Source organism: Bos indicus x Bos taurus, chromosome 3 (genome assembly GCF_003369695.1).
Source record: "Bos indicus x Bos taurus breed Angus x Brahman F1 hybrid chromosome 3, Bos_hybrid_MaternalHap_v2.0, whole genome shotgun sequence".
In the NCBI taxonomy this organism is placed as follows: domain Eukaryota; kingdom Metazoa; phylum Chordata; class Mammalia; order Artiodactyla; family Bovidae; genus Bos; species Bos indicus x Bos taurus.
Window position 1 is genome coordinate 21,864,116 of NC_040078.1, and position 144,179 is coordinate 22,008,294.

Genomic DNA, 144,179 nt, shown 5'->3' on the forward strand with positions numbered 1-144,179 from the left:
GGGCTTCCCTGGTGGCTCCAGTCTGTCTTTATTAGCTAACTTAGTAATTATTTCAATATGGACTATGAACATGAAATATGATGATGCTGAGAATAGAATGTGGTCCTGTTTTGCCATTATTGCTAGTGTGTATCTCTTCAATTAGATGCCGGTTCCTCGTAGGCAGCTGTTGTACTTTCTTTTTACTCCACTGTGCCCAGCACAGTGCAGGATAGAAGAGAAATGGTCAGTGCTTCTTATAAGGCCCTTGCTGAAACCATGGATCTTGGTACATAATGCTAAGACTGCTTCATACTTCATATGGCTGCGATCCTGTTTTTCCTTATTGTTATTATTACATTTAAACCACAATGGTTATATTTTAAAGCTCTTGCAGACACTAAGCATAAGAGAAATAAAGAGATCCTAGGGATTGTGTAGCTTCCTTGACAAGGGAAAAACCAACTCATCTTTACAATAGTGTACTGACATTTCAAAACTGGCATTTAATTATTTACATACTCTAGTATATTAAAAGTACATATACATTTGTATAAGTAAATCTGTGTGTGTATATATAAAAATTTTTAATAGCTCAACTACTGACAGCTAGAATAGAGAACTTCACCAAAGCTTGGGAGACCTCCTGCTGTTTGGAGAACAAAATAAATCACAGTAATCTGTGATTCCCTGTAACCAAATACATTTTGAGTGAACGCAGTGGTGATGACTCAGTGTCTAGCAAGGTGCTGGGCCTGGGCGGACAGTGTTTGGTGCTGGGAACTGGGCAGCCAGAGGCCAGCGCCCCAGAGCTCACAAAGCACATCCAACAGCACGTGCTTAGATCAGACTGACTCATGGGGGTGGTGGGAGCTCCAGGAGAAGAAATGCATGTAGAGCTGTGGGGTTTCTATGTGGGAAATGGGGACGATAAAAGCTCCTGAAAGACTGGCAAAGAGGAGAAACAGGCTCCCAGGAGTCTTCAACAGAACTTAAGCTGTGGGGAAAAAAAAAAATCTTGAAAAGTTAAATCCACCCTGGACAGTAATTTTGTTTAGTTGCTAAATTGTGTCCAATTTTTTGCAACCCCATAGACTGTAGCCCACCAGGCTCATCTGTTCATGGGATTTTCCAAGCAAGAATACTAGAGTGGGTTGCCGTTTCCTCCTCCAGGGGATATTTCCTACCCAGGGATCGAACTGGGATCGAACCCACATCTTCTGCTTTTGCAAGTGGATTCTTTATTGCTGAGCCACCAGGGAAGCCCCAACACTAATTAATGAGACACTAAATACCATTAAGATTTCTAAGTCCCTTTCACCTTTGAGCCTAGCTCCGCCACAGGACAAAAGAAGAGGGAGGCTAGCACGAGCTGTGGGCAGGCTGTACAGTATGAAGAACCAGACTTCCAGAATCACGCATCATGTCCTGTCTTGTCTCCCTTCCTCCCGCCACAGGGCAGACCTGAACTTTCTTAGGGCTGGATTGTGTTTTTAAACCTGTTCTTTGGAACCCCAGGGTCCCTCATAATTGCTTCAGGCTCTGAGATGGGGTTTGCAAGGGAAGCCTGAGTTCTTGTATGTTTGATGAAATAACTGGACTTTTTTCATGCTTTAAATATGTGTGAGACACTCATTTCTGAACCGTCTCTTTATCTTCTTTCTGTGATCATCTACTTAGCATCTTCCCCAGGCAGTGTTGGTTGCCAAGCACAACTAAGCACTGGGCCAGAAAGTTCCCAGTCAAGTGTGGTTACCTACAGGCAGAAAACAGATCCCGTCTGTTACAGCAACCCAGATAAGGAGCCGTGTCAGAGGCTTTGTTGTTTATACAACCCTTAGAGTGTATCTTCTTTTTAACTTAGTTTATTATTTAACTCCCTCCAATATAAAATATTGGGCCACAAACTGGTTTCTGTGCGCTATAAACTCTTTGCTTTAAATGTGTCATTAAAATTTTACCACCAAATTAAGCTCCCTTGACTTTTCTTAAATAGGTGTTTGTGACTTTGAAAAATATGAGTTGTCTGGGTTAGAGAAAAGAAAGTGGCAGTAGGCTCAAGTTATTAAGCAGCAGAGGAAATATGACCCAATTTGATGTTTTTTTAAAGCAAGAGAGATGAGTCTGTGAGTTTAAAGATTTTGTAGAATAAACAAGTTTTTGCAAAATCTTCCTGTGGTTCTCTCACTCCATCCCCACCCTGTCCTCCACACCCAGCCAGTAATCTTTCCGCAGAACCTATCTGATCACCAGATTCCCTTGCTTAAAGCTGTGAAGTTCAAACTCCCTGGGCCACCCTGGGTTCTCCCATGACCTGCTCTCTCTGAGCTCATTTCTTCTCTCCACCTCCCTCCCTTAAAGAGCCACCCCATTGCAACAAGTAGGCCTTTGCTGCCCCCATGTCCTGTTTAAAAGCTCACCAGCACCCTCCACTGCGAAGTGCTTCTTCCTTCAAGAGATAAGTTCAAAACCACCTTTCATGGTTTCCTGAAAGGAAAACCTGGACCTTCCTCTCTGGCCAGTAGCACTCAGCTGGCACTTTCCCCATGACAGCGATCAGAGTATGGAATGTCGATTTACAACACGTGTTTCCTGGCCCCTGTCTTAGCGCAGTTCTTTTTTTTTTTTTTTTTTTAGCGCAGTTCTTGACCCACAATAGACCACACTATGCCTAATACTCAGCAAACAAACAGGAATCCAAATGCACACAAAAAAAAGGCAATCCAATTTTGTAAGAAACAATATATTTTATTTTTCTGACACCACAGCTCTGGTGAGTGGTTTTGTACCAAATTTAATGGAGGTTACACAGAACGTTTTACGCATGGGAGGGGGAGGAAAGGGAAGGAACCACAAAATTAAAAACAGAAAAACAAAATCCTGAATAGCTTTTAGCATCTGTTCCACTCCCACATTAATAAAATTCACTTGGGAATTCCTAATAAAAGGAGAACAGAAAATAAGGTGGGCAGGGAAGGGTAGGATGGGGAAGAAGACGAAGGGCAAAGACAGTCGAGCATCCCAAAGACAGACCTTTCCCTCCTGGAGCCGGGACGATGCTCGGCATGGAAGGTGAGGCTTGCTTAGATTTATTTCCCCAAAGTATCACCGTGTATTGCAGCTGCCAAAGGGAAAGAGAGGAGGGAAGCAGGGGCTCACCAGTGAGGGACACAACAGGGGGAAACTCACTCAACCAAGAGACGGGGAAGGAGAGGGGAGGGAAAACAAGAGAAAAATGTGCAGGTGGGTCTGTAGACTGGGAGAGGCAGACAGTGCTGAGAGCACTTAAACTGAAAAACCAATGTCCTAAGCGTCATTATTTTTAAAAAGAAAAATCTCCCCCTCCCCCCACCCCTCGCTGAACTTAGTTCCTTTTTTTGTGCTTTTCATTAATACTCTGCTCTGAGGTTGTAGTTTGGTTTTTCTATACACTGGAGTTGAAAGAAAATAGTCCAAAGGTCTGAAGATGGATTCTCCACCTAAAGTAAACAGCCCAGCATTCCTGTTCTCCTCTTGTCCCAAAGACTAAAGTCTCTGCTAAAATCCCTTTTACAATATAGTACAGTACACAAAAAAATAAAGCCCCAAGCAAAAACAAAACCAGAAAAGAATCCTGGGAGAAGCCAAGTCCAAAGGACGTAAACATACAGAGAACGGTGCGACACGTGACCCATGGCGATTCTCAAAGCACGGCTACAGATTCCCCAAAGGAGGTGCCATCACGGGATACCCAAGTCCACAAAAATAATTTTTAAAAAATAAATCTTAAAAAAAACACACCTGTTGATTAAATGAATAATTTGTTTTCAGATAAATCCATACATTCTCGAGTTCCCCCCGCCCCCAAAGCAGCCCTTGGGTCTCTGTTCTCCTATTGCATGACCAACAGTGCTCCTGGAACGCCCTCATAGCAGCTCTCAGGACCTGGAATCTCATCTCAACAAGGATGGGCACATCCAGTCTTAGCAGCTTAAAACATCATGTTTCCTGGGTTGCCAGGTCCTTGGCTGAATCCACCCATGCCCACGTCAGCAGCCATGCCCCGGGGCCTCATCTGTGGGGGGATCATGATGTTCTGTTGGGGTCCCATCATGCCTTGCATGGACATCATCATGCCTGGAGAGCCCACAGGCCCAGGGTGAGTGTAGAGCCCAGCAGGCCCCCGATCCTTGCCAGGAATCATGCCCACGGCAGCAGCGGGATTGCTCATCAGGGTGGGCTGGCCGGGCATTGTAGATTGTGCTGGTGACATCATCCGATGGTGAGGTCCCATCATGCCTTGCTGGAGAAAGGCTGGTGGTCTCATAGGGTTGTGGCCTGGCATGGATGGAGCTGTACCAAGAGGGATGTCTGGAGTTCCCACGGGCCCTGGACCTCCCATGCCAGGTAATGCTAGTCCCATTCTGGGGGCTTGTTCGCCCATCATCCCCTGCATGTGCGAAAACCCAGGTCCGGGACCCTGGGGCTGTTTACGGCCTGGGACTTCCCCTCGAGGGAAATATTGCAGTGTCTGGCTAGGCTTCTCAGATGGGATAATGCGAGACAGGTCAAACTCAGGTATTCCGGTGGCTCCAGGTCGGATGACCTCCTGTAGATCTGGGTCTGTAAACACTGAAGGCATGCTGTTTCCCAGGACAGCGAAGGAGTCAGGACCCCCTGGGCCTCCAGGCTTGCAAAGTGCTGCATCTGCTGAACTTTGGGGCAGGTTGCTGGGGCGGCCAAGAGGCCCTTCTCCTGGGAAACCCATCCCTCCTGGGAAGTTGCCCTGCCCCCCACTGGGGCCATTGTGAGGAAACGGAACCTGCTGTGGAGGAGACTGAACTGGAGGGAAACCCTGGGGAAAACCCATGCGTCCTTGAGGTACCATTGGAGGCTCCTGGGACCCATGCCCCATGATAGGATTGTGTGACATCAAACCAGGCCCCATAGGGACTCCATGAGGAGGTATGTTGGGTCCCATGGCGTTCGGAGAGGGCATCTGATTGGAGTGAGAAAGTGGCTGGGTCATTCCCATTGGGCTGAGGGTTGGCATTGGAACCACGGGGTTTGGACCTGAAATTCGAGGATTCTGTGTATTAATGCCCATTCCTAGAAAAATAAAGATATCAAAGGAATCAATTTCACCAAAAGTAACTCAGAAAAACTATTATAAATCAAATTAACAAAAAAAGTTACTATGCATCAAATGTGCATGGGACTGAGCTGAGAAAATGCACAATGCACAATCTACCCTCAGGAAGATTACAATACATTTGGGGGCACACAAACCAACAGCTCCACAAGACAATGTATTTATTGCTGAGCTTTAAACTGGATGACATATATGTATATAGAAGACACCTAGAAAGAAAGTCTCCTGAGTGAAAAGTTACAAGTTAATACACAAATGAGTACAGTCTTCTTCATCGGAGGTATTGAATTGGGAAGAAAACAATTTGCCTAGATGACCTGCAGTACGGTCCTTTTTGGAGAAAGAGGATTCATCAGTCCTACAAGTCCAAGAATCAGAAGTAACAGCGACGAGGAAACCAAACAGGCCTTTTTCAATTGATAAAGTGGCATCACCCTTTCACACTGCCTTACAGGGAGAGCATTTAAAACTCTAGATTATATAAAATGGTGAAGAAAAGCTAACTTTTAATGGAAAACACACAGGTTCTACCATGGCCTCTGGGACATTTAAATATTTGGTCTCTCCATGAAGTTAACCACCGAGTATGGTAAGAATGATGCTTGTGCCATCCACGGAGCATGCCCTCACCTGACTGATGATAAAAAGCATTCTTAACAATCAGAATGGAACTGGAACCAGAAACCCATGGCTGAAGTTATTATGGTCTCTTTGTTGACCACCTTTGCCCTCCCACATCATTTCCCGTTAGTGAGATTTGGGGAGATGGGAGGTGTAGGAGTGAAGGAGAACAGAATGAGGAAAGAAGGGAGGAATTTTTATTTTCTCTTTAGGCCTAAAGAAAGTGCTTCTCTAGGAAACAGAGGTTTTCTCCATTGTCTGAAATCCTGTGGCTGCTTGTGGTTTGAGGCTGCCCTTTCAGGAAAATAGTTGAGGACTCAAGACATTCCTATCAGCATATTAAAAAGATACTGCTTTCAGTCTCGCTCCAGGAGGAGCCACCTAAAAATAAGCACATCAAGGTACACAGAAGCATCAGAACTTCTGTAAGAAAATGACAAGAACTCTAAAGAAATTTGCTTTCTTATCCACAAACACAGAATAAGCTAATCCAAAAAAGTGTTATTCTCTTCCTCTAGGCAAGACATTTAGTTTTACTGAAACTAACTCAGATGATATACTTTTTCAATCTGCTGAACATCCAGCTTATTGAGGTCTACAGATATCAAGAAAACACCTCAAGACGTTTTTCTTTTGTCAACAGCAATAGGGCCATATCCTATCTTCCTGATTTCTTACCTGGCATATTATTCATTGATGGCAAGTTGGGAGAACGAGCTGGAGGGGAGTCATCATCTGAGCTGGCCACGGTCTTGATGGCGTCGTGGTATAACGGGGTAGAACTGGGCATTGCAAACTTGGACATTCGAGACATCATAATAGACAGTGGGTTCTGGGAAAGGGTCGGCTCTGGAGGCATGGTGTAAGGTGTACTAGAGGGAAGACTTCCCGGGATACTCACAGAGGCAGACTGGCTGGCTGTAGGAGGTGGGGGGCCACCTAAGAGAAGGCAAAATAAAACAGGGCAGGGAATTAGATTCTCCTGAAGGTTCTTGGGCCTGTGATTCTGAACTAACAGGGAATGAGACAGATGAATGGGACAGTGTTATTAGACCCAGGACATGAATCATCAGTCTTCTAGTCAAGCTCCGTGTGTGTGCAGAGGGAGATGGCAGCATACGATGGAGGTGACAGCTCAGCAGATGGCAGGACAACGCACCAAGGATGTGTGAGAATATTAGCTCAAACTTGGGAAAACCACGCCTCACAAACTCCTTCACTGAAAACAATGGGAAATAAGTGGATCTCTTACCCTTGCCAACCACAATTCAGAATTTGCCTCTGGCGTTAAGTGTGCTTGGAAGCCAGATGAGCCATCCCACCTCAGGTACTGACCAGAGTATCCTACACATGCTCCTGACTGATTTCCTCCACCAAGATGTCTGCACTCAAAAGGTCTGAGGGGGCCACTCTGCTGGACTGCTTTGTAGAGAACTGCTACCCAGTGGAGAGGCACACTTTAACCTGGTAGGATAAATCTCCTACCTCATTCTGATTCTAGTCTTTCTCAAGTGGAGACAGCACAGACCTAGTATTTACACCTCAGTGCTCATCTACTGACCGCCTCCGGTCCTGTTCACAAAACCACCATCATCAGTGAGAACTTCCCCCAGGAAGTAAATACTAATAAATTGCAGCTGATCTGTGAGAATAGCAGTCTAACATGGAGAAGGTTTCAGAAACTGTTTCAATGGTTGACACATATTTACGAGAACCACTCAAGTCTCTCAGCAGTCTCCCCTCTTTGCTTGGGATGACACTCACTCTCTTAACACAAAGACAGACCTCTGAAGTAAGTGGGGCTGGTGTTTAAAGGAAACACATTTATCCTTTAATCTTAACACATTTGTTAAGACATTTGAGTTCCCTGTGAAAATGTAAATCGTTCAGTGAAATGATATGCATTTCCCATTCTCCTCCCAGTCCTATCCCATAAACATATTTTGCACTAAAGCCCATGAATCTTCACCAGGATTGGACACTTGAGCATAACCCCATGGGAGTACCAACTCTGCACCTTGCCACAAATACATCCATCTTGGCAAAAGCCCCCTCCTCTGGCTGCATAATCAGGACACCAGTTTTCTTAAAGTATGTAAACCAGGCTTTCACAATCTCTGGCTATAGGTGCAACTGTGAGGATGAGAACATACTGACCTGACTCTACACTTGCCAGCATGGCTGGGGAGGCCATGGTGAGGGGCGCTTTGTGGTTTGGAGGGATCCCAGGACTCTGAAGAGGAGGTTTTGGAGACGAGGTCCATCCAGGTGATGGGGCAGGAAGTGATGGAGACTTGAGGTGAACAGGCGAAGCAGCAGCAGACCCCAAGACGGGCGGGGACTTAATGGAAGCAGCGGCAGCTGGGCCCGCCAGCATGCCTGCCAGCTGCGATGGAGTCTGGGGGGACTTGAGGTTCCCCGAGGGTGAGCCCAGCATTGGTGACTGGACTTGGCGCATCGTGGGAGATTTCAGAGGGTTGATGCCTGGGGAATGCACCTGGCTGCCTGCCACAGATATATCCACGGGCTTCCGCCCCAGGCCGCGCTGAACAGGAGGAGCTGTGTTGAGGCTAGTGGGGTTACTGGAAGGGTTGAGAGGTAGTGGTGGCATATGACTGAGCCGGCTGTTAGTCCTTTGGTCGGGCCCCATGGGTTCTCTGAGATTCCGCAAGCCACTGTTGCTGCCTGGACCCTGAGACATGGGGAGGAACGGCCTGGGGCCCATGCCATACTCTTGCTGCGGGTGCTCGCCGAACGGCAAGGGCACCATCTTCTGCTGAGCAGGCAGCATGTCCGCGCCACCTGCACGGAGCTTCAGCATCTCCTCGGGCCCCGCCCCAGCCTCTCTCATCTTCTGAGGTATCATCTGAGAGTTGGATCCCATGCTGACATTTAAACTGACATCTCCCTTCATCCCACTGGGAACCATCCCAAACTCGAGTTCCCGGCCAGGGCCCAGCTGCGGGGGCATTCCTTTTGGAAAGTCACCCCTGGAAGGGCTCAGTGGGCCCTCCACTGGTATTCGCGGGAAGATGGGATTATTCCCTGGCTCCACATGGCGCTGGGAGCCTGGGATCATCCTGTTCATCTCCATTCCAGGCCTGATGCCTTCCACGCTCATCCCCGGGGGCAATCCCAGCTGCTTCTCTGCCAGCTGCTGTTGAAACATCTCTTCAGACAATCCTTGGGGGTTTGGGAAGCGCTCCCCTCGGCCAGGACCACTGAAGACGCCCTGGCCAGGCGGGAAGTTTCGACCGTCTGGGATTTTTGGCACATCGTCTGGCCAGCTGACTGCAGAAAGACCTGGTCGCGATGCCGGGTTGGGGACATTGGGCCCCTCCATCTCAGAATTCATCATTCCTGCAAATCCAGGGAGGCGCATTTGGCTCCCTGGCATGTTGGGGTGGGGAGCCATGGCTCTCGGGGGCAGAGAATGGGGCATGTTGATCCCATCGGCAAAGGGCTCTGAGCCCCCAGGCCCCCAGGCCTCACCAGGGGTCATCTGGTACGGAGGGGGGGGCCCTCGGACCACTCCCCGAGGCCCGTGCTGATGGACCATCATGTCCTGGAGGGAGCACTGCTGCACGACCACTTGCTCCTGCTTCCTCCTCTTCTCTTCGTAGAACTCCTGCTGCAATTTCAGCCACGCTATCTGCTCAGGGGTCATGTGATCCAGGTGGTCGGGTCCGATGGGCCCAGACTGGGAGTTCATGGAGGGTGGAACCATTTCATCTGGAGAAAAGGGCACATCTCTGTGTCCTTGAGGGCCAAATGGAGCCCCCACGTCTGTCCGGGGCCCAGGTCCCTTACCTAGGCTTTGGGATTGAACCATCATGGCCTGTATAGGCCCTTCTGGTTTTTTCTGAGGTCCATCTAATACCCCAGTGTTCTGCTGGGGTCCCCCACTCTGTCCTCCTGGGAATTCCTTCTCATCGGGGAAAAGCATTCGCTGGATATCTCTGAGCGTTTGTAAGGAGCGCTCCCGGTGCTCCAGCTGCTCCTGAGATAGTCCATCAGGGTTCTCCCCCAGTGTGGGGGGCTCTCCACTGGACACCGGCGGAGGCGGGGGGGCTTTGGGATCTGCTGAAGAGCTATTGCTCCCCTGGGAGACAGGGGTCACGGCTCGGTTGTTGGGCGTTGAGTTTGGCCCGGTGCTGTCTGGGGGCAGTGGAGTGGAGCCGGCAGGGCTGCCGACAGAAGGGATCAGTTTGTTTTCTACCCCAGGACTGTCCCGGTCCAGGGGACGCGGTGGGGCGGCAGGCTTGGGTGCTGGTGCCGGAATGGGGGGAGTTGGCTGCAGCCTGGTGTTCTGGGAAGAATTCTGGTCCTGGTTGGCTGGAGCTGGGGGCTGTTGTGGGAGAGGTTTCGGATCATTTCGAAGGGCAGATATCTGTGTGTTCTGAAGATAAACGAGATTTTAAAAATCATTGGTAAATTGAACAGAAGGGCAATGAAAAGAGCATGATATGTTATAAAGGACTGGTCCCAGCCACATAAATCTACACTGACACTTGGTATAGAAACTGCTCATGTACAAACCCCATGGACATGAAGACATTTTGATTTCTTCCCTCACATTTTACTGTCAAACGGTATCCTCTTTCCCAAGCTGAAGATTAGGTTTCAATAACTTTATAAGCATGCCAAGGGAAAGCCACTCTGCTGGAGTGAATACATCTGAGTATCTATTTCGAGGAACAGGTTTGATATCACATGTCTACTACGTGTTTTTGATTCAGGGAGAGATTAGTTTCTTGGTATGTGGGAGGCTGTACCTAACACCTTTTTCTTTCCCTGAAAGTATAAATGGGTATGTAGACTTCTCACTGTCAATCAAAGAGTCTGACGTTTTCAACTGAAAAGAAAGTCCCTGTCACTTCCAGCTCAGTACTCCACCAGCCAGAGGCGGCAGGTGAGGCTGCTCCACTTCACCGTCTCCCCTGGCACGGTGACTAGTGAAGCACTCCTCTCCTTTAGTTTCCAAGGGGCCTGACATCTCCGATTTCTGTTTTCAGTTTGTGATCACTGATTCAATATTTGATAAGAACTTGCACATTAACTGCAGTAAGATAATCTGTAGGCAAGAAACATCTGTGAAGAAATCTGAGGCTAGCTTGTGGTGTCTCTTGATCTGTTCTTTCCAAGAGACAGCACATGGCCCTTTCTACAGGCTGGATGAGTGTCTTATTATTTATTAAGTACCAATACCACATTTAAGTCCTGGATAAAGGTAGGCTCGCCTGTAAGAGGTGACATGGATGTTGTCAGTGTTTGGAAGAGGGATATAAAATGTTCTGCATCTATGCCTTGGCCCTGCTGGAGGTTCGGGTACTAGAGAAGGGCAGTACTGAAGAATAGAAGGGCCCAGCCTACCCCTCCATCAAGGGATCTCGAGAGCAGCAGGATCCCTTTTTGATGTTCACTTCCTTCTACCTGTTCACTTAATCCAGTCTGTATTTCCAAACCCCTAAGGCTCTTACTTACATCCCCACCTACTCTCTGGAATGTTTCTCAAGGTACATATTTGTACAGAAATCATTACATGTATCCCTGATGTGAACAGGGATGTGAACAGCTCACATTCTGTGGACATGTACATAAATGCTCCACTTGCTGCTATTCTCCATGCATCTATGCCTGCAGACCCAGAGTGAGGTGGGGCGGACTGGCTGAACCTAGATGACTCTGGACGTCACAGTGTCCTCGGTGTCTCTGACTATTTAACTGGAGTCTGGAGGTCACCTTAATTTTCTCTCCAGAGCCAGTTTACGTTTGGTTTTGTTGGCCAGGCTGTGTTTGTGCGTTAAGGGTGGATACTCATTTCCTAGAAGGGTGACTGTGACGGAAGAAATGGTTTAGTACCACTCTTTTTATTTTAGATTTGGAGCAATGGTGACTGGACTATTCCCAATACCCTCCTTAACTCCTCTTCTGATTTCATTTTAGTACTAGAGGAGGTGGAGGTAAAAACTGTATGAAGATCTGTCATTAAGTCAATAAAACACTGGTTTGAGCTGCAATTGTGCCCTATATATTCCAGAACAATATAAAATATAAATACTTCTAAAGTATAAATTAAAAATATATACACTTAAAATATTACATATACACTTCTTCTACCCTTTAGTGGAGATACAGAGAGACATGAAATTCCTTTGCTTGGTCTAGGAAAGCCCAAGCCCTGCTATGTCACAGGAAGGCAGCCTAAGTTCTCATACAACATGGACAAAATGTCATCTATTCTATACTGAATTGTCACCTCATTTAACTTTTCCCATGTTTAAGACTCATCCCAGTTTTATATTTCATGCTTCCTGAAAGCAGGGATTGTGTCTTGAACCTCTAGTGTCCTCACACCACTGGGTGCAATGCCTTGACAATCTGAGACACAAGGAACACCGTTTGGTTCAATTTGAGACACTATGTATGTTAAACAACCACTGCACGCATGTTCTAATGTAGTTTACAGCAGGTGCTTAAGTTCCAGAGAGGAAACAAACATTAACTGTAATTTTGAAAATATCAAGCAATTAAAAACATTCAATGGTTCTCTCTGAAATAAATAAGAATCATTCTGAAAGTCACTGAGACTCTCATTATGGAATTATCAGCATGTACTCCAGTCGTGTAGGGCGGTAGTAAACTGTTTCTTCTGTCACAGTCTATAGGAAACCAGTGACCACCCTTAACTGTTGTTTTTTCTCTGTTCTTTAAGTAACTCAAGAGTGCCTGTTCTTTTTTTTAATTCTGCTGTATATGCAGGGTCTGAATTCAGAATTTCCCAGAGAGGGCCACATTAAGGAAATCCTAAGACAGCCGTATGTCTCCTTTTTATTTTGCACCTCTTCTCTTCTAGTAATTCATCAATATATCAGCATGCTACCAGAAAAGGCCAGAGTGATGTGCCTAAAACTACACAACTAGGTTAAATGCTCAAAATGTAGCTGATACCAAGACTATCTCCCTACTGAACCCTCATGGATTGTTGGTGGGGATGAATACCAGGGTAGGCACTATGGAAAACAGTGTGGAGATTCCACAAAGAATTACAAATACAACTAACATATAATCCAGCAATTTCACTCCTGGCTCTTTATCCAAAGAAAACAAAAACACCAATTAGAAAAGATATCTGTACACTTATGTTGTTCACTGCAGCATTATTTACAATAGCCAAGATATGGAAGCAACCTAAGTGCCCATTAATAGATGAATAAAGACTATATGGTGTACACACACACACACAAAATGGAGTAGTACTTAGCCATTAAAAAAGAATGAAACCTTGCCATTTTCAAAAACATGGATGGACCTAGAGGGTATTGTGCTAAGTGAAATAAATCAGAGAAAGACAAACATGTGGAATCTAAAAAAAACAAAGCAAATGATTAAACATAACTAAACAGGAACAGAGTCACAGATTTAGAGAACAAACAGGTCATTTAAAGAGGAGGGGGGCCATTGGAGGAGGACATAAACAGGTGATGGAAGTTATGAGTACAATCTTTCAGTTACAAAATAAATGAGTAATAGGTGTGAAATGTACAGTGTGGGGGATATAGTCAATAACTGTGTGATATCTTTGTACAGTGATACATGGTGACTAGACTTATGGTGATCACTTTGAAATGTATAGAAATATCATTTCACTATGTTGCACACCACAAACTAACACAGTATAGGTCAGTTAAACGTCACAAACAAACTCAAAGAAAAACAGATTAGATTTGTGATAACCAAAAGTGGGGGGACTGGGGGAGAGGGAATTGGAGGAGGGCAGCAATAAGGTATAAACTTCTAGTTGTAGGATAAGTAGGTACTAGGAATGTAATGACGGAGAAGGCAATGGCACCCCACTCCAGTACTCTTGCCTGGAAAATCCCATGGATGGAGGAGCCTGGTAGGCTGCAGTCCATGGGGTCGACTGAGCGACTTCACTTTCACTTTCCACTTTCATGCATTGGAGAAGGAAATGGCAACCCACTCCAGTGTTCTTGCCTGGAGAATCCCATGGACGGAGAAGCCTGGTAGGCTGCAGTCCATGGGGTTGCACAGAGTCGGACGTGACTGAAGCGACTTAGCAGCAGCAGCAGCAGGAATGTAATGTATAACACAATAAATATAATTAATGCTGCTGTATGTTCTACATAAAAATTAAGAAAGTACACCTAAGAGTTCTCATTACAAGACAAAAAAATTTTTTGTCTTAAATTTTGTATGTATATAAGATGATGATAATCATTTTGTAATGTATGTGAGTTAAAGTATACAGTACAGTTGGCTGTATACTTTAACTTATACAGTGCTGTCCACCAACTACATCTCAATAAAACTGGAAGAAGGAAAAAAAGATTATCAGTGAATTAATCATCTCCCACATTTAGAGTCACCTTATAACCTTTAAACCATTATTCCACTTGTAAGATGACATACCAGAGGGGCTGTGCTTCTCTCTGTCTTGCTGTTAGAGATGTTCTGGATGTGGAAAGAGACAATAGTTTCAACCTGGCCCTTCAATACAGCTTCTGCAGCCCTACAAAGAGAGAAGAGAGGCACACACTAGGACTTGTTTCTATTTCACTAACTGAAATTCTAAAGCATTTTAACCCCAGACCGAACTGGTATGAGAGAGGAAGAAGTATAAAGAACCACCGGCAATGCCCAGTGAGAAGAAATCAAGATAAAAAGGTTTTCATTACTTGTCTGTCATTTACTGTAACTCTTCTGAAATTTAAAAATAGCCATTAGCAAATCTCAAAAGAGGCATTAAACAACCCCAGGGTTTTTTCCTTTAAACCCGTCCACTCTGGTAGGTGTTTTATAGAGAATCCTAGTTCAAAATCCCAACCCAAGAAGGGAAAAATGAATTCTCACACCTTATCATAATTTAAGGTTGCCAAGATTCACTCTATATCTTAATTTTAAAAATGTTAGATGAAAACAGTCAGAAAACTATATAGTGTATATTCACATTTTAAATAAACAAATATCCAGTGATGCATCTGTCTACTAGAAACGTTCATAACAGTTACCTCTGTAAATTCTTGAGACTTTTTATTTACATTTTCTAATTATTCTAAAATGGACATGTATTACTTATTATGCCATTTTAAAAAGAATATTGAGTTGCAGAACAGTGTGTGCTGTGCCATCGACCCTTTTCCCGTTTAAAAAAGTATATATATGTGTATCTGTATAAGCCTAAAAAGTTTCTCTGGAAGGAAAGCAAAGGAACTACCACCAATGGTTGCCTCTGGGAGTAGGGGAGTGGGGGTTTTATATTTTATTTTACTGTTTTCTGTAGTGTTAACCTTCAGTAATAAAACAAGTGGGCAAAAAAAAGGTCTCTTCAAAGGGAATAAAAATTTAGACACCCAAACACGCAAGCCACACCAGCATCAAGACACAGCCATTAACTTACTTATTAGCCATCTCAGTAGAAAACACATACACCACTTTGGCAGGAGTCTTCTGAGCAGGTGTGGGCTCTGGGGCAGTAGTCTGGCCATGGGAGGGGGTGGAAGACCTAGGGACTGTAGCATTTGATGGGGTCATCGAGTGTGGTGTGTGCTGGGAATCCTGGGACTTTATGTGGTCAGCAGAATTACATTCTAAAAAAATAAAAAGATTAATGTTATAGAAAGTATAAAGCTTTCTTTTTTCTGCCAGCATTTATAGCATCATAATGCAAACACCTTGAAAATTTCAAGGAGGAAGTATCTTGTTAAGAGGAAATTCCTCTATTCATAAAAATACAAATACACTTCTCCCATTTAAATGACTAAGTACAAAGCACTCTTTCCCACATCCTTACTGCTCTACTACACATTCTCTGAAAAGTGTGCAGGTGTTAGTTGCTCAGTTGTATCCAACTCTTTGTGACCCCATGGACTGCAGCCTGCCAGGCTCCTCTGTCACTGGAATTCTCCAGGCAAGAATACTGGAGTGGGTAGCCATTCTCTTCTCCAGGGGATATTCCCGACCCAGGGATTGAACCCAGGTCTCCTGCACTGCAGGCAGATTCTTTACCATTTGAGCACCAGGGTTTAGATATTAGCATAAATGTCCCTACTTCCTGGAAACCTTTTTTGGAACCTCCTGGGCTGGATGTCCCTGCTAGTTACACCCATAGCCCCCTAACTTCCCTTACTTCAGTGTTTATCAAATTTCATTGTAATTTTTTAAATGATCTGCTATCTAGGTGCATTTAAACCCTTGAGGATAGCAACTGTTTCAGTTTTGCTGACCATAGCACCCCCAGCACCCAGCATAGTGCTGGTGCTCAAAACAGGCCTCCCACAAACAACCTGAAGAAGAAAGGAAAGACAGGGGAACAATTACAGAGGTACTCATTTCAAATTTGGGTTGGGGAGTCACCGTTCCACTCCCTGAATGTTAGTTTCACATTCTGGCCTACAGTTAAGATGTTTTATTTTACACTAAGTGAGGGAAAGCCTAGAGCATAGCCATGGGTCCCATGCCCTTCTGGGCTCACTCCACTGTGGTACCTACTGGATCTCTACCACATGGAGCCCCTCATTCCCGCCATGGTGAAACTGGCTGGGACAAATCTGGACTTGTGCCAGGACAGCCTCTTGTACCTACAACTGGCAAAATGGCAGCCAGAACGCATGCAACCCAAGTCTTGAAGGACTAATTTCATGGAGAAGAGGAAGAGTTGTCAGAAAAACTGCTCCAGTGTGGGCTCTGGCATAGATAAACTGGAGCTACTGGCTTGACACTCAAGTACACAAAAGCACGGAGACCAGAAACATCCATAAGTACATGGTTAGAGTCGTGCAACATTCTCAAACACTTGCATCCTCAAGGGCAAGAACTCAACAAGGTCGTTCCAAACTATTCTTCAGTTCGTAGGAAAATGACCAGAAGGAGTTCAATCTGCAACTCCGAGAACTCCTGGATCCAATTCCTACTCTCCCCACCTGGCTACTATTAGGCTCTCCGGCATCCATCCATGTCAGAGGCCCTCCCTCAGGAATACCTACTTCCCTCTGAGTCTCAAAGATCTTATAGACATACCTTTCATGTCAGAGTCATCGTTTGGAGTCCCAGGATCTCTCTGATCAAAGGAGTCGGCGGAAATACTTCGCTCCCTTTTCCCCTTGCCCTTGGCACCATTTCCAGCCCCATTCTTCAGCCCCATGCTCCCACCTGGGCCAGGGAGTGCTTTAGGGGTATGGCCCCCACTCTTGGAGTCACAGGGGGATGGCTGGGATTGGCTGGCTGAGCCCCCCTGTTTACCCTGATTGGAGAATTTGGAATCCAGCTGGGGGTTTCCAGATGGGGACATCACTGTAGGGGGACGGACCATCACCTCCTGCTTTGACTTAGGGCTACTAGAAGAGACAAATAACAAAGGGAGATCAGACACCGGACAAGACTGGGCAGCACAAATCAAAGAGGTCTGATTTCTATCACAGGTCAGGGAGACCTGGACAGCTAAAGTAACCACCCCACCTTTCACTTAAGCCGCTTGCTTGTTCTCTTCTCCCCATTCTCATCTCAGAGCTATCAACAGAGAGGAGGATTTGGGCAGAGTGGCCTGCCTCATCTCAGGAACCCTAGAGTCACATGGGGACCCATCGCTAGGGCTTCTGTCAATAAAGGACAACGGTTTCTATGTACATAGAGAAATGACTCTCACACTAAGACTAGCTCAGAGTAAACAAACAGACATCGTTAAGATCAAAATACTACCCACCCCTCAGCTGATGAACAAGGAACAGCTGTAACAAGAGACTGACTTCCCTGCTGGAAAATACGAGCAGGTCTGGGAGAGAGTGAGGAAACCCGCTGGTGACTGGCAGTCTGGGGAAACCCTCCAGGACACTAATCACCAAATAAGAAGTATCACACCAGAGCAGACACACTAACCACTGCCTCCAGGGGAGGAGGAAGAAATTCTTTTAAGATATCACTTTTGCAGAACAGAGGAAAAAGCTTCACAGTGGGGGTCAGGGGCTGGTGTTTTAGTTCCAGAACCTTAGGCCTCCTCAACATTCCAGGTCTCAGTTTCCTCATTTGGCAAGTTTAGCACATTGTACTGGATGATTTTTAATGTTTTGTTGAGGAGAGGGGCTATAATGAGGAGCAGTCAGGTAAGGATGGACAAATGAGTAAGAGGAGAACGCTAACCTAAACTCTGACTCACTATTCTATCACTGTTTACTTGAGTCTTTTGCTTTTCCCATTTGGGTCTCATGATTCAACACACTGTTCCACCAGTTAGTGTTCAGGGTCCACTATGATGTCCCAAGGGGCAGCTGGGCCAGGCCCTAGGCCTCACCTCTGTGTGTTTCCTGACGGAGAGTTCCTCACTTTAGGGTTACTGGAATGCATTGATTGAAATCCTGAGCTTGCAGCCACAAACAGGGACGGGCTCACCGAGTTCCTCTCGGGCTGCAGCAGAAACAGCTGCTGGGGGCAGTGGCAGGGGCCCACTGCGTGCTGGGTGCGTCCCTTAGCGCTGGCTGCCTGCACGCCTTTTTCCTCTTTGTTTTTCTCCGCTGTGGAAGTGGGTCCTGTCCCCTTGCGGCTCCAGCATTCTCTGGGTGTGTGCCTCCGGCTGCCAAAGGAAAATCTCGCATCTCCAGGGCACACTGGGAAGAGAAGCAGAGACATCCAACACCCTTGTAGCAGGACCAAGGCTAAAGCCCCACCTCGACAGTACAGAGGCAGATGGTTCCTCAGCTTCCCTCAGGGTGAAAGGAAAGGGCGATGTTCATATTCTGGCCAAAAGGCTCTAGTGCTAAAGCAGCGGAAGAGTGACTAAGACTTTCTGCCAGGCATACAAGCCTCCCACCCAAGCATCATATACCAGGCGTTTGTAAGCAGATGAGAAAAACATTTTTATCTTTAGCTGTGTATTCTCCCTTACATTTCTCTACTTCCAAATACAAAACCCTCAAAAACTTGGGTTTTTCTTTCTTCCAAACAATGCTCTGAAACCACTGGGTACTCCAAATCCATAGCAACTATCTGGTGCTTCACCTCTGATGGCACTGAAATGTAACAAACCCATCCCAATTTCAAACCATGAAACAAATTACTCTCTGTTTATATTCTCAGGGCCTCAGGGTGGGGAAGACATTAAAGGAGGTACTTCTGAAATCAACTATTGAGCCAATACCAAATACAATCAGTTCTGCCCCCTGATTTCTATGATCTTTCTATTAAATTATGCTGAGTATGTGTCCTGTGTTCTCACTGCTTAATGACAGGAGCTGTAGGCATGGGTAAGCAAGGGAATGATCCATAATGCGGAGGTGAAAGAACATCTTTGAAGACTAAGTTATTTTTTGAGCCAATTTGCAAGGCTAATTTGAAGCATAAAGGTCAAAAAAATATTCCCCAACCTAGTAAGAGAACAAATGAGAAAGCCCTTTATTTAGAGAAACCTAAACTGGTTCAGAGAAAACCAAGATACACTTCCATTCACTGCTCCTTCCAGGGCAGTTTCCAATGTGATTTTTTTGGTAACCATGGTCCCCTCACCTCCCTCCCTCCTGCTATCTTTACTGATGAGGTATAGGACTGAAGGAGAATATTAGATGCAGGATTAAAGCCTAAAGAATCAAAAGGAGTTAGAAGTCGCTTCGGTGTTACATACACTACAAGAGGTTCAAGAACTGGACTAAAACTGGGAGAAACCCTTATATTCTAAGACTCAGCAATGAGTATGATTGTTGTCAAGTATTAAATGTCTATTTCCTCATTTAGAAATAGTCCCAGCTATTTTACCTGAGACCATGAGAGGAATTTATGGATTTTCTGAGTATACACAATCACATTTTTTTCTTTTAAATGAAGAAGGCAGGGAAAAAAACTAGAGTAAAATGTTATAGAATATTTCTACACTGATCTTAGGAAAAAGCATCCTAAAAACATTTGAGTCTCAATTATATTTAGGGTTGTGTGTTTATTCCCTACCACCTTTAGCTCCCTGCCGCCAGTTTAGATTCTAAAACTGATTATTGCTCTGAAGCTCAACATAATATATGATCATAAACCATACTGTACCTCTCCCTAAACATCAGCAATCACTGGTAAAACAGAAGTAGTCAATGAATCTTCCATGGACAAAGCCAACAGAAAACATTTACCTCAGGAAAAGAAAAGAAGTTACCACCAATATAGTCCCTTTTGATACTTTCTGTCTGTATCACACATAGGAGCACTCCAATCATGTGTCAAACTGAATAGTCCCATGTGTATGATTTACCTCCCTATGAAGACTATGCTCTTTGAAGACAAGATTCTTGTTTTAAATTTCTTTGGTTTTTCTATAATACTCAATATAATGTACTAAGCATGTGGTTAGACCCTAGGTGAGTTACATAGCAGAAACGCCTGGCACTTGTGTTACACTCCTTCTAAAGAAACTCTGAACATTAAAAGTACCAAATCAACTAGGTCTGCCAGGCATTTCTGATGAGCTGGTAGCAAAGATTATTTCTAAATAATAATCATGTGAACAAAAAATACTTATTTTCAAAGTATTTCCACATTCAGTTTTTTAAACTCACTATACCGTGATCAATGGCATTTTATAGATGAATGGACGGAGCACACGGGCATGAATGCCTTCTCCCAGGTTTCCAATCAGTGCTCCCTGACCTGCTCTTTCCTCTAAGCCACCTCCTTGCCACTACTTTATGATGGAGAAAGAGCACAGAAGGTTCAAACAAGTGCACGGGCTCACTAGAGATGGGAATAAAACCCAGCTGTTTTAACCCTTAATCCAGAGGAGCTGTTGAAATAGGTCACCCTAGTTTTAGCCTATCTGACCCCAAAAACAACTGAGCAAGAAATCTGCCAAGTATCTCATCAGATAACCCTAAAGAATAAAATGTAATTCTTTCAGCTCCTGCGTGTTCAGGTTAGTGCTCAACTGTTTACCTTTCAGGACTGAAAAAAGGGAAGATCTTCCTCTGAATGGTTAATTTTAGCCAGAGAGAGGTATTTCCCCAATATAACTAAATCTTCTAACTCTAAGATCTGCTTATAGAATGTTTCTCTCTTTTCTCTATAAATAATACTTAAAATATTTACTAACTGCACATCAGGTACTCTTATAAGCACTCTCCATACATATTAACTCATTCATAACAACTGTAGAAGGCAGGTCCCATTACTATCCCTGTTTTATTTTATTACTTTTTCTTTTTTATTTTTTTTTTTGCAGTATAGTTGATTCACTATGCTGTGTTAGATTCAAGTAGACAGCCAAGTGAATCAGTTACACATATACATATATCCTATCCCTGTTTCAGAGACGAGGAAACTGAGGCTCTTGGAACAGTACATATTTGCCCAAGTAAGTTGGTCACACCCTAATTAAGTGGTGGAGCTGGAGGTCAGCCAGACACTCAGGCTGTGCTCTTCATCACTGCAGTACTTCATGAAAAGCATGGACTTGGTGGACAAGGTAAGCCAGCACATAGAAAATGCTTGGTAGCACAACATACGCATTTATGTAAACTAGTACCATGACTTCTACCATCCTCTAGCAAGCTCACTCACCTGTCCTGCCCAATGGCATTTCAGACCTTCACCACTGCCAACCATCATCTTCCTCTCCCAGCGCATGGCCTTGCCCAGGACTTAACAGGGAGAAGAGAAGTCACCAGGCAGGACTCCTTACCATCAAATCTTCAAACCTCTTTTTATCATTGCCTATCCCCTCTTTTTTCTCTATTATTGCAATCAAAAAAAAAAAAAAAAGCCCACTTTTCCCCCAAAGGTTAGTGCTACCACAGGTGGTCTAGCCCCATCCCTTTCAGCTGACTGAGTACTCACTCTCTTCCATGACCACCCTTCTATGTCCTGCATCACCTGGATATTTCCAATCAGCTTTCAGACATGTTATTCCACCTTCCAGATGAAATAATAATGATAAAGCAAAACAAAACTGGCAAGTTTCCTTACAGAGTTCACAAGACACAGTCTTCATTTCCTTACCTGCCATTCACCCTTTAACATCTTAAACCAACTTCTACCCACAGATAACAAAAACCATGACTTTTGTTAAAGTCACCACTGACTGCTTTTCTAACCTCATCGTACTCCATCTCATAGACTATGCCAGTTGAGCACTCCTTGAAACTCCTCTCTCTTGGCTTCTATAATACCACACTTTTCCAGTCTTCCTCCTTCCTCTTAAGTCACTCTTCATCTGCTTCCTTTGCTGACCCCTTCTCTACCCAATCTCTACAATTTCAAGTTCCTCACAGCTCTACCCCAGATCCTATTCTCTTCTCATTCTGTAAGTTCTTTCCATGCCAAGAACTCCCGAATTTCCATCCAGCTCAGCTTCTGCTCTGCTGACCTGTATACACAACTGCCAACTTGGCATCCCACTAGAAGTCTGAAACCTAACAAGGTCAAAGATGAATTCTTCATCCCTATATAGTCTCCCTCCCCAACGTATTTCCCCTTCAGCTTTCTACATTTTAGTAAATGGCAACTTCATCCACCCAGCCGCTCATGCCAGAAATTTAGAGTCATTCTTGACACCTCTCTCCCTCACCCCTAACCTTCCCATGTCAAGTTTGAATATTTTTGCTGAGTAAAGAAAATCTCAGTTTCACTGTTTCTTCTTCAGAGATAGAGGATACTGTAAAGCCACTAATCTAGATGAAATGCTCCATTACATTCTTTTCATAGCATCCTATGTTTTTCCTTCAAACATTTCTCCTGTTGTATAATTATGTGGTCATTTGCATTAACATTCATCTGTCATGCTAGGCTCCATGAAGGTAGGAGGATCTGTAAAGGATCAAGGCTGATTTATTCATCCTTGTATTCCTAGTACTTGCTATAGTATCAGATACATGCCATTTGCTCAAAAAGTATTTGTTGAATAAAAGTTGAAGCTTTTCCCCAAGATCATCTCCTAAGCCAGGCCTGCTTTCTAGGGCCCCCATCCATCCATCAGGCTACTCACCAAAACCCCAAGGGTCACGATAAGGCAGTGCTCATCCTGGAGGTGGGGAGCTTGGGGAGTCCAGGAACCCCTGTCTCAGAGGTGACCCTCACCTGGATGAGGATAAAGGAAAGAAGAGTTTCTAAGGAAGGAAAACAAAATCATCAGTGCCACTTAGTTACTATTTGAAAACCCAGTTTCCTATCTACAGAGTATTAGTTTAAGAGGAAGTTGTCATCTCCCATGTAAACAGCATCAACTTCCAATTATTTCAGGGTATATCATCCAACCTGCAGATACCTCAAGCCCCTTGTAACTTTCCCTCCTTCCAAAGTGTACATTTTCTTTTCAGAGACTGGAAAAATATTAAGGGCAAAGAAAATCGATTTGTCTACTTTTCTGAATATTTAGTAGGGAAAAAAATCCTCACATTTTTGCTTCTTCCCATTCCTAATTAGTACAGAGAATTGAGAGCTGACTGTAAAGGTGAAAGAGACAAAATTCCAGACACACTTTTGAATTCACAAAGCACATACCATTCACAGTTCCTCCCTACTCTCAACTGTAACTTTACATGGCAAGCATTCAGCAAGAAAATTTATTTTCACACACTTTTGGGAGAACATATGACTGAACGACAGGGCCACAAGATCTCCTTTGCTTGAGAGCCTACTGTGTGTAAAATGCTATACCAAGTTGAGCTAGGTAAATTGGTAAAACACTAAGTAACTCAGCAGGCAGAACTATTTCTAACATTAGTCCTTGTAAACTACAATGATAATGCTGAGCCTCCCTCTTCACCCAGAATTTATAGTTTTGAAATGGCAGGGAAAAACCAAGTTCCAGACTGTCCTAAGGCCAAATTTCTTAGGAATCTTTAAAAGGAGATTCTATAAGGTTGCCATGAAACTGTCAATAAATCCACAACTTGGTCTAACTTAGCTCAGAATCACCTCTACAATTCCAATTTCAACTTTTCCAATGATCCTTTCCCACTCTCCTGCTCTAAGAAGTCAAGTTTATTACAAGTATGTCATGTTTAACAAATTTCATTTCTATGCTATGACCACTACGCCATAAAAGGCATAGTATCAAACTTAGAATGTGGAACTAGAAGGCCCTGGGATTCCATTCCGAGCTCATTCTTAAGTTCTGGCATACCAGCTACTAAAAGGCTTCCTTCTCAGAAAAGTACACAATAGGAAGAACCAATCTTTCCCAAATATGTGGAGAAAAGAACACTATACTATAGTCTTATGTAGAAAACCCTGGTCCTAACAAAACGCTAAGATATGTTTTCATACTCAAAGGGTAAAAACTCATCTAATGTCCTTCAAGCTAACAAACTTTAAGCAAGCAAATAAATTTGTATCAAGCTCAAGGGTTCTGATAAAATGTAACTAATAAAAAATGAACGTCATCTATCAGCCTTTAGAATAATGGCTACCCAAAGTAAAACTTTAGCACAAATGTCCCTTCTTTGTGAAACTTTGATTCCAAACCATCCCCAGGAATGTCCTCCATGGCCCCAGAGCATTATAGTCATGACACTTTTAAAACACTTTGAGAACTGTATCCTTGTTATGTACAGCCAGGGAACCTCCTGAGGAAAGGGTCATCATCTCAGCACCCAAAAGAAGAAACTCAATAAATGCTAGTTGATCCGTGTATGATGAGCGGGGGGCTTGTGTACTGCTACTTCTGTTTCGCATCCCCACATAGCAATGATGACATGATAAATACTTGTTCAACTTCTCACCATCTGCCTTTCCTAGGAAATACGTTACTGCAGAAGTCCCTGTTCACAGAAAAGTATAAGGTAATTGCACTTACAGCTATGACTTGCATTTAACTTGATGACCACTGCCTTGGGATCTGCTACAATAATGAACAAATATAGTTTTAACTTACAAGAGACCCTATGGAAGCAGAAACAAAATCGAAAATACACTGACTGAATAACAGAAGTTACATGTTCACAACCAGGCTCTTTACCTTTCAAGATGTCCAACTTGCTCTCTCTTCTAACATTGGGACACAGCGATCCCAAACAGAAAGGAATTTTTAGGTCAAAGTGGAGTGACACCAGCTAGTCCCACATTCAGTCCTACAGGAATGAGAAGAATGGAAAAAAGTTCATACCCCATCACACCAACAGCAAAGAAAACCACAATTCCCCAAGGCTCCGTGACCAAAACAATATCTGGAAGAAAGAATAATAAGAAAAAAATTAGGTCAAAAATGGGGAAGGCAGGCAAAACCACTAAAACTCAAAATGCAAGTAGCTAGAGCACTCTAGCCCACATCTATCCCACTGAACACTGGGAAGTCTAGAAAAGCAAAATCCATCAGACACAAAAGCCTCATTCTAGTCATTGGCTTTAACTTTCTCCTCAACCAAGAACAGTTATCACAGGTTGCAAAATAGACTTTTATTTCATATCTTCTCTATGCCCTTGTTCTTAGCATTGTGAAGACATTGAGGCTTATAAGGCGAGTGGCCATAAGATAATTGACCTTTCAAAAATCAGCTGGTCTATAGCAGGAGCTCTTATCCAGGGATCCACGACCTCCTAAGCAGTCTGTAGAAAGAGGAGGAGAGGCAGCTGTGAACTTGGCTGGAGAATATTTTGATCTTCATACTCACTAACCTCCAAGTAAAAGTTAGCACCACCTTCAACAATGAATGCAGGTAACAACCCACAGTAGTATTAGCTATTCTGTGACTATGTCACCAAGAGTAACCACAAGACACTTCATATCACATTACCGTTATGGCAGATCTCACAACATACTATTTATACTCATCACTACTTCAAAACTATAGTATCTGCAGCTACATTTTGTTATTTAATGAGCTATAAACATATAAATTATTGTATCACAACTGTTTTAACATTTTGATAACTGTTTCTACATTTTGATAACTGTTTCTGTGTCATTTGTAATTTTATATACTTTATACATTAAAAAAACCCACGATTCTCAGAAGGGGTCCTATGCTTCATTAAATTGCCAAAGGAAAACATGCGGCGCAGAAGATTAAGAACTTCTGATCCAGAGCAAATAAAGTTTCTATAGACCCCAACATAGTTACCAAGGCAGACAGACAAGTCATTCCACCAGCAGTACTTCATAGATGAAGAAAATTAAACCACTAGATTTCCCAGGTGGTGCTAGTGGTAAAGAACCTGCCTGCCAATGCAGGAGAGATAAGAGATACCGGTTCAATCCCTGGGTGGGGACAATCCCTGGAGGAGGGCATGGCAACCCACTCCAGTATTTCTGCTTGGAGAATCTCATGGAGAGAGGAGCCTGGCGGGCTACAGTCCATGAGGTCGCAAAAAGTCAAACACAACGGAAGCAACTTAGCACGTAAGCAAACCACCAGGAAGACAAGCAACACGTCCAAGGTCACACAAATTTAGGGTCAGCATCAGCTTAGGTTAGCACTCCCAGCATGTATAGTTCCACTCTCCCACGGGGACTGTTGCTTACATTTCCACAACTGTCATCACTATTCCTGTCTTACCACCAAATGAGGAAGAGGTATCACCTTTCAAAACTCACGTAAAACCCAAACCCAGACAATAGAACAAGGCAGATACATAGGTAGGAGGTACTCCTTTTTGTTTCCTGATCAAGCACCAGGCATGTTTCAGAAGCTGAATTTGGTCTGGTCCTGAGATAGCAATTTTTCAGAAGTGAGGAAAAAGTTGGTCTACACAAACTTTCATTCCCAGATGTGTCCAAGGCACTTTGCAGATAATCATTAACTTGTTTGGTGCCACAATGCATTATGAGTGATGAGGGCAGTGGTAACCCCGCTTTATAAAAGGGAAAACTGGAGAATAAATATGAGAGATTTGTTTGAAGTCACATATAAGTCAATGGGAAGGCCAGCGTTCTGATACCAAGTTCAAGGCTCAACCAAATCACCATCATCAAATATTTAGTTGATTACAATGCTTGTGAAACCTCTGTACTTCCCCCACCCCCCACAAGCCAGAGAACATTTTCTTTTGATTCACAGGACCAGACACTTCTGAAGGCTATGGGAAAAGTATCCCATAGAATAAATTCCAATGTACGTAAGTGCTTTTTCACTTACGCTAGTCATGTAGGAATCCAGGTCAGGAATCCTTAGCTCAACAGCCAAGTTACTACATAAAACTTGCCTTATAAGAAGAGAACAGTATGGAAATTGTTTCTTCATCTTTTACTCAATGACCTCTTTATCATCTACCACATGTTTAGGAACTATTATCATCTTACATTCAACACTGTTATTACAAAATAATATCCTAATGATTCAATACAATCAGATCCTAGATGCTAAAACTATGAAAGATCATCTCTATGTCAACTTTGCCTTAAATTTCCTCTTTACCCAAAACACCAATTAATGGAATCCTTACTTTCCAAAGCATCCTTATGCCATCTAACTAACTGCTCCATTTATTAACCCATTTCTGTTTTTTATAGACTGGGTCTTTTTCAACAGTTAGCAAGATCCTTCTCAAATCTGTACTTAGGATGGTAATGTTTTTCACACTTAACATTAACTCCTTTTTATAAATCACGAGCATCCAATCAAAAACCAAAATCAACAGAACAATCATGTTGTACAATCTCCATGAAGAGTGAAAAGTTAACCTACATAGGGGTCTTACCTACCAATACCCATCTGCACCCCCTAACCCTTACTCACAACTACTTATCCTTCCTACCTGCTAATTCTGATTCATCACTTCCAGCGCAGTGGACAAGAGTCCAAATCTCTGACCCAAGAATGAACAGTTAGTTCTTGAACACATTAAATGCTAACAAACACTCCACTACACACCACTGATCAAAACGTAACTCTTTACATAGCCACTCATTCATTTTCCCTGTATAGTTACTGCCCAGGGATCTGAATATGTTTGCCCTAAGGAAAGTTTAACTTTGCACCAATTCTACCCCACCTTAGTCTCTCACTACTGACACAAAGTTACGTCCATTTCTCTACTTTGTCTAGTAAGTTTATCAGTCTCCAACTGGGCTGCAGTCTAGGCTCCAAGTCACTCTTCTCTATGGCAGGTAGGGCCTTGGAAGACAGGTTTCAGGCCTCCTCCTTCAGGCTTGGGAGCCTTCACAGAAGGCCCCCAGAAACACTATTATAGGCCTCTGGCCCTTCCCTCTGAACATAATAACCAAGTCTGCTGTTTATTTCCATAGAATATCTCCATTTCACCAGGCTGGTCCAACACCAACCAGTGACATCTTTAATAGTCTTTGCAACTTTCAAAGGTCAAGGACTACAGCTCCATTCTGGAAATCACTGGTGTGTCCACGACCCCCACAATGACTCAGTGACCTAGACATCACCAACTCACCTGCTGGAGCCCTTTACTACAGGAACATTCCTCTTAGCTTCGGGTTCCCCCACCCTCCAACAAGTCACTGGCCTGCAAACTCCCCTTTACCTGTCTATCCATCTTCTGGGTCTAACAGACCCCACCAAACTCAACTCGAATTCAGCTCTCCATCTCGTCCCTACGATGTCCCTTCATCCCAGGACCCTGGGACTGTCCCATGTCCTCGTTTAGTCTCTCCAAGCACCGCCTGGGACACAACATCTAAAAAGCTGAGAGACGCCTCAGTCTCTCCCCACCGCTGGTGGGCAGAGGATGCCCCCCCAACCTCCCCCCACAGGTCTCTCTAGACTTAACTCTTAAATTCACAACCTCCACCCCCACCCCTTTTCTCCCCTCACCCCAGCCCCTAACCCTCCGCGGCTTTGGCTATCCTTGCCCTCAAACCCGCTCAAAACACGCGGACGCGGACCCGACCCCCCCTACCCCCGGCTCGGGTCCTTCCCCTCCCCCTCCCCCTGAGGTGCCACTTACCCCGAGGCAGGAGTGGGGGAGGGGACAGGAGGAGCGGTGTAGGGGAGGGGGCTTCGGTCCGGGGCGGCTTTCAGCCCCGGGGGGCCGGGGCCGGGGCCAGCGGCAGCGGCGGCGCAGCGTCTCCCCCCGGCGGCGGCAGCGGCGGCGGCGGCGCCGGCCCACTCCCGCAGGCACACATAGGCTCCATTGTCCGCCGGCGCCTCCCCCTTTCCGGCACCCCCCTCCCAGTACCGCCCCTTCCCCCTCCCCTCGGCCCTCCCCCAGCCGCACCGCGCCACGAAAGGTACCGCCGGCCCCGCCTCGGACGCGAGCGGAACAGTGCCCCCTCCCCCGCTGCTCCGACGTCCCGCCCGGCGGGGGAAGAGGGAACTGCCCCTCCCCACCTCAGCGCAGGGCCCAGCCGCCGGGAAGGGCCCGCCCCCCTCCAAGGGAATGTCACTTGTCCCCCTCCCGAACGCGCGTAAATGGTACCAACCCGGCCGCTTCGTCCTCCCCCTCCCCAGCCTTCCCGGAGAGGCACCGCCCCCGAGCCCCGCCCACCAAGTAGCCTCGCCTCCTCGACCCCGCCCCTCCCTCCAATATTTTACTATGGAACCGCCCACCGTCAGCACCACCTCCTGCTTTGCATGGACACGCCCTCCAGGTCCCCTCCCCAGTTCGTCACCCGGCCAGAGGTGACGCCTACTCCCCACCTTAAAGCGGCAGAGCCCCCCTCTTCTCAACTAAAAGAACCTCCCAAAGGGCCGGCGGGGTGGGAGGTGCGGCCAGGGAGGGACTCTTCTTACACCTTTATTTTCACGTTCACATTCACCGGACCTCCCCACCGCCTCCTGCAGCACCGGGGAGCAACACGGTGGAAAAGGCGCGGAGGGGGGAAGGGCAATGTGGAATTTGGCCATCTTTGACAGAAAAGAATTGGGAGCTGCCAAAGGAAGGGGTTCTTCCCTCACACTTCCCTGCTGTCCTGGTCCCGGCCTAGTCCTCAGTCTTCGAGGAGACCCCTGCCTACCTCCAGGATGCGGTTCCACCCTAACCCATCCCCTCTCCCGTCCCTGGTCTTCACCCCTCTGTCTCTGCACTGCCTTTGCTGTTGCCGGCTTTCTCCCCTCCCAAGAGTGCAGGCCCCTTTCGGGGTTGCACTCTCCTCCACCTTCTCCGAGGCACGTTCTAGCCATGTCCAGCAGACACGTTGGGTAGCAGGGTCTCTTCTTCCTTACGGAGCCCGCCCCAGCCCCACTCACGCACCGCTATCTAGTGCCTATAGAGAACCTCTGCCCAGATCCTAGAATCGCCTCATAACCGCTTTTTTAATCACTTCCCTGGTTTTTGGAAGGCCTGTGCTTTGGAGAGCTCAAACCCCAGGCATTCCGGCACTGCCCCCTGTGAAGTGAGAGGGTAACCCATTAGATTGCACTTTGCTCAGAAGGAAAAATGACGGCATCATGGTGAGCGCATGTTGCTGAATAAAGCTCAGATTCTGACTACTCCTGTTTTATCTTTGTGGCCCTTGTTGCTGCTGTGCCCAGCTGCTATTACAGACCTGTCTGCTCCACAGCCCTCCCCAGAACACACTGTTTAAATCTCTGTGTTTGTGCTTTGTAGAGTCTTGATCTAAGATGTTTCTGTAACTATGTGCACTGGCCCCACAGCTTTTCTCAATCAGTTAAATGAAGACCGCCTATGTTACACTGTACTTCGTATTCTCCCTGAAGATAGACGGAGGCAACATGGCCAAGAGAAGCAGATAAAATTTTCTTCTGTATTTGCCTCCATCACCAAGTTTTAACCAGGTACTTATTTCTAAGAAATGTTAGTTTCCCTGTCTAGAAAATAGGAAACGTTCCTTGTGGCAATCTTTTAACAAATGGTGCTGGTGGTAAAGGACGGTACATCCTCAGTCTTGTCTGACACTTTGTGATCCCATGGACTGTAGCCGGCCAGGCTCCTCAATCCATGGGATTTCCCAGGCAAGAATACTGGAGTGGGTTGCTATTTTCTTCTCCAGGGGATCTTCCCTACCCAGGGACTGAACCCTCGTCTCCTGTGTTGGCAGGCGGGTTCTTTACCTTTGAGCCACCAGAGAAGCCCATAAAGGACGATACAGGAGAGCCCTGAATGATAAAACTTTGGAAACAATTTAAAACTCTGGGCTGGTCATGCAAGTTTCTATACCATGGCTCCCCAGCTTAGATTCTATGAAAAACTGTTTTTTTCATAGCAGACGTTTTCTCTTGTCTTATGTTATGACTGAGCATGCTGTGCTGTGCTTAGTCACTCAGTCGAGTCTGACTCTTTGTGACCCCATGGACTGTAGCCCCCCAGGCTCTTCTGTCCACGAGGATTCTCCAGCAAGAATACTGGAGTGGGTTGCCATGACCTTCTCCAGGGGATCTTCCCAACCAAGGGATTGAACCCAGGTCTTCCGCATTGCATGTCGAAAGAAAAAAGGCAAAAGCAGGTATAAATATAAATTTAAGATCAATTGAAGGATTCCTAATGGAAAAATATTACAATGCTTTTTGTCAAGTTTTGGTGATAGAATATTTGATGAAACATAATAAGGACCTCTGTAAAAAAAAAAAATGGTACGAGGAAAGTCAGGTCTGGACATATGAAAAGATAATTAAATCCAGAAATATGCAAGAGGCATTTACAATTACTAATGTAGATGGAAAGAAGGGATTCACAGACTTATCTGTAAGAGAAAACCACTACTAAAATAAACTCTGGGCTAGGGTGTTCCAGACCAGATCACCTCTGCCCAGAAAGGTAAAAAAAAAGCTCATTATAAGAAGTCTTAACCATTTTACAAGGCCTTACACCCTCACTTAACTATATATGTCAAAGTTTGGAATTATTTACTGAACCAGAAGAAAAAGCAAATGAATATTAAATGTGCAACACCAGGCTAAAAGAGCAATAATACTGAGAATTTAAGCAAGCTGAAAGTCATGAAATTCAAAGGTTAGAGACTCCATAGTAATGGTAATTTAGCTACATTGCACATGGGATAGAAATGCATTTAAAATATTATTTACTGTAATGAAGTAGTTTATCTATTTTTATTAGTTTTTTTTCTCTGAATTTTCTAACTTCCATGCATCTGCATCTCACTTGAGAAAGTTTTCTATCTATTTTACTGGATAGGGATCTAGCATACTGTTTATACATAAATACTAATTGATAATGATGAAGTCGTTGTGAGAAGCATCCTTTAAGTAAAAGCTTCAAACTATTTCTCTTACTGTAGAAATTCTAAGATAAATCATTTTTTTAATCCAAACGGTAATAAACAATATTATTTTTAATATTGTTAAAAATAAAAGCTTTCAACACTAAAGAGATCTGGGTTTGATTTTTTACTTTCTGAAATATGCTTCTCCTAATGATGATAAGCACTCACTGTGATACAAACATGGATGGTATGTCTGGCTTAGTTCTTCAACTAATCACCGCACCTGTTATTTGTGTGTCACTAGTCTTTTTCACTTGTAAGCTCCACCTTCGAAATGCTTTTGTTCTCTCAGCTTTTGATAAACATATATCTAAATTTCTGGGTTGGAAAGAACCACATCCTATTTTACAGATGAGAATTCTGAGACATAGAAGTTTCATGACTTGCCAAAATTATGCCCATTTTTAGGGACTAGAATTTAAGTCCAACACTCTACAGCACTGTTCTAACCTCCGAGGATTATTCACTCCTAACAATATTTACTATTGTAGGAGAGAATATTAGATAATAAAATCAAGACTTGGAAAGGCTGAACCCACTCAGTCAGCTGGTGGTAGGGTTAACAAGCATCTTGCTATTTAGTTCAGAAGTCATGTCCGACTCTTTTGTGACCCCATGGACTGCAGCCCACCAGGTTCCTCTATCCATGGGATTTCCCAGGCAAGAATACTGAAGTGGGCTGCCATTTCCTTCTCCAGGAGGTCTTCCCAATCCAGGGATCGAATCTGAGTCTCCTGGATTGCAAGCAGATTCTTTACCACTGAGCCACCCAGGACAGCAAGGGTTATAAGAGGCCCTAACAAATTCTTGTCCTTGGTCAAAGTCCTTAGTTTGTTCGTGATTTCCTGCTTCTTAAACTGTTTCTTACCAATTTATCTGGGCTTCCCCAGTAGCTTAGCAGAATCCACCTGTGATGCAAGAGCTGCGGGTTTGATCCCTGGGTAGGGAAGATCCCCTGGAGGAGGGTATGGCAACCCACTCCAGTATTCTTGTCTGGAGAATCCCATGGACAGAGGAATACTACCAAGATGGTCATTTATGACTGAAAATGAGGGGTTAGAATGGACCAGCATCTTGACTTTCATAGGTACTACCCAATGCTGTAGTAAAATAGTCAGGAAGGGATTTCTTCTTTAGGCTGCCCATGAAGCAGATTTCACCAATCCATTTAAGCCAATGAGAAGTTCCAGAACTTCATCCCTGCCAGGTCTATTGAGGGCTAATTGTCCTTTTTGTAAGGAAGAAATCAAAATTCCCATCTCCTTTCTTCCTGCCACTCCACCTGGGGCCATTGGCACTCTGATGTGAGCTTGGGTCTTGTTCTATGTCCCCACATATCTGCTTTCCACAACCCGGGCATCAGAGGCACTCTATCTGTAAAAGCTCTGACAGATCTGTCATGTGACACTCATTTCCCTTTAGAAGGTACCACACTCACTCCATTGCCTGCCTTCTAGAAGCCAAACTTTGTAACACCCAGTCTGCAAATTCTTAAGCCCTAATTGATCGATTACCGTGATATTGAATGGTTTGCCTTGGAAACAAACAGAGATCATTCTGTTGTTTATGAGATTGCATCCAAGTACTGCATTTCAGACTCTTTTGTTGACCATGATGGCTACTCCATTTCTTCTAAGGGATTCCTGCCCACATTAGTAGATATAATGGTCATCTGAGTTATATTCACCCATTCTAGTCCATTTTAGTTCGCTGATTCCTAGAATGTCAACGTTCACTCTTGCCATCTCCTGTTTGACCACTTCCAATTTGCCTTGATTCATGGACCTAACATTCCAGGTTCCTATGCAATATTGCTCTTTACAGCCTCGGACCTTGCTTCTATCACCAGTCACATCCACAACTGGGTATTGTTTTTGCTTTGGCTCCATCCCTTCATTCTTTCTGGAGTTATTTCTCCACTGATCTCCAGTAGCATATTGGGCATCTACCAACCTGGGGAGCTCCTCTTTCAGTATCCTATCATTTTGCCTTTTCATACTGTTCATGGGGCTCTCAAGGCAAGAATACTGAAGTGGTTTGCCATTCCCTTCTCCAGTGGACCATAGGAATCAAGATTGCCAGGGGAAATATCAATAACCTCAGATATGCAGATGACACCACCCTTATGGCAGAAAGTGAAGAGGAACTAAAAAGCCTCTTGATGAAAGTGAAAGAGGAGAGTGAAAAAGTTGGCTTAAAGCTCAACATTCAGAAAACGAAGATCATGGTATCTGGTCTCATCACTTCATGGGAAATAGATGGGGAAACAGTGGAAACAGTGTCAGACTTTATTTTTGGGGGCTCAAAAATCACTGCAGATGGTGATTGCAGCCATGAAATTAAAAGATGCTTACTCCTTGGAAGGAAAGTTATGACCAACCTAGATAGCATATTCAAAAGCAGAGACATTACTTTGCCAACAAAGGTCTGTCTAGTCAAGGCTATGGTTTTTCCAGTGGTCATGTATGGATGTGAGAGTTGGACTGTGAAGAAAGCTGAGTGCCGAAGAATTGATGCTTTTGAACTGTGGTGTTGGAGAAGACTCTTGAGAGTCCCTTGGGCTGCAAGGAGGTCCAAGCAGTCCATCCTAAAAGAGATCAGTCCTGGGTGTTCTTTGGAAGGACTGATGTTAAAGCTGAAACTCCCAGTACTTTGGCCACCTCATGCGAAGAGTTGACTCATTGGAAAAGATTCTGATGCTGGGAGGGATTGGGGGCAGGAGGAGAAAGGGACAACAGAGAATGAGATGGCTGGATGGTATCACTGACTCGATGGACATATGTTTGGGTGAGCTCTGGGAGTTGGTGATAGACAGGAAGGCCTGGCGTGCTGCGATTCATGGGGTGGCAAAGAGTCGGACACAACTGAGCGACTGAACTGAACTGAATTGATCGATATAGAAATGCCAATTCCCCTTCCCCAGCTTTCCAGTTTAGCCATAGTCCATCATGGCTCAATGAGAAACAACCTATATGTTCCACATGCTCTAACCATTTCTCCCCTAGATCTCTTGGTCTTCAGGCCAGTTCTTCACATCTGTCCTTACAGTCTCATGTCTCCTTTCTTACTCAGTTTCCACTAATTTACTATTTCATATATTCTTAACCTCTTTCCCAAGAATAATTCTCTGCAAGTATTTCTACTATTTAATTTCATTTTCTTCTGCTAGACCTTTCTCCAGGAATTTTGCCCATTGGATATACCTATTTTATTTTTCCTGGGTTCTGCCTTCACTACTAAAATCTTCCCATTTCCCACAGTCAGTCTCTTCCCAGCTTTTCTGGAGTTGGAACCCAACTACTGCAGCTTTGACCTCACTTCCATGGTTTGAGTCCAGGTTGCTCTTACTAGCCACACTGCCTTTTGGAATCCTTGACCACCTACCATTCCAGCAATTGAAATTCCTATGGCTGAGATGTACCCACATTTGTTTTCACTCCTGGGCTGGCAGACATTACTAGAAAAAAAAACCCATGAAACCAAAAAAAAATATGGATCTCAATCAAATTTCAAGTGATGAAACTTTAATCGAACTTTATTGGGTTTTACTTGGCAATCCTTTTATGCATCCTCATTGCCTCCTATATCATTTCCTACAGCAGTTATTCCAAACTTTGTCTCCTACTTCTCCTACACTGCAAGACCAACCATGTCATCTCATCTCAACTTGGAAGGGTTTTGCTCAGTTATCTGTCTGTCTTCCATTTACTTACTCTTTAGAATCTTTAGTAAAATCTTTCTTACACAAATACTCTTTTCCCCCCTTTCGTTTCATTCCCAGTTTATCTATAGGGTAACCTACATTCTCTCCCATCACAATTCCTTTTCTTCCTCTGTAATTAACCCAACCATCTAACCAAAATCCTTTCTCCAATATGGCCAAACCTAATCACCAAATCCATCCAATGAATATCCTTTCCTTACTCTCTTACGGTTTGAGCTCCAAGATACAAAGATATTCTTGTTTCGTCTAGTCCCCATCCCTCAATTTTATTGAGATATAATTGACATATAACATTGTGTAAGTTTAAGGTATACATATAGTGATTGAATATATGTATATATTGTGAAATAATTACCACCTTGACTTTAGTTAACATCCATCATCTCACGTAGTCACGATTTGTGTATGTGTGATGAGAACTTTTAAGACCTACTCTCCTAGCAACTTTCAAATATACACTACAGTATTGTTGGTTATAGTCACCATGCTGTACATTACACCCCCACATCCTATTTATCTTATAACCGGAAGTTTGTACCTTTTGACTGCATGTGTGTTTGTGTGTGTGCTCAGTCCCATCTGACCTGCCAAGCTCCTCTGTCCATGGAATTTTCTAGGCCAGAATACTGGAGTGGGCTGCCATTCCCTACTCAAAGGGATCTTCTGGACCCAGGGGTTGAACCCACTTCTCCTGCATCTCCTGCATTGGCAGGCAGATTCTTTACCTTTGAGCCACCTTTTGAATACCTTCATACCTTTCCCCCAACCCTCTACCCTCTGCCTCTGGTAATCACCAATCTGTTCTCTGTTTTTGTGAGTCTGGGGTTTTTTGATTTCACATACAAGTGAGATCACACAGTATTTGTCTTTCTCTGTCTGACTTACTTCACTCAGGATAATGCCTTCAAGTTTCATCCAAGTAATGGCAAATGGCATAACTTCTTTTCTATGGTTGAGTAATATTTCATTGTATATACATATAACATACCTTCTTTATCCATTCATCTATTATTTGGCTATTGTAAACAGTGCTGCTGTCAGCATGGGGGTGCAGATATCACTTCAAGATCGTGATTTCATTTCCTTCTAATAGATACCTAGAGGTCTGTCTACTTTATTGACTTAAATACTTCCTTGACCTGAACATTTCTTGAATGTTCCTTAAACTCCTTGGTTCTTTGATCTTTTCTTTCTCCACTCCTCCCTAGGATTTCTCTCTCTCTCTCTCTTAACTTTAGCTATCACCTCTTTGCAGTTGATCAACACATCTGCAGGTTTAACACAGGCCTCTCTTGAGCTTAAATCCTGCATTTCTATTCACTCAGCTTACCCATCTAGGAGTCAATTTAATACATCAAAAAACAAACTCACAATCTTTCAGAATTATGCACTGTCTCTCACTTAGGCTCGAAACTTTGGAGTAATCCTGACTCAAAATTTCCAGCCGCTATATATTTTACTCAATCATCAGTGTCCACAAATTCCTCCTTAAATCAATTTCTTGTTTTCTGTTCTCAAGTTGGGACTGTTGTAATAGTTTCTAAATAGACATTCCTGCCTCCAGCTTCTCCTCTCAATCAATTCTCCGCGTTCTTCCTAAATAGATCTTTCCGAAAGACCTGTGTGTGTATACATACATGTACATACATGTGTGTGCATCTAATCATTTGTGCAGGGCTAATTCCTCTCTAATTATTTTAGCCCTACTTGTTCTTCTGGAACCAACTATCCCAACATCCCCACAATATAGTATAGCAGGAAAAACAGTGGCTTTAGAGTTACCAGGACCTGGATTTGAATATTAGACTGCATTTTACTGGCCAAATAACTTCAAACTTCATAGAAAAAAAACATTATTTTCTTTATCATTAAGTTCAGTAGTAGGTGTTTATATCACTTGTTTTAGAACACAACTTAGATATGCAAATGTATAATATTAATAGTGTGTGTACATGTGTGCAAAGTCACTTCAGTCCTGTCCAACTCTTTGCGACCCTATGGACTGTAGCCCACCAGGCTCCTCTGTCTATGGAATTCTCCAGGCAAGAATACTGGAGGGGGTTGTCATTCCCTCCTCCAGGGAATCATCCAGACCCAGGGATCGAACTTGTGTCTCCTGCAGCTCCTGCATTGCAGGAGGATTTTTTTACTGCTGAGCCACCAGGGAAGCCCAATAATAATATCATCTACCTTTTGTTGTAGTTGCCAGTCCTTCCCTATATCCTGAGAGCAGAATCTGACACCTCTTTGTGTTTCGAAGTCATTTAGCTATTGCTACATTTATTGAGCATCTACTAGATGCAGGGCATCTTGAGGGGAACAAAAAATGAATCGGGTACACGATTTTGTCTTCCAAGTATAATCAGACTTATACGGAAGATTCATTCATCGGGGGTGGTTGAGGGGGAAAGAAAATTCTTAATTTACCAGGTACTTTGCAAAGTACCAAAGATTCAAATAAGAAGAGGCCATGTTCCTTGACATTAGAATCTGGGATCTATCCAGTTAGGGATACTGATTAGCAAACATTTATAATCAAGTATAGTAAATACTGGTTCAATCCCTGGGTTGGGAAGATCCTCTGGAGCCGGCCATGGCAACCCACTTCAGTATTCTGGCCTGGAGAATCACCATGGACAGAGGAGCCTGGTGGGCTACAGTCTATGGGGTCTCAAAGAATTGGACATGACTGAGTGACTAAGCACAGCACAGCACATAGTAAATGCTATGATATGGATACATACCAGGCATTTGGGGCACACAGAGGAGGGGTATCTAAGTCAGACAGCAGAGTCAGGGGACACAATAAGACCTGAGCAGAATCTTAAAAAATGTGTAGCAGCAACCAGGCAAGACTCAGCAATGAGCAAAGGCTTGGCTGTATGAGAATGTATATAAATAACCGCAATACAAGAGAGAAAGTAATAAATAAGTGGCAGAGCAGAAGCAAAAAGTGGCAGTCAAGAGGAGGTACATTCTTGGGAGTCGGGTGAGGTGAGCAGAAACTGCTGTGTGGTAGTGGAGGCATTTGAAGCAATCTGAAGGGTTAAGGGGTCAAGTTCAGACACGCGGTGGGGCTGGATACCTCTTTGTCCTCTGAGCATTCTGTGCTGTGCCCTGTACACAGTGATATAGGACCTTGTTTGCTGTGATGATGGCGATGATTATGATGATGGTGGTGATATCTAGGTTTTTATCATGAAGTTGCCTCTTTCCAGGCTGTTTACAAGGGGAGAATCATGAATCAAAAAAGCATTTCTCGGTGGAGAGCCTCTCAGTCAGACTGTCTGGCTTGAATCCCAGCTTTCCATTAGAGGGCTGTGTGACTTTAGAAAAATTACTTAACTTCTCTAGGGTTGAGTTTTTTCTTCCATAAAATGGAGTAATGATAGTGTATGGAACAAATGAATGACTACATATAGACATGTAGGAAGAGTGCCTGGCACACTGTAGGTACCCAATAAACCTTGGTTATTATTATTACATTTGTGCATCTCTGGATTATCCACAATGGGGTTGGCCTTAAGAGAGATTTTAGGAGCACTGAAAAGGCCATCTCCTCAATACTTCACTTATTGTCACATCACTTCTCACTCGCTGGTATCTCTTCAACTCTCCTAATACACTCCTTTAAATGCTGTCATTAGACATTCATACCTTTGGATTTGAGATGTCACTTTCCCAGTATCTTGGGAAGGAACATAATAAGGGGTCGGCCCTTTGTCACTTTAAAATTTTATCTGGCCAGACCTCTATCCTTCTTAACTGCCAACTATACTGAGGAAATATGGAGAACACAGAAAAGGTTAATTCTGAAACTTGGAGAAACTTTTTCCTCAGAAACTCAAGCTAGAAGGAGATACTCAGAGGGCTTCCCGAGGACAGCAGGTCCTCTGGGATTGGAAAAAGAGGTGAGACAGCAGAGAGAGGCCAAGAAGTGATGAGGAAAGCAAAAATAAGGTCATTCGTGTCAGTAAAGACACTAACTTAACAAACAGTGCTGATCTTAACTTTGGAACTCTTCAATCACCACGCCTTTCTCCTCTCTGTGCTGTGTTTTAGAATAAATAATTTTTCTCAGGATAAATCTTGATTTATATTAATGAAGGAGACCATACAGGTGATCAAGAAACCCCTGGATTTAAATTTTAATAATGACTTTTACTTGTTTGCTTTCTGAGTTATCAAAAACTAATAAAACACCTACTATCTGTCTTAATGCCAAATTACTGAGAGCGAGAATCTCATTAGCGGCTGAAGAAATAGTCCCTCTCAGGCACCTTATAGTCCAAATGAGGAAGCATAAAAATTAATAACAACTAATTCCTAAATTGTATAACAGATATGACACAAAACTCTTTCATAGGAAAGGAAAAAAAAAGCAATGAGTAGAGTTTGGAGTAGCAAGCAATAATCTGAAGGATCAGATTGAACTGGGCCTTGAAGTAGGTTTTGGGCAGTTCCAAGAGGGGTTGATGACTTCAGGGGAAGAGAGACAGGAGCAAGCCATGGACTGAAAGGAGAACAGCACTTGTGTAGGTAGAAAATGCTAACAGGAAAGGTCATCACCAACAACCATGATGACAGCTGTCATTTATTGAGTATTTAGTATTTGCATGTGCCAGGCACTATTCTAAACACTACATTTATACTGTCTCATGTAATACACATAATAACCTCATGAGATACGAACTGCTATTCTCATTTTACAGTTGAGGCGCCAGATGCTTCAAGGAGTAAGTGACTGTCCTAAATCATGCAGCTAAGTGGGAGCTGAGTTTAAAACCCAAGTCAGCCTGAGGTGAAAGCTCTTAACCAGCCCACACTACAGCCTCTCTTCAGCATGGATGTTAGGAAGCAATGGGGCATATGATTGGTTAAATAAGTTGGGAGTTCATTACACAAAATATAATTTAGAGAAAGCATACAAGAGGGATACACAGTGAGTTTTTTAAAAAGCCAGATAAAATAAGCTACAAGGATATATTGTACAACATGGGGAATGTAGCCAATATTATATAATAATTATAAATGGAGTATAGAAAAAGAAACTGTTAGTCCCTCAGTCGTGTCCAACTCTTGCGAGCTCATGGTCTGCCACAGAATTCTCCAGGCAAGAATCCTGGAGTGGGTTGCCATTGCCTTCTCCAGAAATGGAATATATGTAACCTTAACAATTATGAATCACTATGTTGTATACCTGTAACTTATGAAATATTATACAGCAATTATACTTTAATAAAAAGAGTAACGAAAACCTTAGTATTAAAAAATAACATGCTTACGCTTTCTTCATGGTTTATTCTATTAGTAACTTTCAACTAAAAGATTGTTCATTCTAAATAAAACAGTACTGTAGAAAAAGCTAACATGCTTAAAAATTTACAACTTTTTGATGAATAATTTTATATTGTTATTTACTAGTAGCCATTTAACAAAAATATGTGTATCTGAAAATACTAACAAATACTGCATTCGATGTCTGTATTTATCAAAACAGAACCAAAGTATGCATGTCGCCATTGTTGTTTATTTGCTAAGTCGTGTCTGACTCTTTTGTGACTCTAAGGACTGTAGCCCGCCAGGCTTCTCTGTCCATGGGATTTCCCAAGCAAGAATGCTGACGTAGGTTGTCATTTCCTTCTCCAGGGGATCTTCCTGATTCAGGGATCTAACCGGAGTCTTCTGCACTGGCAGGCGAATTCTTTACCACTGATGTATATATGTGTTTATATACCCAAATAACCAGCAGTATAAATCTTTATTAATAAAAAAAAAGTCACAGTGTACGGAACACTGCTTATGGAACAGGCACCTTCCTTACAGCATCATCCTGAATGTGATTTATAATTACACCCATTTTATAGACAAGAAAACCCAAATGCAGAGGTTAAATGACTGCTCAAGCCTCACAATACTTTAACAGCACATTCCAGATTTGAATGCTAGGCTGGTGGCAACACCTGTGCCCTTGCGACTAACCTACACAATCTCTCTTCTGAGCAAGGGAAAAATTGTGTAAAAAATAACACCACTGCAATTTACATCGTGTCTTTCAAAGCATTTTCATATTCATAGCAACAGCCAACTCTTACAATAACCACGTGATAAGGTTCAGACGATACCTCCATCATCAGTTCAGTTCAGTTTAGTTCAGTCGCTCAGTCGTGTCTGACTCTTTGTGACCCATGAATCGCAGCACGCCAGGCCTCCCTGTCCATCACCAACTCCCGGAGTTTACTCAAACTCAGTGAATAATAATAGTAGTTATAGTTATCATTAAAATAATAGTCTTAGTCATCACTGACTGAGTGTTCCCCATACACCTGGCACTGTGCTAAGGTCTTTAAATGGACTACATGGATGGTTCAGTAAGATAGGCTCTATTATTATCCTTACCTTGCCCATGAGGAAATGGGTACTCTCCTAACTGGTGTCAAGAGAGGTTAAGTAACTTAATGAAGGAGACTGGGCTCAGATAAGTTACAGAACTAATTCAAGGTCATGAGATAACGAGTGTGATTCCTGGACCAAAGCACAGATCCCCCAATTCCACATCCACAAAATAGAAATATCCTTTTCATGTTATGAGACTAACAATGAATCCGCAGCTACAGGAAGGACAATTTGAAGAGAGAGCTACAACCAGTAAGGAGAGCAGCTGGAAGACTAATGTGTGGTAAATGTGAGATGATGCAGAGCCAGGTAGGATAGTGTGAGGGGAAAGGAAAAGGTGGCCAGGCCAGGGGCTATCTGAGGAAGATTATGCTAGCTCACTTCTGCAGCATGAAAATACAAGAGGAAGGAAAAACAGCATAAGTTTGGCTTCTAGCCATAAAATCTGTGAAAAGAGGGACACTGTGGTCAGAAATAGGAGTGGTTTGAAAATGGCACTGGCCCACAGTGAAATAACACTACGTACCAACTAGGAATACAGTTTTGAAAAGTTAGGCAATAACAAGTGTTGTGTGAATGGAGAGATGCTGTAATTCTCATACACTGCTGGTGGGATGGTAAAATGGCGCAGCCACCTTTGAAAACAGTTCTGTAGTTTCTTAAAAAGTTAAACATAAGTTTACCAAACAACCCAGCAATTCCACTCCTGCATGTCCACAAAGACTTGTATGTGAATGGTCTACTGCAACATTATCTCAATAGCCAAAAGGTGAAAACAGTCCAAATGTCCATCACCTGATGAACGGATAAATAAAATGTGGTGTGAGGAGGGCATGGCAATCCACTCCAGTATTCTTGCCTGGAGAATCCCACAGAAGCCTGGCAGGCTACAGTCCATAGAGTTGAAAAGAGTCAGACATGACTAAAGTGACTTAGCACGTATGCACACACAAAACAATACTGTAGAATATATTCAACAATAAAAAAACCAAGTACTGATACACACGATAACATGGATGCACCTCAAAATCACTTGCTAAGTGAAAGAAGAGAAAAGTGAAAGTGTTAGTCACTCAGTCGTGTCAGACTGTTTGGAAGCCCATAGACTGTACTCCTCTGTCCATGGGATTCTCCAGGCAGGAATACTAGAGTGGGTTGCCATTTCCTTCTCCAGCAGATCTTCCCAACCCAGGGACTGAACCCAGGTCTCCTGCATTTGCAGGTGGTTTCTTTAACAGTTGAGCCACCAGGGAAGATGCCAGATACAAAAGACTATAATATTGTATAATGTTATTTACATGGAATGTCCAAACAAAGCAAATCTATAAAAGAGAGCAGATTAGTGGGACTAGAAATGGGAATCAACTGCAAATGAGTATGAGGGGTCTTTTTGGGGCGAAGCAAAGGTTATAAAAATGGGTTTTGGTGATAGTTGCACAATACTGAAAATTTACCCCCCAAAAATCATTGAGTCATTTATACACTTAAAATGAGTGAATTCAGGGTATGCAAGTTACATCTCAGTAAAGATGTTCTTTAGAAAGGTGAAGCTGGTTTGTGAAGGAAGAGAGTTAAGTTTTGGAATCATAGGTGACCACTGGACACTAAAGTGGAGATGTCCCACCAGGTAAGAGGTGCAGGTGCAGAGGTGAAAGTCGAAGGAATAAAAATGGATGAGCTCACACACACACACACACACACACACACAAAACAGACACACACAAGAGGAAAGGAAGAAAGAAGATGCCAATGGCAAACCTTTGGTGTAACTACTATTTAGGGGCAGGGATAACAGTTTACCTGGGCTGACATGGTATTCACCCTGGTAGCAACATATCCAGTTAATATTCAAATTTACTTGTATTGTCTAAGTGCACACCTACTAACAGCAAAGGTATGTGCCACACAGCAGGGCAAAGAGTGGGGTAAATCTACTTGCGGGAAAATTGCCGCTAAGTGACTAAAATACACAAGGATAACTGGGAATGGACTGAATATGTTCCCTGTATTTTGGCGCTAAAAAGAACTGCACAAACATTTTTACCCAAATTAGAAATAACATCAGCATTAGGGAGTGCAGTTTTCAAGAGCAATGATATTTCACTTAGTCACTAGCAACCAAGAAGGATGGATACTGCGCTGGGCCACACCTAGAATCAGACTCTTTGGCCCCAATATTGACTTCTGAATTTAGAAGGAAGCAGCAGAGATTCTCAGATAAACTACAACTGCTTTTCCACCTCAGAATTCATGGACCCTTCTTCCTCCTGCCCTGACTCCATCCCTAACCAAAGCTTAGAATTTTGGGGAGGAGACCCTCCCAGGCTAGGGACTAAAGACCCCTTCCCTCCCCTAAGGCCTGACAATTCTTTGTTTCTCCTTCTTTCACATTTCTGGTTGGTGTAAATGAAGCAAAATTAGACTACAGTCCTTGACTGTGAAAATAAAGGAAAAAAAAAAATCAAAGACTCATGAAGCTCAAGATAGAAAAGGAAGCCCAAGATTGAAACCACACTGGCTTCAGGACCACCCACCACCCATACCACTAAGCAATGGGTTCCAAATCCTGGGTCCAAGGTGGATACCGAGGTAGAATTTAGATTGGGTGGGGGGAATAAAACTTAAATTTCACTAACTTCTACTTGAAATTTATAATTCCTTTCAATGATGAAGATAGGCAATAGATCAAGGCAGAGCAACGCATGACTTTTCACCAATAGAATCACAGACATTTTCACATCATCTTACAGTTGTGGCAGATATTCTAAATACTGTTTACACTCATCACTATGACAAAATTACAGTAGTTATTAGATTTGCCAATAGACTTTTTTTTTAAATTAATGCCCTAATAAGCACATAAATTACTATAATACAAATTAGAGGCTTTGAATGTTTGATATTTCATTATTGAAATTATTTCATTATGCACTATTTTTGTATCACTATGTATTTTATTTTACATGTTTAAAATCATGATTCTGTCCATAGGCTTCACCAGACTGCTCAAGGGGGTCCAAGTCACAAAAAAGGTGAAGGACTCCCAGGCTGGAAACCACCCCCAGTCCTCATTCACCGCCACCAAAAGTGAGCCTCCCTGGGTGCCTGCAGTCCCACCATTAGTGAACATTTCCTTTGGGTTTTTAAGATTTCCATTAAATTGCAAATACCCCCAGAGGAGAAGAACTTCTCCAAGCGTTATTAGTTAACCCCTTAAATGGGGTTGTTTAGCAGCTAGCTGAGCACAACGCCCTACAATTCAATTAAGCAAGCATTTATTGAGCTCCTGCCACGGGTAAAGGAGCCAGGCTGGGGTACGGGGAGGGAAACCCTGCAAGGCTTCTTCCCTCAAGGGTGCCTGCAATCTAGTAGGAGGCAAAAATCAAGTACAGAAAAGACAAGGGAAGAGCAACGCTAAGGGGAAAGGGCAAAGATCAAAGATCGTCCTAGCGGAGGGATGCCTCAGGAGAAAAGAGACTCCCTCGTGCTCGCATTCCAGAAGGAGTGATGAGTATCCACTCAGTGCCAGGGCCGCGGAATACCACCTTAGTCAAGGTCACTGCCTAGGATTAAGCTAAATGGGTAAAACACGAAGTAAGCTACTGGCATGGAGTTCTCTAGGAGGTATAGGAGACCGAGGAAGCACAGGGGAGGGAGTGCCTTAGTGCCGGCGGGGGCGGGGAGAGCCTAGTAAGACTCTTGGTTGTGATGAATGTGGCACGGAGGAAGTGACATATGAGCTGAGCCTAGTAGGATAAGTTTTTTTTTTTTCCTAAGGGAGACCGAGAGAGAGATGGGGGAAGGGAGGAAGAGGGGGGAGGGGCACCGCATTCCTGGCAGAGGTATGTGTAAAAGAGTCTGTTCTGAGAATCCATTTTCAGTGGGAGTTTAGGGATAGCTGAGGAACCTGGGCAGGAGTCGGGACTGGAATTGTATAGCGGGGCGGTTCTGTGTGAACGGACCTTACATTTAATGCTGGGAAGTTTGCATCCTCTCCTTTTGGAACAATCTTAAAGGAGGAGATATTTGAGCTGGGCCTGAAAGCACGAGAAAAATTTCAACAGGTGGAGATGGGGAAGGGTGGGGAGTGTTTCAGGCGAAACGAACTGCATAGCCAGGCCCAGGGGCTGACAGCATGTGCCTTGGTGAGAACAGTGCTGGAGCCGTGCGGGGTCCAGAGCGCGCCGCACGCACTGGGCGCACCTGGCCGGGGTGGGCGTGGGGGAAGAGGGATATGGGAGGATGCTTGTTAACAGCGGGGGTTCTGGGCCCGCAAGCAGACTGCCGACTCAGGACCTCTCCCCGCAGGCCCCTGGTTATCAAGCTCCTCTATCCTGATGAGCAGTAAAAGCCGTTTAGGAGAGAAGGCTAAAAGGAAGGTAGGGTTTGAGAACAGGGTAAGAAGTGTTAGTCTCTCTACCATCTCAGCCACCAGGGCAGGGTAAGAATCTGCACTTCAATCGGAAGACAGTGGGGAGCTCTGGAGAATGGAGGCAGAGGGAGAGTGGTATTTATCAAGGCTGTTCTTAGGAAGACCGGTGAGCTGAGGATGAAAAGTGGGGGTCCACGTAAGGGCTATGGCAGTACTTCAGGTAGGGGTATTATGATTTAGGACAGTGGCAGGAGGAAGAGGAGGGGCGTGACAAATGCAAAGACATGCAGGTGACAGAATCTCCACGGCTCACTGGGCAGCTGAGGTGAGTGGAGCGGCTGAGTCACCAATGACTCCAGGGATTTGAGCTGGGCAGTGAGGAAAACAGTAAGGCCTTTAAAAGCAAAGCAGAAGAGAAGGCGCCCTTACTGTAAAGCAGGTGAGGAAGGGAGGTGTTTAGGTGTATAGTGGTGCCGCAGAGTCAGAGGCCAAGAATAGTGATGATTTTTATTTTAAGGGAGCAGCCCCTGGCTAGCAGGATACAGGATAAGAGCAGGTCACCAACCATCAGGGAGCTGGGGTGGAGGAAGGCCACAAAAGCTGCCTTCATCACCACTTTGCTGAGCATCCCCTAATAAGGCGACAGGCACTCTGAGCTATAAACCCAGTCCTTTCTCTTCTCAGGAGCTCCCATTCTCCTTCTTGATGGAAAAGCAGATGATAATAAAACTTAGCACCCACTCATCTCATGGGAGTGCTGCGGAGGGCAACTAATATACATATATAAATAAGTTGAAGGCACTCAACAAGAACAAAGTGTGCTGGAACTGCTAAACAATAATAAATTCAGCCACCTCCTCCGTCATCATAGTAAACAAGGTATCTTCCTATAAAGAAGATGTGGTTAACCAGATCCTAAAATTGAGACCATCTCTAACAACAGACACAGCCTCTAACAACAGGTAATTAAATCTAAACTCTTGATTTTCAAGAATTCCTTCCTCAGAGAGTCTCAGAATGACCCTAATATCTCTATCAAGCTGTGGCCTGGACCAGATGGCAATTAATAAACATGAAAGTTACTTTATCGTCCTCCATCCCATTCTTAGTATCAAAGTGTGACTAACATCAGCATCCAAACTACAGGCAGTCTCCACCATCCCCCTAAGCTGTACTCCCTGTCACACCCCTGAGGTCCCTCTCTTGGCAGAATGGTGCCGTATAAAATATTCAGATCCTAGGTAGGATGTGTGCAACCTACACAGGAAAGAAGGCTGTCAGGAAAAAAAAAAAAAAAAAAAACAGCTCTCCTAAAATGACAAAGATAGCAAATCCATTTAAAAGGACCACATCTCTAATTATATGTTCCATGCATAGCAAATCTCTTAATAAATCCCACCACAATCTCTGCTCCCCTAAAGACCAGACCTGAGAGGCAATAACTCCCCTCCTCTGTGGCAAAATCCAATTTTCACACCTGGTAAATGAAATAACTCCACTGTGAACCAAGGTCGGGTTGGGGTGAGCCGTTAACAGAAGGTTAGGGGCTGCACATCATGTAACAGCTCTTCTGGGAAGCTCTTCCAGAGACTTGTTCCTTTTATGCCAGCTGATACTACTCGGCCAGAAAACCTCCAACCTCCTAGGTTACAAATGCGAAAGCGTTTGTCACCCGGAGTGGTTATAATTGAGCACTCCAGTTCTCGAGTCATATATGTGCAAGGTCTGGCTTTAGTCTTTATCTCTGGTTTGGTATGAAGTTTTCTTACCATTTGTGTACTTTCAGGGCATAAGCTTATACCACATTCCTGACGAATTGACTACAAGAAGGGGAGATGCTACTGAAATTTACAATGGTAAAGGAGTAAAATACCTGAGGAACAAAAAATGTAAAGCTTGAAAATCCAGGCAGGATGTATACATTGTACACAACTATTCAGGAACAACAAAGTGGACATCCACAAGGAACACACACACACACACACACACACACACATTCTTAAAGATAATTGGAATAATCGCCAGAAACACATCTCAGGATACATAAGAATTAGTAAAGGTGACATCACAGATAAGTAGAAAAAGGAAGAATTGCTCAAGAAATACTGAAATAATTATCCTCCTCTTTGGAAAAATTTTTACATCCTTATCTCACATCATATAATAAAAAATTCCAGTGGGATTAAAGTGATAAACATAAAAATGAATCCTTTTTTTTTAAAAACTAGAAGAAAACATAGATAAATATTTATCAGACCTTGGGGACAGGCAAAGATATTCTTAGAATAAAATCAAAGGAAAAAATAAATAATTCAATAGATGTGACTACATAAAAATGTAAAATTCTGTATGTTTAAAAAATTATAAAACTAAAAGACAAACAACCTAATGAAAAAAATATTTCCAACAAATAAGATTTCAACAAATATGACTGAAAGAAGTTTATGTTCTTGGCATATAAAGAGCTCATACAAAGCAATATGCAAAATGTAAATACCCGAGTTGAAGAAAATTAACAGAAAAAAAATCACTTGAACTTATGAAAAAATTCATTCTAACTTGTACTCAAAGAAGCAATATAATAAATAAATCATATTTTCTATGCAGACCTGGCACATGATAAACATTTGGTATATACTCATTGACTTGTTCAAATTAACAAAAAATAAGAAAATCCCAGTGTTCAGGATGTGATCAAATGAGTGCTCTAACATGCAACTTGTAGGATTACATACAAAAGCAGGGGTCAGCAAACTGCTTCTGTAAAGAGCAGACGGTAAATATTGAGGGTTTGCAAGCCATACAGTCTCTTGCAACTACTGGGCTCTGCCGTTGTAGGCTGAAAACAGCCAGAGACAGTATGTAAATGAACGAACATGACTGTGTTCCAAAAATAGGCTATTTATGGAACTGAAATGAGAATTTCGTATAATTTTAATTGTGTCATGAAATATTATCCTTCTTTTGATTTTCCCCCAACCACTGAAACATGTAAAAACCATTCGGAGCTCAAGGACTGGACAAAAACAGACCATGGGACAGATTTGGCTTATGGATGGTAGTTTGCCCTGTCCTAGAACAGCATTTCTGGCAATCAGGTTGGCACTATACATCAAGAGTCTAAAAAAAGACCATACCCAGGCTTGCCAGTATTAAAATAATCTGGTACAAATAATTTTTAAAATAAAAAATGGAAAGTTTGTACTGTTTTCCCTAATTGTCATGTAATTCCCTTTCTAAGAATTATTTATAAAAAAAAACAAAATAAGGAAACTCAGACAGCCATATACACAGAGAAGCAGCTAAACAGCCAGCAGAATGGGAATGGTTAAATAAACAACCTTGGTTATGTTCATATTAATATATATGTACATAGAGAAAAGACTGGAGGAAATACAATAAAATGTGACTAGTGCCCTGGATGCTGAGTTCATGAGTGATTTTATATTTCTTTATTCTTTTCTTCTAACAGTTCTCTACAGTACGTAGTTATTACCCTTGTAATTAGGAAGATACTCTAATATTATATTTAAAATAAACTGAAAAAAATAATTCAGAAACTAGTTTACACAGAACAGTCAGAGAAGGAAAAAAAGAGAAAACCTATCCAATGCAACCTAGATGTAAAATCTTGACAAAATCTGCAATGAAAAACAGACTGAAAGTTGCCTGGGTCTAAAACTCAAGCACCACCAAAGTAAAAAAAAAGTTCTGATCAAAAGCAGCTGAGACCTGGAATCTACAATTGACCCTTTACCGAATATAACTTGAAAAGCATGAAATTAAAGGACCTATCCTTGTGCACAGTGTGGCTAGGGGCATTCAGATGCTTCTTTTTCCTTCTCTGCCAACAACCCCACTCCCCCAAAATAAACTCCAAACAACTGTTGTCTCAAGCTTTAGAAAGACAGAATTCTGCAAGGAAAGCTTGCTTCTTTTGTTTTATTTTTGCAGAGAGATGGCTTCTCTCTTCCAAGTGTTAACTAGCCATTTACACTTGGATGCATCTTTTGCTGCAAAGGGAGAGAGGAGCTAGGGCAGTTTCAGGAAATGGAAGGTTCCCTTAAACAAACTTCAGCTCTTTGAGTTTGGTCCAGAAGCTGACTTACACACAAGGAGTACATGGCTGTATTTTGGGGAACTTACTGTTTGCCCGTCCATTTGCTACCTCTTTATACAGGTTGCTTCTCTTATTTCTAAAAGGAAGCCGATAAAGAGGACTTTCCTCAACACTATCTAAATCAGCAGTCCTCAACCTTTTTGGAACCAGGGACTGGTTTTGTGGAAGACAATTTTTCCACGGACTTGTTGGGGGGAGATTAGGGGTGGGTGGTGGTTTCGGGATGATTCAAGCAGATCACATTTTTTGTGCACTCCATTTCTATTATTATTACATCAGCTCCACCTCAGATCATCAAGCATTAGATTCTGGAGGCTGGGGACCTCTGATCTAAGCAAGTGTCACACCAGTCAAGACCTACCAGATAAGTAAGGCCTTAGGGGGGTCAAATAATTTGCCCAGGGTCATCTAGGTAAAGCTTGGTTTCAAATCTTACTTCGAAGTTTGTGGCATCAGTGGCTGAAATGTTCTAAAGCCAGATTTTAAGGAAAGGCAGGGTAGAGGTCAAATATGTTACCATCAAACCCACCTGAGTTCAAGGTTCAAGATCATGGTATGAGTTGATTTTTCTTATCCTCAGTTTTCCCACCTACAAAAACGGGGGATACTAAAATCTCTCTCTCAAAACTTTTGGAAATTCAGAGACAGTATAAAGAAAATAGCCAGCATATTGTAAGTGCTCAGTGAATGGCTGCTATTAGAACACAACTACTACTCATTTCCTTCGCTAAGTTAAAGCTTAATCAGAAGGTCTCTTCTAGGAAAACAAAGGAGAGTTAAAGGAGGGAAACTGCTAAGGTGACTTGGGAAAAGGCTTTTCCTTTCCTTTATTTCCCAGAGAGCTTTAAGTCTTTGCTTTTCTATTTAAGATAAGGGAAGCCTGTTTGGGACAACAAGTTTGGAAATGGAAGTACTTTATGGCATGTTTATGCTTTAAAAATCAAGTCGAAACTCTGTAAGACCACAAACCACTGCGTATGGTGCTTTTCTAGAAGGGTAGGAGCCATAAAAATATTCCTATACGAAGACGCAGTCTCACAGAGCCCATGAGATGAGCCAAAGGAGACTCTTCTGCCCACAAGGAGGAAGGTGGTAACGTTCTTCACTTCCTTTGTGGTTTTAACCTAAACCACAGCTCCTCCCTTCTAGTTATGTCTTTTCTTTACATACATTCAGATGTGTGTTAGCTTTCTTCCACCTAATATGTCATTCCCTTCCCTGCCATATGGAAAAATAGCATATGTTTCTCTCCCTCCTAGGAAAGCTCCTCCAGCACACAGGAATGGTTTGAGGCGCTCTCACAACCTATCTATTCTATCCAGAGCTGGCTGCTTGAGTGTCTGCTCCCGGAGACCTCTGGAAGATTCCAGAGTTCTTCCAATGCCCAGGCCCTTGGCTTGGAGGCAGGGAGGATGAATACATGTACTGTGTATGTGTGCGTGTATGTGTTCTGTGCTCAGTCACTCAGTTGTGTCTGATCTTTGCGACCTCAAGGACTGTAGCCCGCCAGGCTCCTCTGTTTAGGGGATTCTCTAGGCAAGAATACTGGAGTGAGTAGCTGTTCACTTCTCCAGGGGGATCTTCCCAACCCAGGGATCGAACCTGGGTCTCCTGTGTTCCAGGAGGATTCTTTACCACCTGAGCCACCCGAGAAGTGCTGTACATCACTTAGGCAAAAGAGGAAAAGACTTGCTTTGAAATGAATGAGGACATCAAGGCTTCCAGCTGGGGATAAATGGAGGAAATATAATGTCTTATTTTGTTTTTGCTTTTTTTTTTTTTTTTTAAAGGAGGAAAGAAGAATGAATGAAAGGGGAAAGAAGCACAATGCTCAAGCCAACTAAAAGAAAATACCCTAAAAGTAGTGATAGGTTCAGGAAGGTGGGCAGACTGCTGTCTCCTAACTGCTGCTGTGGTTCCTGAGTTAATATTTGCCAGACTTAGCATTCCTGGGCGTGCCGGTGGGAAAACGGGCCCTGCTCAGCATCACGTGAGCTCTCCATCCCAGCTGAGGGACGAGATTGCAACCGTATCACACACAGCTCTCATTACTTGTAAGGAAATGATCTTCCTGAGGAAAGCAGCACAAACCATAAACACACTTACTTAAAAAGGCAAAGCTGTTAGTTGTACCCCTTAACTTCATGACTAATACAGTGTACTGGTCTTCGCTGCCAATGTCTGAGTCTGGAATAGCATTTCCCAGAGCAGATTTGAGGACCCTTTCAGGTCATGGGCTGTGATATGAGAGGGGCACCCTCAGGTTTAACTTTCTTGCCACAAGGAGTAGAATAGCAGTCATTTTCTAAGGAGGAATTTATTAAGCACCATCTATGTCAGGCAGCATATCTATAGCATAATATAGAAAAAGGAAATTCTTTGCCTTTGAGAACTATCATCTTGTGTTAGTCCCTCAGTCATGTCTGACTCTTTATGACCCCATGAACTGTAGCCCACCAGGCTCCTCTGTCCATGGGATTCTCCAGGCAAGAATACTGGAGTGGGTTGCCATTTCCTTTTCCAAGGGAGCTTCCCGACCCAGGGATTGAACCCATGTCTCCTGAATTGCAAGCAGATTATTTTACCATCTGAGCCATGAGAAATGCCCATCATCTTGTTAAAGAACCAATATGCCAAATATCAATTCTAAGGCCAGAATCATTTGATCCCTTCGAAACTTTTCCCTCCCTCCATCTTTTAGGTTAAACAAAAACAATAACACTGAAACTTAGGGAGGGTGACTGACTGTCCTCAGTCTCTCAACTAGCAAATTAGCAGAGTTAAAATCAACATTTCATAACTCCAAGTCTGGTACTGTTCCTTATGGTTCGCTCATACCTCAAAAGGAACAACTTGAACAAATAACTAAACAAGTTAATATGATACAAACCATGTGTACAGAAGTACTGTGAAAGACAAATTAAGGGAATGAAAAGTCTGATTTTATCCAGAAAGGTTTCTTTGGAAGAAGGTCTGAAGCATGTGCTAGGTAGGAATTGTCAGAAATTCAGTTCAATTCAACAGCCATTTTCTTAGCGCCGAATGTGTATAAAGCACTCGGCATAGAGAATAGGTAGCCCCAAAAGATGAACATCATACAGTGTGTACCCTAAAAGCAGTATAAATTAAATTTATTAATGGTGAGAAGGGCATGACTGAAGTAAGTTACACAGACAGTTATAAGCCAACAGGAGGAAAAAGCAGATTCTTGGAAATACTGTGATGGCAAAGAAAAACTGGCCAGGAAATCTACGTGAGAGGGAGGATGCAGATTGTATTAACGTTTTACCAGGGATGGGGGTTGGACGGGGCTTCTAAATATAAGCTGGATAAAAAGGGAACTAATCAATTAACTTACATTTCAAAGATTTTTGGAGTTTGTCCCTACAGACATAGTCTTTTTATTTCTTTTTGTTTTTGACATAATGTCTTGATACATCATACAACTGTAGCCAAATTCACTCAGAGATTGATATCATGAAGGCTTATTTAAACACACACACACACACACACACACACACAAAATAGGTAGGGACTTCCCCTGGTGGTGTGGTGGCTAAGAATCCACTGACCAATGCAGGGGACAGGGGTTTGATCCCTGGTCTGGGAAGATTCCACATGCTGAGGAGCAATTAAGCCCTTGAGGTGCAACAACTAAAGCCCACATGCCAAGAGCCTGTACTGTATAATAAGAGAAGCTACTGCAATGAGAATGCCAACCACCACCATGACAAGTAGCCCCCGCTTGCTCCAACTAGAGAAAGCCTGCTCACAGCAATGAAGACGCAGTGCAACCAAAAGTATACAAATGAAATTTTTAAAAGAGAGAGACAATAGGTAGAAAACTTTGAAAGCACTATTCCCAAGCTCATACTGTTAAAATGTTAAAAACAAAAGAGCCTTCAAGATCACTTGGTCCAACATCTCACTACAAATGGAAAGATTAAGGTCCAGAGAAACAAAGCAAAAACTTACCTTTTCACTAAGGAAAGTAAAAAAGGATCAGGCCCCAAACTAGAGGCACTTTGTTCTAGCTCTAGTGTTCATATTTTCTAAGTCAAAAATTGGGACACAAAACACAAGAGCACTTATAGGCCTAATGGAACAGAATATTTAAAATAAAAATAAAAGTTTACTGTGGTCCTTGATGATGCTTCCAGGGGATGCCACCGTGTTGGTCCTGGCATATTTCAGAAGGTAATCATAGTCTACTCAGAGTCATGAGAGCCTTCCACCGTCCTAATAGAAGCGTCAGAGTCTATCACCACCCAAGGTGAGCCTTGGTGAAAAGAAATGCTAGAGGGACTACAGGCAAGTTCTTCATAAACAAAATGAGATGATAAATAACATAAGACTCTCAGTTTCCAGGCACCAGATTTTCTACAAAGCCTAACATGTGCAGGGCTCAATAAATTCTAAATATAAACTAGAGTAAGCTGATGATGACCTTGGCCAGGGCACTCCTTGGGCATCATAAGATACTCATAGCAACTTTAACCTGGTTTATCTGTAACTTGTACAAATACAAATCCAATTATTTTAATATCATGGTTAGATCATTTCTGGCTTTTCAAAAGTTAAAATTAAAATTCCCCAATATTTATGTAATAACTGTCAGAAGATTTGTGGGTTATTCTTGCACTAAAATAGTCATCCAAGATAAGCACCAGCCGTGTCCACGAAAACTAATATATAATGGTGATGTCCTTTATTAGACATTTCTCTTTTGATGGTAATAGATTTACATGAATTCATACTCACTTTCTCACCTAACTCCTCTAGAGACAGAGACCAGCAGTAAGTTAAGTTGCTAACAGTAACTGGAACCCACAGCTTCTGCCTCGTCATGCTAATACTGAACAAAGAGGTGTATAGAACCATCATTCTGAGAGTTAGAACAGAACACCTGGACTGATTCAGGACTCACGCTTGATGATGTCATTACTGTCCTAAGTCACTCAGCATTTCTCATCCATTAGAACCATGTTTCAAATTTCAATAGCCATGATGGTTAGTAGTAGTTTCTAAGAAAATAGACTTAAAGAGCTTTGTGCTTTGGGGTTCTATATATTGAATTCCTCCCTCTCACTTCCTGTCTTTGCCTAGACTAGGAAGTGAGCTAATTCACTTTTATGATTCAGTCTGTACTGTGGTGTTTTATTAAGAAATAATACCTTTTAAAAAGTATCTGTTTGCATATTCATAGACTGTATCCAGAAAAACATATGCAAAACTGGTTATCTCTAAAGTGGCTAGGGGATGGGACAAGGTGAAAGGGGGCCTTTTCATTTTTATCTTTCTTTGAATTTTACATTACTTTGTGTATCATCTATTTGTTTAAAGAATATGTTTAAAAATTTTAATGCATAAACAAATATTCTCATTGAGCTTCTTAATCCCAAAATATGTTGCAGCAGTGACCAAGAATAAATAGCAATTGATTTTCAAAGTTTTAAAGGCATCAGCTCCATTCTGGTCTAGCCTGCCTCTTATTACTCCACAATGTTTCTCATGCCACGTGCGTGCATGCAAAGTCACTTCAGTAGTGTCCTAGTGCCTTTTAAGCATCCAGCAAAGTTATGAAAAAAAAATTCTCAAGAATCATGAGTCACTGTTCAAAATAACTGGACATTCTTGGAGTGTGCCAAAACTACAGCCAGGAATCAATGAAATACAGATTCTGAGAGTGCTAGTTACATTTTTAAAAATTTACAGAATCCAATGACACATAAATGCACATGAATTTTATCTGGTTTACCCCAACTCTCGGGTTTATTAGATTCAATTACCTATTATTTGGGGCTTCCCACGTGGCGCTAGTGGTAAAGAACACACCTGCCAGTGCAGGAGACATAAGAGACTCAGGTTTGATCCCTGGGTTGGGAAGATCCCCTGGAAAAGGAAATGACAACCCACTGCAGTATTCTTGCCTGGAGAATCCCATGGACAGAGGAGCCTGGCGACTACGTTCCATAGGGTTGCAAAGCGTCAGATATGACTGAAGCGACTTGGCATGCAACACCAATTATTTGAATATGGACAAAAATCTCTAAATTGTAAGATAAGGCTGAAGCATTGAATAGATAAATATGATGAATCATTAAGGGACCTATTGCAAAATTGTAATACAGCATTTTAAAATGAGAGAAAAGAAAATCTATTCCCCTATCCCTCCCCTCCAATGCATATTCATTGTACTTGTACTACCAAGAGACTTAAGCTTGGAATTTGAAAAACTAAAAAAAGGAAGCATGATGCAATGGAAAACACACAGACCACAGAACCACACATAGCTAAGTTTGAATCACCCGTCTTATTAGTCGAGTGTCTTTGACAATTCATTTAGCTCTTATTTGTTAAATACCTGCTACACTGCAGGCACTTCGCTGGGTGCTGGGCACTCAGCATAAAGTAGAGAACAAAGGAGAAATGAGTTAGTTTATCATTTGGTGGGGAAGATGGACAATTAAATTATAGTAGAGTTTGTGAGGGAAACTGACAAGGAGCTAACCTAGTCTAGGGGTCAGAGGTGGCCTTCTGGAGGTGTGATGCTCAAGGTAAGACCAGAAGGATGACCTGGAGTTGGCAAGTGAAGCAACTCCCTCATCTTCAGGTCCTTGTCTGTAAAGTAGGGATTATGGCTGCTATTATATCTCAGAGGTTTTCTCTAAAATTTAATGCATTTTGACATCGAAAGCGTTTGGTGCAGCACCTAGCACATAGGACATGCTCAATGCGTGCACGCTCAGTCAGTCAATCAAGTCCGACTCTTTGCGACCTCAAGGACTGTAGCCCACCATACTCATCTATCCATGGAATTTGCCTGGCAAAAATACTGGAGTGGGCTGCCAATTCCTACTCCAGAGGATCTGCCCAGGGATCAAACCTGCATCTCCTGCATTGGCAGACAGATTCTCTACCACTGAACACCTGGGAAGACCACACACCCAATAAACAAGAGCTATTATTGTTTAGCTATTGTTTAATAGCTATTATTGGGACCTCCCTGGTGGCCCAGTGGTTAAGAATTCGCTTAACAATGCAAGGGACATAGGTTCAACCCCTGGTTCTGGGAACTAAGATCCCACATGCGGCACAGTCAAATAAATAATAAGTATTTTAAGAAATAAACCAAGTGATATAGCTTCTGGCATGTAGTAAGTGCTCAATAAACGATGGCTGTGATTATTTGTTCACTCTGTACAGCCTTCTCCAGTTTATAGATGAGGTGGCCCTCAAAAGTATAAAACTTACCCAAATGAACCTTCAGCCAAACACTTAGGTTCTCCTGCACGTGCTGCACAGGAGGGGACGGGATAAGCAAGCCAAGTACACGTCCTCTTGGCAGGAACACCCTCAGGCTCAGGGCCGCACACTCACCATGGCAGGGAGGCAGGGGCCCCAAACCTTTTTTGTCACAGGGTTAACATGTTGTATGAGTCAGATCTAACGTCCTGGCCCCCTCAAAGGCTGCTGGGTCTCCCTGTTTAATCAGACATGAAACAAATCGCGTGCTGCGGCAGAGGCGTACAAACACGCTTTAATTACAATATTGTAACACCAATTAGAGATCTATCTAATCGAGGACTCGGCACTTCCTGCTCGGATATTACTCCCATGTTGGGATAATTACTGCTAATTAAGCTTGGAACTAATTAGGCTAAATGATCTCATTTATACCAACAAAGATGACTTCTAGGAGTTCATAAGAAAAACTAGGGTGATTTTATCATTCTTGGACTATTTGGCATTTCACACTGGAAATAAAGCCCCATCCCCTGCCACCAAGGTGAGCAGATAAGTTTACTCCCCTGGAATTCTGGTCCCAGATGGCAGCAGGTTCTTCATCTGTCTACACAGATTCTCCTCCACAGAGAAACAAATACTGTAAAAACACTGTCCACTCAAATCACTCTGTGTTCTTCCATGGACGACAGTCATAGCCCCTTGAAGGGGTCAGTGACAGCAGTAAAGGGTGACTACACACAGCCTTGTTTAAAGTCCTTTTTGCTTTCCTCTTACATGTCATATTCCTCCAGTCTTACCACAGTCAGTGAAGAATAAGGCATGGGTTTGGGGGGCCAGGTAGGCAGACCTGCATTTGGGTAAATTATTTATTCTACCTAATTCTCAGTTTTACATCTCTGCTGCTGCTAAGTCGCTTCAGTCGTGTCCGACTCTGTGCGACCCCATAAACGGCAGCCCACCAGGCTCCCCTGTCCCTGGGATTCTCCAGGCAAGAACACTGGAGTGGGTTGCCATTTCCTTCTCCAATGCAGGAAAGTGAAAAGTGAAAGTGAAGTCGCTGAGTCTTGTCCGACTCTTAGCAACCCCATGGACTGCAGCCTACCAGGCTCCTCCGTCCATGGGATTTTCCAGGCAAGAGTGCTGGAGTGGGGTGCCATTGCCTTCTCCATTTACATCTCTAGTGCAGGGATAAGAATAATGCAGCATTTCTGTGAGGATTAATAAGGTAACACATATGGAATGCAGGATAGTACTTGGCATACGTGTGTGTGTGTGCTAAATAGCTTCAGATGTGTCTAAATCTTTTGCGACCCCATGGACTGTAACCCACCAGGCTCCTCTTTCTATGGTAGTCTCCAGTCAAGAATCCTGGAGTGGGTTGCCACTTCTTTCTCCAGGGGATCTTCCCAACCCAAGAATCGAGTGGTGTCTCCTGCACTACAGGGGATTCTTTATCCACTGAGCCACCTGGGAAGCCCCACTTGGCACATAGTAGCCCTCAGTAAGCAATAGGACTTTTTTTCCTCTTTAAGTCACCACCATACTCACTTCTAAGTCCTCATGTTACCTGTCTTGCTACTCTTTTCTGGCATAGTGCAGTGGTGGTGGAAAAAGCACGTGACAGGGAGTTAGGAAACATAGTTATTTTCAGGTTTATCTCTAACTAGCCATGTGACTTGAGCAAGTCACTTCTGCCTGGAAAATAACATTTGGTGCATGTACTGAGCCAGGTCCAGTACTGACTGTTTCACATGAATTTTCTGACTTCACCTTTCTAGCAATACTCTTCACTTTAAAGATGAGGAGTCTGAGACCTAAGTAAATAATTTTTAAAAACAAAAGCCAAAATCTGTCACTGTTATTATAGGACTACGTCAGAAATTGAACCTACATCTCACTCCAGAGCCTACCCTCTTAATCACTGTTACGTTGAATCCCTTTTTTTCCCCTTCCCATTTGTAACTGAAGGAACTGGAGAAGGTATCTCCAAGGTCTCTCTTGGCTCTGACAATCTGTGGTTCTGTCCTATGGGGTGGGCCCTCTTATACATATATTTTGTTGTTGTTGTTGTTGTTGTTGATGATGTGGACAGTTTTTAAAGTCTTTATAGAATTTGTTACAATATTGCTTCTGTTTTGTGTTTTGGTTGTTTGGCCACAAGGCATGTGGGATCTTAGCTCCCCAATCAGGAATTGAACCCATACCACCTGAACTGTGAGGTCTTAACCACTGGACCACCAGGGAAGTCCCTCAACCTTACTCTTAGCCAGCAATACTAATCAATTATGAAGTCTTTATTGTGTGTCTAATATATGCTGCATTCTAAGGAGAATAAGATGCCTCCTCCCCAACACAAACACCCCAAGAACTTCATTATTAGACTACCTGCCTTAGAGTCCCTGTGCTTTGACAAATGCTTGCCCCATCAGAATTACATATTTTAACTCTTTTCACAACAATGAAACTAACTTCCGTCTTGTAGAAAATCCTTACTTATGCTATCTTCTTCAGGCTCTAGCACTTGGAGATTTTTTTCTTAGAGAAAAAAGTCTGGGGACTCTGGTTCTCTATTATCATCAGAGTCTAATTAGAGCCTCTAGAAATATTGGGTACTTATACACAGATATTCTTTGCCAGATTGTTCTACTGGGGGAAACAAAAACCATAAGCAAAGCCTCAAACTCTGCTCTTAAACATTGAGAGAATTGAAACCTTCCACCTTTTCTTCTAGTGTTAAGGGGATGAAAAATGCAATGCTGGCTTGTCCACTACGGTCAGCTCAGACCAAGAACTTCCTGCACTCTATCCTGGGAGGAATTTCTGTTGCTGTAGGAGGAGACGAATGTGACACATTGGTCACCTGACTCTTAGGGGCCTTGGCAGCAAAAGCCTGTCTAAAGCTGGCCTCTAGTCTTACCCCACTGGAACCTAAACTCCAGGAGGACAGAATTGTTTTGTATCGTGTTTCATCTCCAGTACCCAGAACAGAGCCTAGTACGTAGGCTCTGTTCAATAAATGTACGTCGAGCAAATGACTAGGGCTTTCCAGGTAGCTCAGTGGTAAAGACTCTGTCTGTCAATGCAGGAGACGCAGGATCCCCTGGAGGAGGAAATGGCAACCCATTCCAGTATTCTTGCCGGGATAATCCCGTGCACAAAGGAGCCTGGTGGGCTGCAGACCATGAGGTCTCAAAGAGCCGGACGTGACTGAGCACAGTACAGGAGCAAGTGAATAGAGTACTGGGTTCCAATACAGGAGTTTGGGGCAAAAACCAAAGAAGTTTCTACACCTTCTCAGACACGTGGAAGTCTGGGGAAGTACATCTTCCCTCCTTTGGTGCATGCTTGCTCTGGCATCTCCCCAGGTGGTAACCCTGAGTAGTGTGGTCTGTTCTTTGACTCCTCTGTCTGGAGGGCTGCCCACAGCCACATCCCGTGGTGATTCCCTCACCCCAGAGTCTCTCTGTGGAAGAAAAGGTATGGGATTAGGGAAGAGGTTGCTTTTTCATTTGCTGAGGAAGAATCCAAGGACCTCAGCATCACCCTGCAGAAGGGCTGGTGGTAGACCCTGCCTGAAGGCCCAGAACACTAAGCATTTCCCAACTCAGGAGCGTGGCTTTGATGGAAAAGAGGGTCTCTGTCTACAGCCAACTCTCTGGAGATTGGAAAACACTTAACTATCCTTGCCTCAGTCTGAAACACACTACCCAGGGGTGATGTCAAATTGGTCCCACACCTGCAAGGTGAGAGCCTCAGTGATGGTTGGTCAGGAAGCACAAAGAGAAGGAAGAAACAATGGATTTGGGACCAGGAAACTCAAGTCTCAGACTGGGCAGCTTAACTTCCTTCCAGTGTGTGTCCTAAGTCACTTCAGTCATGTCCAACTCTTTGTGACCCCATGGACTGTAGCCCACCAGGCTCCTCTGTCCATGAGATTCTCCAGGCAAGAATACTGGGGTGGGTTGCCATTTCCTCCTTCAGGGGATTTTCCCGACCCAGGGATCAAACCTGCATTTCCTGCCTCTCCTGCCTTGCAGGTGGATTCTTTACCACTTGAGCCACCAGCGTGTGTGCTTCCAGTGTAAAATGAGGATAAGAGCCATCCTTCTTCCACCCCTCATCCCTACCCAGAGTTATAAGAATCAAAAGGGATAGTAAATTCCACAGCCGATTGCACACCGCAAATGTCATGTAACAGTGAGTTACCACCTCTTGCCCACTAATTAATTGTCTCTAATTGTACTGGGACCTGACTAGGAATGTCTGTGACCCACTGTGTCCTCAGGGGGCCTGGGTAGGCCCCACGGTGTACAGTTGGTGGATGGCAGGTATGCAGGCAGGTTCCCTGAGACCAAGCATGAGCCTGTCTTTGCCAGAGATTGATTTGGCTGCTCATCTGGCAGGATGGCTCCGGAGATTCACACCTAAGAAGCAGATAACACTCATATGGTATTCCTGGCCTCCATTTCTTTGCTGGAGATGGATTTTTATGCATCTTTATGTAGGCTTATGGGAGTTAAGAAGTTCTTCCTTATTTCCCACTGGTCACAAGGATTAGTTCCTTACCATTCCTAAGAGCATGGGCAACCCAGGCAAGTGAGGGATTCAAGAGAAAGGCCCTTGGTTACAGAGAACCCCAGTCTGACATATGAGAACACCATTTTAAGGAATCCTGAAAGGGAACAGGAATTAGCACAGGCCTTAAAATATAATAGGTGATTCTTACACGTGCAATCTAAAATATAGCACAGATGAACCTATCCACAAAACAGAAATAGACTCACAGACATAGAGGATAGACTTGTGGTTGTCAAGGAGGCTGGGGGAAGGAGAGGCATAGACTGGGAGTTTGCGGCTGGTAGATGCAAACTGTTACATTTAGAATGGGTAAACAACAGGCGCTACTGTATGGCACAGGGAACTATAGTCAGTATCCTGTGATAAACCATAATGGAAAAGAATAGGAAAAAAAGGAGGTGTGTATGCGTATAACTGAGTCACTATGCTGTGCAGAAGAGATTGGTACAACATGGTAAATTAATTATACTTTAATTAAAATGTTTTGTAAAATAATAGATGATTAATTTAAGAGGATAAAAAATGAATAAACAAATATTTGGGTAAAAGGAAGAAACCTATAAGAGGAATGGTTGTGCCATTCTCCTGTTTCTCATTTTGTCTTTTGTGTGGATACAGTTTCAACGTATCATTTTTGTGTCCATAACTCAGCTTTCTGTGCTATGTAGGGCATGCCAGACTGAGAGCCAAGGGCCTCTGTGACTAGGGTGGTGAAGGAAATACTCTGAACCCCCAAATCACAGCATAGCAGGTCTAAGGGAGAACTTGGGTGAGTCAACCAGCCCCTTCATTTGACAGCCGAGAAAACTGTGGCGCAGAAAGGTCACATGATGAACCCAAGTCCAGAGGACCATGCCCCTCTGAAGACAGCATGTTGGGATGTTTGCCTGAGAAAACTATACCAACATTCCTCATCTGAAGCAAAAGAGAAACAAAAATCTTTTACATTTTTTGCTACAGGAGGAAAAAAAAATCAATAAGTTGCCAAAAAACAAGTCCTCCCATTTAAAGGTGTAGGAGAAATGACCCAGTAAAAATGGGACTCTGAGCAATCCAAGACCAGTTCCCACGAATGACAGAGGTACTGGGAGTCCCCTGAGGCAGAGGTGTCAGGGAGACCACGTCTTGTCCTTTCACTCCATTTGGCCAGTGAAAGCCCCACATGGGGCTGGTATCTTCAGGACTATGTAGGTCCATCCATTCCTCTTTAAGGAGTGTGCCTGTCCCTGAAAATATGAGACACTGTTGCTTCAAGTATCCATTAGAAGAATATGATCACACATGGGAAGGGCTGAAGGGCTGGATCCCTAGTAAGAACCTCATCATGAGGCCGAACTTTAAAATGGGTCATCCCCAAAAGTCCTTACAGTTAATTTTCCCTGGTAGAAAGAAAGGGGTTCTTCTTTGAGCTTGGGGGTCTAATCGACACTTTTCTGCCTTCAAGCTTTGGCTCATTCATTTATTCACTAGTCCAACTGGCACTTACTGGGTTTCTTTATTTCTTTTTTTTTTTCTTTTTAAATATTCTTTACTTGGCTGCGCCAGGTCTTAGTTGTGGCACATGGGTCTTCAGTCTTCATTGCAGCATGCAGGATTTTTAGCTGCAGCATGAGAACAAACTCTGAGTTGCGGCATGGGGTCTAGTTCCCTGATCAGAGTTTGAATCCAGACCCCCTGCATTGGGAGTGCAGAGTTTTAGCCACTGGACCAGGGAAGTCTCTGGATTTCTATCCTGAGCCACAAAATAGGGTAACTTTGGGAAGGTAGGGGGCTTCCCTGGTGGATCTGAGGGTAAAGAATCGCTTACAATGAGGGATTCGGGTTCGACCCCTCAGTCAGGAAGATTCCCTGAAAAAGGGAATTCTTGCCTGGAGAATCCCATGGATAGAAGAGCCTGGCAGGTTACAGTCCATGGTGTTGCAAAGAGTCTGACATGACTGAGCGACTAATACTTGGGAAGACAGAATCCTTGCCATGGAGAGGTAATAACTCTCTGGAGTAATTGGTGGCTCAGATGGTAGAGTCTGACTGCAATGTGAGAGACCTGCGTTTGATTCCTGGGTCTGGAAAATCCTATGGAGAAGGAAAACGTAACCCACTCCGGTATTACTACCTAAAAAATCCTGGATGAGCCTGAAGGGCTTTGCATAGAATTGCAGAGTCAGACACGAATGAGTGACTACACCACACCTCTGAAGACTAGGTTATCTATCACTCTTATCTGAGAAATGTTTTCCTCTGGTGGAGGGGTGAAGAGGGCAAATTTATAACTTAATGCGTCTGATCATCTTCATGCAAAGGTCACGTGTCATCCAACTGGAGCTAAAGTGAAGGAAGGAGGTTGGCAGGCAGATCAGAGAGCAGAAAGGGCAGACCACAGGCAGAGAAAGGGTTCCATAAGCTTCTGGCCAGCCAAGCAAACATCAAGTATGAAAAGGTCTTGTCATTCATTCATTCAGCAAACGTGCTGAGCATCTACTGAGTGCCTGACACTACACCAGGGACAGAGTTATAAGATTAAATAAAGCGATGACCTTATTTTCAAGGATCTCAGGATTTAGAGGAGGAAACACGAACATACACAACATTATGATGAAATGAATTAAGTCCCAGAAGTGCTAGATGGAGAAAGTAAATGCTGAATTTGAAGACTTTTTTAAGGTAGAGTCAATAGATTCTCATGACTGTTTGGATGTAGAAGGTAAGGAAGAGAAAGAATTCAATGAGCCAAGATTTCTAGCTTAGGAGACCAGATGAAAGGTGGGATTATTTAACTAGGAAAGGAAACACAGGAAGAGATTCCGGATTTTTAGATAAAAGTGCATGCATTTTGTTTTGCTCATGGTGTCCCTGGGTAGCTGTAAACGCGTCTAGCATTTAGGGGAGAAATCAGACAACAACGTTGTGTTTGGGGAGGGGGGTGCAAAGGGATAGGATGAGGAAGAGGAACAAAAGTTAGAGTATAAATGTATAAGAATTTGAAAACATGATCCCTGCTCCAAAGAAGATGATGCAAAGCTCCTGCCTACCCCACTTCATAAAAATAAAAATTGCTTGCATGTAAGTCACAAACAGCTTCAAGTTGTCAACTGCAGATGGCACTTTCCACTCTATATCTTGCCTTGCTTTGCAGGATTCACACACTTGTCTCCTCAAGGCCTTTTGTCTCCCTGTAGCTTCTGTGATGCCAGCTTTCTAATTCCCCTCTCACTTCTCACTTTTTCCCAACTTTCTTTTACTTCCATCCCAAGACTTCTCTTTTCACTCAACCCACTCTTCCGAGGTGATACCCTATAGCTTCCATTGCCACTGACAAGAGATAGTTCTCAAGCCAATATCTATGGCCCGGACATCCTGCTAAACACAATAGTTGGCATGTAGCAAGTTACAATCAACGTTTGTCTGCTGACGCTAACTGAGCTCTGGCCAGATTTTTCTCAACCACAAGCTCCATTAAGACACTAGGACAGGGACTTCCCTGGTGGTCCAGTGGTTAAGACTCAGTGCTCCCAATGCAGGGGGCCCAGGTTCGATCTCTGGTCAGGGAATTAGATTCCACGTGCTGCAACAAAAGAGCTCACCAGCCACAACTAAGACCTGGTGCAGCCAAATAAATAAAGAAATAATTATCGTTTTTTTAAGGTATCAGGACATCCTGTAGAGTCTTCAGATTCAACATAAACAGACACAATCTTTTGCTATGGCAGATCGTCCTTTTTAACCCCTATTCTCTCTCTCTCTCTTTTTTTTTTTCCCTTCAGGAAACCACACTTTTAATACCCAGGTGCCTAAACCAGAGTTTAGAGTCATCCCAGCCTCTACTGTCTCACTACCACATTGTCTTTCAGATTCTACCTCCAAAATGTTTAAAATACACCCCTTCCTCCTCATTCTCACTGTCAATGACCCTCACCACCTCTCTCCTATTTCACTCTGACAGCCTGCTATTTAATCTCTCTGGCTCTAGTCTTGTGTGCATGCTCAGTCACTCAGTCATGTCCAACTCTTGCCCTGCTCCAAAGTACTGTCAGAATGATCTTACAGGATAAAGTTCAAAGTCCTTGTCGTAGGGCAGATCTTTCTCTCCTGGCTCTTGTTCACCTCCTTCTACTCTCTCCAAAAATAATCCTTTTCAAGAAAATAGTTATTTACTAAAAAGGCTTGGTTCTGGAATGGCTCTGTGACTTTGCACATTCTGTTGCCCCCTTACTGGACGCTTTTCCTCCACTTGCCTTGGTTCCCTATTTGTTCACCCAGAAGACTCCTCTAAACCTGAAAAGCTCAGTCTAAAAGTTTTCTTCTTCCCATGCTTATCCCAGCTGCCCAGAGGTCACCTTCCCACCTCCAGGCTTCTATTTATCATCTTAATCATTTTATATTAATATTGGGCTATTTATTCATCACTACACTATGCAGTATGCTCCCTGAAGGGAAGACATTTATCTATGATTCCTAGGGATCCCTAGCACCTGGAACGGTGGATGGTGGTAAGTTCTCAGGGAATGACTGAATAAATGAATGAATGAATGAAAATGATGGGAGGAGACTTCCCTGGTGGCCCATTGGCTTAAGACTCCATGCTCCCAATGCAGGGTGCCTGGGTTCAATCCCTGGTCAGGGAAATAAGATCCCATATGCCACAACTAAGACCTGGTACAGGAAAATATATTCATTAAATAAATTTTTAAAAAAAGAAAATGATGGGAGAAACAGAAATGAAACAGATTTCTGTGTATTAATTTTGTAACCTGCAACTTTTCCAAATTCATTGCTGAGCTCTAGCAGTTTTCTGGTAGTATCTTTAGGTTCTTCTGTGTATAGTATCATGTCATCTGCAAACAGTGACAGTTTAACTTCTTTTCCAGTTTAGATTCCCTTTACTTCTTTTTCTTCTCTGATTGCTGTAGCTAGGCCTTCCAAAACTATGTTGAATAAAAGTGGCGAGAGTGGACATCCTTGTCTTGTTCCTAATCTTAGAGGGAATGCTTTCAGCTTTTCATCATTGAGTATGACGTTAGCTATGGGTTTGTTGTATATGGCCTTTATCATGTTGAGGTGTGTACCCTCTATGCCCACTTTCTGGAGAATTTTTTTTAGCATAAATGGGTGCTGAATTTTGTCAAAAGCTTTTTCTGCATCTATTGAGATGATCATTGTTTTTATTCTTCAGTTTGTTGATGTGGTGTATCACACTGACCAATATGCGGATGTTGAAAAATCATTGCATCCTTGGGATAAATCCCACTTGATCATGGTGTATGATCTTTTTGATGTATTGTTGGATATGAATGGCTAGCATTTTGTTGAGGATTTTTGCATCTATGTTCAAAAATGATGGGAGAAATGGGACACAAATAAATTTTAAAAAATACTATAGGAAAGAAGGAAGTAAGTAAGAGAACTTTGCTCAAAGTCCTCTTAAATTTGCCCTCCCATTTCATCTGATCTGTGTTTCTCTATTTGAAAAAAAAAGAAGTAAAAGATTTCCATTCAGATAGGTTTCTAGAAATCACAAGCTGTTATTTTGTGTTCTGTTTGGAACCAAGTAAAATGACAAAGAAACTGACCTGGTTTTAGCTTTTTACTGCAACAACTTTTCTGGTTCAACATGCCCAGGTATGAAATTTAATGCAAGAGGGGATTTAAGCATTCAGTGAGATGTTGGACCCTACAACTCTGAAATTTTGTGATTCCATGAAGTATACCATTCTAGGTTGAATGATCAACAGGATATTTGTTAAGACTTTGCACTGTTAGGTTATAAAGCCTCTCAAGGCTGTGGAACTCACCTTTTACGAGATCGTTTGACCACAGTTCTGCCCTCAAGCACCTAAATCCGCAAACAGAGCCCTATTGGGAGAAGTAAATGAAATCCCTTATGATTATACAGTGGAAGTGAGAAATAGATTTAAGGGACTAGATGTGATAGACAGAGTGCCTGATGAACTATGGATGGAGGTTAGTGACATTGTACAGGAGACAGGGATCAAGACCATCCCCATGGAAAAGAAATGCGAAAAAGCAAAATGGCTGTCTGAGGAGGCCATACAAATAGCTGTGAAAAGAAGAGAAGTGAAAAGCAGAGGAGAAAAGGAAAGATATAAGCATCTGAATGCAGAGTTCCAAAGAATAACAAGGAGAGATTCCTCAGCGATCAATGCAAAGAAATAGAGGAAAACAACAGAATGGGAAAGACTAGAGATCTCTTCAAGAAAGTTAGAGCTACCAAGGGAACATTTCATGCAAAGATGGGCTCAATAAAGGACAGAAATGGTATGGACCTAACAGAAGCAGAAGATACTAAGAAGAGGTGGCAAGAATACAAGAAGAACCATACAAAAAAGAGCTTCACGACCCAGATAACCATGATGGTGTGATCACTGACCTAAAGCCAGACATCCTGGAATGTGAAGTCAAGTGGGCCTTAGAAAGCATCACTACGAACAAAGCTAGTGGAGGTGATGGAATTCCAGTTGAGCTATTTCAAATCCTAAAAGATGATGCTGTGAAAGTGCTGCACTCAATTTGTCAGCAAATTTGGAAAACTCAGCAGTGGCCACAGGACTGGAAAAGGTCAGTTTTCATTCCAATCCCAAAGAAAGGCAATGCCAAAGAATGCTCAAACTACCACACAACTGCACTCATCTCACACGCTAGTAAAGTAATGCTCAAAATTCTCCAAGCCAGGCTTCAGCAATACGTGAACCGTGAACTTCCAGATGTTCAAGCTGGTTTTAGAAAAGGCAGAGGAACCAGAGATCAAATTGCCAACATCTGCTGGATCATGGAAAAAGCAAGAGAGTTCCAGAAAAACATCTATTTCTGCTTTATTGACTATGCCAAAGCCTTTGACTGTGTGGATCACAATAAACTGTGGAAAATTCTGAAAGAGATGGGAATACCAGACCACCTGACCTGCCTCTTGAGAAACCTATATGCAGGTCAGGAAGCAACAGTTAGAACTGGACATGGTACAATAGACTGGTTCCAAATAGGAAAAGGAGTACGTCAAGGCTGTATATTGTCACCCTGCTATTTAACTTCTATGCAGAGTACATGATGAGAAATGCTGGGCTGGAAGAAGCACAAGCTGGAATCAAGATTGCCAGGAGAAATATCAATAACCTCAGATATGCAGATGACACCACTCTTATGGCAGAAACTGAAGAGGAACTAAAAAGCCTCTTGATGAAAGTGAAAGAGGAGAGTTAAAAGTTGGCTTAAAGCTCAACATTCAGAAAACGAAGATCATGGCATCTGGTCCCATCACTTCATGGGAAATAGATGGGGAAACAGTGGAAACAGTGGCAGACTTTATTTTTTTGGGCTCCAAAATCACTGCAGATGGTGATTGCAGCCATGAAGTTAAAAGACGCTTACTCCTTGGAAGGAAAGTTATGAACAACCTAGATAGCATATTCAAAAGCACAGACATTACTTTGCCAACAAAGGTCCGTCTAGTCAAAGCTATGGTTTTTCCAGTGGTCATGTATGGATGTGAGAGTTGGACTGTGAAGAAAGCTGAGTGCCGAAGAATTGATGCTTTTGAACTGTGGTGTTGGAGAAGATTCTTGAGAGTCCCTTGGACTGCAAGGAGGTCCAACCAGTCCATTCTAAAGGAGATCAGTCCTGGGTGTTCATTGGAAGGACTGATGCTAAAGCTGAAACTCCAATACTTTGGCCACCTCATGTGAAGAGTTGACTCATTGGAAAAGACCCTGATGCTTGGAGGGTTTGGGGGCAAGAGGAGAAGGGGACAACAGAGGATGAGGTGGCTGGATGGCATCACTGACTCAATGGACATGAGTTTGGGTGAACTCCGGGAGTTGGTTATGGACAGGGAGGCCTGGCGTGCTGCAATTCATGGAGTCGCAAAGAGTCGGATACGACTGAGCGACTGAACTGACTGAACTGAACTGAACACGACTAGAACTTTCTTGGGATGAGTGGGTCATTTCGAGGTCTAAAAAGATAAGGCGTTGGCTACAGGGATCAGTGAGATTATTAGCATATCTAAAGCTTGATATGCAAGCCCTTCCAAAAGAAAGAAGACAGCAGGCTTTGTTAAGGAAACTGGATGGGGTTTGCTAGTGTTTGTGTGTGCAAGTGAGTTTCAGAGTTAAATGCACGCAGTTTGAAAGTGCAAAACCATTAGAGCTGAAAGATAAAATTTGAAATAGACAGTATTTGAGCAGAAAGGTAGTCAGACCTGCTAGGTCACTAGCAATGCCACACTCAAAGTAGATAAGGGTATCTCTCCATTAGGAGGCAGGAGAGATTGGTGTCTGAGACTGGGGTGAGGGTGGGGGTCCTAGGACAGGAAAAGATTTAGGTTTCATTATGCAGGAACACTGCTTGCTTTCACCTCTTAGATTCTCATTATTTCCTCACATATTTTCCTTTAATAGAGTTAGGCATTATTTCCTACTGAGTGTCAGTTATAAGCCAAGTTTGATGGATTTTTGTACTACTAATTGTTGAACATATCTGGTTTTTAAAATAAATTTTTTTTTCTTGCTCTTAGTGGACTCAGAAATAAATGAAAAAAAAAAAATGAATGGGTTCCATTTTGGTTTTCCCTCATAAATTTCCCTTAGGCATATATCAAGTATGTGTGAAATGTCAACTCAATTAGAATATTTTGGAAATAAGTCATCTATGATGGTGAAAAGTAGGCCAGACTAGAATTCTCTTCCTAAACTTACTGGTGATATTCCTATCGTAATACTATAGATACTACAGATATAGATATAGTATAGTATTGTAATAGCATAATACAACTGCAAACAGACAATGCTAGTATTTGTCCCTTCCCTTCACTGGAAGAGGTTCTTGGCCCACTCTTTGAATTCCTACCCATCCAGACTCTATTTCCCACAGGGTCCAATTCAAACTTTATTTTCTAACTTCAATACAAGGTTAGTTAAGAAGAGATGCCTGATAAATTACCTCTCATAACCAGAATCCTTCCCTGATTAGCTTTCACCCAGCATCCCGCTACACGCACACCCCACCCCATGGGACGTTGTAAACATGAAGACACCCTCTTAGTTAGGCCTAAACTTATGAACAAGACGGTGAAGCTTTAATCTCACTTTCACAGCCCACCTGCAGGGTCCTGTACCTAATTAATTTTGAATAATCTTTTCTTCAGGAGGGTCCCACAAACTGAATAAACTTCCAGCTCTCCCAAACCTGGACCCACCTCTGCCTATACATATATTTTGTTCTCAAGTACCCAGCTAACCCCTTTTCCAATAAGGCCCCAATGGCCATTTCATGTGAAGAATGAACCCCACTTTTGTTTAATTCACACACAGGTATGAAGGGACAGAGCAATCACACAGTGCAGATTTTCAGGGTCACTTCCTACTTCCATTGTCTCTAGAAATGCTTTTATACCAATCAGATCCTTTGTCTTGATGATAACAATCTTGAACTATCTCCCCTGCTCCCATACCTCTACAACTGTTCATACACAGGGCCTTGATTGTAGGCTCTCAAAAAAGGTTGACCAAAGAGATAAGAATTAAAAGCAAAACCAAATAAAAACAACAACAACAACAACAACAAAAAACAGGAGTTTAGGGTTCTGGTAACTTGGGAATTATAAGTGTTACATTGTTTATCTCAGAGAGGGCTGGCAGCTGCTAAGAGGATGGTGGTGGAGGTGGATAGAGCTGGAGGGAAGGGAACTAAATGTCTACTGGACACCTACCAAATACCAAGAGCTGTTTACCATTTTACATCCATATTACATATAACCCTGGGAGCAGCAACCCCGTTTTAAATTCCCTAGCAGTTTGCTTGAAGATCCAATATATCATGATTCAAATGAGTGTAAAGAGGAAGTGAGGCCAATCTCAAGGAATTTGATCTGATCTGGGGAATTTATTCAAATTCTCAACCACAGAATACTCTGGCTCTCAAGGCAGCCAGCCTTCTAGGGCCCTTGTAAGTCAACAGAAGCAGTGGTGGAAGGGTGAGGTGTGCCCGCCAGCTTTGACCATGTCTTCAGTGTGACTTAGGGAGGGCTCACCAGTAGTACTAGGCCAGACAGAAGGCTGCTGAATGGCAATAGCAAGCAACCTGTAAATTCTGTCTCAGACATATTTTCTTCTGAGATGGATAATATCAGCCACCCTGTAGGAGGAAAATAATGCTACCCTATTACTTGTGTGTTCACAGTTACACTGTGCAAAGAGCAGTGGAAATCCATTGAAGAGTTGTATGAGCTCAAGCAAGTGATCTCACTTCCTTGGGGTTAATTTTTTTACTGTATAAAATTAGGCAATGACCTCCCTGGCAATCCAGTGGTTAAGATTGAACTTCCAATGCAGGAAGTGCAGGTTCAGTCCCTGGTCGGGTCACTAAGATCCCACATGCCACTTGGCATGGATAAAAATAAATAAATAAAATTAGCAAGTTGGAATAGATGATGGCCAACATCCTTTTGATCTTTGATATTCTATCATATGGGACTTTCCTGGTGGCTCAGTGGTAAAGAAACCATCTGCCAAAGCAGAAGACCAGGTTCAATCCCTGGGTTCGGAAGATCCCCTGGAAATGGAAAAGGCAACCCAATTCAGTATTCTTGCCTAGAAAATCCCATGATAGAGGAGCCTGATGGGCTACAGTCCGTAGGGTCACAAAGAATCGGACACAAATGAAGCGGCTTAGCACTCACACACACACAATTATATATGACTTTATGTTCTCCAAAGTTCTTTCATGACTATAATTTGGTCCTCACCAAAACCCTGTGATGTAGAAGACAAGTAATATTATCTCATTTTCAGTTCAGTTCAGTTCAGTCGCTCAGTTGTGTCCGACTCTTTGCCACCCTATGAATCGCAGCATACCAGGCCTCCCTGTCCATCACAAACTCCTGGAGTTCACTCAGACTCACGTCCATCGAGTCAGTGATGCCATCCAGCCATCTCATCCTCTGTTGTCCCTTTCTCCTCCTGCCCACAATCCCTCCCATCATCAGAGTCTTTTCCAATGAGTCAACTCTTTGCATGAGGTGGCCAAAGTACTGGAGTTTCAGCTTCAGCATCATTCCTTCCAAAGAAATCCCAGGGTTGATCTCCTTCAGAATGGACTGGTTGGATCTCCTTGCAGTCCAAGGGACTCTCAAGAGTCTTCTCCAACACCACAGTTCAAAAGCATCAATTCTTCGGCACTCAGCCTTCTTCACAGTCCAACTCTCACATCCATACATGACCACAGGAAAAACCATAGCCTTGACTAGACAGACCTTTGTTGGCAAAGTAATGTCTCTGCTTTTGAATATGCTATCTAGGTTGGTCATAACTTTCCTTCCAAGGAGTAAGCGTCTTTTAATTTCATGGCTGCAGTCACCATCTGCAGTGATTTTGGAGCCCCCAAAAATAAAGTCTGCCACTGTTTCCACTGTTTCCCCATCTATTTCCCATGAAGTGATGGGACAGATGAGCAAATTGAGACCCAGATGCTCGCCCAGGATAAAACAGTAAATGAAGCAGTAATTTAAATCAATGACTTCTGACTTCATTTCTCCAGTTCCTTTAACAGACAGTATAACCTCCAATCTTGCCTAACTTCATTGTAGAAGTGGTTACAGATTAAACAATACAGTACAATATGATAATAAGAAAGCTAGGAACTCAATAATCCACCAACTAAGATCATCCAACTCAGACAGAATCACGAGTTAGTAGTGTGTCTCTTGTGAGAAAAAAAAATAATGGAAAAATTAAGTCCCACTGTGTGCCAAGCGTTTTGCAGATTGTACTTGACAGAACAAATTCTATGAGACAGCATTCTCGGCAGCATTTTATTGCTGATAAAGTTATTAGTCTGAGATTACACGCTTATTGAGTGGCACAACTGGGATTCTGTTCTACAGCTCCTGTATGTTTCCAGAAGTCACATCTGCATTCAAAGGAAAAGAAAGATTCCCACTGCCTTCTCACCCTCCCACAAACTCTACCGCCCCGCTCCCCACTTCACTGCAGAGCACACTTAGGCTTTGGAGTCACTCAGACTGAATTTGAACCAGATCTGACATGGTTCAAGGGATTTATACTTCTGAGTCTCAGTTTCCTCCACTCAAAACTGGGGATTCTTTTTGCCTATCTTGCTGCTGCTGCTGCTAAGTCGCTTCAGTCGTGTCCGATTCTGTGCGACCCCATAGACAGCAGCCCACCAGTCTCCCCCGTCCCTGGGATTCTCCAGGTAAGAACACTGGAGTGGGTTGCCATTTCCTTCTCCAATGTATGAAAGTGAAAAGTGTAAGTGAAGTCGCTCAGTCGTGTCCAACTCGTAGTGATCCCATAGACTGCAGCCTACCAGGCTCTTCCATCCCTGATTTTCCAGGCAAGAGTACTGGAGTGGGGTGCCATTGCCTTCTCCATTGCCTACCTTACAAGGTTTTAAAGTGGATTAAATGAGATAACATGTGAAATCATTTAGTATACTACCTGGCACAAGAGCTCTGTGAATGGAAGTTACTAATATTTTGCCTTACTTTTAAGGTGCTGGAGATTTTGTGTGCAATTTTAAAATAGGGATTTCAAAATTATGTCTGACAAAGTAGCATTTTTGCTAAAGTCTACCAAGTAGAGAGTCTCTGGAGGACAGAAGACACTCACTTGGATAACGGAGGTTAAGTCGGAGATTGTAGGTTTAAGATTAGTTATTGAGGCAGAAACACTAAAGTGATGCCTTTGCTCAAAAAGGCCTAGGAGTTGTAATACATTTCCTGACTTTTCATTTCCTGGAAGACAGATGTCAAACCTGGCCTTCTCCTGAGCTCTAATCCCATATATCCATGTATTTGTTGCCTGTCTCTACCTGAATGTGAAAGTGAAAAAAAGTGTTAGCTACTCATTTGTGTCCGATTCTTTGCGAACTCATGGACTGTAAGCCCACCAGGCTCCTCTGTCCATGGAATTCTCCAGGTAACAATACTGGAGTGGGTTGCCATTCCCTTTTCCAGGGAATCTGCCCGACCCAGGGATTGAACCCAGGTCTCCTGCATTGCAGGCAGATTCTCTACTATCTGAGCCACCAGGGAAGCCCACATGAATGTGACACCTGAATAAAAAGCCAACATTCTCCAAAGAGAATTAATTAATTCATTCAGCAACTACTTATAAAGCACCTCATATGTGCTAGGCTTGATTCTAATAACTGGGATTTAGTTATGATATAATACAGTCTTAGAGCTGACTTTTGTTAAAGGGGAACAGATACAACATAAACAAATAAGATCATTTCAGATTATGGTAGGTGCTATAAAGAGAAAAGCAGGATGATGTGAGAAAGAGTGGCTGTGGGCAAAGGGTATGGTAACTAATTAGTTAGGAAAGTCTTCTCTGAGGAGATAACATTGAAGCTGAGACCTGACTGACAAGAAATGCGAGTTATGTGAGAGTAGAGTGTTCTGGGCACAGGGTACAGCAATGCAAAGACCCTGAGGCAGGAATAAAGTTGGTGCATTTAAGGGACTGAAAGGTGACCAGTGTGGCTAACGCTGAAGCATTGGAGAGAGTGCCGAGACAAGCTTAGAGTAAATCATAAGGGCCAGATCATGGAGCACTTACACAAGTTCACGGTAAGGAGTTTGGATTTCATTCTAAACGCAGTGGAAGGCCATTTGGATATTATTAAGCAAGGGGCAATAAGATCTGATTTTGCCTTTTAAAAAGATTATTTCTAATCCTGCCATCCCCTCACCCGAATACACAAATGTTAAGTACATAAGTGCACACATCCAGTTTCTCTTAAGAGCATCATCATTTTGCCAGTTATCTGTCATGGGTGAGTCTCTCCCCACCCCCACTTAAGCTGCTGCCAAATCCTCTCAACTCGGCCTCTCTGAAGTTCTCGGCCTCTGTTTCTGAAGTTACTGCTCCATTGCATTCCCATTGCCGTCACCCTAATTCAAGTTCTCACCACTTCTCACCGGAACTACTCAAGTATTATTAATAGCTTTCTAACTGGTCTTTCAAACTCTTGACTGACTCTTCCATGCCACAGATCACTGCCAGATAAATCTTCCGAAAGTAAAATCTGCTTATGTCACTGTTTTTGCTTAAGAATTTTCAGTGGCTCTCCACTGCCCAAGAAACTCAATTACAATTCTGTAACCCAAGGTTTAAGATCCTCCACCATGTCTCCCGAGCTGTTGTCTCTCCATGCTTACCCACATCCGACCTATGCTTTGGTCAAATGGTCTACTTACTCTTCTCAGCACATGGCTTGCTTTTACTCATGCCATTTCCTGGGTCTGAATTGATACCTCCTCCAGTTATATGTAAGATGCCTTCTACTGTTCAATCCCTGGAGTCAAATGATACCATCTTCCTGAGGCTTTCTCTGCTCTTTCTAACTAGATGTGAACCTCCCACGGGATTTGGTCTGACTCTTTTTAAAGCATTTATTAACTTGTTCTCTGTATTACAGTTATCTGTGTACATGTCTTACTCCTATACTAAATTAATAGCTCCTTAAGGATGATGACTGAACTTTATACTTTTTTTTTTTTATGCTTGTTAGTCCCTAGCAGAGAACATAGTGTACAGGAAAGAAAGTGAAAGTATCAGTCGCTCAGTCGTGTCTGACTCTTTGCGACCTCAAGGACTCAAGCTCGCCACTCCTCTGTCCATGGGATTCTCCAGGCAAGAATACTAGAGTGGGATGAGGACCTTGATAAATATTAGTTGAATGAACAAATGAACAAACAGAGCACTAGACCTAAAATTCATCTTTAGGTCATGCAGTTCAATAAGACGATTTTAGAAAATTATGAATAATCATGAGAGGGAATAAAAAGGGCCTAGCCCTTTAATCTTCACATGGCACTTAAGGACTCCTGGGAAACACAAATAAGCATGGAAATAGGTTCCCATTGTTTTACATGGAATGGATGTGAGGAAAAAGTCACTCGGGAGTTGCTGAAAATCATACACTGTGTTAACAGTGCCTTAGGACACAGATTTCATGTCTGTGGCTCCCACTACCCACAGTCCTTCAATCCCCAAGGTAGGTTTATGGGAAATAATGTAGAACCATTTCCCTTCGCAATTAATTTTGAGTTGAGTAGCTCCTTTTTAGAAAAAAAGATAAAAGTTTCAGCTAATTCCCTAATTCTTCACTGTACTGTATTAGCATTCCAGAAAAGACTGAATCAGTGTGTTGGGGTTTACCTCAATCAATTGTGTGGGTGAGTTCATTTATCTTCAGCGACTTTGCTTTGGAAGAAAGGTATTGAATGAACTTTCTCACTAACTTTCTACGTTTGTACGTAGAAAACAGGCACAAAATTTGTTTGGGAAGCCTTGTTTGGTGACTTTTCCTCATTCCCTGTCTTTTGCTTCATGCACAGACCTTGACTCTCTTTATGAAGGAGGATAGCTGGCTGTCCCCAGTGTTATTTAAATTAGACATATTGTTAGTATATTGCTCAGTTGTAAACCATCTATAATTACTGGAGGAGGAAATGGCAGCCCGCTCCAGTCTTCTTGCCTAGAGAATTCCATGGACAGAGGAGCCTGGCAGGCTATACAGCCCAAGGGGTCGCAGAGTCAGACACAACTGAGAGACTAACACACTGCATCTATTATTAATTGTGTTTGAGAATCAAGATGCTACTATGGGGCTTCCCTGGTGGCTCAGTGATAAAGAATTCACCTGTCAGTACAGGAGATACGGGTTCGATTCCTGGTTCAGAAAGATTCCACATGCTGCGGAGCAACTAAGCCGGTGCATCACAACTATTGAAGTGTGTGCTCTAGAACCGGGAGGCCGCAACTACTGAAGCCGGCGCACCCTAGGGCCCATGTTCCCCACCAAAAGAAGCCCCCGCAATGGGAAGCCCTAGCATCGCAACTAGAGAGTAGTTTCTGCTCCCAGAGCTGGAGAAACGCCCACGCAGCAACAAAGACCCAGCACAGCCAAAATAAAGAAAATTATTTAAACAGGATTTGAGATCATTTATGTATAAGAAAGGATGCTCCCATGAACTATAGTGCCCTGTTTTTATGACTATTTTATGGTTTAAAAGACTCCTCCCAGATGGTTTTAAGGAATCCTCCAAAGGCCAGTCCCTCAGTGAGAAAGCAGTGTGGCAGTCAACACCTCAGCATATGACTCACCTCCCCCTGGACTGGCAGCCCCTTATGTATCTCATCCATGCTCACCCACCTTGGATTGAGCAGTAGGGATGGTTCTCTGCATCTTCCCTAAATCGTTTATGTTGTGTTCTTTCTCTTTATTTTTTAACTTTACAATTGTAATTTATTTTGAAATATGAAGTCATCACAGCATGTGCTGAGGGACGGAGAGAAAGCAAGGCTTTCTAACTCTGGCAACTTTATTACCAAGAGTTTAGGTAACTGGCTTTTACCAGCTTCTTAATATTTCTGTTTTCTCTAAGTCCAAATACTGCTCAATAGCCCTTTACTGGTCAGGAAAGAATTTTCTTTTTCAAACACTGTTTTTGTGCCTGTTTCTAAGAGAAGTCAGCGGAAAGGAAAAGGGTGTGAGAACTTCCCATCCTTAGAGAGAAGAGAACTATGCAGTCTCTTGCCTGCCGTTCTCTGGGAAGGAGGAACAGAGGGCACTTCTTTTATGACATCTGGCTCCTTGACATCAGAAATGCTCTCCTGTAGTTCAGGAAAATGAGGTAGAAATACCATTTCTGAATTTCAGCAAAAAAAGATTTGAGATGGGTATGTCCACAGTAGAAAAGAAGGAATGTGAAAACATGGGTTGCAAATCCTGGTTCTGCTTCTAACAAACACTCCTGGGTGAGCTCCTTCACCTGCCTGAGGCTCAGTTTATCTACCTGTAAAACAGGGACTGTCTAGTCAAGGCTATGGTTTTTCCAGTAGTCATGTATGGATGTGAGAGGTGGACTATAAAGAAAGCTGAGCGCTGAAGAATTGATGCTTTTGAACTGTGGTGTTGGAGAAGACTCTTGAGAGTCCCTTGGACTGCAAGGAGATCCAACCAGTCCATCCTAAATGAAATCAATTCTGAATATTCATTGGAAGGACTGATGCTGAAGCTGAAATTCCAATACTTTGGCCTCCTGATGTGAAGAACTGACTCATTTGAAAAGACCCTGATGCTGGGAAAGATTGAAGGTGGGAGAAGAAGGGGACGACAGAGGATGAAATTGTTGGGTGGCATCACTGACTCAATGGACATGAGTCTGAGTGAACTACAGGAGTTGGTGATGGACAGGGAATCCTGGCATGCTGCAGTCCATGGGGTTGCAAAGAGTCAGACACGACTGAGCAACTGAACTGAACTGAAAACAGAGACAATCATATCTTGTTATGGACATTTTGCCTGGGTGAAATGAGGTGGCATGTGTAAAGCCCCTGATATTCTTATAAACAAGATAGGGAAATACAGGGCATAGAAAGATAGGACAGAAGAATATGGTGGACTGGTAACTGAACAACTAAACATTTTCTATGACCTCCCAGCCAGCTCTGTCTTTGTCCCTACCCAGCTCAATTTGTGCTGCAATGCTTTTATTAATGCTCTGAAAAACCTTTTTAAAAAAAATCTCACTTGTGGATGTTACAAAATTGGGGGAGATGAGTATCAAATGCAAAAAAAAAAAAAAAAATTTTTCAACAAAACAAAGCAAACACATGCCCAAAGTAAAAAATCCTTAATCAATTCTAATGAAATAAATTTTAAAGTTCAGATGGCCTACATAGCAGTAGGTGTTAAGAAAAGGGCGGGGGAGGGGGGGGGGACGGGTGGAGAGAGAAGGAAGGAGAAGTCTATACTTCTGTGATGAGGTTCTGCACACATCAAATGTACTCACAGCTTGTGCCAGGAGATGTGCTGTGCTGTGCTTAGTCTCTCTGTCATGTCAGATGCTTTGCGACCCCATGGACTGCAGCCTACCAGGCTCCTCTGTCCATGGGGATTCTCCAGGCAAGAATACTGGAGTGGGTTGCCATGTCCTCCTCCAGGGGATCTTCCCAACCCAGGGATTTAACCCAGGTCTCCCACATTGCAGGCAGATTCGGGAGGTGATAGATCTCTATCCCATATGAAACAAAATGACTGAGTATGCCTACTCAGTCGTGTCCAACTCTTTGTGACCCCATGGATTGCAGCCTGCCAATCTCTCCTGTCCATGAGATTCTCCAAGCAAGAATACTGGAGTGGGTTGCATGCCTTTCTCCAGGGGATCTTCCCGATTCAAGGATTGAACCAGTGTCTCCTGCGACTCCTGGGTTGGCAAGCAGATTCTTTTACCACTGAGCCACCTGGGAAACCCTTCTGAATGCCTCTTTTTTCAAAGGAATACAGACAACAGAATAGCAGCCAGAGAGACTTCTATACCATGTCCTATAAGGAACTCAGAAGGTTCACCTTGGAGAAGACAAGTCTTGGAGGGACCCTCATACTTGTTCTCAAATATGGGAAGGGCCATGTCGTGCCAAGACAGTGAGGCCAACTCTAGACTCTCCACACACAGAACTGGACCAGTGAAGAGATGAAAGCAAAGCTCAGAAAAGGTGCACTGAGCTGCCTAAGTGGCCCTGCCCTGCTGGTGCTTCTCATAGGCCACAGGGCTCCCTGGGGGAGTGTTATCATCAGCGTCCAACCACCAGACATAGACTGAACCAGAGGAACTCAAATTGTCCTTTTATTCTTAGAAATCCATGGCTCTTACTGACTCTAGTGTTGCTCAGTTTTCCCCTGAGAAAAGTTTTTGGGGAGACAAGTTCAAAGGTGAGTGCTTTTAGTAGAATACATTGTTTTTATTATTTATTTTCTAAAATCTCTGAATCCCAGGCAAGCACTGGTTTCCATCAGCAGCATAGAACTATATACCTATGAAAAGGGCATAGAACTATGGAACTACGGAAAGGGCGCTGGATTTGGAGACCAATTAATTTGGGTTCAACTCCAGTTCTAACACTTAACTGCCACTTGACTTTAGGCAAATGACTTCTCTGAGCCTCAGTTTCTTCATCTGGCAATATGAATGCTTAATGTAAGGGTCATTGGGAGGATTAAATGAGATACTATATCTCACTGATTCTCTAAGATGCATATTTTTCACATCTTAATAGCTCTGAAATCAAGATATATTTTAACATTGATGGTGTGCTATGGTTAATTGGGAGTTTTTGTCTTTTTCTTTCATAGTGGCACATAAAGTAATGTTGATCTTAAAAAATCAATTGCAACTTATATTCAAAGGAATATGCTAAGCTATATTAAATACTTAGCATAATAACTGGCACACAATGAATGCTCAATACAGTGTTAATTCTATTCTTATTTTTCTAGATAACTGCTTCATAACCTCTTGAATAGTAGGGAGGTCCTCAAGAATTAATTATTGGAATTGGCCAACATGTACACAATATGGAAAATTAATGAGAAGATTCACACCAGATCCTATGGAGTGTCATTTCTACTGTGTACATACACACATATACACACACTATATATATATTTACTTATTTGTGTATATATATACACATACATATAATAAGCAAATATATGTGTGTGTATATATACATACACAAATAGGTAAATATATATATATATATAGTGTGGATATATATATATATATATGTATATGTATTTTCCAGTAGTCTTGTATGGATGTGAGAGTTGGACCATAAAGAAAGCTGACTGCTGAAGAATTGATGCTTTTGAACTGTGGTGTTGGAAAAGACTCTTGAGAGTCCCTGGACTACAAGAAGATCAAACCAGTCAATCCTAAAAGAAATCAGACCTGAATATTCATTGGAAGGACTGATGCTGAAGCTCCAATACTTTGGCCACCTGATGTGAAGAACTGACTCATTGGAAAAGACCCCGATGCTGGGCAAGATTGAAGGCGGGAGAAGAAGGGGACAACAGGGGATGAGATGGTTGGATGACATCACCAACACAATGGATATGAGTTTGAGCAAGCTCAGGAGTTGGTGATGGACAGGAATCCTGGCGTGCTACAGTCCATAGGGTTGCAAAGAGTCGACACGAATGAGCAACTGAACTGAAACTTTTTCTCATCCCATTTACTCATCATAGAATCTTTCTGTACTTTTCCAACTATGCTTGCTCTGTTAATTTTGTTTCAAACATTTTTTGAGCACAAGACTAAATGTTTTTGCCCACTGTATCTCCTTGTTGTTCAGTCGCTAAGTCATATCCAACTCTGTGACTCCATGGATTGGAGCAGGCCATACTCCCCTGTCCTTCACTATCTCCTGGAGTTTGCTCAAACTCATATCTATTGAATTGGTGATGCCATCTAACCATCTCATCCTCTGCTGCCCCTTTCTCCTTTTGTCTTCAATCCTTCCCAGCATCAGGGTCTTTTCCAATGAGTCGGCTCTTTGCATCAGGTAGCCAAAGTATTGGAGCTTCAGCATCAGTGCTTCCAATGAATATTCAGGGTTGATTTCCTTTATCTTAGGAAAGAGGATATCCCTGCCCTCACCAACATTCTACCTGCATCTCCTAAATCTGCCATCAAGTTTAATATCCTTCAGATCTGACTTCTTTCCTCTTCTGGTGTTCAATTCAAGATGATTTAGTTTGTCACAAGAAGCATATCATAAACTCAACGCTGCAAGGATATGTCAGTCAGGGAAATTTTTTCTTGACCCAGCTGGTCCTGAAAGTAATCTTCAGAGAGGCTTTTCATAGTCAAATACTGTGGTTGTAAGTGTGGATTTTTCCTCATGTAAGAATATTATCTAATCCTTTATAAGATGTTATCAAGTGTACTGTCTCACTATTATTTTGTGCTAGTAAGTTACCCAGGTTAATTACATATTATACAAAATTCACTTCTTTGTAGTTGCCTTCCATTCAACTTCTAATGGTATATATCATCTTATCCTACAGCAATATTAGGAATGCTTTTGCTAACTCTTTCTAATCCAACTTCTGCACAGAGGATGGTGCCTAAGATCCTCACCAGAAGATGTGCAGCAACAAGGCTGAGCTTTGCTTTTGTTGCTGTAATCAGTTAGCTAGTTTATCAGTGTTAATTGAGGGTCCACTATACACCCACTGGGCTTCCCAGGTGGTACAGTGATAAAGAATCCGCCTGCCAATACTAGAGATTCGGGTTTGATTCCCGGGTCGGGAAGATCTCCTGGAGTAGGAAATGGCAATTCACTCCAGTATTCTTGCTTGGAAAATTCCATGGACAGAGGAGCCTGGCAGGCTATAGCCCACGGTGTCGCAAAGAGCTGGACATGACTGAGCACATACACACACCTATCACTGTACTGGGTTTTGGGACTAACTAACCAAAAAGATAAAAGCTAAAGTTTCAAGGTATTCATCTTCTAGGCCAGACATGGAACAGAAGCCATACTGAGTCAGGGCTCTCTTAAGTGGCCAGCACTTGACTGAGACACATCTGTGGTCTCCATTCCCTCTGCAAATGTAAAGACCAGGCCCACAACATGCTGTCTGATCACAACCAAGAGTGGCTACTCCAGGAGGCTGCACCCTGCTTGCTCAGTGGAGCCCCAGTGGAGAAAACTATTTATGCTAGTTCTTCCTATCATAATTCCACAATTTAATTAAAGTTACTTAAAATAATGAAATATGAGTACACAAGAGAAAGTTGTTTCTATGAGATCAATAAGTTGAAAGTTTGGGAAAGGCATATTAAAGGTGAGTTACTAAAAAATGCATTGTCAACTTAGGTTGTGGGCGTTGTTGCTGTTTAGCCGCTCAGGCATGTCTGACTCTGCAACCCCATGGACTGTAGCCCACCAGGCCCCTCTGTCCATGGGATTCTCCAGGTAAGAATAACGGAGTGGGTTGCCATGTCCTCTTCCAAGGGATCTTCCCAACCCAGGGATTGAACTCTTGTTCCCTGCATTGGCAGGTGGGTTCTTTACCACTGAACCACCAGGGAAGAGCCAACATTAAATCTGGAAAAATCTGATTGTCTCACAGAATGTCTTTAAGATCCAGCTCCATTTTAAAGAAACTGAGACAAAATGACTGTGAAAGCCTTGGAGGTGTGGCTTAAATGAGAAATAGGATGCGGAGTGCTACTTGGGAGGCCCTAAACTCAAAAGACAGGCCTTGGCCCTACATCAAAAACTTGAGGGATGTTTTAAGTGGAAATAAAGGCTTAAGGGATGATTCCATCACTTTGTATGATTCTTGCTTTAACTAACTTGTTCAGCTAAGTCACCAACTATTCATTGAACAGGGTAAAAGGGTTTCTACTGTTGTTAACATAATAACCTGTTAAGAGCTACAAGACAGGGGTGTGAAGGCAGACAAGATGACTTCTGGTGATGAATCCTGAATTGTGTGCCAAAGGATAGAGTAGGAGTTCCCAGGGCAATAAGGAAACACCAGCCCAGCCACTCCCCAGAAAAGGGATCAATATTGTCACATGAGACAATTTTCTAGACTTTTAAAATCAACCCAGAAGCAAGAGAGCATAAGTTTGACTCTGTATTCTGCCATTACTATGTGTCCCTAAGCAAGGTGTCTGTGCCTTAGTATCTGCAGTCTGGAAGGTGAGGATAATTGCAGTATGAGCCTTACAGGGCTATTGAGAAAATCACAGGAGATGACCTTTAAATAATTTTGCATTAATAAAAAACATATACAAAGTTATCTTAAGGTTTTCTGGAAACAAGGAAGTAGGCATGCTGCATATGGTTCTGGAGATGAAGGAAATGTTGCATACTTCTTCTAAAACCTCCTACCATGAGCACAAGCCATAGCAGATTGAAGAGAAGGGAAGAGTGGTGTGAGCCCTGCTTCTCCTCCCTGGTATTGGGAGCCATGTCTGCTCTTGAGATTGGCAAACCAAGTGGGACAGCACTCTTGACAACCAGCTCTCAAATTCATACCTCACCACTCACCAACCACTTCCAATGAACTTAGGTAGTTTTCCCAACAAACTATAATTTTACAGATCCTTCACTTTGCAGATGAGGGGACTGGGTCTCATAGAAGTTAAGCATATCACTCAAGGTTGTATGGATGATAAACAGAAATGACAAAATAGAACCCTGTTCACCTTATTCCAAATTCTGTGTGTTTCCCAACATCCCACACTGTCTTTCTCATGAGCCATTTAGTTCACAAACCCTGGGCTGCTATGTCTTGTATTTATTCATCTGTTAAAACTTTCCATAGGACTGGATCCTACAACTAATATCTGAAATGAGGGTTGGAGATTATCAGGGATTTCAATTATCCTGCCTATCTCTGACCTCCATTACCAGGGATAATCAGAAGCTAGCTCTAGCAATTTTGTGAAACTTTCATTAATTTTAAATAAATTTATACAATGTCATTTTCCCCTCTTTATCCAAATTAAAATGTCCTTGTCATTTCAGTTTCTCATTACAGGCAAATCCCTTGTATGTCTTGGAGACAGTCTGTTGTTTTTCTCTGGATCCTTTGTATTTCTGCTTTGTTTTCTCGGAAATGAAAGGACTCAGTGCTGAATTCTGATTTTAAGGTGAAGTCATAACATCAATGTATATCATTAAAATGTTTTATTGTAATTACAGAAATAGTCAATGCCAAATTATGTGCACTATATTATCTTCTGCATTATTCTTTATCCCATTCTCAAAGTTAATACGGCCTATTATATCTCATTCATTCTTCTGACTGCTGCTACACAGCGAGCAGATGTCCCCATTGAGCACTCCACAATGAATCCGAGATCTTTTTCCTGAGCACTTACAAGTAGAGTAATTCAGAGCCCATCAGTGACTATGAGCTGTTCCAATTGTTCCTTCCAGTATACATTAGCTTGTACTTGTCTACATAAAATTTCAAGGAATCATAGATATTAGAGATGGAAAAGACCAGTTAGTTTACCAAGCCTGCCCACTCAGCCAGCAAAAGCAAGTAAAGAAAATAACCCTATCAGTCCATGCTATCTTAATGATGCTTATTAATAATAATTATAATTACTATTTATATTACATGGTTTCTTTCATCCTAAAATCAGTAAGATGATGCTTTTTCTTTTTTTAAAGCAACATTTCTTTTCCAAAAGGGAACCGGGGCTCAGACATCAAGGTTACCATACCCAAAACCAATCCAATAAACCAAGAATACAATTAAGTTCAGTTCAATAAACATCTCTGAGCATCAACCACCTGTAAAGTAGGGACCCTGTTGGGTATTTTGAGGGACACACAGATGACTAGAACTCAAGGCCCTGCCCTCTTGTTTATTACCTATTAAGGGATTTGTGATAGCAAACATATATAGCTATTATGACTATTCCAAGAAAAGAACAAGATAACATGGATACCATAGAGTTGGAAAGAGATTTCTTGGGCTCTAGAAATTGAGAAAGACTTTGTCATAAGGTGACATTTGAGCCAGACCTTGAAAAAAAAAAAGGATGAACATTAAGACAGAGCTTGGGAAAAGGGGACTTGAGCAAAAAAACAAAATAAATCAAAACAATAGATCTTTTTAGCTGGGTTTCTGCTGCTGCTGCTGCTAAGTCGCTTCAGTCATGTCCAACTCTGTGCGACCCCATAGTTGGCAGTCCACCAGGCTCCCCAGTCCCTGGGATTCTCCAGGCAAGAACACTGGAGTGGGTTGCCACTTCCTTCTCCAATGCATGAAAGTGAAAAGTGAAGTCGCTCAGTCGTGTCCGACTCTTCGCAACCTCATGGACTGCAGCCTACCAGGCTCCTACATCCATGGGATTTTCCAGGCAAGAGTACTGGAGTGGGGTGCCAGTGCCTTCTCTGAGCTGGGTTTCTACCTCACAGCATAAACACAAGTATGGGCGTTCTCACTGCAAGTGGATAAGGTCCACAAGTGGAAGATGTCTACTCGGCCTCTGTAAACAGGATTAAGATGTGGAAACTCCATCTAATTAACCACCTGAAAGAACATTTGGAAATAGACTACCAATCACAAATAAATTCATGGAAAACAAGACAAAAACGTTTTCAATTAGGACTGTCTCCAAAAAAATTTCAGAAAGCTTGATAATGTATGTAAGGAAAACTGGGAATTCCCAGCTACAGAAAAAAATCTCTATTCGAAGTGTAGATGGATAAATGACCTGTGCGCTCATACCTACTTAATACCACTCAATATAGCTAAGAACAGCTACTGGTGTACCATTTGGCCATTGGAGGGATTTGCAGGCTCTTGCTGGATGGCTGGACAACTACAGATCCCCAACTGAGGATGCACAGAATAGAGGATCCCACATTCTGATTCCTTCAATAAAAATATACATAATTGTAGACCAGAAAAATACCAATATACCTCTATGGTATTTTCCTTTAATTTTAAAAATCATTTTTAATTGAAGTATAGTTGATTTACAATGTTGTGTTAATTTCTGCTACACAGCAAACTGATCCAGGTATATATATATACATATGTTCTTTTTTATATTCTTTCCCATTTTAATTTATCACAAGATATTGAATCTAGTTTCCTATGCTATGCAATAGGACCTTATTGTTTATTCTCTATGATTAATCAGAGTAGATGTTTCTCTACTTTTTAGTCAAAGAATTTACTCTTTGAAATCCTATAATCTAGCCGTATATTATCCACAGTAGTTATCTTCTTTATACCACCCTTTATGAAATCCTTGGTGTGAAAAAAAGGAAATTATAGAAGGCAGTACTTCCGTATTTGTCCCCTCAAAAACCATTGCAAATGCCATCTCCATCACGAAGACTTCCCAAGTTCCTTCCACCAACATACCCTTCACCACCAAATTAATGTTTTCTCTTGACTCTACAGTTCTTTCATCTATTGCCCTCTGCTTTATCACTGGTTGGGTGAGTATCTATCTCCATCCACCAGAACGAAAGCACCTTAAAGGCAGGGAGTCAGCCTTCTTCATCTTGAATTTCCACAGTGCCAAGCCTATTTTTCATTGCCTGACACACAAGAGACATTTCCAACACATGTTTGTTAAATCATTTCAGCAGGTCTGAGAGAACTTATTTTAACATATTTCAATTATTTAAAAAAAATTTTCCCTTTGTACCCTTTCCAAAGTTTACCCTTGCAATCCAATCATGGCACTCAGATTCAGATGCGGCACAAGTGTGTGTACGGCTACCACTATTCCTCATCAGCGTGTAGCTCTGGTAGTGAACTATAGAATTACTGCCCTAACCAAGACCTCAGTCTTGACTCAGTCATACTCACATTCGTCGATTCTATGACTTTGGAAAACTTCAGTCAGACTGGCCTAGGTTCAGATAGACTTACACCCAAGCTCTGATTATCACTTACTAGATGTATCATTTGGGGCAAGTTGAACTTGCCAACCAACTTCCCAACTCTAGACCTCAGTTTCCTCAACTAGGAGATGAAGACACGAACAGTATCTATCTTGGTTCAAATATGACAACACAAGAAAGGGTTTAGCTCAGTGCTTTCCTCACAGCAAATACCAATTAAATATTATTAGTGTATTCTCACTCATAAAGTAGAAATAACACATGAACTATATAATATTGTACTTGTACCTCAGTAAAAGAAAAAGTAGAAATAATACAATTCCTGGGGGATTATCCCAAGGAATAAATGATATGGCAAGCAAAATTTTGCTCAGAACATTGTTAGTCAATTCCTTCCTTCCTTTGTGCTAGAAAAATTGCTACAATTGACTGAGCACCTAAGACATTCTAAGTAATGTGTACCAGTCACTTTAAATATATTATGCCATCTAATTTAATTCATATAATAAGCTATTGAAATAATAATCATTAGCCCTATTTTACAGATGAATAAATTGAGTTTTAGAGAGAATAAATAACTAGCCCAAGGTCACATCACTAATTCATGACAGATGGTTCCAGAAGCTAAAGTTAAGAGGGATCAAGTACAGAACAGAGAAGAAGAGGGATAAAACACAGGAAGAAAGGATAGGCAGAAACTCCCTGAAAAGCTTAGTATTCCTATTTATCCTCACTCTGGGCCTCAATTCCAGGATTATGCTTGCTTTTTAAACTAGCCTCTGGGATTCATGTCAATATAGTCTCACTTTCACTATTTATCTACCTTCATTCTTTAATAAATGTATGAAATGATGCCACTCATCTAAGAACTAACTCTAATACACTTTCCTCTCCCAATTTCTTTCCTGGTTATAAAGTTGCTATTTGTTCCCATGGTCTTCTTATCTCAGTTATACTAATCATCCTCCACGAAACATTTTAATTTTTAATAATCTGGTTATCCTTAATTTCTCAGACTTCCCTAATGGACTCATTATAGACATGTCAAGTACATTTGTTGTGAGCTATACGGAAGGGAAGATGGCCCTTCCATAGTTCCTACTAAAAGGCAATCCAGTTTTGTACTGACTGACAACCCGCCTGCTTCTACCCACCGCCCTCTGCCACAGCACCCTGAACTTCTGATCCCTGGGCAACTCCGATCATAGACTGGTTAGCATCCTGTAAGACAGGGCAAGGAAAGGCTGAGTTGGATTCTTGCTTGGGAATCTAAATTAGGGGATTCTGAGAGAATGAAGCAATTCACAGGGAACACTACAAATTAAAGAATATAAGGACAGAAGCCATGGGGAAGAAGCCATGAAGGAAGTAAGGGAGAACGGGTGTAGGGTTCTTGACATGGGGAGTCCTTGGCGAGTTAAAGAAGCAACAGTTAGGTGTAAACAAAAGCTATGAGACTGAGAGTGATTATTCAGAATAACATTAGAAGACCAAGCCAGCAGGCAGCAAAAGCAGCTCAAGGAAGGCAACAAAAGGAGCTCAAGGAAAGCAAACACACCCTGAGAGGACAGGACTGATGGAAGGCAGAAGGTGGTGCCTTGAGTTGCTTCAGTAGCTCAGAGATTCCCAGTTCTAATTCCAGGTTCCATCTGTGAGCATGCTCACAATGAAAACCCCTTTTCTCAAGGAAACTTCAGTGGTCCAGTTCTTTGCAGCCAGAATGCCTTTGTTAGAGGGTTCAGCACTTAAAACCCTTTCTAGAAGAGAAAAGTTAGATTGTACTATTCCCCTTCTTTGTTTCAGATGGGTCACAACTGCAGTTTCCTGGAAGACAGTCATTTACCTCACTATCCTCTGATTGTCCTGACTTTCCCAAATATCTCTTTATTTTCCATGTACTGAGGTAGAATAAACTTCTCTTCAGCTACCACTATCAAGACAAACTTCACCAACTCATTTGTCATAAGGGATTCTTTGACATAAGGGCTTCCCAGGTGGTTCAGTGGGTAAAGAATCCATCTGCAATGCAGGAGATGCAGATTCGATCCCTGGGTTGGGAAGACCCCCTGGAGAAGGGCAGGACATCCCACTCTAGTATTCTTGCCTGGAGAATCCTATGGACAGAGGAGACTGTCGGGCTATAATCCATAGGGTTGCAAAGAGTAGGACACGCCTGAAGTGACTGAGCACACATTCTTTGACATAAAAAATAAACTCTTAAGTAAGGGAAGCACAAGGTTCAAGAGTGGGAAACATGACAAAAAAGCTTTAGGGGAGAAAAACTGTACATAAGAAATAGGAACGCTGGAGGGTAGAAAAATACTTCATTATGAATATGTAATTTACTTGCAAACAAGGAGAAGAGTGATTACCCTAATATAAGAAATTTCCTGTTTTTTAAACTTGGGACATAAGATTATGTAATCTAAGCTTTTTACCTGTCATTCTTTCTGTATACAGTAAAAACGTTTATCCATCCAACCACATTTATGGATCATCTGCTGTTTCACCTTAAGCTAGGCATTAGGGGTACAAAAACCAAAGACAGCCCCAGTCCCTGATGGGACCACAGCCCAGAGTACAAGCCAGATCATTCCAGTGCAGTGTGATGAGGGCCACATACGTACATGACCAGTCCAGGAGCAGAGGTAGGGTGCTTTGTTCCTTAGACACTAAGAAACTTTCCAGAAGAAATGGCCAGGATGATCTTGAAGGAGCAGCAGGAGTTGGCTTGGAAAAGACAAGGCAGAAGACCTGGGAACTGGCACAAGAACTAAAATTCTGCATTCTTTAGAGTATGGTTGTCTTAAACAGCCCAGTATATCATGGATTTCTATATAATAATTCACCACTCCAGGCATCCTTATGGTAAGTGTGTCCTGGACCTGCATTCAAAAAGTCCCTTGTCCACAGACCCTCTGCCAAGATTCCTCCTCAAACATGTACTAACTACACGAGCCCCAAGGATAATCGACGGTCCAATAAATCTAGTGTTAGGCAAGATAAGTTACCTCAAGATTCACAAGTTTCTCTTCTGAGCAAATAATGGCTTGACTTCTTTCAGCTGTCATCACATTATTGTTAATTTCGAATTTGTGCATTAATTTTTCAAGAAAAAGAGTGATTCTGGCTTTCACGGAAATCACTGAAGTTCTCCAAACCTTTAGATTAGAGGCATTTTGAATCTTCAAGTGAATAGCATAAAAATACTTTTGATAATCATTTATATTATTAAAAATTAGTTGACCACAATAATATGTAGAATATTATTTTCCATAATAGTTTAACACTCACCAATAACCAAACATTTCACGTATATCTACAGAGTATATTTTATATTCTAAAAAGCATGCCATTATACTATTCCACAAACCTATTTCTGTTTTTCCATCTTTAAAGTCAATAATGCCTTTCTCCTATATATCTACTTCTAAGGATTGATATGTAAGATTAAGCAAAATACCCAAAATTAGAACATTTAAGCAACCAAGAATAAAAGAACAAGATAAGTGAAAAAAATCATTATATGTTGTTTTCAAAATTCTCTTCTCCGGTTAGAAAGTAATTATATCTTATACACTATTTTTTTTTTTCAGATAGAAAATAAGACCAATTCAAAGAGAGTCAGTGATTTACTAATTGTCAAAGCAGCCTTGAACTGGTCACTCTTGCAACAAGCCAAGATGATATTTCTAAAACATGGCAAAAGAACTTACTCTGGGATTCTAAAAATTGCATTAAAAGCTGCTATGTGAAATTTTCCAATTATATCTTTCCAAACCTTTAACCAATTTCAAAAGAACAGTGCATAGAATTACTCATAGAAAACATGATTAATAAAAACGTCATTTACTCTCATTTTTTGTCCCACTCTTGGGCGTACTTTAGAAGCAATTTATTACTCACATTCTAAACATATCATATATATACATATATATATATGCAGATATAAATTTATTTATTTGTCATCACATCAGCAAGTCTTCAGCAATATCCATCAGGAGTTGCATATCATAAAGATCATCAACAGTCCTGTCATCCCCAAAAGCATAACATTAAACACACAGCATGTATCATAAACACTATAATTGCATAAATTGTTCCCTTGCATCCTCAAAACAACATGTTAACACAATGCAGAAAGGAATAGCACAATTTCTATGAAAAAGCATGAGAATGGTGAAGCTAAGAGATGTATCCAGTATCCAGCCATTTTAAATTCATACTTATTATACAGAAAGACGTATTCAAAATGCATGTCTTTTGAAAATGGTTCTTAAGTCTCCTTCCACACGTGTCTGCATGCTGACTGGCAAATTCTCTTGAAATTCTTAAGTTAAAACCCTAGTTTTCCTTATTGTGCTTTCCACTTCAAAATGTCAACATAGTTTGGATGTACAGGAATAAATCTCATACACCCACACAATTCACATTTCCCCTTTTGGTAACCATAATTCTTGAATTGGGCCTTGTGTAAGGTGACTAAAAGACCAGACTCATGGAAGATCCTATTCATAGAGTCAGAAATACTGAATAACAGAGCTGGAAGGGAATTTAGAGAGGATTTAGTCCAATCCCTTCATTCTACAGGAGTTTTCCAGGGGGCACTAGTGGTAAAGAATCCACCTGCCAATTCAGGAGACCTGAGACGTGGGTTTGATCCCTGGGTCAGGAAGTTCCCCTGGAGGATAGCATGGCAACCCACTCCAGTATTCTTGTCTGGAGAATCCCATGGACAGAGAAGCTTGGCAGGCTATATAGTCCATGGGGTGGCAGAGTCAGACATGACTGAAGTGACTTAGCACAGCACAGCACTTCATTCTGTAAGAGGTCCAGAGAAATAGACTGGCAAAACCAACACCAGAAACTGGTCCAATGTACTTTGTAAAAAAAAAAAAAAGTATAATTATTAAATTGTGTGCTTAGTCACTCAGTTGTGCCCAACTCTTTATGACCCCATGGACTGCAGCCTGTCAAGCTCCTCTGTCCATGGGGATTCTCCAGGCAAGAGTACTAGAGTGGGTTGCCATGCCCTCCTCCAGGGGATCTTCCCAACCCAGGGATCGAACCCAGGTCTCCTGCATTGCAGGTGGATTCTTTACCATCTGAGCCACCAGGGAAGCCCAATTATTAAATTAGAATTGGGGAATTCCTCTCTTTTGATCAACATTCTAAATCTTAGTCTTTAAAAAAGGGGCCAAAGCTAAGGCAGTCAGGAACTTCCCTGCTGGTCCAGTGGTTAAAAATCTGTCTTTCAATGCAGGGGACGTGGATTCAATCCCTGGTTGGGGAACTAAGATCCCACTTCCCATGGGGAAACTGAGCCCTTGCGCCTCAACAAGAGAGCCCTCACGATACAACCAAGACTCGACACAGCCAAAAATTAAATAAATATATTTAAAAAACTAAGGCAGCTATCTTAATGCCCTGTCAACACAGTACCTTTGACCTGAATAGCATGGCGATTGCCTCACTTCTTTGCTTCTCGACTCTTGAAGAGATTTGGTCTAATGGGGAGATTTAATCAGATGGCCATCTTGCCCCTTATTTTCTTGTGCGTCTCTAGGTGAGTTACATAACCTTACTCAAATAAACAGAAGGACAACAACGGTACTTAACTAAACAAATTATTAATACAAGAGAAGTCTGGGACTTCCCTGGTGGTCTAGTGATTAAGATACCGTGCTTCCACTGCAGCGGGCACAGGTTTGACCCCTGGTGGGGAACTAAGATACCAAATGCCACATGGTGCGATCAAAAATAGAAAAAAAATTACAAGAGAGGACTAAGCAGATATCATTTTAAACTGCATCAAAATGTCAAGACTCAAAAGAAATGTAGAAAATTTCCATTTTACATCTTATATGTATGTCTCTTGGGGGTTGGGAGGACACAAAATTCCCTTCAATAAAACTACATGCAAAAGCAGTATTTGTATCTAAGGCATTTGAGGAATGTCTTGCATGTTGTATTGGTTTTGCCTGTGGCAGGAGTTCCCTGGTGGCTCAGATGGTAAAGCCTCTGTCTACAATGAGGGAGACCTGGGTTCGATCCCTGGGTCGAGAAGATTCCCTGGAGAAGGAAACGGCAACCCACTCCAGTACTCTTGCCTAGAAAATCCCATGGATGGAGGAGCCTGGTGCAGGCTACTGTCCATGGGGTCTCCAAGAGTTGGACACGATTGAGTGATTTCACTTTCTTTTCTTTCAGCAGGACTAGAGGCTGTAGCACTTTTATTTATGCAAGTATCCCTTTGTACCTTTTTAAAATATCATCACAATCTTCGTTCTTATTTCTCTAGAGGTCAGGATCACTGTTGTCTGGCTCCCTAGCTCTGTTAAATGTTTTCCCCAACCAGATTCTTGTTTTATTCACTGTTTAACTCCCCACTCAGATTACTCCTCTCTTTGGATTACTCTTCCAAGGCAACTCAGACTGCCTCCCCCAGAGGCAGCTCCCCAAGTGAGTAACACGGAGTTGGGGGGGGAGTGTCTCAGAAGTGATCAAAGACTTGCAAATGAAGTCATACAGCTCACAGAAGGCAATGGCCACAGGTGCCAAATGCAGACACTACCCAAGCTCCGGAAAGGGTAGTTGCTACAACGTGTGTCGACTACCTCACTGCCTAGCAACAAAGGCTACATAGAAATGCCTCTTATTCACATGACTTGACCACACAACCTGTGTGGGTTCCCAGAGGATGGGCACCAAACCTATGATTTATGTGTGGGTGGGCATATCTGTCTTCCTTTTAAACTACTAAATTAATCTAAAAAAGGATGGATTGACAACATTGAAGACTTAACACCTGTGAGTACCAGAAAAAGACACAATGTAGAAAATGGTGGTATAAGCGTTAACACAAATCTGCCTCCAAGGAAATGACTGGCATTTCAACAAAATACTCTCTCCAAACAAGACCATAAATGTGGGGGTGGGGGAGAATTCTCCTACCTTTGACTTCATAAAACCAGTGAGATTTTAACAAACCAACCAAAAGTGGAACCGTTGAAGAGGTTTTAATTTTTTTTCCCCCTTTTTAGATATGTGTGCTTGTTGGTAGGAATGGGAAAAGCCATTTTGTACACAAATGTCTTTGGAATTCTAAGATGACAGTGATAATGGTGGCGTGTCCTGCAGCTAAGTGTTTAGTAGCAACTGGAAGAACTATAGAACAAGTGCAATGAGACAAGCAAGAGTCTCCCTAAACACATGTCCCCTCCAATGCCTATTTGGTTTAACTGTGCACAGAAGCTATAGCTAATGTGAATCACCCAGATAATGACGGTTAAATAGGCTGGCTCACAATGAGTATGAAATTATTTAATAGTACATGTGTAAAGGGTTAGCAGACATATTTGTGACTCTTTTGTATTGGTGGAGGAGGGTGGAGGGAAAGAGAAAGAGGGGATTTTCTGCTGTCTTTACAAATACTGGACTCTATGTGAGTGGAAATGCTACCAGGGAATGGAAGTTGGCCAGGGGTAATAACCTAGCCACAAAGCCAAAAAGACAGTTTATGTCTAATTACAAACTTCAGGTCAATGACTTATACAACTTTATGCCCTGCATTATAGCATCTGCAAGCCGTTCAATGTATATTATCAATATTATAATTACTACTTTGTGTGGTTCATGTTGATTACACCAATAAGACTGCAAGTTTTTTGAGAGAAGTGTAGGTGCATCTGCCTTGTTCTTTCCTACATCCTCAGTTCTCAGCAAGATGCTCAGCTCATATCAAGTGCCCCTGAATATTAGTTGAATAAACAAATGAATACATGTATGAATTCATGCAAATTCATGTTGTGATGTGTATTTGCCACGTCTGTGCCATGAGCAGGGCTGAGTGTGCTGCTACAACTCAGTACAGCAGGCAAAACTTCAAAAGGTGCCCATCTTGGGCTAGCTCAATGCTGGGGCAGACAAAATCAAATGTAGAGGCCAGGGAAGGATGGCTGGCATAACAACTGACCTGCAGGGCACTCTGAACCCCAGGGTATGATCCAGATGCAACTACACTTGCATTGAGCCCCTTCAGATCATTGATGATCTCTGGGCTTTTGTGTCCTCATTTAAAACCTGAGGAATAATCTTTTTTTTCCCTTGCAGTTCTGAAATTCTAACCTTTTAGGAAGATTTCTGGACCCTGAAATCTTGCCAGAGACAAACTATGGTAAGACCTTCTGCTTACAAAGTTGAAAACAATTTCTAAAATACGAAGTTCCGTTCTGGTTCAATGAAATGTTATTTGGGGGGGGTGGTGACTTCTTGCCAGATCCAAGCCAGTTAATACCTTCTCTTCATCCTTTTCCACACCCAGAAGTCAGGTTCTCTAGGCCTCAATGGGAAGAACATAAATATTCTCAACCAGAGCTGGTGCTTTGCTTCAATCTCTAGCTATCACAGAGAGTCGGTCTGATAGACATTTGCAGTTAGAATGGAAGCAAGCACAGCTTCTCAGACTTTTACAGATTTTTTTTTTTATGGACAAGTAGGAGAGTCACAGAAAACCTAGAATTAGGTAAGAAAGAGAAATCCCCCCAGAGAATTCAGAGAGAGCAACAATTGAGAGCCTTGAAACAATCACTGTATAAAAACAGAAGAAAGGACACCCACAATTTGAGAAAATAAGCAGACATATTTTTTCTTAGAAATTTTAAAATTAATATTAGGCACTGATTTTAGTCCTCTAGTCCCATCTCTCAAGATGTCACTTTAAAAAGCAAAGGTTTTATCCACAAAACCACCAGTGAGTAAACAACCTTCACATTCTTATCCTCACAAACACACAGTAAGATATTTACTTTCTGATAAACAGCATTTGTAAATAAATCTCATTTAATCTCTAGAAGCCACAATAAAAATCTTTAACCTCCAAGGCAGAGTTTACAGATGTGTCTGCATGCCCTGCTAGAGCCAGAAAACACAAGGTCTTGAAAAAACTCCTATAACGGGAGACAAATTTTCTCTCTCGAGCATCTTGCATTGACCTTCTTTTTTTAAAAAAAATATGTACCAGGGAGGAGAGAAGGGGGAAACCCAACCCCTCCTACCCCATTCTCTGTACAAATCGGCCAATAAATCTAAGGAAAAGACACAAGAGAAAAGGACAGAAGCCAACAGGTGGAAAAAGGCTTTTTGTTTCCTTAGAAATGCTCAGACACTTGATCTGTGTTCCCCGGTCTATTTGTCTCAGGGTGTCTTAATGATGGTTTTATTATCATGATGATGACGATCAAGAACAATGATAACACTTCTACTTTGTGATGCCACAGCATTGCTAGCTCGAAGATTTCTCAACGCGTTTGAGACAGAAGGGTATCTGTTCCGTTTTTACCGGATCCCAGAGAGGCGGGCAGCATCCCAAGGCGGCTCTCTGGATTTTACAGCTGGGGAAACTGAGGCACGGGGCCGCCCACAACTCCTTCACGGTCTCTACCACCAGAGAGATCCCTGAGACGGGAAAAGTTTCTGGATCGTCTTGCGACAGAGTTCTCTCAGCCTCCCTCCTTGCCTGCCATGCCGCTCTTCCTCCCGGAGAGTCTGGGCTCCGGTGGTAAGGATGGGGGTACCTCCCCTTCACGACGAGGCACGCCAGGGCAGGGTGTGGGAAGTCCACACACACGCACACGCACACAGGCACACTCGCACACACACAAAGCTCCGTGTAATCTCTGCAGGCACTCGGCGGAGACCCCGCCGGCCCCTGCTCAGCCTGAGAATGCTCAGCGCAAGCTTGCAAGGAGGCCCTCCTTGGGCTCCTGGTTGGGGCTGCTCTGAACGAGGGCTCTGCCCTTCTCTGCCTCTCTTTCAGGCTGCTCTCTCTTTTTTTTACCCCTCACGCCCTCCAATCTCACACCCTCCTCCCATTCCTCTCCATCCACCCCTTCTCCCCCATCAACCCAGAGGCGCAGATCGTGTTACTGGGGTTCCCTAGAAAGAGGGGGCCATCCCCAGCCCGGAGCGCCTGCAAAGACTTCCAGAGGCAAGGCTAGAGCTCCAATCGCAGGCTCCCAGCGCTCCTCCTAAGCAGCGCAGGAATGAGACCCCCACTTCCAGGCACGGGCGAACCAGCCTGCCACAGAAGAAGGAATTGTTAGGGCTCTTACCTTTTTTATGAGGAGAAATTCTGGAGAATCATTTCAGAAACTGAGGGGGGAAAGTGAATGAAGACAAAAAAGACCCTTTTCCTGCAATCCCTGGCCTCCTGGTATCAAGACACTAGGACAACATCAAAGCAACTTAGGGGGAACACTTTAGGGGCCTATTGTCTGCTCTGGTCTGATCTGTTTTTCTTCTGACTCCCCCTCTTGCTGCGGTGACACTTGGTACGGCCCAGGCATTCATGCCAAGTAGCTTTCACACATGGAAGCTTGTCTCAAGCAATTGCTGACAAGCCACAAACAAGACATTCTCCCTCCCTTCTCAGTACCCCCCCACTCCTCCCCCCTCCACCTTTTCCTCCCCCCTCCTTGCCTCCCCTCCTCCTTTCTTCTGAATGCAAACTAAAACTCTCCAGTGACAGGCAGGCTCGCAGGCTTGGCCTAGCTGCGCAGGCAGACACACACACACACACACACACACACACAAAACACTCTCTCTCTCTCTCTCTCTCTCTCTCTCTCTCTCTCTCTCTCACGCAAGCAGCTCAGCTAGTTGCTGCTGCACTGGTGGAGTTAAGAGACAGGAAAAAGCCTAGGCTGAGTTGGGGGCAGGGAGAGAAAGAGAGGGAGACGGAGAGCCGCCTCCTGTGTCCTGGTAAAATGGCAGAAGAGAGGTGAGCCCCCTGCAAAAACAGCAGTGGCCACACACGTGTGCACACAGACACACACTGGGAGGCAGTCTGAGCTCCAGAAACAGTGAAATCAATGACTCCACAAAGGAAAAAGCCGCGGCCGGTCAGCTGCAGCTTGGGGGAGTGGGGAGATAAGAGTGGGTGGACCCAGGGCTGGGGTTTCTGTTGAAATGTTTAGATGGTTTTCTTCTTCATAGTAGAAAAAAAAAAAAGTGTTCCCTATGGAGCTAGTCTTTCTTCACTGCATAATGGAGCCTAAACCTGAACCACTAGTTAAAACAAAACCAGGAAATGTGTAAATGTGCGAGTAAACTTAACTGTGGGTTCAACTTGTACCTAAGATATTTTTAAGTGGATTTTTTTTTTTTTTTTTTTGCAGAAACCCTAGAGAGCGGTAGCAAGGAGAATAGTAACAAGTAGTGTAAACTCTGAGAGCTGTGAAGTGTGATGCGAAAGTTACTGATTGCCAGGCTGCTGGAATTTATGGAGGGTGGGCATTGCGAGCTGGAGGAGGGGAAGGGTGAGTCTCTGTGAGCTGTTTTCGAGGAATGAAGGGGGAATGAAGTAGAATAATGAATATGGCAAGAAGCAAGCAGGAATTTGATTGGTGTGGAGGGAGGAGGAAGGTGGGGGTGTAAAGGAGGGAAGAGAAAGAGAGGAGGGAGAAAAAAAAAAAAACACTGCATGAGAAAGGAAGAAGAAAAATGGAAGCCCAGAGATTGAAACATGCCGAGTAAATGAGATGGCAAAAGAAGGCATAAAATGTGAACAAAAAGAAGCACAAAGGATGTGCAAATTTGCAGATGGCATGAAATCAGGAGAGCCAATTGAGATCAAGAAGAAGGACAGGATGATTATGTGACATTCTTTTTTTAGCTTCTGGTGGAGTTATAAACCTGATAAGGTCTCCTTTACCAGGGCTGGGATGGTCACCCTTCTACAGCCAGGACCTGAATGGGAGCTCAGCTCCTAACTGGAGCTACCAGATCTGTGGTTTTGCAGGAAGGTCGCTTGTACTCTAGTCCTCTGACTCTTCCTCTACAACATGCAAATTATGTGAACTCACATCACTTGTTCCTTTGTGGGGGTGCAATAAGAACTAAATTATGACTTTTTACATTTAAAACTAGCTAAAGGCTCCCCTGATGGCCCAGAGGTAAAGAATCCGCCTGCCAATGCAGGAAACACGGGTTCGACCTCTGATCCTTGGAGCATATAAGCTTGTGTGCCACAACTATTGAGCTCTGTGCTAGAGCCGGGGAGCCGCGACTACGGAGCCCACAGGCAGCAACTACTGAAACCTGCGTGTCCTGGAGCCAGTGCTCCACAAGAGAAGCCACCGCAATGAAAAGCCAGCACACCGCACCTAGAGACTAGCGCTTGCGTACCACAAGTAGAGAAAAGCCCACACAGCAAAAGAAGTCCCAGCACAGCCAATAAATAAACAAATATATGTTTTTTAAACTAGCTAAGTGGCTTGTCACTACGTAAAACTTACCACATCAGACACATCCTTGTTCCTACTACCTTTTCCCTTTCTCCGTTACGGCAGATCCTTTTAACTGTCTGTTCCGATCCACATTCATGAGGATAATGAAAATAATTCCTTTGGATTGAGTATTTACTTGATTCTTAGCATTTTCCAAGCATTTATACCATGAAGTCACTTCTTTTAAGACCATCTCTATTTACAGATGATAAAAAATGAAGCACAGAGAGGCTAAATAACTTGCTGGAGGTCACACAGCAAGGTAGAGATGGAGCTGAAATCAGACTCAGGTCTGTGTGGTTTTATGGCTCCAGCATTTACCCATCACTTTATATCCTCTGATCTGGGTAGCACACGTTCTCCATGGCACCCCAAGGCCACTCAGCCATAGAAGTGCCCTGTTTCTTTCTGTACCCCAGAGCTAGGTTTGGATCCTCTCACTTTGAGCCAGGGGACCTTCTGACCTCTGCTTAACAGACTACTGACTCACCGTCCACTTCTCCGTGGTGGTGACTCTCTATATACAATGAGGCCTTCTGGGCAAGAATTGCATAAAGGGTCAGCTTGACCTTTAATGATTGTATGATTTACTGATTGCCAGGCAACAGAGAAAGGCAGCTAAGACCAGAAAGGCTTCCCTTCCTTAAAAAATGTACAAAGCAAACTAAAAACACCCACAAGTTGTTGATGGTAATATTGACGGTGATGATCGGTAACATGTAATGAGCAGGTACATATATTAAACAACCCCATAAGGTATACGCTGTTATTGTTCCTGTTTTCCAGATGAAGAAGCTGAGGCACAAAGGTTCAGTAACAGGCTGAGTTCACTCAGTCAGGAAGTGCTAGCTGAGCTATGGCCCCAGGCAGCCTGCCTCCCCAGAGACCATGCTCTCCCCAACTCTGCTGATACTGCCGAAGAAGTGAAAAGAGTAGTTTCAATTATGAGAGTGAAAAATCTAACTGCTCAGTGAGAGAAAGGGGAGAGAGGCAGTAATAATCCTCATATTTTCAATGATCTCCATGAGTAGCTAATGAAGCAAGAAGCATGAACCAGGGCCCCCAGATGGCCCCAGTTTTCGAATTCCTTCACAGCCCCGCTTGGTAGAGGACAGAGACTCTCCAGCCTCCGGGTCAGAACATATTGGCAGGAAGAGCAGGTCAGATTATCTCACCTCTGGCAGTGATGACTTCTACCTACCGAGTCCAAAGAAAGAAAAGATGATCCAAGTGGATAAGTGAACAAGGTCAATGAGTGTTCCTGAGTTTATTTTTCGAGACTTCTGAATGCTAAGCATGGATTATAGAAGAAAATACCCTAGACTCTTGGGCAGAAGACCTAGTGCCAATTCTACCACTCACCAGGCCCTCGTATCTAAGCTTGGTTTCCTCAATTATATAATGAACTAATGACATTAGCTTTACAACCCTCTCCAGTGCTGAAATGCCATCAATCTAATGACTGTCCATTTGATGAGGAAAAGATTAGCAGCCAAGGTAGCCGATACGATGTGTGTTCGGATGTGTGTGGATATATGTGTACTGGAGAGGTCAGTGGCATGAAAGGATTGGGCAAGAAAGATTCTTGTTGGCTTGGTCTCCCCACATTATGGCACATCACTTCCAAACTACCTTCTGCTGCTGCTGCTGCTGCTAAGTCGATTCAGTCGTGTCCAACTCTGTGCGACCCCATAGATGGCAGCCCACCAGGCTCCCCCATCCCTGGGATTCTCCAGGCAAGAACACTGGAGTGGGTTGCCATTTCCTTCTCCAATGCATGAAAGTGAAAAGTGAAAGTGAAGTCGCTCAGTCGTGTCCGACTCTTGGCGACCCCATGGACTGCAGCCCACCAGGCTCCTCCGTCCATGGGATTTTCCAGGCAAGAGTATTGGAGTGGGGTGCCATTGCCTTCTCCAAAACTACCTTCTACATAGCAGCTACTTTCACTTTATTTTGTTTCACTGCAAGATGAATGTACATGCACAACTAATAATATTTTTTAAAAATTGAAGTGTTGATAGTGTTGTGCAGCAAGGTGACTCAGTTTTACACATGTATACATTCTTTTTTAAATATATCTTTTTCCATTACAGTTTATCCCAGGGGATTATAGTTCCCTGTGCTATACAATAGTTCCTTGTTGTTTATCCATTGTAAATGTAATAGTTTGCATCTACCAACCCCAAATTCCCAGTCCATCCATCTCCTTCCCCTCCTCTCCCTTGACAACTGCAAGTCTGCTCTCTATGTCTGTGAGTCTAAAACTAATAATCTTTTAAAAAAGCAAACTTCTACCAGGGATAAGGGAAATCAGCTTCTTATACTTCAGTGTGAATTATTTTATTAGTCTGCTTTCCTCCAAACCCTTAGTTCATATCCAATAGCTGCTTAATATTTATTTATTTTACTGTTTGACTGTGTTGGGTCTTCACTTAATATTTATTTATTGTACTGTTTGGCTGTGTTGGGTCTTTGTTGCTTTGCGCAGGCTTTCTCTAGCTGCAGCTAGCAGGGGCTGCTCTTCATTGCAGTGTGAGGGCTTCTCATTAGGGTGGCTTCTCTTGTTGCTAAGCACGGGCTCTAGAGTGTGTGGGCTTCAGTAGTTGTGGCACTCAGGCTTAGTTGCTCCAAGGCATGTGGGATCCTCCTGGACCAGGGATCGAACCTGTGTCCCCTGCATTGTAAGGTGGATTCTTAACCATGGACCAGGGAAGCTGCCAATAGCCATTTAGATTAGAGGGTGAAGTGGAAAGATAAGAGGGGAGCAGGTAGATAGTTTTAGAATTTAGAGGACTCCTTAATGTAAGGAAGGCCTGATCTGGAGGTCGCTCAGAGCAAGAGAAGATAAAGGGGCACTAAAAGATGGCAATGGACATGACCTTGGGCAAACTCTGGGAGATGGTGAGGGACAGGGAGGCATGGCATGCTGCAGTCCATGGGGTTACAAAGAGTCAGACACAACTTGGCAACTGAACAACAACAAAAGATGGCATAACGTATGAGAAACAGAGGAATTTTCAAGATTTACCAAGATAAAGCAGCAATTTAGAGGCAGGAAAGTTTAGAACTCAATCTGGAAATAGCCACATCTTCTAATAATAACTTAAATTAATTATATAAAAATATATCCCCTCCCACCACCACCATGATTAAGAGACAGTGAGGTTTCTGTGTTCTGGAGAGAAAAGATTTGAGTTCCTGTTTCAGTGTGCTTATAAGCTAAATGAACTGGGCCAAGTCTTTTAACCTTTCTGAGCCACAGTTTTATGATCCTTCACTTGGTATCATGAAGTGATGAGCTACTATATCAGATACGCTTGCCGGTGCAGGAGATAGTGTTCAATCCCTGGGTTGGGAAGATCCCCTGGAGAAGGAAACGGGAGTCCACTCCAGTGTTCTTTGCCCGGGAAATCCCATGGACAGTGGAGCCTGGTGGGCTACAGTCCATGGGGTTGCAAAAGAGTCGGACACAACTTAGCAGCTAAACAACAAAAACAAATGCAAATTTTAGCTGCTAATATACAATAATATGTAATATGAATATAAGAGCACTAGTGTGGTTTGTGTACTTGGCCTCTAGAGCCAGACATGGCATTAGTTACAAACTCTGCCACTCTGTGATTTTAGAAAAATTACTCAACCTTTCTGAGTTTCAGTTTCTTCATTTGTAAACGAGCATATTAATAGCATCTTCTTCATAGGATTATTTTGAGGATGAAATGAGATAATGAATGCACGTGACATAATTAGCCCAGTGCCCAGCACATAAAAAGTAATCAACAAATGTTAGATGTTATATTAGTTCTCATTTTACAGACTTGCTGAGATTAAGTGCTTTGCCCAAGGTCATACAGCTTGTAAACATAAGGGGCCCAAAACCTGGTTCTGTTTGATCCAAAGCTCTTGCTCTTTACTGTTCTTTTATATTGTCTATCTTGCCACTGACTTTTCTGAACCACAGATAATTGAAAGGACATACTAATTGCATCATCATTTGTTTTACCTTTATTAGCTTCACACTTGAACCATTAGTCTGCAAACATAAGCATTCAGGGAAAATATTTTCCATACAGAGCATCTTAGAGAAGTAATGCTATTACTTAAAAATAGTATTTGAAAAGATCCCTCAACATAGTTCAAGCATCTCAGAAAAGCACTGTGACAAACTCATGTTTTAGAAATGAAAAATTATTAGTTTAAATTTCGTCTCTTTTTTTTTGCCATGCTGCGCACCTTGTGGAATCTTTGTTCCCTGATCAGAGATTGAACCCAGTCTCTTGGTAGTGATGTACAGAGTCCTAACTACTGGACTGCCAGGGAATTCCCTCATCTCCTTTTCATAGTCAAGCTTCAGGTCAATATAGAGCACTTAGTGGTCAAAAGCTACAGATTAGAAGAAAGAAGAATAAGGCATCCAGGTAACCCACAAACTATAAGATGCTTCCCTCAGGCTTTAAGAGATGGGTAGAAAATTGCAATGGAGAAGGAAACGGCAACCCACTCCAATATCCTTGCCTAGAGAATCCTGTGGACGGAGGAGCCTAGTGGGCTGTGGTCCATAGGGTTGCACAGAGTCAGACATGACTGAAGTGACTTAGCATGCATGCATGCATGCATTGGAGAAGGAAATGGCAACCCACTCTAGTATTCTTGCCTGGAGAATCCCAGGGACAGAGGAGCCTGGTGGGCTGCCGTCTATGGGGTCACACAGAGCTGGACACTACTGAAGTGAGATAGCAGCAGCAGGAGCAGCAGAAAATTGCGAACTACAGTTTTTACAGGGCAAAAAAATGTTTAAAGAACTTAGTTTAAATAACAAAGTTAAAATACATGTATTAACAAGAGATTCATGTAAAAATAGACCATCATTGTAGTGAGAAATAGAAATTCCTTGCTCCTTCAGAACAAATGAATACAGCTTCTTCATTCTTTTTAAACAGCAATAAATTAGGAGAACGGACTCACAGGTGGGTAGGCTGAGAAGATAACCATTCTGGAAGTGGCCAACAGATTAAATGCCCCCAATTCTAAAGGAAATAAAAAAAAAATAAAATCAGTTAATCCTAAAGGAAATCAGTACCGAATATTCATTGGAAGGGCTGATCCTGAAACTGAAGCTCCAATTCTTTGGCCACCTGATGGGAAGAACTGACTCATTGGAAAAGACCCTGATTCTGGGAAAGACTGAAGGCAGGAGGAGAAGCGGACAAAAGAGGATGAGATGGTTGAATGGCATCACTGACTCGATGGACATAAGTTTGAGCAAGCTCTGGGAGTTGGTGATGGACAGGGAAGCCTGGCGTGCTACAGTCCACGGAGATGCAAAGACACAACTGAATGACTGAACTGAAGATCTTAACACTACTTTTTAAAGCTCAATTATTTTATTTTCTTCTTTCTCCAGGCAACTTTCTGAAAAACCTCTAATTGTTGCCAAAGACCTGTGGGTGCTTTTAAAGGAGTCTGATTAGGTGATCAAGGATAGTCAGAGATTTGCTTGAGTTCAGAGTATTTGATTTTTATAATTGTTATTTTAGTGGGGGTAAATAATAAACTGGAGTTCTATGCATTTCATAAGATGTGCACCATGTATGTGCCCACCCACGTACCATCCTCTTGGGAGAAAGATCAGCCTTGAGCAACATTAAGAACCCCAACAATGAAAGTCTTAGAGTGTCTGTTATGAACAGAGTACGTATGTAATAATACAACTGGCATTTTAGTGGGATGGATGGACCATTTTGTCTTGAGTCTTCTCCCTTCTAACCAGGATATAGAAGGGAGCACAGAAGACCTGAGAAGGGCCTCAGGAATCAATGTCAGCTGAGGCAAGGAAGGCAGAAACCAGCACAGGGTGCATCTGCCGTGGACTGTCTGAAATGCCTCTTCCCTGAGATCTACTTCTGCCTGAAGCTTGCAGCTCATCAGAGCAGAAAGAGGCAGCAGAGCTACCGGTGGGAGCAACTGGTTTTGGTAAACAATGAGGCAACTTCTCCCTCAAGAGAGCAAATCAGAGGCAAAATAATATACGATGGAGAGAAACTCTCCAGCAGTTACAAGACAGCCAGGAAAGGGCTGCCTCTCTTGACTGACCTTGGTGGCTGCAGAGGCTGAATTTTTCTGGCCTTGATAAAAGGGCAGAAGGATTCAGGTATGATCTGGGGCACTCAGCTGTTCCTGGACCTGCGTAGAAGCCAGCATAGGCAGCAGCTATACCTAGGGCTTCCCTGGTGGCTCAGACAGTAGAGAATCTGTCTGCAAATGCAGGAGACCTGGGTTCGATCCCTGGGTTGGGAAGATCCCCTGGAGGAGGACGTGGCAACCACCCCAGTACTTTTGACTGGAGAATCCTCATGGTCAGAGGAGCCTGGTGGGCTACAGTCCATGGGGTCGCAGAGTCAGACATGACTGACTTTGCATGGTAAGCACAGCACATACCTAGGCCACTAGCCACAGCTAAGTAATTCTCTGCTCACACTGGCCTAGATTTCACTTTGGGCTGACTCTATGAGAGGATTTTTTGCTTGCCTGGCTCCAGAGTTCGAGTTGCTTCTCCCTGTGGAGCTGGAAGCAGATAATTGCTCTGAAACTATTATAGTTGCATTCATAGTACATCTGGACCTGAGGTTGTTTGACCTCTGAAAACCTGGAATGGAAATAATGCAATTATCTGAACTAAAGACAATTTAACAAAATTAAAAAAAAAAAATGAAGCCAGGAAAAGAAAATTTATCTTTTATGCCACATGTCTTTTACCTAGCAATGGAATGTATATCTTTCATAAAGATTAAAGATACTTAAAGACTGAATAGAAGGTGATGTTTTCAATTCCATAAGCAGTTGCTAATACATGCTGGGTGCAAAACATTGTACTGAAACTGGGGACACGAAAATGAGTGAGGCTCTGTCCCTGTTCTAAAGGAGCATGCTGTCTAGATAGTGGAAAAGACAGACAGACATACAAGTAGCCACAACATAAGCCATCATGTGACAAATGAAGCCAGCAAGTATCACAGGCATTTTGAGGTGTCTGCCCAACACATTCCCTCCATTCTTGGCCAGTGACTCCTGGACTACCCACTCAGATCTTCGGCACTTTGTTTATAACATATCCAGTGCTCCCAGCCAATAAGATTCTCTCTCCCAGAAATTTAAAATTAGGACTCTCAGAAGCTAGTTGATCTGTGAGCTATTGAATTGAGAGGATTGCCCTGAAAAGAAAAGTAATGATATCAGCCTAGTCAAAGAGGTAGAGATGGGAGTCCATGTGGCCTGAGAGAGAAAGATTCCTGGTTGTCAGCTTAGGAAACCGTAGTTTTAGCTCTGATGGCGGCTTCCTCAATTTAAGTTCTTTAAATGTTCCTGATTCTAAACCATTCCCCTCCCTCCCATTGCATGCGTGCTCAGTCATGTCCAACTCTTCAAGACCATAGGGACTGTAGCCCACTAGACTCCTCTGTCTGTGGGACATGGGATTCTCCGGGTAAGAATACTGCAGTGGGTTGTCATGCCCTCCTCCAGGAGATCTTCCTGACCCAGGGATGGAACCCAGTCTCCCGTGTCCCTTGCATTCCAGGCAGATTGTTTACTGCAAGCCACAGGGAAGGCCTTCTCCCTCCTCCTAAACTAGTGTTAATGAGTTCCTTTTTCTTGCACCTAATAGAGGGAGTGTGAAGCTCAGTAATTTGGTTCAATCCTTCTCAGTTGCCAAGCACTGTACTAGTTCCAGATGTTCATCAAATAAATTGAACTCACAGGACTTTGAGGCCTAGTAGGTATTCTGATAGGGGGAAAAAGTACACTGTGTCATACTATAAAGGAAGTGCTAAAAGAATCTGAGAGGAGAACAGCATTGATTTCTTCAGGGGAATTTTGGGAAGATTTCACCAAGGATGCGGCATATGATCTAAACCTTGAGTGGGATTTTAGTGGATTTGGTGGGATAATGCATTTCAAGCAGAGGAAAGGGTACTTCCTACTGAGAAAGCAGGAAGGTTATATTAAGATATTACTTCCACACTTCACTGCCTCTCTAATTTTCAACCAGGCTTCAGAATGACAAGCTGGTTTGCTCCCTATGATCCATGGGCCACATCCAGCCCATGTGCATTTTTGTACAGTACAGCCTGCAATCTAAGGATAACTTTTACATTTTAAAATAATGTCTGGAAAAAATCAAAAGAAGAGTAATTGTTCATGACGTGAAAATAACATGAAATTCAAATTCTGTTCTCTGTTAATAAAGTTTTATTGGAACACAGCCACCCTTATTCCTCCACATATCGTGTACAGTTGTTTTCACACTGCAACCTTGGAGTTAACTAGTTGCAACAGAAACTACATGGCCTAAAAAGTCAAAACTATTTCTATCTGACTGTTTGCAGAAAAAGGCTGCGGACCCATGCCCTATACTTTAGCCTCCAAAGGTCTCCTTTGAACATTTGGGATATGAAGTTGCAACCTTCAGAGAGATTACATCAGATATCCATTTATAGACAAAATTGTGTATTAATATGTACTTTGTAGGGTTGTTTTGAAAATCACCCATAATATTTGTCAAGTGAAAAAGAGACGTGGAATTATTTACATATTTTGGACCCCATATTATATACAAACACAGATATAAAGACATTGATACAGATAGAAAAAATCCTGAAGAAATATGCAAAGAGCTATAGGTAGTAATTACTTCTGAGATGTGAATTATGGAGAACTTTATTTAAAAACTTGGACTGCAGGGAGATCTAACCAGTCAATCCTAAAGGAAATCAGTCCTGAATATTCATTGGAAGGACTGATGCTGAAGCTGAAGCTCCAATACTTTGGCCACCTGATGCAAAGAACTGACTCACTGGAAAAGATCCTGATGCTGGGAATGATTGAAGGCGGGAGGAGAAGGGGATGACAGAGGATGAGATAGTTGTATGGCATCATCAACTCAGTGGACATGAGTTTGAGTTAGCTCCGGGAGTTGGTGATGGACAGGGAAGCCTGGTTCTGCAGTCCAAGGGGATGCAATGAGTCAGACAGGACTGAGTGACTGAACTGAACTTATTTAAAAACAGCAACATTAATAATATCAATAATAACCAAGTTATAGTGACTGTTCACTGTATGCCAAGCACTGTGCTCAGTGCTTTATAACATCTTATTTAAATTTCTCAGGAATCCTATGATATGAGAAGTATTATTGCTCTTATTAAACAAATAAGGAAACAGAGGCTCAGAAGAGGTAAGTAAGACATCCCAGATCACCCAGCTAGTATCAGTAGAGCCAGAATGTAAACGCAGGCAGTCTGAATCCAGTGCTTTCCCGTTTTGCAGCACACCACTCTTTCAATTCTTATGTATTTCTTGTTAGAACTTTTTAACACTGACAACCTTTTACTTTTGTAATTAGGAAAGACACATACTTTATAGGTAAATATGTAGGCACTTCCCTGGCGGTCCAGTGGTAAGACTCCGTGTTCCCAAGGCAGGTGGCCCAGGTTTGATCCCTGGTCAGGGAACTAGATCCTACATGCTGCAGCTAAGAGTTGCATGCCACAACAAGGAAGATTCTACATGCCACAAGGAAGACAGAAGATTCCACGTGTGGCAACCGAGACCTGGTGCAGACAAATAAAGAAACTTCTTAAAAAATAAGGAAATACGTTAGCACATAGCATGGTGCCCCGGCACATAGTGGTTGTTGTTGATAATGATGATAAGAAGGAGGAAGACGATGATGAAACTTACATTTATTGACCTCTTCTTGTGATCCAGGTTCTAGTATAAGGTAGCAGGCACTTGGCTAATTTAATAGAGGAGGTATTTGGTAACTTATTATTCCTATAACCATCAGATGTTCCTCAGAGCTCCAGAGACGGGCTAGGGATGTGTGGATCTGGGATGGAGTATGATCTCACAAGTCTTCATTCCAAGGGCTAGGGAGAAGCTGTTCTTAATACTTCTACTTCCATGTCTCCTCTTACTCAATCCCATTAGGTGGCCTGGGAATGAATAAGGATAGACGGGTGGACCAGATAGCTGCCGTGTCCAGTGAAGAAGGGTTCTAGTCTGATTCCAGTATTTATATTTCAGCTCTGTGATCTTATGCAAGGTCTTACGTTGTCACAGCTGGGCATATTTGTCCTGTTTTTCCAATTCCTCCTTGTATAGCAGGATGTTAAGTGTTCGAGGATGCTAGGAAGGCCCTGCTGCCCTACTGGCAGGCCTCCCATAGTCTGAGAGTCTCTCATGAAAGATTCATTTCTTTGGGTTAAAGCTTTGCCAAAGAGAGGTGGCACATTAAGCCACTGACACCATAGCGATTTAATTTCATGAAATTGTAAGATGTTAGAGCTAGGGAACCACCTAGAGTCTAAAGCCTCATTGTTCCTACCACTTAACCCATTCTTTCCCATTTCCATCCACAATGGGAGAGATATCCCCGCTCCTGTCTAAGCTAATCCTTCTCCCCATACTCTGGATCCCACCCACCCTCCTTCTTAAAGACCTCCCTTTATCCATTATACCTCCCTTTCCCATACCACCACCTCCCCGGCTCTGCTGGCTTCTTTCCATCAGTATTTAAATAAGCTCAAGTCTCCCTCATTTAAAAAAAAATAAAATGAAATAAAAAGCCTCTTGGGTCTCATACCCCTCTTGAGCTACTGCCTTGCCTCATTTCCTTGCCTGCCTTGCCTTCTTTCCTTCTCAGCCAAACTTCTTATGAGAATTGCCTATAAACTCTAAGGGGCAGGCAAGAGAACTCCAGGTTTTTAGGATAGGCATATGTTTGGGGGGCCTGGTACAGCCTAGAGGAGGACGAGTAAGTGGCACAGAAAGAGGCTGAGGAAGTGGGAGGTTCCTATAGCCAAACTACCTATTCCATACTTTTACCTAAAATCAATACTAACCCTTCACACCAACTAATAATTTATATTGGTTTGGGTGTTCTCTCTGAGTATACCACCAAGGTACTGTGGGCGATACCGTCTAGGACCTACCACATCACTGCCTTTGACTTCTTCACAGTTTCATCTGGGGGGCAGGATACACATACTCAATGAAGATATCAATACAGGCAGTGCATGATTATGGCTAAATGAATGATACAGATTCATGGTCCTCAGAACATAGCATCAGCATCACTTTGGAATTTGTTAGCAGTGTAAATTCCCTGGCTCTACCTCAGCCCTACTGAATCAGAGACTGAGGGGTCCCAGAAACCTGTGTGTGTTTTAAAACGCCCTTGAGTAAGCAAGGCTAGCATATACTGTGCTGTGCTTAGTCATTCAGTTGTGTCCAACTCTGCAACCCCGTGGACTGTAGCCCCCTAGACTCCTCTGTCCATGGGGATTCTCCAGGCAAGAATACTGGAGTGGGCTGCTATGCCCTCCTCCAGAGGATCTTCCCAACCCAGGGACTGAAGCCAGGTCTCCCGCATTGCAGGTGGATTCTTTACTGTCTGAGCCACCAGGGAAGCCCACCCTTGAGTAAAACAATAGACAATTTCAGATCATTTCCAAACATAATTGTACTTCTCTGCTGGTTGAAGAGCAGGAAGGATCTGAAGTGAACTGGAAACTCGATTGTTATTAATAACAATACTCAAACTAGTGTGTGACACAGCACACAAGGACTGGGGTGAGATAGCTTGAATTTTGTCTGATAGTAAGTTGGACATGAGCTTAAGCCAAAGTTGGTTCTGTTACCAACAGGTTACAGAAAGAAAAACATAAACAAACAAAGAATAAATAAAATGCCCTCCAGGTGATCCTGATGCAGAGTCTACAGACCCAGGCGTGTGGGCAAGTGGGACCCGTGGGGCTGGAGGGTTTGGTCAGACTTACGGGGTACTCGGCACTTAAATTTGATTCAATGAGACAGAGCGAAGGGTAGAGGGCGATCCGGGAAGGATGAACCTGAAGGATGAATGTTTCAGGGTTGGAACACGGAAACAACAGAAAGGCTGGAGGGAGCGGGTATGGTGGATGAGGAAGGTGGGGACCTGGAGCCCTACACTGGAGGAAGGCGAGGTCCCTGCGGAGGAGGAGGAAGGAGCCAGTGAGCCTTAAATGCAGCTATCCTGTGGGGAAATAGAAACCTCTTCAGGTTCTCGCTATAGCAAAGGCTCCACCTCCCACATCTCATTTCTTTCTCTCCTTTACCTTGGCTGGCATTATCTCGCAGCCTCTCATCTCCAGAAGCGAGGATCACCCCTCTCCTTTGATCTTCGCTGCTCTGATCGAGAATCGTGTCTTTTTCCCTGCCTCCCCCATCAGTACTTCCTCCTTCCTCCTCCTAATCCACCTCCTCGCTCCTGCTACAGATGAGAAATTCTAAACCACTCCTTTGAAATAAATATTCCTAGAGAGGCTACATGATATGAACAAGTTCCTATTGAAAGCGTCAGGGGAGCTACACCTGCCTCTTAGATTCTGACAGTGTGTACCAGGAACTCATTCAGCCTGAATCAGAGGTCGGTTGTCGGAGCCGGCTTTTCACTGAGCCTCGCAGTTCAGTTCCACTGGGGACCGGCGTGGAAGGCTGATGCGCGCTGTGGTTGGAAGCCGCTCTCGGTTGAAAGTCCATTTCCAAGCGCGGAGGAATGCTGGGTGGCCTTGTATCCCAGAGGGACGTTCTCTCAAGATAGAGCCTCCAAAGGCACCTTTAGGCTCTGCTTTTAGAGCACCTGGTTCCTTGAGAGGCAACTCGATGTTGCAGGATGTGCAGTAGTGGGTGATGAAAGCACAAGGGATTCCCTCTTAAAAGTTTTCATGATACGGCCGAAGTTTTTTGTTTGTTTTGCTTTTTTTTTTTGGACACACCTGCCCTCTGCAGTGAAAGTGCAGAGTCCTAACCACTGGACCACCAGGGAATTCCCAGAAGACTGAGGTTTTAAGCTTGAGCTCTTCTGTTTGCTAGCCAGGAGAAAGGGAAAGTGTTAGTCGCACAGTCTTACCTGCTCAGTCTTGTCCAACTCTTTGTGACCCCATGGACTGTAGCCCGCCATCCCCCTCCATCCATGGAATTCCACAGGTAAGAACACTGGAGTGGGTTGCCATTTCCTTCTCCAGGGGATCTTCCTGCTGCTGCTGCTAAGTCGCTTCAGTCGTGTCCAACTGTGCGACCCCATAGACGGCAGCCCACCAGGCTCTGATGTCCCTGGGATTCTCCAGGCAAGAATACTGGAGTGGGTTGCCATTTCCTTCTCCAATGCATGAAAGTGAAAAGGGAAAGCGAAGTCGCTCAGTCGTGTCCAACCCTCAGCGACCCCATGGACTGCAGCCTTCCGGGCTACTCTGTCCATGGGATTTCCCAGGCAAGAGTACTGGAATGGGGTGCCATCGCTTTCTCCAGGGGATCTTCCTGACCCAGGATCAAACCCAGGTCTCCTGCATTGCAGGCAGATTCTTTACCATCTGAATCACCAGGTGATTTGGTCTGATTTATCTTCTCTTGGTGCCTTATTTGTAAAATAGGGATAATGAACACCACCTGACGGAGTCGCTGTGCAGATCAAATGAGAGGTAAGTGTACATCATGAACGACCCCGTCAGGTCCGACTTCTGGGATGGCCTTTGAATCAGTTCCCATGTTCCTCCACCCTCTCCACACTCCATTAGATCCTTTCCAATGTTGTGAGCTGGCTTTCCCCAAATATGATTTTTATTATGTGGCAGGATAACCACTCCATCTCATCTCCCAACATTTCTTTTCATCCTTTACCTTTTTGTCACTAAAGTCGTATGAGGAACAAGAAAAACAGAGACAAGCTGGAGCTCCTCCAACCTTTCACCACTTCCAAACTGGAAGACACATTGCAGCCTTGACAAGGGGCTTATGGCTGGGCCCCTCATGGAGTGGGCCTGCACACCTCAGGAACAGGGACATCTCAGGGGCCCCAGCACAGAGAGTGACAACAGCTCCCGTCCCCTGGGCTCGCGAAACCTCACGGAACCTGGTCTCCGCTCCGAGCATGGCGGGGCTGGCCCACCCTGACTGAGGTGCTGTTTTCACCACAGGGTGGAATGGGGGCTGGAAATCAAGTTCTGTTTTGGTTCTTGAATATTTTAGTTTGATGCTTGACATTTAAAAAGCTGTTGCTGACCTTGTTGTTTCCCTAATCAAAGGGCCTCAGTGACTTCTTACTCTCTCCACACTCAAGTCCATATGTCGACCTGTCACCTAGGCTCTCTACTGTCTAATCAGCCCTCTACTCATCCTAGTCAGTCTGTCAGGTTCCCCAGTCTCTTCTTCCAGCCCAGACCTGGTCCTGAGCTCTGGCTGGGTCTAACCCACCACCCAGTAGGGAGGGTCCTCAGTGCATTATCTCACAAACACACCTTTACTTCCTGTGGTTCCTCTCACTGCTGATGGCCCCACAAGAAAGAAATGCAGCTATGGGAGCAGAGCTTTGGAGTCCTGCTGGTCCTCCCTCCCCTTTAATCTACATTATCAGATCAATCACAGCACCCAGTAGGGCCTATTTCCTAAATGGTTTTGAACCCTGTTTCTTTCTCTCCGTTCTCAGTCCCACCACTTCAGTTCTGGCCTCATATCTTTTATTCTGACCATGACTCTGCCGCTTTCCCTCCCTTACCACTCACTTCCCTCCCTTCCCCAGCCTTCCCACTCCGCAATCAAAGAGGTAACAATGTAGGGGTGAAGAGTCTGGTCTTGAAAACCAAAAATCCTCTTCCTGCTCCTCCTGCTGGAGTGACCTTGGGCAAGTTTGTAGCTCCCTCTGGAACTGATAAAGGTCATTGTGAGGTTAAGGTTTACAAACTGTAGTTGGCCCTAAATAATGTGAGACACTGTTATGCTTATCTTTCCAAAATGCAAATGTGGTATGTCATCTCCCCTGAAATCTTTTCTGATTGCCTCATCCTCTGAATAAAGTCCAGATTCCATAGAATGTCCTCTAAATGCCTTCGAGATCTGATCTCTAGACCGTCTAACTACCTTATTTCCCATCAATCATCATCTGCCCTCTACACTGGCCTCCCGTGTCCTTCCTAAAGAGCCTTGGGATGCTGTCCCTTGCAACTGCAGAGCCTTGGCTCCCTTGTAACCCACTGAGCCCCTCCTCATTCCCTGGGAGGATGACACTCTCTGCATGCTACTTTACACAGGCCTCTGTTGTTATACTCATCACACTCTAATACACATTTTTCTTTATGTGTCTACCTCCCCCATTAGACTACAAACTGCTTGAGGGAAGGAATGATGTCCTACTCATCTTTCAGGCCTATAATAGATATTTCCAAAAAATTTCATTCAATGCATTAATGAATCAATAAATAAAAACTATGTTCATCCCTGCTTCTGGGAGTTACTCCCCCAGTGACTTCCTACTTGGCATGCCACCCTGTACCCTCATTTGTCTGCTGCTGCTGCTGCTAAGTCGCTTCAGTTGTGTCCGACTCTGTGCGACCCCATAGATGGCAGCCCACCAGGCTCCCCTGTCCCTGGGATTCTCCAGGCAAGAACAGTGAAGTGGGGTGCCATTGCCTTCTCCGCTCATTTGTTTAGATGATACCAAACCTTCACATCAAATCAAGACCCACCATCTTCATAATGAGACTGGACCCCTTGTGTATGTGTGCTCAGTCGTGTCTGACTCTTTGCAGCCCTATGGACTGTAGCCCGCCAGGCTCTTCTGGCCATCGAATGATGGCAAGAATACTGGAGGCAAGTACTCCAGGCAAGAATACTGGAGTGGGTTGCCATTTCCTTCTCCAATCAGCACCAGTTCCTTATTAAAGTATAGGAGGGATTCATGTCGATATATGGCAAAACCAATACAATATTGTAAAGTTAAAAAATAAAATTAAATTAAAAATTAATAAATAAATAAATAAATAAAGTATAGGAGGGCAGCATTTAGCTCTCCTGAGCTCCTTCTCCTTCATGGCCTTCAATACAGAGGGTGTTCAGTGTCTATTAAATGAGTGAGTAAAAGAATGTATGAAAGAAAGAACAAATGAATTAAGTCTCTCTGTCTTCACTTTCTGTAGCAGTTACCTGTTTTGATACACTTGAGGATATATTCATATATGACCTTGGTTTTTAGTCTTATGTGTTCTCACTGCAAGAGATTGTAAGCCCAAGACTCATATTGCTTTTCTATTTCTCGTAACCCTGATCACAATGCTGGAAAAAATGGTGCAGATTTTGTAAATACTTCTTGAGGAATTGACTCAGCCTCTTTGACTAGTAACGGAAGTAACAGACTGTACAGAATGAGAAATTGGTCTGGTGTATTACAACACGTTCTACCCAGCGTTGCGCTTCTTCACGTCACTGTTTTTCTCCTGTTCCACTCTTGTTCAAGTTTGTTTCTCTAGCCTGCGGCTAAACGTTACAACCAGCTCAGTTCTCACTATTCTCACCCTATTCAATGCCAATAGCAGTTTTCCTGGGGATCCTTCCTCAGTTAATGCCTGCCGTTGCCTGTTCCTATTCAAAGTCAACCCTGAAGATGAACCTGTAGCCTTATTGTCAGCCTGCAGGCCTGGTGAGATCAGAATGATTTTCTTATAACAAAAACAGCAGCAACAACAATAAGAATAGCTACCACTTAGTGAGAACTTGTGATATGGCAGGTGATGAGCTAACTGCTTAAAATATTTTTATATTTAAAAATATTTAGTAATAATATCTGATTATATTTTATCATAAGTTTGCATAGTTTAGAAGTATTTGGAATAAAACATCAAATGCTAAACAAAAGATTCTAATGAATAGCACAAGGAATTGTATTCAATATCTTGTAATAAACTATAATGGAAAAAAATCTGAAAAAGGATATATACATATATTTATATGTATTACAGAATCACTTTGCTGTATGCCAGAAACTAAAACAACATTGTAAGTCAATTTTACTTCAATTAAAAAAATTTTTTTAAATTAAAAACTCAAATGCTGAGCATTTTTTCCTGGATTTTATTAATTAATTCTCTCAACAATAATGATAGCTAACTAATAAATAGGCACTGTTTTGTACACTTCAGATATATTAACTTATTTTAAGTTGTACCATAATCTGTTGAGGTAGACTTCTTATTCTTATCACCACTTCACAGATGAGGAAATTGGGGACAGAGAGGCATAAAGAGATTTACTAGCTTGCTGAAGTTACAGTGGTGGAAGTAGCTGAGTTTGAATTCAGATTAAGGAAGTCTGGTTCTACCGTCTATATTCTTCATTACTATGTTTTACTGCCTATGTGTGCATGCTAAGTCGCTTCAGTTGTGTCCGACTCTTTTGTGACCCTATGGACTAAAGCCTGCCAGGCTCCTCCATGCATGGGATTCTCCAGGCAAAAATACTGGAGTGGATTGCTATGCCCTCCTCCAGGGGATCGTCCCAACCCTGGGATGGAATCTGTGTCTCCTTTATTGGCAGATGGGTTCTTTACAACTAACGCCACCTGAGAAGCCCATTTTCTTGCCTATGGAGTAGTGCTAATATTACTCTCACTTATAGGTTTATTTATTCATTCAGCAAATATGTATTGTCAGGTGTCCGAAGAGCCTCTAGGGATATTATAGTGAATAAGGCCAAGTCCCTGTCTTCATGGGGCTTCCAATCTATATGAGGAAACTGAGGCCAGGAAGTAATTGAGTACTGCTGTTCAGGCTGAATACAATAGTGCTGGGACTTTTGGGTCTGACTCTAAGGCTAATGATCCTAACCTTAGGCCATATTGCTTTTCTGAACAAATTCTGTATCAAAGACCCTGGAGGACCTGCTAAGCATTACTGGAGGTGGCAAGGGATGGTGACACTGAGCTGTACCTGCAGCTATCACAAAGGTAGAATTCACCTCTGATGGAAGCACTCAGAGCCAGAGAGATTGCTGAGAAGAAGCCCAGCCCCACTGCTGACTTTGGGCATTGCTTTACTCCCTGGTGGCCCAGAGGTAAAGAATCTGCCTGCCAGTGCAGGAGATGTAAGAGACCTGGGTTCAGTCCCTGGGTCAGGAAGATCCCCTGGAGAAGGAGATGGCAACCCACTCCAGTTTTCTTGCCTGGAGAATTCCATGGACAGAGAAGCCTGACAGGCTACAGTCCATGGGGTTGCAAAAGAGTGGGACATGATTTAGCACCTGAACAACAAACAACTCATCGCTAAACATGTTTCTGGTCCTGTTTCTTCTTTTAACATGACCAGAAACAGTATTTAATAATCCTCCTCTCTTCAGTCTCCCCGATGACAATCTTCCCTGTATCCCCCTGCCACCTCCCCCACCAAATTTCAAGAACTTCACGGCCCTTACAAGGGAGAAGTTCCATCTGAACTCAGTCTCTCATACGCTGTCCCATTCCTCCAGTCTGAGTCAGTCCGTCTGAGTCATTGGGACAGTTGGTGTCCTTGTACGTCTTTCCTTTTCACTCAGCATTCAGCCTAGGTCTGTTTCTCAAACTCACATCCCTCTGACATCCTCCCCCAGTTCTTATTATCATGCTTTGCTTGTGAGGCACAAAATACAACATGGTGTACATTCCAGGAGAATCAGGTCTATTGCTGAGAGCAGAGGAAGTCAGTCTTCTGGCCCTTCCCTGAGCACACTTTCTGGTGAGGACGATATATGGCTGAGTAGTGTGGGGAGCCTGGCTGTGTAATGCGAGCAAGTGCTGATCTGAGGATGGGTTGGGGATCCCGGGAAGATCCCAGCCTTCCTTCCTGAGCGCTGAGATCTGGGGACTTGGAGAGTGAGGGAACTATGGACAGGAATGCCACCAAGGGTGCTGCAGGCAGGCTGAGGTTGGGCCTCACTCCTTTCCGCAACCCTGGCAACACAAGAACCTTTCAGCTTTCACAGCCATCTGGGCCGAGGGGAGGGCAGAGTGCCTGACTGCTTTGCCCTCAGGGAAATGTCCTGTGCCCCACAGATGTGGGATTCCCCATCACTCAGGCCTCCGGGAGCTCTCTGAAGACCTCTTACGACTCTTAAGTCCCCATAGGACAAACCCAAGAGGGAGATGGTCAGAGGCGTGAGAGGGGTGGTGGAGAGAATTTACACTCCCTCCCTGTGTCATACTGTGTGACTTACTCCTGTGTCTCGAACAGCTATTTTTCAGGGATGTACAGAAAAAACAACAAGTTTACTCTTAGTCCAGATTCCTTACAAGACAAGGGCTTGTGTGCAGGTGATTAGTTGGGGGAAGTGATGCTAAGGAATAATATAGCAGCGGGGGGACAGATAGAGGGAGGGTGACTGTGAAGACTAAATCAAGGAAGAAAGAGAAGCCAATCCATGATGACTTTTGTTATCCGATTATCATTGTGGACAACCAGAACTCAGTCCTACCTAGGACCCTCTGAAGAGCCCTTGTACAATGCCTTAGCCTTGGGAGCCCGAAGGATGAAAGAGAGAAGTATTAGTCTGCCAGCTTCTGCTCCCCATTGATCAAGTGTGGTTCCTTGGGTGTTAACATCCACACACTTCCAGGTTTGCATGTGTATCAGAATGGCTGAACAAGTCTGCAGGCAGGGCAGGCAGAGAAGCCAGAAAGATAAAGCCATTGCTCCTCAGGGCACCTGAAGTTACAACATTGTCAGATTTTGCTGGCTTACAGCTCCTTGCTGCCTCCATGGCTGAAATGGAGGGCCCAGAAATGGAGGTGGTACACTGAATTCAGAGGAGGAATGCTCTTTCCACAACCTGTCTTCTGATTCAGATCCCCCAGATCCATCCAAGTTCAGTTCAGTCCTCTCCCATGAGGTTTTTCCAAAGGAATCTGGTTATAGTCAACTTTTCTCAACTCCTGGAGCACAGTCACTTAATTAGCATTTGTTTTTTGCTTGATTTATGTTATATATTATAATGGTCTCATTCTTTGGATGATGACTTGAAGGCAGAGACTTAATTCATCTCACTCCTAGGGCCTTCAGAGTTGTAGATGTAAAACAGGCCTGTCAATCAGTGTTCATGTAATTGAATGGTATAAACATTATTAGCAATAAGAGCTCTGCAGTTTTCAAGCATCTGTTTGAAAGCATTTGCTTTTTGTTGGCATCATAGACTAAGCTACAGAGATGGAAGAGGTGAATGTGGGTGAAGGTTTTGTTTAGGGCTCTAGATTATAAATTTAGCCACTGGAACCATTATGCTTTCCTACAAAGTCTGTAAGTTATCTCTAGCAGAAAATGTGACCTTCTCTTGAAAACATGCCATGTGCTGGACTGAATGACCCAGCTGGTCGCTTCTTCCTGTGCCCTTGCTGTCACTTCAGCCTGCCTCACCCTCTCCTTTGTAAAGCCTTTTGGGGCTAGATCCACTCAAGCCACTGAATATTGACCCAGAAACTTCTAAGGATAACTCCAGGATTCTGTCCTTTCTCCTGGGAAAAAAAATAAAAATAATCAGATTTTCTCCCCCATATTCTCTAGAGTTAGAATTAGTGAAGGATTTGCTCTGCTCTATTTGTATTCTTTTGCCTATTCCTTGTTGTTGACCATGGCACACATGGCAAAATGGGTGATTAGGGGAGTGGTCTGTATCACTGGAACTAAGATTGTTATTGTCTTGACAAAAATGTAACTACTGGTCTTTTGAGAATTGAACCAGTGACCTTGACCTCATTGGCACAATGCTTTAGCTGACACAGGCTAGCTAGCCTGTGATGCACTATCTATATTAAAGGAGGGGAGCCTTGGACATGAATAACAGAAGCCATAGGTAATTCAACAAACAGCTAGTGAGGCTGTATGGTGTGCCAGGTCTGTGTTATACAGGAAGCTGTATAACATATTTGGTATTAGAAATCCTGGGTTTGAATGGCAGCTCTGCCACTTAATATCTATGTGCCCTTAGGTGAGTCATTTGACCTCCAAATATCTTAGTTTCCTCATGGGTAGAATGGAAACACTAATTTTTTGCTTACTGGGATTTTTGCAAGAATCAGATGAGATATATGTGAAAGTACTTTTAAACAGTTGAGTCTGAAGTATTATTTGTATTTATGTAAAGATGAATAACACCCAGTCTCTACCTTTAGGGCTCTTAAATTTTTGGCTGAGTCTGGTGGGGCTAAATTTCTCCCAGAGAGAAAAATGTCCTTGAGGAACAAAGTCAGGCCCCAGCCCATTTGAGCAGAAGCAAACTTTCTTGTGGGAATAATTCTTCCCTCCATAGGGGTCTCTCTAGCTTCCTAGCCATGTTAGGTCATCTGAATGGCCGGCAACTAACCACTAGGCGAGGGCCCCCATGCCTGGATAACGCATACGTAAATTATGCAGAACTGACAGATGCATTTGGGTAGATCCCCAAATAAGACAGGGCTTCCAAGGTGGCACTGGTGGTAAAGAACCTGCCTGCCAACACAGGAGATGTAAGAGACCTGGGTTTGATCCCTGGGTAGGGAAGTTCCCCTGGAGAAGGAAATGGCAACCCACTCCAGTGTTCTTGAGAATCCCATTGACAGAGGAGCCTGGTGGTCCATAGTATTGAAAACAGTCAGACATGACTGAAGCAACTTAGCACGCACACCACTTAGGAAATGTATAGATATTCCAGAGCAAGTTGTTTTAGGCAAATGGCTTAAAAATCACATTTGCTGGTATGAGAGAAACCTTCTCCCCACAAATCCTACTTGATTTGAGAAGATGTGTACATTCTTACTAGGGACCAGTCAGACCTTTCACAACTAATTAAGTTGTAGACATATGCCCTCATGAACATGTTTGGCTAATATGGAACAAAACATACTAAGTGAGAAACTAGTTACCCAAGTTTGGGAACCTGTAAAGTAATTAGAGTTCAGAAAAAGTTGACCAAAAATACTGGAGACCTTTAAAACAAATCAAGATTGGGGAGGTAGGGGATTTAATTCATTAGAAAAATCACCAAGCCAGGAATAAATGAAAAAATTGAAGATGAATGAAAAAAGTTATGTCATTTACTCCTTTGACATTTATTGAGTGTGATGGTGGCAGGAAAGGTCTAGCTGCTAGGGTAGGTGGTAGATCCACATTACCAGGAGGGCATACCTATCTCAGCCCCTGAGGACTCTCAGCTGAAACCCTTACTGGAGCTTGTAGGCGGATATCACTCCCTACAGTGATACCTGGGAAGTTGTGCCCCCCTCATCCCCACCCATACACACATACTCAGGGGCCAGCCTGCAGAAAATGAGATGACTGATATTTGAGGGGGTGGTGAAAATTCAACCCCTAGCCTCAAGGTGGGACAACTCCGTGTTGTCATTCGAGAACTAGAGCTCCTCCCCCACCATCAGACTTAGGCTGAGCCCACAGCTGATCTCACCTTACCCTATTCTGTTTCCCTCATTCCACAGGTCTCACCTGAAAGTACGCTCTCAATAAGTCACATGATGAGAACTTTCATCTTAGGCTGTGCGTCTAAGGACCCCAACTTACAGCAAAGAGCAACACCACAGCAGTCTCCACCGTCCAGAAGCTCGTTTATGGTCAAGGGTACTGACACATAAACAGGTACTTCCAGTGTAGAGTCATGGTGATATTGTCAGAAAATACACAGTGCTCTGGGGAAACGGGTGCTCATAGAGAGCTTCTAAGAGTTGAAAACTTCTAAGCCAAGAATCGGAGTGTGACTCAGAGTTGGCCGGGTAAGGAGGTGGGGAGAAAAGTTTGCTAGGCAGAAGAAAAAGGCACAGAGGTAAGAATGGGAGACACTGCAAGATACATCCTCAAGACTGCAAAGGGTTCAGTAGGACTGAAGCCGCAGGTGACAATGGCAAGTAAAGAGACCAGAGAGGTTAAGATGGTTATGAAGGGCCTAGTGACCTATTAGCAAGCTTGTACTGTGTCCAGGCAAAGGAAAAACAATGAGGGGTTTTAAGCAGAGGATACATGATAAGGCTTCTCTTTTAAAAAGAATTCCTGGGTAGTAGAATGGTGAACGGACTTAAAAGGGCAAGGCTAATGGTAGGAAACAACAGCAGTCAATATTTCAGTTTTAATGCAATGGTTATGGGCTAGAGCATCAGCATTAGAGAGATAGGGATTTAAGTTCCAACAACAAACCCACCCAGGTTGGGCAAGTTATTTATTCTCTCTGAGCTTCAATTGCCTTGACTGTAAAATGGGACTATTAACAGCGCTAAAACTCTCAGAGTAGGCATAAACATTGGAAGATCTAATGTATGAAGAGGATTTTTTTTTTTTTTTATAACACTTTGGTACCATGGAAATACCATCAAAACTATCAATTATTATCCATGTGGTCTGAACTAGGGCAGTAGCAGTGAGAATGGAGAGAAGCAGATGGAGTTAAGAATTGGGGGAGGAGGAACTAAAGGAACATGTAACTGGTTGGATGTGGAAATGAAGAGAGGTGTTGAAGATTTCTGGTTTGGGCAGCAAAGAGACTGCAGCATCCCTCATAGCCATGGGACTTTTCAGGAGGAGGTGAGGATTCTGAACGGAAGTTATGGCCAGTTCTGAGCATGCTGCTTTTGAAAAGCCTAGGAAATACACACAGTGGAAATGTCTGGCAAGTAGTCTCTGTGACCTGGAGTTCAGGAGAGAACTCTGAACAGGAGACGCAGTGGGTGGAGTGTGTGCTGAGGACAGAGGAGAGGGTCAGGCTCCGTGCTGGACCGGGGAACAAAGGTGAGAGGACATGCCTTGCAGCTCTGGGAACTCACAGTCTGGTGGGGGAAGCAGATAATTAAACATTATTACAACACAATGGATATGTTTTTGAACTGAAGCTATAGGGGGCGGATCCCAGGGGTGAAGGAACTGAGGATGGGCTGACGATTCCAAAGGTCAGAACTAAAATTGGAGGCTGTCAAGGGAGTGGGGTGTGGGTGGGGCAAGGAAGGAAAGGGTGGAACAGCTTAGAAAGTATTTTTTTTTAATATGCTAACTCTGAGACAAAATTATGGACTGTAACATCTTCCTAGTATCAGGAAGAGCTTTAGTGCTCTTAAGTTCTGTGCCTCTTGGGCTGTGCTACAGTGGAATCCTCAGAGTTCTGAGCGGCCCCTGTGAGTGGAGGCCACCACAGAGTGGGGAACTGAAACCAAACAGACACCCACTATTCATCAGAGTGTCTGTTGTTGTTTTGGAAATTGGGATTTGGGGACTGTGTGCAAGCTTTTTCTGGAAAAAGAGCTGTTGTACTAAACAAACATAAAAGCATAAAGCTATTGACTTAGGTCAATGTACAGATTAAGAATCTGACCATAGAGGTTAAGCAATTTGTTTAAGATTATACAGCTAATTGGGCTTCCCAGAGAGCCTGTTTGGCTATGCAGGAGATGTAAGAGGCATGGGGTTCCATCCCCGGGTTGGAAGATCCCCTAGAGGAGGGCATGGCAACCTACTCCAGTATTTTTGCCTTGGAGAATCTCATGGACAGAGGAGCCTGGCAGACTAGAGTCCATAGGGTCACACAGACTCAGACACAACTGAAGCAGCTTAGCACCCAGGCACTCACATAGGTGTACAGCTAATTAGGGGTCAAGATGGGCCTAGAATCTAGATTTTTAATTCTCAAGCTAGTGTTGTTTCTTGCCCTATCTGAGACCTTGTAACTCCAATACTTTGGCCACCTGATTCGAAGAGCTGACTCATTTGAAAAGATCCTGATGCTGAGAAAGATTGAGGGCAGGAGGAGAAGGGGACGATAGAGGATGAGATGGTTGGAGGCATCACCGACTCAATGGACATGGGTTTGGTTGGACTCTGGGAGTTGGTGATGGACAGGGAGGCCTGGCACGCTGCCGTTCATGGGGTCGCAAAAAGTCAGACACGACTGAGCAACTGAACTGAACTTCTAATGTGCCCAGTCCACATTCAACTGTATTTTTAAATTTTTCTGAACTGTAGTAAAAGGGATCTATACTTTAAAATATCGCAGGCATAAGGCATGAGAGGGAAAATTTTATGGAACAGCAATCAAGATCATTGATGGCACATGGTCTTTCACAAGAGGAATCACTGATTCCTGTCAGGACAGTAGCAGAAACTTAACCCAGGAGCAAGCCCGTCAGTCTTGCTAGGGACCCAGGCATTACTTCCTGTTAAGGGATCCCACTTCATTAGAAATGATCTAAGTTTGAACAAACACCACAACCTGATGGTGTAAGAAAGGTCTACTGTGACTTCTGTGAAAAGATTATTCTCAAGAAAAGGTAAAATCACGACTCTCAACAGATTTAGAATGAACACTCATTAGAGGTTTTAATTCAGTCAGTGAGGGAATTAGGTAGATGCCACAACTGATTCAAAAGAGAATTCAAAAGAAAACAGACCCATTTCCAGATTAGGAATGTTGATATGAATGTGCAAAAAGCTGAAAAACTGGCTTCGTTCTTAAGGGACATAAGAGTCCATTTGACCTCTACTGGAAGGGATGGAAATTTGCATGTCTATAGACAAGAAGTGTTATTGCAATGTTATCAGTTATCTCTAATGTACAGAGTCATATAATGTACAGCTCCCATTGAATCAAAATCAGATAACGCAAAATGGTATGCTATAGACAACACATAGTTTTCTAGTGATGAGAAAATTTTTTCCTGTACCTACAAGGAAAGCAGAGACATCTGACAAACATGGGGTTCTTGGGTTCCTTTCCCTGTTGGCATATATATAAATACATGCATGTGTGTATTTACATACACTTAAAAATAAAAAGTTTTATGAAACAGTATTTAGCCTTATCACATGCAATGCACCCTGATACTTTCTATTCTTATCTTAATGCTGGTACCTACACAAATTAATTTCATGACCGATCAATGGGTTGCTACCCACTCATGGATCAAGGATTCACAGTTTGAAAGCTGGGGATTAGATCAGTGGTCCTCAAACCATCTCTTGAGAAAGACCCATTTTGAAAAAAAAAAAAAAAAATTCCAATCCTTCATGTACAACTGACCCTTGAACAATGTTCAGGTTAAAGGTGCCAACTCACTGCAGTTGAAATCCAGGTATAACTTAATATCTGTGGTTCTGCATCTGAGGATTCAACTAACCAGATCTTGTAGAACTGTGGTCATATTTACTGAAAAAAATCAGCATGTAAGTGGATCTATACAATTTGAACTCACGTTGTTCAAAGGTCAACTGTTCCTCATAATTTTATAAAATAATAAAAATACTAGAAAAATGAACTGGAAAAAAAATGCCACAAATTTACAGAATGCAAGCTCAAATTTTTTATTGTTAGATTCAACAGACAAAAAATTGGATGTTGGGGCAAGGTCAAATTCCTGTTAAAATTCTCAAATGCTTACTCAGTTTCCATTCCTAGTTCCCACACACTGGAATGGTGGTGGATTCCACTGGTCCTTGGACCATACTTTGAGTAGCACCGACTAGATGATCCCTAGACCCATCTCTGACAGTCTTGGAATTTTTTTTTCCCCAGGAACCAGTACTCCCTTAGCATACCTCAGTCAGTGGGAGATTACTGAGGCATACCTGTGGCAATAAGAAGAGAGACACATGATACCATCTGGAACAGTGGCCTCACAGTAAGTGAAATGCCATATGGGTACTGGGAGGACTAACCCCAGAGGTGGTCCTTCATCTCCTTACTGTTCATCACAAGCATGACCAGTCTGTTCTCTCCAGCTGTTCTTCTGTGTTCATTCCGTGTTCATCTGATGCATCTCATAGTACAGATATTTTTTTGAGTTTCTCAGTTCAAATTCCTGAAAGAACTTTATTGCCCTATTGAATCATCACTCTTGTTGCTGCAAAGCTTTGTGTACCACTGGGGTTACTTGACAAAATTCAGATCACCTGCTTTTACATCAGAAGTCAACTATGCATTTGATCCAAGGGCAGAGAGAAGGTTCTTGTGGTAGGGAACATGGCCACCCTCATTCAAGGCACAGCCAGGGCCGCTTCCCTCAGCAGAGCTGGGAATGGGAGGACAAAGCCAGTTGTCCTTTGAAAGAAAAATTGACCCATTCAAGATATATTTTATAATTCTGCATTCCAAACTCTGAATAATTCTGAGATGTTACTCCCCAGGAGACTAAAGAAGGGCAGTGCTGTTGTAGCAGCATCTCTAAAATAACTGCAGATACAGGCCCTTCTGTCTCCACCACTATCCTAACCTAGAACTAGACATTGGAGAATTTACCTATATCAGTGGGGTATTTCCTCATCTCTTTAAAATCAGAAACCCTTTTGCCTTTGTGAAGTATACATCTTAAGATCTTTGCAAGTCTTCAAGCTCTCAGTTAAAATAAGTTGATACCATCCCCCATAAAATGCAGTCAAGTATTGTTCCAAAAGAATGATAACAAACTCAGTGAAACATATTAGAACAACCAAGTTGTACTGAGATGTAGGCAGTGGGCAGTAAACAATTTTTTCTCAAAAGCTAAGTGAATCATTGCCCAGCATAAGGTGTCTGAATATCAATCCATGTCCTCTACTTTAAGGGCTGCTCATGAATAGTCATGACTAGTTATGTCAAATCCTTGAATGGTGAAGTTCTTATACCTTAGATCCATACCTTTCATTTACTTCATTTCATGCCAAATGAATGGACATGTTACTTGATGTTTAAATTTCACAGGCTCATTCATATTTCTCATGATGGTAGTTTAGTCACTAAGTCGTTTGTGACCCCATAGACTGTAGCCTGCCGGGCTCCTCTGTCCATGAGATTCTCCAGGCGAGAATACTGGAGTGGGTTGCCATTTCCTTCTCCAGGGTATCTTCCCAACCGAGGAATCAAACCTGGGTCTCCTGCTTTGCAAGCAGATTCAAGATCTAATGTGTATAAAATGGTTAATACTATATCTGCCACATATCACTCACTCAATAGACGTTAACTCTGACATACATATATATAAAACCTACACTATCTAGATTGCTTGAGTTATTTTTTGTGCATGTGGTTGTATTAATGCCTGCTTGAGTTATAGCTATCTTCATTATTCAATATGTTCTCCACTCTTGCTTACATTCACAGAGCTGTTGTTTTTCTGCAGCAATCTCTTCCACTAGTTTTCAAGCTCATCTTAGAAGGTCTTTTACAGTCTGGCTAACTCCCTACAGTTATTAGTACTGAGAATGTTCTGTGCACAGTGGGTACCCAGCAAAGGCTGCTGGCTGGCTGGCTGACTGATTTACTACCGACTCCCCTCCATCCTATTACAAGCTTTCATCGCTGCAAATATAAGAACCTCCTTATCTACATCTCCTGCCATCCAGAACAGTCTTCCTAGATCTCCCTGCCTCATTGACTCACCATCTCATTTCACCCTTTCTTCCTTTTCCTGGACATTCTAACTTAGTTCTTCTCCCCAGACTATCATTTTAAGTCAGTGCACACATTTTTAGTTTTGGAAAATGCTTCCCATTTGCTCCTGTGTGTTAATTTGGCCATACCCATTTCTACGGAGCCTAGCTGTATAAATGAGACAATGGCTCCAAGAGCCACTTGTAAAAAAGAAAAAAAGAAAAGTTCCATGCAGACTGTCAGGGACATTAAACGGCATACTTTAGACCAGAAGCTGAATCTATGGGAGAGGAAGCTTCCTTAGCTTGTCTCTTTTGCGAAGCTGTATTTGGGGAAATGTTTTTAAAGGAATTCTCTGAATATGGAGAGGGGGCTGGGGTGGGATGAAGCCTTCGCCATCTGGATGAGAAAGATTCAGATGCTGAAACAGATCTCTGGAGTTAATGAATTTCACAGTCCTTTGCCCTTACTTTCCTTTCAGTCTCAGTCTAGGAACAGACACCTGGTTGGAGCTCCTTAAGTGGCAGGTGTAAGTAAGGAAGTGAAGCAGAGGTGAAGCAGACTTCTCTGGGAAGTGCTCTCCTTCTGAAACTAAGCAAGGAGCTCTAGGAGCGAAGGTAACCCAGGCAGTCTCCTGGCTCTGTGCTGATCAAGTACCAAGGTTCACCCACATTTATGCACCTGCAGCTTTTTTCCCCCAAACTCAAGTCTGGGCTAATTACAGAATTTCATTGTATTTTCATACATATAATAAATTAGTCTACCCTGTAAACAATTCATTTACAATTCAATTAAACAGCCAAGGAGAACAAAATGTTAAAATAAACATGTGTTTAAATAAGATACAATATGTATAATTAGACATAACACATCCCCATATCTTAAGCGTTTAATGTGCACAATAACACAAAACAGGTCATTTGAGGCTATGCCAGATATCAGGGATTAGATGACCTTTAAGTTCCTGCCAAGCCGGAGAGTCTATGATTTTGTGTTCTGAATGAAAAATGAAAAATTCAGTGCTTCATCCAAATGTTTATAAGGATCCAGCTGTTTGATGTCAGGTCGACAAAACACCCAGACTACTGACAGAGGCATTTCATTTTCATCCAGATGTTTCTGCATTGTGTTGATTTAGCCTGATGCATAGCAAAGTTAAGTGACTTTCTCAGGATCTGTGACAAAATCTTCTGAATATACTGTCAGACGTAAAAGGATTTAGGGGTTTACCATCTTAGTATCCATAGCACCGATGTTTTGCTCCTGCCCCACTGATAGCTTCTGCATCCATGAGATGAAAACAGTCCACTCAGTTCTCTTCATTCTCCAGGTCATCACTCTCCTCATCCCCCCTTCCCCTCCCCAACTAAGGTCTGTGCTTAACCTGGGCTCTGACCCATGACAAAGTGGACTCCTCCATCACAGGGCTGTGTGTCGTGGCCTTTGTCTTTGAAGTAGCTTCCGTTCACGGTGATCACTGTGTCTCTGGGACATTATTCTCCAGGCCAAGGGCTGGCCAGAACAAAATTTCTAGCCATCTTAAAGGTTGATTGCCATGCAGGCAGTCAGAGCCACCATTCACCCTCCCATTATCATAGTCAATAATACAACTCATCTAGATTTGGCTGTGATTCACAGGCCTGGCTAAGGTGACTGACGCTGACCAAAAGTCCTATCCACACTCTGTAAATCTAAATGCTGTCCTTGAGTTGCAGCTGCAGCTTCTGTATGCAGAGCCCTATGCTGCTTGCAAAATCAGCCTCTTTGACTCAGCTTCTTCCGGTTGCCTTGACTCCCAGTGAATTTCCCAGTGCCTGATTGCTGCCCATCCCAAGCCCATCTGGTACCTCTCACGCCCAGATGTCTCAGGCTTGACCATTCGGATTGAAATTGTGCGGCTACAACATCTTCCTCTGCAACCTCTCTTGGCTTCTTTTCTTCCAGCCCCTGCCCTTCACTTCATCATTGCCTCGAACCCTCTGCACAGACTCTGCTGTTGCTACTTGAGTCCCGCCCGAGTCTAGATAGCCTGGCCTTGACTGTCCACAGGGCTGGTAATAGACCAAACTCCCTATGTGACCTTGAGCAAGTCACAACACCTCCCTGCGCCTCACTGTCCTTATCTTAACATGAGAGCATTGTATTAAATCAGGTCTGAGGCCCCCTCCAGTTCTAAAATTATATTATCTCTCTAATACTGTTAGACTGGCTGCCTTCCAAAGTGTCACTGCTTATCATTCTATCTAGTTGTTATGCAGGAATTTTGGGAGGTGGGGGTGAAAAAAATGAGGCCATGGGACTAATATCTTGAAAAATTATAAAATGTGTCTGCTACCCTTCTCATCTTCATCTTTTTTCCCCCTCTGTTGAATTTAAAACTCAGAGACTTAAACATACACATTATGACAGTTCTGTCACTTCCCCAAATTGCAGGGTAAAAACAGAGAAAGGTGCAGGTAAGCTTAGCACTTCGTTCTACAAGCAATGCTGCTTCTGGGCCCAGGGTGGAGGGCGGAAAGAGGCTCTACACAGGGAGGCTGGGGAGGGGGAGAGGGGAGAAGAGAAAGACGCAGTGACTGAAGAAAGGTGCCTGCATTCGTGTGGCTATAGGATAGAAGCGCTCACCTGGAGCATCCGACCAGTTCTGTGTGTGGAGTTTAGATATGTTCATTTCAAATGAATATAACACTTAAGACACTTAGCATATGTACAGTGTTGAGAGATTTCCAGTGTTTAGATTTCCAGATAAACTATCATCTATGATAGTGAAAGTTTGTCCATTCCTGGTCTGGATGTTCCAGGGAGAAGATGTTAACTGCTCTCCCCTCACATGTTTATATAGGTAAAATCGGGTTAGTAAACATCCAGCATAGTTTTCAAGAAATCACAAAGGGTGTTAATCTAAGGAGGGGGTGTCGAAGTGGAGAAGAAGGCACTTACTTCTATAACCTCTTATGTGAATGAGGTTATAGGGTTTTTGCTGCCATGATTGTTTTTATAATTTGACACTGCCAACTGATACAGTGGTTGACTCTCCCACAACATAACCCTGGTGGTGATTTTTTTTAAAAGATCACTTGATATTATCTCTGATTTTTTGGCCTCTAAGCTCAGGAATGGTTCTGAATACCTAACTCTGTTTCCAAATTAAATCACAAGAGATCAAATGTATCAATACGTCCTGTGTTGGGTAGCACCAGATGAGACTGGGATCTCCACCTCTGTTCAGAGCTAGCCAGAGACACAACCTTGCTTCAGTGAGATGTATTGTTCTCAAGGGAACAGAGTATGACCTGGGAGGATGGATTCACTACCCTGTTCGCCCAACAACTCTTCTACCCTCACACACACGCCTTGTTTCTCTTTCTTCCGTTTCTCATATCATCTCTAATCTCTCTCCCCTGTCATCTCTGGATTGAGATTTTGCTTTACAAACCCTTTCAGCATTCTATTCCTCTCCAAATCAACTTCTCCAATGGCCAGGATAGCCTTGGGTTATAACCCTCTCCTGCAGTTTCTGGAGTGAGTGAAAGTAAGAGGGATTGTTAGGGTGGTCAGGAACAGAGATGCTAATCCTTGGTGCAAAGGCAATTGCTAAGACTCCTCAGGGTGGGGAGAATCAGCCAAAAGAATCAAATTGGACTGAACCAGCATGAAGCTGTAGATATTGCAGGGGTGAGTACAAAGCTTTGGTATAGCTGCTGATTGAGCCAAGCTGGGGACGGAACTGACAGAGATGATATGGAAGACAACCTGAGCAGTTCCTAGATCAGAAAGGCACCCCCAGGTGAGAGAGCACAGGGCAAGTCTCAGCTGATGGGACTTTGATGCATCATGATCTCTCAACTGTTGAGATAGTGGGTCCAGAAAGAGGATGAAAAATCTAGAAAAGTATGGGAGATCAACCATGCATAATTTTTTTTTTTTTATTGTTGTGGGGGTTTGTTCTACAATTTCACAGCTTACAAAGTGTAATAACAAATACTATGTCATGCAATTTCCACAACTACCCAATATAACTGAGAAGTAGTTATAATTAACTCCACTTTGCTGTTCATTCATTCAGTATACTCTGAGAGCCTTTTATAAACAAGGCGCTATGCTAGATATTCAAGATACTACAACAGACAAGACTATATCAACAATTGAAAAGTAAAATTGCAATGACATGCGACAGATTATGTTTGAGGAAAATAAGAGTGTCAGCAGGAAGGTTTAACCTGGTGTAGGGAAGTATTCTCAAAAGAAGTGACATTTAAGATGAGAACTGACTGGTAGGAAAGCAAGGTTGAGCTAGGATAGAGGCAAGGGATGGAAAATATTACAGTTATAGGTACAATTGAAAAAGAAACCCAAAAAACTGGAGACAGGAAAGACAGAAAGGGAAGTGAGCTGGCTCATTCTAGGACCTGCAAAGAGTGATCAGTTAGGTGAAGACTCGGGGGATGAATCAGAAGAAATGGAGCTGGAAAGAGAGGCAGGAACCAAGTCTTAAAGGGCCACTGAAGCCATGTTGCTGCTGCTGCTAAGTCGCTTCAGTCGTGTCCGACTCTGTGCGACCCCATAGATGGCAGCCCACCAGGCTCCCCCATCCCTGGGATTCTCCAGGCAAGAACACTGGAGTGGGTTGCCATTTCCTTCTCCAATGCATGAAAGGGAAAAGTGAAAGTGAAGTCATGTCTGACTCTTAGCTACCCCATGGATTGCAGCCCACCAGGCTCCTCTGTCCATGGGGTTTTCCAGGCAAGAGTACTGGAGTGGGGTGCCATTGCCTTCTCCTTGAAGCCATGTTAGGGAGGGTAAATGAGAGGTGAAAAAGATGGCACTGAGTTTTCTGACTTCGGCAAATGTTGGATAATGGTGTGATTTTACTAAGATAGGAAGTCTGGGAGGAAGACCAGGTTTTGAGGGAAAGATAACAAGTCATGTGTGAGACATCATATGTTCCTGTGCCTTGGGCAGTTGGAGAAAAAGACCTGGAGCTCAGGAGAGGAGCATGGACTGAGGACAGAGGATAGTAATATTTCTACATGGATGGTTATTAAAGACAAAAAAGTGGCTGAGATTATCCAGGGAGAGACGACAGAGGAGAAACAGGCCCAGGATAGAGCTCCATGGAATTCTAAAAGTAAAGGGAAGCATAGAGGAAGACAGCCTATAAAGGAGAGTGAGAAGGATGTTGTGTCTATTGAGAGAATATGGTTTGGAAACAGACAACCCTGGCCATATGTCCCTGGGAAAGTTATGTTACCTCTCTAAACCTTGGTCTTTTCCTCTCTGTGTTCAGTTCAGTTCAGTTCAATTGCTCAGTTGTGTCCGACTCTTTGTGACCCCATGAATTGCAGCACACCAGGCCTCCCTGTCCATCAGCAACTCCAAGAATTCACTCAGACTCATGTCCATCGAGTCAGTGATGCCATCCAGCCATCTCATCCTCTGGCGTCCCCTTCTCCTCCTGGCCCCAATCCCTCCCAGCATCAGAAACTTTTCCAATGAGTCAACTCTTCGCATGAGGTGGCCAAAGTACTGGAGTTTCAGCTTTAGCATCATTCCGTTCAAAGAAATCCCAGGGCTGATCTCCTTCACAATGGACTGGTTGGATCTCCTTGCAGTCCAAGGGACTCTCAAGAGTCTTCTCCAACACCACAGTTCAAAAGCATCAATTCTTCGGCACTCAGCTTTCTTCACAGTCCAACTCTCACATCCATACATGACCACAGGAAAAACCATAGCCTTGACTAGACAGACCTTTGTTGGCAAAGTAATGTCTGTTTTTCAATATGCTATCTAGGTTGGTCATAACTTTGCTTCCAAGGAGCAAGTGTCTTTTAATTTCATGGCTGCAGTCACCATCTGCAGTGATTTTGGAGCCCCCAAAAATAAAGTCTGACACTGTTTCCACTGTTTCCCCATCTATTTCCCATGAAGTGATGGGACCTGATGCCATGATCTTCATTTTCTGAATGTTGAGCTTTAAGCCAACTTTTCATTCTCCTCTTTCACTTTCACCAAGAGGCTTTTCAGTTCCTCTTCACTTTCTGCCATAAGGGTGGTGTCATCTGCATATCTGAGGTCATTGATATTTCTCCCGGCAATCTTGATTCCAGCTTGTGCTTCCTCCAGACCAGCATTTTTCATGATGTACTCTGCATATAAGTTAAATAAGCAGGGTGACGATATACAGCCTTGACGTACTCCTTTTCCTATTTGGAACCAGTCTGTTGTTTCACGGCCAGTTCTAATTGTTGCTTCCTGATCTGCATATAGGTTTCTCAAGAGGCAGATCAGGTGGTCTGGTATTCCCATCTCTTTCAGAATTTTCCACAGTTTATTGTGATCCACACAGTCAAAGGCTTTGGCATAGTCAATAAAGCAGAAATAGATGTTTTTCTGCAACTCTCTTGCTTTTTCAATGATCCGGTGGATGTTGGCAATTTGATCTCTGGTTCCTCTGCCTTTTCTAAAACTAGCTTGAACATGAGGAAGTTCACGGTTCACGTATTGCTGAAGCCTGGCTTGGAGAATTTTGAGCATTACCTTACTAGCGTGTGAGATGAGTGTAATTGTGTGGTAGTTTGAGCATTCTTTGGCATTGCCTTTCTTTGGGATTGGAATGAAAACTGACCTTTTCTAGTCCTGTGGTCACTGCCGAGTTTTCCAAATTTGCTGACATATTGAGTGCAGCACTTTAACAGCATCATCTTTTAGGATTTGAAATAGCTCCACTGGAATTCCATCACCTCCACTAGTTTTGTTCGTAGTGATGCTTTCTAAGGCCCACTTGACTTCACATTCCAGGATGTCTGGCTCTAGGTGAGTGATCACACCATTGTGATTATCTGGGTCATGAAGATCTTTTTTGTACAGTTCTTCTGTGTATTCTTGCCATCTCTTCTTAATATTTTCTGCTTCTGTTAGGTCCATACCATTTCTGTCCTTTATTGAGCCCATCTTTGCATGAAATGTTCCCTTGGTATCTCTAATTTTCTTGAAGAGATCTCTAGTCTTTCCCATTCTGTTGTTTTCCTCTATTTCTTTTCATTGATCGCTGAGGCAGGCTTTCTTATCTCTCCTTGCTATTCTTTGGAACTCTGCATTCAGATGCTTATATCTTTCCTTTTCTCCTTTGCTTTTCGCTTCTCTTCTTTTCACAGCTGTTTGTAAGGCCTCCCAGACAGCCATTTTGCTTTTTTGCATTTCTTTTCCATGGGGATGGTCTTGATCCCTGTCTCCTGTACAATGTCACGAACCTCCGTCCATAGTTCATCAGGCACTCTGTCTATCACATCTAGTCCCTTAAATCTATTTCTCACTTCCACTGTATAATCATAAGGGATTTGATTTAGGTCATACATGAATGGTCTAGTGGTTTCCCCTACTTTCTTCAATTTAAGTCTGAATTTGGCAATAAGGAGTTCATGATCTGAGCCACATCAGCTCCTGGTCTTGTTTTTGCTGACTGTATAGAGCTTCTTCATCTTTGGCTGCAAGGAATATAATCAGTCTGATTTCGGTGTTGACCATCTGGTGATGTCCATGTGTAGAGTCTTCTCTTGTGTTGTTGGAAGAGGGTCTTTGCTATGACCAGTGCGTTCTCTTGGCAAAACTCTATTAGCCTTTTCCCTGCTTCATTCCATTCCAAGGCCAAATTTGCCTGTTACTCCAGGTGTTTCTTGACTTCCTTATGTCTCTTATAGGTACTAATAATAGTACCTATCTTATGGAATACCATCTACGAAGTTTAGCATAATCTTGGCACATAGTAAGCATCAACTAATGCTAGCGATTATTTTAATTATTTTAATAAGAAACAAAAATGATAGCAATAAGAGGAAGCAGCAGCTACAGAAGTCCAAAAGTCAGAAGAGTATCAGATGAAGCAATATCATAAAAGTTGAAAGGATAGTGTTTAGGAAAAACTGGTCAATAAGGACAAATGTGATTAGAGGTTAAAATCAAAAGGCTGAAAAAGGTCTACTGAATTTAACTGTAGGTAAGACATTGATATTACAACCCAGATAATCACAAAGGTGTGATCACTTACACTTACCTAGAGCCGGACATCCTGGAATGTGAAGTCAAGTGGGCCTTAGGAAGCATCACTACGAACAAAGCTAGTGGAGGTGATGTAATTCCAGTGGAGCTATTTCAAATCCTGAAAGATGATGCTATGAAAGTGCTGCACTCAATGTCAGCAAATTTGGAAAACTCAGCAGTGGCCACAGGACTGGAAAAGGTCAGTTTTCATTCCAATCCCAAAGAAAGGCAATGCCAAAGAATGCTCAAACTACCACACAATTACACTCATCTCACATGCTAGTAAGGTAATGCTCAAAATTCTCCAAGCCAGGCTTCAGCAATACGTGAACCATGAACTTCCTCATGTTCAAGCTAGTTTTAGAAAAGGCAGAGGAACCAGAGATCAAATTGCCAACATCCGCTGGATCATCGAAAAAGCAAGAGAGTTGCAGAAAAACATCTATTTCTGCTTTATTGACTATGCCAAAGCCTTTGACTATGGATCACAATAAACTGTGGAAAATTCTGAAAGAGATGGGAATACTAGACCATCTGACCTGCCTCTTGAGAAACCTGTATACAGGTCAGGAAGCAACAGTTAGAACTGGCCATGGAACAACAGACTGGTTCCAAATAGGAAAAGGAGTACGTCAAGGCTGTATATCGTCACCCTGCTTATTTAACTTATATGCAGAGTACATCATGAAAAATGCTGGTCTGGAGGAAGCACAAGCTGGAATCAAGATTGCCGGGAGAAATATCAATGACCTCAGATATGCAGATGACACCACCCTTATGGCAGAAAGTAAAGAGGAACTAAAGAGCCTCTTGGAGAAAGTGAAAGAGGAGAGTGAAAAGTTGGCTTAAAGCTCAACATTCAGAAAACGAAGATCATGGCATCTGGTCCCATCACTTCATGGGAGATAGATGGGGAAATGGTGGATAGTGTCAGACTTTATTTTTGGGGGCTCCAAAATCACTGCAGATGGTGACTGCAGCCATGAAATTAAAAGACACTTGCTCCTTGGAAGCAAAGTTATGACCAACCTAGATAACATATTAAAAAGCAGAGACATTACTTTGCCAACAAAGGTCCGTCTAGTCAAGGCTACGGTTTTTCCAGTAGTCACGTATGGATATAAGAGTTGGACTATAAAGAAAGCTGAGTGCCGAAGAATTGATGCTTTTGAACTGTGGTGTTGGAGAAGACTCTTGAGAGTCCCTTGGACTGCAAGGAGACCCAGCTAGTCCATTCTAAAGGAGATCAGTCCTGGTGTTCATTGGAGGGACTGATGTTGAAGCTGGAACTCTAATACTTTGGCCACCGGATGCGGAGAGCTGACTCATTTGAAAAGACCCTGATGCTGGGAAAGATTGAGGGCCGGAGGAGAAGGGGACAACAGAGGATGAGATGTTGGATGGCATCACTGACTCAATGGACATGGGTTTTCGTGGACTCCAGGAGTTGGTGATGGACAGGGAGGCCTGGCGTGCTGCGATTCATGGGGTCGCAAAGAGTCGGACACGACTGAGTGACTGAACTGAACTGAAGACATTGATGACCTTTGCAATATGTTTCTGTGGCATGGTATGGGAGGGGAAAGTCCTGGAGAACAATGATTGGGTGGAAAATGATGCTCAGAAGGGTCTGGTGGCTTAGCCATGGTGATGCAGCCAGCCAGCTCTGTCGTCATGTAGTGACCAAAGCTTGTATCATAAGACTCCAAATTTGGTTTTCTTTCCACTTGTATTACTCAAGGAAAGTGGTTTAGTAGGTAAACATGACTCCATGGCTTATGCTGAGTTAACTGAGGAAGGGAAGGAATGAAAAAGTAAGAAAGGATGGAAGAGAGAGTGATAGAAAGTATCCAGCAGGGACAGAATGAGTGAAGAGGGCTAATTAGGCAGACCCATTCCGAAGAAGGGGATATAAAATCAACAAATACTTACTGAATGCCTAAGAGTTGGATGGGCTTCCCTGGTGGCTCAGTGGTAAAGAATCTGCCTGCCAGTGCAGGAGACATGGATTAGGTCCCTGGGTGAGGAAGATCCCCTGGAAAGGGAAGTGACAACCCACTTCAGTGGGTTGCCTGGGAAATCCCGTGGACAGAGAAGCCTGGCGGGCTATAGTCCATGGGATCACAAAGACTCGGACAAGAATCATGTGTTAAGCAGGTGGGGACTGTTGATGAAACAGACGTAAGACATGGTTCCTCCTTCCAGGAACAAGATAAAAATACGTAAAAGATGTAAGGGCTAAACCAGTTGTTAAAGACGATGGTAGAAGAGCCATCACAAAGCAATATGTGATTTACTGTCAAATGTACTATGGTATTTCATGAATGGATGGACTTCTTCAGACCTTTCCAAGGAAGGGTCACCCAGCAGAAGTAGAGTTCCAAACTGCCAATTTCACGTAGTTGAACTGGCCCCCTGTCAGTCATCAGGGGACACGTACTGAGGTTTCCTGAAATTGTGTCATAAGAATGGGGCTGCAGAATGGCAGTGTTCAGAACTACAGGTCCATGATTAGGCTGTAGGATGAGAGTGCTGCTCTCCACCTGGCTGGGGGGAGTATGGCAGAGGAATAGCAGAGGGAAACTAAGAGACAAAAAGACACAGAAAAACAGACACAGAGATATTATATCTTGAAAAAAGGAATGAAGAACACCCAGCACATAGTGGGTAGTCACTGGGTAAATGAACAGAAAATCCAGGGAGACACAGTCCACAGCATACAGGAAAGGCTGAGCCACATATTGGGAAAACTTCAGACTCAAACTTACCTCTTTTTATCTGTATACATACATTTAGACAAGGTTATTTAACTTTTCAGGGCTTCCTTTTCTTTGCTAGAAAGCCAGGGTTAACAACACCTTCTTTGACAGCCTGTTGTGAGGCCTGAATGAGATAATACATACATAATATCCAGCACATGGTCTGATCCAAAGTTAATGCTCAATAAATATCATTTGTCAACAACAGTTTAAGGTGATTACAGATGGTCACCTTTTGCTGAAGAAGTTCAAATGTGTCATAAATATTAGAATAGGAAGCTTTATAAGACCCTGGAAAAGTGGATAACAAATGTTATCATCCCTGCTTTATGCATGGAGAACCTTGGCTCTGAATATCAGAATTCTACCAGAGAAATAAGCCATTTCGTGGGAGGATGGGAAGAGGAAGAGGTGGAAGCAAAGCCCTCCACTAAGATTCTTGAAGGCTGCCTTCCTTCCCTCCAGCCCGCTTTCCAGCTTGCCAGCAGGTGGTGGGGTCAGGTTACACTCCTCTAACCCAGCCCCACCACTAGCCTTGACCAGGAGTTTGCAAGGATGCAATGTAACCCTGGGCATTTATTTCTGAAAAAATCAGGCAGCATTAAGAGAAAACGCTCTGATCAGACCCAGCATTGGCTCCTTCTGAGAGCAGTTTGTGAATCAGATTCTCTTTGGCAAGCTTTCCTCACCTCCTTCACGACAGCTTGATAATAGTCTGCCCTGGTGGAATTTTCTCCCCCAGGACATTCCTTCAACTGAGTTTCAAAACACAAGCCAGCAGTGCCCAGAAACTGAGACAGCCTTCCGGTCTCATTAGCGTGCTGTTTCCCTGTTGTTCTGCTTTGCTATTGTGGTTTCTATGTGTGAATGTGATCACTTGTTAGAGTGGTCTATTTATACAGTTCTTCTCTTTTGTTTATTCCCATTACTCAGCACCCTAGAAATCAAGAGAAGTCAGTGCATCGCGCTTATGATTCCTGGGGCCCTGGTTGCTAGGTGTGTGTGTGAAGACCTGGAGCTTGAGGAGGTGCGCAGCGTCTGAACCAGCGTCAAGCTGTTTCCTCCAACCCATCCTCAGGCGCACGCACCAGTGACACTCGTTATGGCTGACGAGCGTGTGCATCAGAAAGAGGCTCCTGGAGAATGCCAGAGTGTTGAGGTTGAATGGGAACCGCACGCACACGTGCACAATTGTGGTGCTTCAGAAAGGCCTGGCAGGGAGGAGAGGCCTAGAATATTAATGAAGTGTGGGACCGTCAAGGGGGTGTAGCCAACAGTAGGTGCTCAAAAAAATAGAACCAAACAACCAGGAGAATGGGCTTCCCTGGTGGTTCAGAAGGTATAGAATCTGCCTCCAATGCAGGAGAAATGGGTTCTATCCCTGGGTCAGAAAGAGCCCCTGGAGAAGGGAATGGCAACCCACTCCACTATTCTTGTCTGGAGAATTCCATGGACAGAGGAGCCTCGCAGGCTACAGTTCATGGTGTTGCAAAGGGTTGGACATGACTGAGTGACTAACACACACACACACCAGGAGAATGGCTCATATGCTGGGTTCTTAGGCCTGAGACTTGGAACGTATTTTCTTCTAGTCACCTCTGGGCCTTGGTTGAGCCCTGACTTCAGCAGGATAAGAAGTATCTATCTTTTTACAATTTAAAGCTCTGAAAAGTAGGAAACAGGAACCACTGCTTCTCCCTTAGAACTCAATACCTCATCCCTCATCAGGAAATTCTTCCCTCCTATATGAAGCAAGCTCATTTTCTCCAGATCCATCCTCAGAAGAGCTGGAGAGGTACATTTGCTGGCCCGTTTTAAGGACCCTCCTTATGACTCATGTTGTGACCTTTCTTCTCCATGATGGCTTGTCTCAGTTCCTTTGGTGTTTGTCAAGGATCTTACTAACTGGCTAGTTACATCATCCTCTTGTCCCTTCCCCAACTTCTGTCAAGAAATAATCAGGCTGTATATAATGAAAAGGCTGGAATGCTACTTGTCTTGTTTTATTCACACCAGTTTAGGATTAATAACAATGGCTAAATTCATAGAGCACCGGACCATGTGCCAGGGTTCATGTGTATGTATTATCTCATTTTATCTTTCAGCAGCTCTATAAGGAAGGTACTATTATTATCCACAAATAATAGCCAAGAAAAACCAGGCACAGAGAGGTTGGGGTACTTGCCCAAAGTCACACTTGAGAGTGCCAGAGCCTGCCACTGTTTGAACTTGAAGAAAGTGAAGAGGAACTAAAAAGCCTCTTGATGAAGGTGAAAGAGGAAAGTGAAAAAGTTGGCTTAAAACTCAACATTCAGAAAACGAAGATCATGGCATCTGGTCCCATCACTTCATGGGAAATACATGGGGAAACAGTGGAAACAGTGTCAGACTTTATTTTTGGGGGCTCCAAAATCACTGCAGATGGTGACTGCAGCCATGAAATTAAAAGACGCTTAGTCCTTGGAAGCAAAGTTATGACCAACCTAGATAGCATATTCAAAAGCAGAGACATTCCTTTGCCAACAAAGGTCCATCTAGTCAAGGCTATGGTTTTTCCTGTGGTCATGTGTGGATGTGAGAGTTGGACTGTGAAGAAAGCTGAGCGCTGAAGAACTGATGCTTTTGAACTGTGGTGTTGGAGAAGACTCTTGAGAGTCCCTTGGACTGCAAGGAGATCCAACCAGTCCATTGTGAAGGAGATCAGCCCTGGGATTTCTTTGGAAGGAATGATGCTAAAGCTGAAACTCCAGTACTTTGGCCACCTCATGTGAAGAGTTGACTCATTGGAAAAGACCCTGACGCTGGGAGGGATTGGGGGCAGGAGGAGAAGGGGACGCCAGAGGATGAGATGGCTGGATGGCATCACTGACTCGATGGATGTGAGTCTCAGTGAATTCCGGGAGTTGGTGATGGACAGGGAGGCCTGGCGTGCTGTGATTCATGTGGTCACACAGAGTCGGACACGACTTAGCAACTGAACTGAACTGAATGTTAGATTTGGCATTCCTGATAAACCTACCACGAAGTCTGTGTATGGGCCTCTGTTGTCACACTTCCTCCCCATCACTCCCACTGGCCATTCGTGAACTTGCTCTTACTTTCTTTTCTGGTCAATATTTTTCCATCTCTGAATGAGCTTCTTATTTTTCCTGTACAACTTATTTCCTTCATATACTTTGTTCCACAAATGTTTCATGTTTGCCTCCTGAGAGCAGGTTCTGTGGTATTAACTGTTGGGGTTCCAGTGGCATCTCCCAAAAAGCCCTGGTGCCCTTAGTCTACTTTCCTCCTTTTCTCATCTCTTGCTTTTCCTTACTTTACAACATATGAAGCAAAGTGAAGAAGGATTTTCAGGGTGTGACATTGAAAGACCCTCAGAAAGTATCTACCGACTCATTCACTTACCCATAAAGACCCAAGTTTTATTCTAATTAAAAGTTTTTCATTTCTCTCTACTCCTTGCTTTAATCTTAGTATCAGGTACATCATAGACAATGTGTTACTTGGCCATCTGTATCATTCTATGACTCAATTTTTCAGTCTGTAAAGTGGAAATAGTATTACTTCTCATCTCTTACAGTTCTACTGAGAACTAAAGGAGTTACTACATGTAAAAAGCTTAGACTGGTGCCTGAATTAATAAATGTTGGTTTATTATTGTTATTTTTAATTCCACTTCATATTTCTTTATGAGTCAGTATTTCTAAGTATTTGTCATATTAAAGTGTTTTTGAATAGGAACTGAAAAAATGAACTTCAATTGATCTTATGATGCTATCAGTGAATTAATAGAAGTTATTTGTATAATTTAGAAAGCACTATGAAGGCTTATCAGCCCTCTTCTCTACCCTGAGACTTTGGCAAGGTCAGGTCATACATTTTCCTTGGCTTCCAGATACCCTGAACATTGGATCATTACTGTTTCCCACTCCCATTCCTAAGACACTCTTGGAAGCTTGAGAGCATAGCCTAGACCTGTTCATCTTTTTATTGCCAGCTCTAAGTCCTGGATCTTCCTGGGTTGCGAAGATCCCCTGGAGAAGGGAAAAGCTATCCACTCCAGTATTCTGGCCTGGAGAATTCCATGCACCATATAGTTCATGGGATCGCAAAGAGTCAGACATGACTGAGTGATTTTCACTTTCACTTTCAAGCCCTGGATCAGGAAGATTCTCTGGAGTAGGAAATGGCAACCCACTCCAGTATTGCCTGAGAAATCCCATGGACAGAGGAGCCTGGTGTGTATAGTCCCTGGGGTCACAAGAGCTGGACATTACTCAGTGCACGTGCACACACATGCACATGGATGCAGTAGGTATTTGGCACAGATTTGTTGTTGAATAAAAGAACACAATATCTACATGTTTGTGTTCTTCCCTCCCCAACTTTCTGCTATGGTTCACCAACTTCTTTCTAATATATAATATACATTTT

The 144,179-nt window shown here is 43.1% G+C and overlaps 1 protein-coding gene across 7 annotated transcripts; it reads right to left on the reverse strand.

Moving 5' to 3' along the window:
• Nucleotides 1-3,719: 3,719 nt before the first annotated feature.
• On the reverse strand, nucleotides 3,720-98,864 carry BCL9 (BCL9, transcription coactivator). 7 transcript variants are annotated; one of them, XM_027535394.1, is made up of 10 exons: nucleotides 98,578-98,864; nucleotides 24,672-24,783; nucleotides 22,698-22,789; nucleotides 18,039-18,351; nucleotides 16,772-17,085; nucleotides 15,153-15,342; nucleotides 14,165-14,264; nucleotides 7,889-10,130; nucleotides 6,410-6,670; nucleotides 3,720-5,067 (listed from the first exon to the last, which is right to left on the reverse strand). In XM_027535394.1, the coding sequence occupies exons 4-10, from the start codon at nucleotides 18,089-18,091 to the stop codon at nucleotides 3,950-3,952; spliced, it is 4,278 nt and encodes a 1,425-aa protein (XP_027391195.1). In that variant the 5' UTR covers nucleotides 18,092-18,351; nucleotides 22,698-22,789; nucleotides 24,672-24,783; nucleotides 98,578-98,864; the 3' UTR covers nucleotides 3,720-3,949. The 7 variants fall into 7 exon arrangements, with proteins under 7 accessions (XP_027391195.1, XP_027391198.1, XP_027391179.1 ...); XM_027535397.1 differs by having other exon boundaries at nucleotides 16,994-17,088; XM_027535378.1 differs by having other exon boundaries at nucleotides 16,772-17,088.
• Between the last annotated feature and the right edge of the window lie 45,315 nt (nucleotides 98,865-144,179).

What these genes read in the sequence shown, in the direction of transcription:
- BCL9 (XM_027535393.1), bottom strand. Translation starts at nt 18,091, where the DNA reads ATGCATTCCAGTAACCCTAAAGTGAGGAACTCTCCGTCAGGAAACACA. An exon ending in CCGTCAGGAAACACACAGAG is followed by an intron (nt 17,089 to 18,038) that starts GTGAGGCCTAGG and finishes TGTCTCTTCTAG; the next exon opens with TAGCCCTAAGTCAAAGCAGG. An exon ending in ATCAATGAATAATATGCCAG is followed by an intron (nt 5,068 to 6,409) that starts GTAAGAAATCAG and finishes TTATTTTTCTAG; the next exon opens with GAATGGGCATTAATACACAG.